The following is a 111,658-nucleotide window of genomic DNA, read 5'->3' as shown; positions in this document are numbered from 1 at the left end:
CGGGTGCCCGTGCAGCAGGCGGGGCAGGGTGCGGGCCAGCGCAGGTCCGCCAGGGCTGCTGCAAGGTCAGGAAGTGGCCGGAGGTGCAAGGGCAAGGACACGGAGGAGGGCGGCCTGGCACTGGGCAGGTAGCAGTGCAGCTGGGGGCAGCACTGAGGGCACCGCGCCTCCGTCAAGCAACCGTCTGGGCGAGTGGCTTGCACGGCCCACTCTTTTGGGGAAATCAGAGAAGGCTGTCCTTACTAATAAATAAGTCCTGAAGAAGTGCCCTTTTTACAGAAACCCCGTAACTCTTAGACCAGCAAAGACAGCAGCAGTGTCCAGGGACGCCAGGGCGAGGCAGCCTGTCCAGAACACCTACACGTTTATCTGTCTGTTCAAATATCACAGTGAACCAGGGTCTGCTAGAGGAACATGTGTGGGGGACATCACAAAATCTAATTCAATACAGGAGGAGACTTAAAGAGGAAAAAGCATGTAGTGATCTCAATTCTTTGAGAAAAGTCTCCTTGTTGCTGAGAGAGAAAGGAGCTAACAGCCCTAGCCTCCTTCCCATGCCCGCATTCACTAGGGGACCTGCAGGCTCCTGGAAGGAAACCCGGGAGCATCCTCGTAAGACACCTGGTGGGTCATAACACAGTCACGCAGGCAAGATACTTTCAAATCTGTACTTGTGTTTTCTTATTTCTCACTTCTGCCGGCACGATCCACTTTAAACTTTAAAGCTGGTTTGCAGAGGACGTCCACTGCTGGCCAAGATGTAGTAACCAGACCCAGAATTGCTTTCCTATCCATATCAACCCAAAACAGGCCAGATACATCAATCAGTGGTCTTCAAGCAGCTGGATGAAAGTTTGTTTAGATTAAGTTGTTTCCATGGAGATGTGACCCACTCAATTGTGGGTGGGACCTTTTGATTAGGTGGTTCCCATGGAGATGTGTCTCCACTCATTCAAGGCGGGGTTGCTCACTGGAGTCCTTTAAGAGGGAACCACAATGGAAAAATCTTCAGAGCTGACAGACAGAATTTGGAGATGAGGAGGAAAACACCCCTCCTCATCTGGGGAAGCTGTTTGAAACCAGAAGCCAAAGGACCAGCAGAAACCAGCTACGTGCCTTCCCCACTGGCAGAGATGTTCTGGACCATCGGCCTTTCCTGAGTTGAGGTATTTTTCTCTGGCTGCCTTAGTTGGACATTTTCACAGCCTTAGGACTGAAAACTTGCAACTTAATACATTCCCTTTTTAAAAGCTGTTCCATTTCTGGCATATTGCATTCTGGCAGTTTTAGCAAACCAAAACAGACATAAACTGTGATTTTCCTGTGAATATATGTGTGCATTTGGGGTTAAGTAAGCATTACACGTGGTTCATCTGAGCCTTTCCAATCACCATGAGTTAAAGAGCTTATCTTTCCAAAATAGCATTTAATTATAATGTTTTTTTTAACAAAATGTTCCTCTTCAGTCATTGTTACGGAAGGTAATGAGGCAGTGACTTCCTGTGGAGGCCATGAAGTTAACAGATACTCAGCTCTCCCAGCTCAGGAGTTGGAAATGGAGGGTATGTTTTGGTTGTCACAGTGACCTTGAAGACTGCTGAGTTTTCGTGGGTGGGCCAGGGGTGCTCAGCATTCTGCGGTGTCTGGGCTAGTCCCACACAACTGAGGATCACCCACTCCCGATGCCAGGAGCGCCCCTCCCCTCCCGAGAAACGCCGAGAGCTACTTGCTGTGCCAACATGTGGCTGGGACCTAGAATTGGGTTCTAATCTTAACTTTCTCTCTGCAGTTAAGGCGGGCTGTCATGAGCTGTCATAAGCACGTTCTGTATCTGTGAGGAAAGTGATCACTGTTGGATATTGGTGAAGTTAAGATGTGCTTCTCCTTGCAGAGATGTGCTGGTAAAACCTAAGGAGTGTCTAAGGACACTGGAATGAAAGGGTCACCTGAAGCTAACTACTTCACTGCACATTAGGGGTTATGTCTTTTAAGGCACACACTGTTACATTGCATTTGTGAACAGTATAGCAGTGTCTCAGTTATACCACCGATGCCAAATTAACCATTACAGTCCAGATGTTGAGAGCAGTCAGAGGTGGTATGCAGACTGACCAAAATGTTATTTAAATTTCATTTTCAGCAAACTTTGGAAATGGAAGACTTAGGGACAGTACCGAATTCCAAACTCCTGGTTCTGGCTGTTTTTCTGTGGCTCCTGCCTGAGGGCACCTCCCACCCTGAATTTTTCCACAGCTTTGTCTTCTAGAAACATTTGAAGTTGAAGTATATTATCACAAAGGCTTAGTCTGCACTACTCAGAAAGCAGTGTGCATGATAATGTCTAATCCTTTCAGTTTTTATCAAGTTTTCCTCTTAGAAATCAGATCTGGTCTCTTTTCATTATGTTCTCAAGAGTAGTTGTTAACTTAGTATTTTGATATTTACTAATAAATAGCACTGTTAGTGCTGCAAATATAGCAACCATAGGCGGGAACTAGCATTTAAAGTCATATTACTTGGGTAACTAAAATGGGTAAACAAAAGGAATAGGCTCATGCAAAATTTGGTTACTTCAAAAACCCAATACAAATATATTCAGTTGTGTAAAATTTGCTCTAAAGAGACTTCAAAGAATCAAATGTAACTAACTTCCAAGAAAAAGTTTACACAAATTGTCAAATCCAAAAGTGTTTTGTTAGTTGCAGCTACAAAGGCAGTTCTCTTCTTATAATAAATTCATGAGGCAAGAGTGACAATTGTAAAATACTTCCTGCACAACCCAAAACTTTACAGCCTAGCCAGTGTGAGTCCTGGCACTGTAAAGTATAACTCCACAGGCCGCATGGCTGGAACTGACAATGTGGGGAAATAGTTGAGAAATCAATGGTCCTTTGTTTCGTAACTCTCCTCTGCGGTTGGCTTAGTGCTACGTACTTCAATTTTTTTTCAGTACTTTTTCTACACTACACATAAGTAATGATGAAGTTATGCCATTCTGAATCTCAAGTTTGATTTGATGACTTTTTTTTTCTTCTTTTATCATTTTACATTTTTATCTTGGATTCCTCACCTCCAGATGTTTTCTTAAATTACTTTTTCTGGAAAGTTTACAGGCAATAATGAGAAAGCAAATACATCTCGTTCTTTGATCTAACACTGTAATGTCCTGACACTCTGACATTATGCAGATTTCTTAGAAATTCTCTGATGGTCTCAAAAATAACCGTTCTGATTTCTCAAGTCTAGAAGAGAAGGGGGCATCCAGAGGCATCATCAAAAGCAAAGACCAATTTCCCTTGAACTGTAGCCCCAGGCAAGCTAGTTTTCCCTTTAGGAGCCACTACTCAGCCGGGTGGAGGTGGGATACAGAGAGAACAGCTGGGATCTAGAGAGAGGTAAGTTCAAGGTTAGAGTGTTACAAAACTTCCCATCTCACCATAGAGGTTCTCTTGACCTAAGCCAATTTGATCACACAGGAATCCCAAGTTTTCCTGTTTTGTTATGTTTTGTTTTGGGTAGATCATGGTAACCACAGAGATTTTTATTTTGGGCACACATTTGTTAGCTAACAGAACCAAGACATGTAACCAGGAAGTTACGATTTAAGAAATGATTACTGAATATTATATAGATGTTTCTTTCTTATTTTCTAGTATATTAGAATATCCAGAGGGACATGGCTGAAATTGATGAAACCCTAGTTGCCTTGATCTGTGATAATGACTGTTTAACTCTAAAGCGTTTATCTTATAACTGTAAAAGCTTTGTGACTGACCCCCACTGTACCCTCTTATCCTGTTTCTCAACTTTTGTGATCACTGAAGCCAGCCCCTAATGTTTATTAAAGCAGGGCCTTGGGTCAGCCCAGAACTAACCCACCCCAAGTCCAAAGCTATCCTTGTAGGCAGAGCTGGACCTAACCAAATGGGCCCGCCTGACATGCACAGTAACTTAGACTTTCGCCTGTAAGTGGCCTTGTTATAATACTAAATATCACATCCATCATCATATGACGGCCACCATTTTCTTACATTCTGCAACTAAGCATGTAATCAATCTGCGCATGCTCGATTAAATTAAATTACATCACCTCTAACTTCGTCATCTCTATCCATTGTGCTCAATGTCCTAAAACCTGCCCATCTTTCGCTATTCTAAAACTATCAAATTACTGTAGTTTATGGAAACAGATTTTTGAGTGACAGGCCATCTGCTCTCCTGCTTCTTGCCTGGCATTAAACCCTTTCTCTTTGAAACTCCAGTGTCTCGGGAATTGTTCATTTGAGCACATTGGGCCGAGACACCCCCCCCCCCCCGGGCTTTTGATACATGTATACTCCTCTATATTCTTTATAAATCCCAACTCTAACTCCTTTCAGATGCTCTGAGCTTTGCTTTGCATGAAAGGTTAATTTGAGGCAGATGGAAGGATATATTCCAGCACCCACCAATAAATTCATTGTTAGCTAAAGAGTGTTTTTCTATCTCTGGCTATTAGATAGCCTTCTTTAAATTGAAATTTACTTTATTAATTAAGACTATCCCTTTACACATAAACATGCCTACTGAAAAGGCAGGATAAAATGCTTAATACTTTCCTTTTCTTCCCAATTTTAAAAGTAAGGAATTTGTTAAGTAGCTGTTTCAATTGTGACAAATTATTTTGGATTTTTTGTTCTGACTTTGTCTTTTCATGCATCTGATAATAGACTCATGAATTTTCATAGATTTAATGTTGATGTGCTTCAGTGAACCACAATTATTCTTTATGTCTCAAGTGTCAGAACATTGGCCACTGAGAGCCCCTTCTGAGTGTCCTTTTGATGTGATCCCATTAATCTTTGAAAGCTTCCAAGTTTTCTGGTCTAAAATGCTTCCTGGCCACTTTGTGCATGCCTGCTGCAGGCGTGGAAAAAGACATTCCCCAAGGAGTTCTGGAAAGGTATTAAAAACCAAGAGCCCACATGCTCATGCCGCTGAAAGAACCCTGCCATAGGACTCCGCGGACAGCGCTAAAGGTAATGCTTTTCAAATTATGAGTTTATATTAATGTTTCTGCTTCAATGCTAATACAGTATTTATCCTTAATTTCTTTGATTTTATAATTGAATCTCTTTTATCTTCTACTAAATATCACTATTCTAACAACACAAGCATATCCTTTTTGCTTTACCCAACAATATAAGGAAGAATTGTTTCACAATGACAATACCATTATTACTACAAAGAAACAATGGAATAACAGCACCAAGTTTTCCTTACACTTTTCTTGTCATTAGAAAACATCCCATACATATATACGTTCCACGTAATAGTTCTAAATTCCCTTGAGATGCTCTTTCACCTTGTTACATGAGCACTTATCCAATGTAGAGTTTAGATCAGTTATTTGTTGGTTTATGTCAAGGTTTTTATATTCTAGCAGCCAATTGTCCTTAAAAGGTGGTGATTTGTGCCTGGTAGTCTCTCCTTGGTAGGTGGGTTCAGCTGCAAGAGATTGGTGTGTGTGTCGCAGTGTTCTCTGAGAACCTCGGACCCTCTGAGCAACTCAATCTCCAGTTCTTCAGCCCTCCCTCATCTAGTCTGCCCAGGGATGAGTCCTGGTTAAACAAATCAATTCAGCCTTTTACTATGTGATTTCTAGTCATTTTAGAATCTACCTATTGTAAGTTTTTTTAATCTTCTGATATGAAAGTTTTAACTATCTTGTGTCCTTTTTGTTATAACTTTTCTCTTAAAAATCATATACAACCTTTCTAAACGCCATGCTGTATGTTTTTACACTAAAGTTCATATTGTATAAAATAATTCTCTCTGTTAACATTATCTTGACCTTGTACCAGATTTTACCTTTTTATTTTGAAATAATTTCAAGCTTACAGGACCATTGCAAAAGTAATGCAAATGCCATACGGAAACCCCCAACATACCCCAAACCCTCCCCACCCATACCCAGACCCACAACTTTTAATGTTTTGCTCATTTGCTGTATCATTCCATCAAGCCATCTTCTTTCTATCCGTTTATCTACTTACTAAATCTTTGGGTGTACACTGTATATACATCATGCTCCCCAAAGCTTAATACTTCATGTACATGTCCTAAGAACAAGGATAATTCACTTACATAAACACTTTAAGCACAGTTATCAAATTCAAGAGCTTTAACATTGGTATAAAACTTACAGTCTTATGTTCCGTTTTCATAGGTCCCAATAATCTTCCCTTTGGGCCTTTTCTCCTCCATTATTAGATTCAGTGCAGGATCACATATTACAGTAATTGTTATTGTCTTTAAAATCTCTCTCTCTTTTTCTATTGTGGAAACATATACAACCTGATCGTTCCCATCTCAGCTTCTCGCAAGCACACCATTTGCTTGGTTTACATCCATACAGCATGTTGTACCACCACCCATTTCCAGAACTGTCCCATCACCCCAAATAGAAACCCCACATCCATGATGCATTAACTCCCCATTCTGCCTCACCCCCACCCTGATAACCTGTACTGTACTTTCCATCTCTGATTTTGCATATTCTAGCTATTTTCATAGAAGTGGAATCATACAATATCTGTCCCTTTGTGTCTGACTTATTACACTCAAAATGATGTCTTAAGAATTCATCCATGTAGCAGCATGTATTAGAATGTCACTCCTTTTTAGGGCTGAATCATATTCCATGGTAAGTATATACCATATTTTCTTTATCCATTCTGCTGATGGACTCTGAGAGTTAGGTTCAGGTGTCACCTTAGCCAGGTGATGGTGCCCAGTTGTTTTGTTGCTGGGGGGAGGGGACTTAAATCATCAGCATGTGAAATTCATCTATGGCTGATGACATCTGTGGTTGGCTAAGGGGAGTGCCTTCCACGATGAGTGGCATTTAATTTAATTAGCTGGAGGTTTTAAAGGAGAAGTCAGAAGAGAGAGAAGCCACTCAACCCAGCTCGGCTCAGCACTCAGAGCATGGATGTTTGGAGATGCAGAGAGGAAATGCTCCAAGGAAAGCTGTTTGAAGCCAGAAGCCAGGAGAGAGGGCCGGAAGACATTGCCATGTGACAGGGGAACTCAAATGGAAGCCAACTGCCTTCTTCTGAGGAACTGTAAATTTGTAACAGATAAATCCCCTTTATAAAGGCCAATCCATTTCTGGTGTTTTGCATTCTGGCAGCTTTAGCAAACTAAAATGTGGACCATTGGGTTGCTCCCACCTTTTGGCTATTACGAATAAACACTGATGTACACATATCTGTTTGAGTCCCTGCTTTCAATTCTTTTGTATATATACCTAGAAGTTGGATTGCTGTATCATATGGTAATTCCATGTTCAACTTTTTGTGGAACTGCCAAACTGTTTTCCACAGCAACTGCACAATTTTACATTCCTACCAACAGTTTACTAAGGTTCCCATTTCTCTGCATCCTCACCAGCACTTGTTACTTTCCTTATTTTAAAAATAACAGTCCTTCTAGAAAGTGGAAGGTGTTACCTCACCGTGATTTGGATTTGCATTTCCCTAATGGCTAATGATGTTGAGCGTCTTTTCCTGTGCTTATCGGCCATTTGTGCATCTTCCTTTGGAGAAATGTCTATTCCAGTCCTTTGCCCATTTTTGTAGTGAATCCTGTAGAATCCTTACTCATTTCTTTGTGTATTTGTCCAGTATTTTCTTTGTGGTTACCATGGGGCTTAAATTTAACAGCCTAAGCCTATAGCGATCTTGTTTACTTTGATATCAATTTGGTTTCAATAGTGTACACACACCATGTTCCTGCAGCCCTGAAACACCCACCCTTGTGTAGTTCTTGTTGCAAATTGCAGATTTATCCATTATAAGTCCCAAACCATTATGCATTTGCATCTTATATCCTGTAGGAAGCAAAAAGTGGGGCTACAAACCCAAAATACCATATGTTGTGACTCCCACTGGAGATCTTTATTTTTTCCTGCAGCTTTGTTTACTGTCTAGTGTCCTTTCCTGTCAACCTGAGAAACTCCCCATAGCATTTCTTGTAGGGCCAATTTTGTGGGTACACACTCCCTCAGCCTTTGGTAGTGTTCTAGTATGTTAGCTGCCAGAATGCAATACACCAGAAATGGAATGGCTTTTAACAAGGGGAATTTAATAAGTTGCTAGTTTACAGGCCAAGAAATGTCCCAATTACAAGTCTATAGAAATGTCTGCAGTTCCTACTGAGAAAGCAGCAGAAGACTCATGCACCTGGGAATGCACAGTACAGTAAGTACCTACTTGGGCACTGCGGACCTGTTTATCGGTGCCCCAGGCTCTGCAAGCACTCGTAAAACTTTAAAATACCAGACATGCAGGTGTAGAGTGGAACCAGTCCAGTAGGGACTAGAGAGCCTGATGGTGGCAGGATAAGTTCATTCCTTACAATACAAATACCCAGGAGGCTAAATTGGGGCAGAACAGAGATTTGAAGGAAGGAAGGAGGGAAGGAGCCCTGGAGGGCAGAAGGCTCTGAGGGGACTGCATTGTGTTTCAGTTTATCTGTCTGCCACTGGCGTTCCCCCATGGGAGTTGAGCCTGGCTCGGGGTAAGGAAGCTGAGGTTCACTGACCACGTCGTGTTGAATGGAATAAGCCAGGCACAGAGGACAAAGACTGCAAAGTCACTTCTATGAAATAAGCAGAATATCCTGTTCATAAAGACAGAAGGTGGGATCCAGGTTGCCAGGACAGGTGGCGGAAGTGGTGGGGTATCCTGTTCAATTAGTGGAGTTTCTGTTTGGGCTGATGGAAGAGCTTTGGCAATGGATGGTGGGGATGAAGGCATGACTTGGTGAAGGTAATTAACGCCACTGAGCAGCACACTGGAAAAGAGATAAAAAGGGAAATTTTAGATTGTATGTTTTGTCAGAAGTACACACACAAACCCTTAGAACTAAACAACACAAAGAAGGAACCCTAATGTAAACTGTGAGCTAAAGCTAAAAGCATAGTTATAATGACATTATTTCATGAATTAGAACAAATTGCCACACTAATGCAAAATGTTAATAATAGGAAAACTGCGTGTGGGGAAGGGGTATATGGGAACCTTATACTTTCTGCATGATGTTTCTGTGAGGCTGCAACTGCCCTAATTAAACAAAAATAAAATGGAGACTGGGGCACAGAGAGGTTGAGCTGAGATCACGCGGTAAGGTGGATTCCAAATTGAACCCAACTCCTTTAGACCAGAACTCACCCACCTAGGCAATGCTGCACGTGAGTTTCCCGGAAGCCCGTGTGGGTGAATTTCTGTGATGAAATCGTCACCTAAGGCAAGTCCTGCTTAGTCTCCCGAGCTGGCCTTGGCTAAAATGTTGGTCTTCATTTACCCTAAGGATAAATGACATTCCTGATGGAGAGTGCAGGCATTTTCCCATCCCGCTGGAGTTTCCCTAACGAGAACTCAGATGAAACGGTCAGTAGGCCCTAATCCCCTATCATGTCAAGCCAGCCGTGAGGGCACAGATCCTTCTGCAGAGCCCCGGGCACAGAGACAGACGCTCCGATTATTAGTAAAGGGGAAAAACAAACAAAAACCAGCTTGGTTTGCTGTTACGGTTTTAACAACCAATGAATATGTGGGGTCTGTGATAAAATACACTTCTGCCAGTAAAATCTCTTCTGCCACTGAGATTCTGCAGGAATAGTTTTGCCTCGTTTCTCCCACGTGTAGCTGACCACAATGCGGTCACCCGGTGGGGCAGAAAAGCCCCCAGTCCATACCCTCCAGGAGCGGGTGGTGGGCCGGGACCGCGCAGACGTGTGTCCCGGCGCCCGGGGCAGCGGCTCCCAGGCTCCCCGGCACCCCATCCACGTCCTCGCCCTTCCCCAGGTTTCAGGACTTATTTGTGGCAAAACGTCGCCATCGTGTGGCTTGATATCAGAATCTCAATGCACCATGACCATGCCAGGCACTCGGTCTCCTTGGCAGGATACCCCCGTAGCTACTAACATGCGCATGAAAACCCAGGACGAAAATGCCAGATTTCTCAGCTCGAGCATCTGGGGAGGCTGAGGCAGGGGCCGGGGTGCTGGAAGGTGCTTTCCACACTAGAACTCTCATGCTTTGTCCGTAACCAATCCTACTGCCAGAGTGAGTGGCACACCCCTGATGCAAAACCCACCCCTTACCCAGCTGCCTGCCTCGGTTTCCAAATGTCTACTTGGAAAAGTAGGTGCTGAATGGAGGAGGCTCAGTCATAAAAGGCCATTAAGAATCTTTCCTAAACCATCCCCCAAGCCAGTCCCAGCCCATGTCTGCCACAGGGCATTTGCTCAGCTCTTGGGCAACTCACAGAGTAGGGGGAAGTCACTTAGTGTCTCTGGACCCTTGGTTTGTAAAATAATTCCAAAAAGCTCTTGGAATTATAGCTCTTTGCCCACAGTCATGCAAAAACAAACAAACAAACAAACACACACAAAAAAACTATTACAAAGCATCTACCATGTAGTCTGCCAGTGCCAGATTCTGAAAATCCGTGAAAAGAAAACAGAAAGGGGCTGTGGGACCTGAGTTCAAGGAGCCCATGAGGAAAGGAGGCTTATTCTTTTATACCAGGAAAATTAAACTGTTTTCAAGAGCAGTGACACTGTAACATTCACTATCAAGTAAAAATTACAAGTCCAAACCTTGATAATAGGAAACCAAATGAAAGGGTGAAGAAATTAAACTGTAGGCAGCTAAAATACTTTTACGGATTTGGGAAAGTGACTCACACGTAGAGCTGTGCAGCACTCTAAGGGAAACCGGAGGGCCCCCGCTGGCGTCTGGTAAAACAACCCATGTCCTCCTGCTGTGGAGAGTACTTATGCTCAGGTCAGAAAACCGGGGCAGTGGGGTGACCCTGGCTTTTATGATAATTGTCACAAGCCACCCCATTTAAATTAAAGCAAATATGAAATGTATGTCTGCACCTCCAACAGTTTGCCATTTAACTTTTGTTTTAATCTGCAGATTTTATTGAGATATATTCACATACCATATCTTCCATCCAAAGTGTGCAATGTCTCATTTATTGAAGAGATTATTCATCCTAGTTCAGTCAAAGTTCTCTAGAGAAACAGAACCAACAGGAGACATCTGTAAATATGAGATGTATAAAAGGTCTCACGCAACTGTGGGGAAACAAGAGTTCAAAATTCATAAGGCAGGATGTAGGCTGACATCTCTGATGAAGTGTCTCGATGAACTCTAAGGAGAGACTGGCTGGCTGAAGAAACAGTGAAAAGGCTCTCTTCTCTCTTAAAAGGCTTCAGCTGATTGAATCAAATTCAAGTGATTGGATTATCTCATTTATGGAAGGCACGCCCTTAGCTGATCATCAGCCATCGATACAATCAACTGACTGATAATTTAATGAACCAACCTTCTGGTTTATTAATAAGTCTCATGAAATATACTTCCAGGAATGGTTAGGTCAGTGCTTGCCCAACCAGACAACTGGGCACCATCATTTGGCCAAGTTGATACCTAAACCAAACCATCACAAATGGATTTGGAGGCCTTGTCAAAATCAACTGACCATAGATCTGGGGATCTATTTCTGAACTCTCAGTTCAATTCCATTGACTGGTATGTCTATCTTTGTGTCAATACCATGTTGTTTAAGCCACTATGGCTTTATAATAAGCTTTAAAGTCAGAAAGTGTAGGTCCTCCCACTTTGATCTTCCTTTTTAGGATGTATTTGGTTATTTGAGGGCCTTTCCCTCCCAAATAAATTTGGTGGCTAACTTTTCCAAGTCTGCAAAATACGTTGTTGGAATTTCGATTGGTATTTTGTTGAATCTGTAGATCATTTTGTGTAGAATTGACGTCTTTTTAAAAAATTTTTATTAATAAAACCAATCAACATATGTGCTGGTTTGAAAGGATGTATGGACCCTAGAAAAGCCATGTTTTAATCAAAATCTCATTTCGTAAAGGCAGAATAATCCCTATTCAATACTGTATGTTCAAAACTGTAATCAGATCATTTCCCTGGAGATGTGATTTAATTAAGAGTGGTTGTTAAACTGGATTGGGTGACGACATGTCTTCACCCATTTGGGTGGGTCTTAATAAGTTTCTGGAGTCCTCTAAAAGAGGAAACATTTTGGAGAATGAAAGAGATTCAGAGAGAGCAGAACGACATAGCCACGAGAAACAGAGAGCCCACAGGCCAGCGACCTTTGGAGATGAAGGAGGAAAATTCCTCCCGGGTTTCTTCATGAAACAGGAAGCCAGGAGAAGAAGCTAGCAGATGACGCCATGTTCGCCATGTGCCCTTCCAGATGGGGGAGAAACTGTGACTGTGTTCGCCATGTGCCCTTCCACTTGAGAGAGAAACCATGAACTTCATTGGCCTTCTTAAACCAAGTTATCTTTCCCTGGATGCTTTCATTGGACATTTCTATAGACTTGCTGTAATTAGGACATTTTCTCAGCCTTAGAACTGTAAACTAGCAACTTATTGAATTCCCCTTTTTAAAAGCCATTCCGTTTCTGGTATATTGCATTCTGGCAGCTAGCAAACTAAAACAACATATAATATGAACATTCTTTTTTTATCACATAGTTGTATATTCATCATCATGATCATTTCTTGGAACATTTGCATCAATTCAGAAAAATAAATAAAAAGAAAACAGAAAAAAATTCATACATACCGTATCCCTTACCCCTCCCTCCCTTTCATTGATCGCTAGCATTTCAATCTGATAAATTTATTTTAACATTTGTTGACCCTATTATTTATTTTTGATCCATATGTTTTACTCATCTGTTGATAAGATAGATAAAAGAAGCATCAGACACAAGGTTTTCACAATCACACAGTCACATTGTGAAAGCTATATCATTATACAATCATCTTCAAGAAACATGGCTACTGGAACACAGCTCTATGTTTTCAGGCTGTTTCCTCCCGCCTCTCTGTTAAGCCTTAACTAAAAAGGTGATACCTATTTAATGCGTGAGAATAACCTCCAGGATAACCTCTCAACTCTGTTTGGAATCTCTCAGACATTGACACTTTATTTTGTCTCATTTTGCTCTTCCCCCTTTTGGTCGAGAAGTTTTTCTCAATCCCTTGTTGCTGAGTCCCAGCTCATTCTCGAATTTCTGTCCCACGTTGCCAGGAAGGTCCACACCCCTGAAAGTTGTGTCCCACCTAGAGAGGGGAAGGGCAGTGAGTTTGCTTGTTGTGTTGGCTGAGAGAGAGAGGCCACATCTGAGCAATGAAAGAGGTTCTCTGGGGGTGACTCTTTGGCCTAATTTTAAGTAGGCTTAGCCTATCCTTTGTGGGGTTGAAGTTTCATATGAACAAACCCCAAGATTGAGGGCTCAGCTTTGGTTGTCCCCACTGTTTATGAAAATATCAAGAATTCTCCACTCGGGGAAGTTGAATTTTCCCCCTTTCTCACCATTCCCCCCAGGGAACTTTGCAAATAGTTTTTTATTTACTGTTCAAATCACCCTGGGATCTATCAGGGCATCCCTCTGGACAAACCTACAAAATCTCATGCCTTACTCAAGGTTCCATGCACTCATGGTGTTCAACTAAGCTGTCCACATCAGTTATAGTAAGAATTGCACTAGTCAAAATATGAATTTTGTACCAAATGCTTTAGTCTCATGCATAAATTAAACTTTTAAAATATTAATTACCATCTATTTTCAGAACCCTGCAGTATTGACATTCCTTTGTTCTTCCTCATGCAAAAACATTTTTAAATTTGTACATTTAGTCACTATCATTATATACTCTAGGCATTCCTAGATTATACCAGCTCAGTCTTTATTGTCCATCTTTCCTTCTGACTTCATTTGTGCACCCAGGCCTCCTCCCTCTATCATTCTCACATTCAGCTTCATTCAGTGTACTAACATTATTGTATTACAGTTAGGTAGTATTGTGCTATCCATTTCTGAATTTTTACAATCAGTCGCACTGCACAATCTGTATCCCTTCAGTTCCAATTACCCAATATCTACCCTATTTCTATCTCCTGATGACCTCTGTCCTTAACTGAAATTCTCCAAGTCCATTCATTAATGTTAGTTCATATCAGTGAGACCATACAGTATTTGTCCTTTTGTTTCTGGCCTATCTCACTCAGCATAATGTCCTTAAGGTCCATCCATGTTGTTACATACTTTATAACTTTATTCTCTATTACAGCTGCATAATATAGAATTGACATCTTAATGACATTTAGCCTGCCATGGAATGTTTTACCACCTATTTAGAAATCTATTTGATTTATTTTAGCAATACTTTGGAGTTTTCTGTATAAGCATGTCCTTTACATCCTTGATTAAGGATGATTCTTTTAGTTGCTATTGTGAATGGAATTTTTTTCTTAATACCTCTCAGTTAGGTCATTACTAGTATATAGAAACACTATTGTTTTTTTTGCATATTGGTCTTGTATCTTGACACTTTGCTGAATTTGTTTATTAGCTTAGGTAGCTTTGTCATGATTTCTTAGGATTTTCCAAATATAGGTTCATGTCATCTGCAAATAATGAGTTTTACTTCTCCTTTCTGATTTGGATGGCTTTTATTTCTTTTTCTTGCCTAATTGCTCTAGCTAGAACTTCTAGCATGATGTTAAATAACAGGGGTAACAGTGTGCATCCTTGTCTCATTCCCAGTCTTAGGGGGAAGGCTTTCAGTCTCTCTGTTGAGTATGATTTAAGCTGTGGGTTTTTTCATATGTGCTCTTTATCCTGTTGAGGAAGTATGCTTTGATTCCACCCTTTTGTAGTGTGTTTATCCAGAAAGGATGCTAAATTTTGTTGAATGTCTCTTCAGCGTCAGTCGAGATGGTCATGTAATCTTTCCCTTTCAATTTGTTAATGTGTTGTATAACATTAATTGATTTTCTTGAGTTGAGCCTCTCCTACATGCCTAGAATAAACTCTACTTGGTTGTGGTATATAATTCTTTTAATGAACCATTGGATTCGATTTGCGAGTATTTTTGTTGTTAATTTTTGCACTTGTATTCATTAGGGAGATCAGCCTGTAGTTTTCCTTTCTTATAGTACAAAGGTATGAGGATGATGTTGACATCATGGAATGAGTTAGGTAGTGTTCCCTTTTCTTCAATTTTTTGGAAGAGTTTAAGCAGGAATGTTGTTAATTCTTCTTAGAATGTTTGATAAAATACCCCTGTGAAGCCATCTGGCCCTGGGCTTTTCTTTGTAGGGAGGTTTATTTTTTACATGACTGATTGAATCCCTTTTCTTGTGATTGCTTTGTTGAGGTCTTCTGTTTCTTCCTGAGTCAGTGTAGCTTATTCACATGTCTCTAGGTGACTGTCAGTTTCATCTAAGCTGTCTAGTTGGTTGAGATACAGCTGTTCATAGTATGCTCTTAAGATGAACTTCCCTTTTCATTTCTGGTTTTATTTATTTGCATCTTCTCTCTTTTTTATTTAGTCAGTCTAGTTAAGTGTTTGTTAATATTGTTCATCTCCTCAAAGAACCAACATCTGGTTTTATTGATTCTCTCTATTGCTTGTTTTGTTCTCCAATTGATTTATTTATTTATTTCCACTTTAATCTTTGTTCTTTCTCTTCTTCTACTTGCCTTAGGGTCAGTTTTCTAGTTTCTTCACTTGTTCAGTTAGGCCTCACTTTTGAAAGGACAATTTTGCTAGATAAAGAATTCTTGGCTGGCAACTTTTCTCTTTCAGAACCTTAAATATATCATGCCACTGCCTTCCTGCCTCCATGGTGCCTGACAAGTTGTCAGCACTCACTCTTAGCGACTTCCCTATAGGTGGTGAATTGCTTTTCTCCTGCTGCTTTCAGGACATTTTGCTTCTCTTCAGCATTTGAAAGTCTGATTGGTATGTGTCTTGGAGTGTGTTTATTTGGATTTATTCTATCTGGAGTCTGTTGGGCTTCGTTGATTTGTGTATTTATGTCTTTTTTTAAGGTTGGCAAGTTTTCCACAATTATCTCCTCAGATAATCTTCCTAGCCCTGTACTCTTCTCTTCTTCTTCTTGAAGACCAATGATTCTTATATTTCTGAGCTCTGTTTCTTATTTCCAATTTAAAATTTTCCTTCTTTTTCACCATTTGTTTTTTACATTCAAATTCAATTGCTCTGTCCTCTAGTTGCTTATTCTTTCTTCTGCCTCTTGACATCTGCTGTTGTGTGTCTCTAGTATATTTTTAATTTGATCTGTCATACCTTTCATTTTTGTAAGATCTGCTATTTTTCTATTTATTCTTCAAAATTCTTCCTTATGTTCTTCTATTTTCTTCTTGATATCCTTTGTCTCTTTAGCCAATTCATCAAAGTTATTTAGGAGCTTTGTTTGATCATGTTTGATTAGTTGTTCCACATTCTGTGTCTCCTGTGCTGTTTTAAATTGGTCATTTGGCTTGGCCGTATCTTTTTGCTTTGACATGTGCTTTGTGATTTTTTGTTGGTTTCTTGTCATTTCATTATCTTGATAAGGCAATTTTGAAGCTTATTTCCCTTGCTTATCTAAGATTTTGTAGTTTCTTGGGTTTGCATTGAACGTCTCCTACGGCAATTGGTTTGTCAGTAATTCCCAATGAGCAAAAGGCCCGGGCCTCACCCAGGGGGTGCCGCCCTTTTCTGAAGTCTGTTGGAGGCCGGGCAGAGAAGCAGCTCGCCAGTCTGCACTTTCCCTGTCTTCCAAGCAGATGGTGGTGCTGGGTCCCCTGCTCCCCAAGCCCTGCCTCATTCTGACTCTGGCAGCCCCCAGGGGAAAATCCAGCCAAGGTCACATTTCTTTGTGTGCACTGGAAGCCACTGACTCTGGGGTAGGGGGTGGGCACTGTGCTCCTCAGCCAACACCCTCCTTATGGGCACGATGGGTCAGGGGATTTCCAGGCTCTGGCATAGAAGACGTCTTGCTGCAAGACTGAGAAGCTCAACTTCCCCAGCCCGCAGCTGGCCCAGGGGTGCTCTGCTTCTCACTGGCCAGCAAGACCCAGGCCTGCGTGTACCTGGGGGCTTGGGCATGGGGAGGGGAGAAGCCAGACACAGCAGTGTAGCTCCCTCCCTTGCCCCCTGCCTCTCTGCATTGCACACAGTGGGTGCTCCAGGCCTCCATGGTGAAAGGAGGGGCAGTGGGCTAGAGTGCCTCTCACTGGCCAGTTGTCAGATAGATCATGCTCTGCATCCTCCTCTCCTCCTGAGGGCAGGGCGCCCCTGTCTCCCCCAAAACTAGGTGCCTGCAGCAGCCTGCCTCAGGGATGGGGGACAGCGGGCACACAGCAGGGTCTCTGTCTGGAGACAGAACGAGTCAGCAGCTCCCAGGTTCAGCAGGGGAACTCCAGGCTGGGGGACCGAGAGGGCTGACCCCCCAGCTGGCTGCCGAGGGGGCGTGCCCCTCTCCTCAGCCGCCCAGGATGGTCGTGATGCAGCACACTTACCCTGACCTCCAGTTGCAGCCTCCCGACTTTTCACCCAGGTCCTCCCTATGTAATGCAGAGGACCCTCTCTGGTCACCCGGACCCGGGAGTCGCTGTCCCGGTCATTCTCGGCCTGTTCTCCAGTTGCTCCTGGGTGGAGGGGTGAGCACTGCCCGCCCTATGCTGCCACCTTCCTGGAAGTCTCCCATTTAACTTTTTAAGAACTTCTATTAACACCAGTTTTATGTAGTGTATGTGAGGCTGTATTTGTTTGTTAAGCTGCCAGAATGAAATACTAAAAATGGAACAGCATCTAAAAGAGGAATTTAATAAGGTACAAGTTTACAGTTCTAAAGCCATAAATATGTCCAAACTAAGGCATCCAGAGAAAGACACCTTGGCTCAAGGAAGGCGGATCTGGGAAGGCATGTGGCTGATGGCTGCTGGCCCCTTGCTCCTCGGCTCTGTTGCTCTCAGCCTCTGTTTCCTGTGAGGCTTCCTCACTTGGTGTCTGTGGGCCTGCACGTAGCTTCTCGGGGACAGAACTCAGGTTCTGGCTTGTTTAGCTTCTCATGGGAAGGCACAGGGCGACATCCTCTGGGCTCTCTCTGCCCAAATTGAGGCACCTACTCTCTCTGTTGGCATGCCAAGCAGCTCTGCACATCCACGTCTTTGCCACTCTGAAGCACCTGTCTCCAAGCATCTGCATCTGAGGTTTTTCCAAAATGTTCCCTCTTTTACAAGATTCCAACGAACTAATCAAGTCCTACCTGGAATGGGTGGGGTCACATCTCCATCTAACCAACAGGTCACATCCACAATTGGATGTGTCATATCACTGTGGAGATAACCTAATCAAAGGCTTCTGCCCTACAATTTTGAATCAGGATTAAAAGAAAAGGCTGCCCCCACAAGACTGGATCGGGATTAAGACATGGCTTTTCTGGGGTACATAATAGTTTCAAACTGGCACCGAAGCCATAAACCAGAGAAGCTATAAATTCCTACATAAGGTAAAACTCCTCTCCCTGTAGGTGCATCTGAAAGACACGATAGCCATCCGTACAGAACCACTCCTGCTACGTATCAGTAACTTCAAACAGACAAGTTTATGATCTTGTCAACCCCAAACTGACACTGCACATTCCTTGTTCTTCCTACATAACCCGTGTGACCCCTGGGTGGCATGGGTGCAAGATCTCATTCAATCCTTACAAGAATCTAGGATGTAGATGCTACTATTATTTTCACTTTACAGAAGAGAGAAAGGAGAAATATGCAAAGAAACTTGGACATGCGGCTACCAGGTGACGCCCATCGAAACGTAGGTCAAGAAGCATTGCTTCATGCTTCACTGCGCATTTTGCTCATGCGGAGCTCTTGAGCACTTGGCCTGAGGAGGGGCCTGGGGTCTTCAATTTCTAACAAGCTTCCAAGAGATGTTTTCACTCCTGGTTACACTGCACGGGTTTAATCTTTGAATTTCGAATATGCTGCTGCCTCTTTTTTGTTCTTTTTTTATTAAATCTTATTTCCGAAATTACTTTGCAAAATCTTCTAGGGCAGAGCAGCTTTTTCTTCTCTGAAAAGTACTGAATATACAACGAAGCCTGTTAACTCACTGATGTTTAAACATGAGATTATGTTCTTTTTAATTAGGTCATAGTTGCATTGCACTGACACAACTCCCTTCCATAGAAGGCCTTCTGTGTCCTGGCAATTGCCACAGTTACCCTGGCAACACTTTTAATTCATTTGTTTAATATCGCGGTCACGTTTCCGTCAACTAATTACAATAGCAGTATAACAAAATGGAGCTGCGGAAATAAATTATCAACACGGTAAATTTACTTTTGCCTTTAAGCAAGCCACAGCCAAAACTTACTTATGGTTGGTTCAGTAACTCAAAACATCAATCCATGAAAGGATCCTTTGTTTCCATGGACTTTGAGCAAGTGTGCACCAGGGAAGCCCTAAAATGGTCATTACCGGAGAGACTGGTGGCTGTATTTCCTGGTGAGCAGTCTCGTGCCAGTCTCTTTGGAGTCAGGATTTGGGGAAGGCGTTTTTCCTCATCATGTGCTTGGAGATGTGGAATTTCTCTCCTGGAAAAAATACAACCCTCAATAGATAAACATTTTTAAAAAGTCACCTTTGTGCCTTTCTTTGGAATAATGCACAGTGGCAAAATTTAAGAGGAGGATATTTTCTACAAGAGCAGATATGTTGGGGTAAGAGTCTTTAAACCACACACAATTAAGTGGCTTATACAGTTCAGCAAATGAGAACCAAGTGGGGTGGCGAGGCAGATGGGGCAGCATTGCCTATTTAATCCTCACACAACAAAGATGCTGGATCTTTTCTTCACTAATGGATGGATTGTCTAAGAGTACCCTATGGTAGAATAAGTGCCTGGTTTGTTTCAGCCATCTGAGTACTTGACTGTACTTGCCAGATCTCACTACCTTCAAAGAAAGAGTTGTGGAAATACAGGTGACACTGTGGGGGCTGATCTAAATCCGTGTTTCCCTCTCGCTTATTTAGACAAATGGGAGCAGCCAGCAGACGCTCAGGGCTTGCATCCCCCTGGCCGCACTCTCTCCTTTACCTTTGCTCACTACTCCTCTTCTTTGTAGAGGATTCCAGTTGCTCCCCAAGTGTGGTGGTTTGAGGTTGTGTGTGCCCCAGAAAGGCATGTTCTTAAATTTAATACATTCCTGTGGGTTTGGGCCCATTGCAAGGACCTTTTGATAAGGCTACTTCAATTAAGGTGTGGCCCACCTCGTTCAGGACGATCTTTTTTTTTTTTCACATTTTTTAATAAATTTTATTTTTATTGAGGTGAAATTCACATAATGTAAAATTCACTATGGCAAAATATACAATTCAGTGGCATTACATTCAGAATACTGCGAAACCATCACCTCTATCAAGTTTGAAAATATTCTCATCACCCAAAAAGAATACTCCACGTAACTGAAGCAATTACTCTTCATTCCTGCCTCCTCCCAGCCCCCAGGCAGCTACCAACCTGTCCCTATAGATCCATCCATTCCAGACACTTTATACAAATGGAATCATGTAATATGTGACCTGTTATGTCAGGCTTCTTTCACTCGACATTATGCTTTCTTGGTTCACCCATGTTATAGCATGCATCAGAACTTTGTTCCTTTTATAGCTAAATAATATAGAATGTTTCATCTTATGTATATACCAATCTTGCTTTTCCACTTATCTGTTAATGCACATTTGGGTTGTTTCCATTTTTTGGCTATTATGAATAATGCTGCTAAAGACATTGGTTTAAAGGTATCAGCTTGAGTTCCAGCTTTCAATTCTTTTCACTATATACCTAGGAATGGAATTGCCAAGACTTATGGCAATTTTTTTATTATTAATTTTAAAAAAATTACAGGAAAGAAACACAAACATTCTTAGTATATGCTCATTCTGTTCTACATATATAATCAGTAATTCACAATATCATCACATAGTTGCATATTCATCATCATGATCATTTCTTAGAACATTTGCATCAATTCAGAAAAAGAAATAAAAAGACAACCGAAAAACAAAATGGAAACAGAAAACAAAAAAATTTTACATACCATACCCCTTACCCCTCCCTTTTATTGATCACTGGCATTTCAAACTAAATTTATTTTAACCTTTGTTTCCCCTATTATTTATTTTTATTCCATATGTTCTACTCGTCTGCTGACAAGGTAGATAAAAGGAGCACCAGACACAAGGTTTTCACAATCACACAGTCACATTGTGAAAGCTCTGTCATTCAATCATCCTCAAGAATCATGGCTACTGCAACACAGTCAGGACGGACCTTAATCCTCTTTCTGGAGTCCTTTATAAAAGGAATGAAGAGAGAGAGAGGGAGAAAGCCACAGAAACAAGAAGCTGGAAGCAGTGGAAGTTGGAAGAGAAGGGGAGGCAGGGGGCTGGGCTGCTCAGGGCCGGGGAGGGCTGCAGGGTGGTCTCGAGAGCAGGGAGACCGGCAGTGACAGAGGCTGACAGGAAGGGCCAATTTAACTTCTTCTGGGGGTGGAGGGCACCAATACTTTATTTGAAGGAATGGGGAAATGAAGGAACTTGGCGGATGTTTTGATTCTACTTATAGAAGGGAAAAAGGTCAACCCATTGTGTACTCATGGCCTGGTCACCCACGAGGTCCCTTTGGGGCTCTGGTGACACTGGCTGAAGGCTGAGCTCGGCCAAGCCCAGAATCTGCAGATTGGTTACACGGTCACCCGACTCGTTGAGGGCTCTCAACTGCACCTTCAGGCCATACCCTCAATAGAGTCCACCCTGGGTCGTGTCCATCAGTGGCCAGTTCATGCCATTCCACTGGTGGCTGGGTCCCCCCTTTTGTCAAGGGTCAAGTACACTCTGTCGCATTCCTCCCGCTCTCTCAGGCCTTCTTCCTGGAGGAAGAGTCGGCTACCTCATGGTTTCTGCAGCTTCCTCAGTTTCTCAGCAAGACCCCTTCCTCCGGAAAGGGGAGAAGGGAATAGTTGGCAAAGTTCTTTAAAGCCATGTTGTTAAACGGTCAGACTAGTAGGAACTCAACAGGTAAAAGGGCCCGCACTCCTCCTCGCCTGCGTGTCTGTCCTGCCAGCAAGAGCAGTCCCTTCCGGGGAAGGAGCACTCAACAAAGACGGTTCATTAATTAGCACCAAGGTTTGTTTTCTCACCTGCAATTAACGCTCTTCGTGTCTAGATTCTCTCCTAGGATCTAGCTAGTCTGTTGTCCATTTACTCATTCCCAAAGCGTCTGCTGAGCGTCTGTCATTAGCCGGGCTCTGATGGGATCTGATCCTGAACAAGACAGGCTGGTGGCGGCCAACTGACCACATTAATAGAGCAACTGATGGGATCGACTCTGACAGTAAACAGAACATGGGGCAGGGTCCCTAGCCGGGACTCAAGAGGTCCAGGAAGTCTTCCCAGAAGAGGTGATGTGTAAGGCAAGACCTCGAAGTCCAGTGGGAGATGCCAAGAAAGGGGGATCAGGAGGCATTTAGGGGAAGGGAGTCAAGGTGTACTGCAGGAGCCCAATTTCCAGCCATGGTTACCCTGTGTACAAAACCTGTCAGTGGGTCCATGGACTTCACAGGCCCCGGGTAGGGCAATCTGGCTAAATACATGAGTTTCAACATGTGTGCGTGTGTACATGTGTGCGTATGTGTGCGTGTGTGCGTGTGCATACATGCACGCTCATATGCATATGTTGGGGAAAGAAAGGAAGTGGTGATACATGAGGCTGGAGAGATAAGCTAAATGCAGATTATGAGTGATTTTCTATATTACGCTAAATTTTGGGCTTTTAGCAGAGGACAATGGGGGAGCGGGGAGGGTGGTCATTAAAGGTTTTTAAAAGGTCTTTGAGCCAAGGAGTGAGATGAACAGATCTGCATTTTAAAATTCCCTCCCTAGCCAGGGTGTGGAGCATGGTTTGGGCTGGGGTGGGGGCTGCGGCAGACTGGAAGTATTAACTAGAGCTCCTATTTGCAGGTTACATGTCTTGCATCTACTGTAATTGTTAGATCATTTAATTCATTACCTGCAAGCCTGCCCTTCCTCAGGGCTGGGATTCTCTCTCAACCATCTCAGCGGCCCTACTGAACTGAATAGAGGTTGGAGGAGGTGATATCTTTAGGTTCTTCCTGGACTGCTGAAATCTCCACCCATCTGGCTTCCATGTTAACGGCTGATTTTGTTTCTCTGGCTGTTATCAACAGTAGACACATGGTAGCAGACATAACAGAAAAGAATTAAGGTATCTGGAAAAACAGTAAGTACTAAAGTATAGTGCTGTGTTTTTCTAAACGTTTGTAGTATCTCTTTTGATTTCAGTCATATATCTTCTAAGCAATTTTCCCTAATTTCTTCTTTCTAACCACACCTTAACAACAGGTGCTCATTCTCTCTCGCCGGTGTCTGCCTCTTTTCCTCCTGGTCCTTTTTAACTGTGGTGACAGACCTGGCAATTTCACAAGGCTTTCTAGGGCTTTTAGACCTTGAGGAAGAAAAGCTATTGTGTTGCTTTTCCTACCAAGATTTGCTATCTGGGGTGGACCATGGTGGCTCAGCAGGTAAGAATGCTTGCCTGCCATCCCAGAGGACCCGGGTTTGATTCCCGGTGCCTGCCCATGTAAAAAAAAAAAAAAAAAAAAAGATTTGCTATCTGCCCAGAGAACTGATGAAGACAAGCTTATTATTATTATCAGGTGTGTCCCACACTTGTGGGTTCTGCACCATTTCGAATGCATTTCTAACTGCTCAGGTTCAATCGCAAGTGTAATTTCCTACTTGTGGTCATTTGGAAGCTTTTTGACCCCAAAAGACCATGTTCTTAAAGCTCGTCCATTCCTGCAGGTATAGACCTATTGTGGGCGGGACCTTTTCATTAGGTTATTTCAGTCGAGGTGCCCCAGTGGGTCTTAGTAGTCTTTCTGGGGTCCTTTGTAAGTGATGAAATTCAGAGAAAGAGATGGAGAAAGCCCCAGAAGCAAGGGGCTAACGGCAGCGAAGAGGAAGGAAAGAGGAGGGAGAGGCCAGCAGGTTTCCACCACATGCCTGAACATGGGACAGGGGCCCAGAGAGCATCCTGGTGATGCCTTGATTTGGACATTTGGACATTTTCCCAGCCTCAGAACTGTAAGCGTGTAAGTTAATAAACTCCTGCTGGAAAAGCCAACCCAGTTCTGGTACATTGCATTTTGGCAGCCTTAGCAAACTAAAACACTATCTAAATTGTCAAGTAAGAGTGTGTGTTTGGCTCATTCAACGTTTTCCACCAAGTAGCATATGGAATCTGCTGGAATAGGAAATTTTTAACTGCTGCTGTCAAGTTTCTATATTATCTTCATTTCAAAATGCTTAAAATGCCACATAGCAGAAAGGCTCCCATATACTTTCATTATATTTGGTAAGAAGTCCCTCTCAGCTGGGGGCAAAGGGATGGCGGGTTGAGTGGGGTCCTCTAGGCAGGTTCCTGGGGTGGAAGGCAGGGAACCCACCTCAGGTCCGGGCTTCTCGAGGCTGGGCTGGACCTGGGCTTGCCTGGGAGAAGGGCCATTTTCTCTCCACTCCTAAAGCCCAGCTTGGGGCGGCCTTTCCATCCCCAGCTGGGGCCTGGGCAGCCTCTCGCACATTTGTCTCCCTGCAGGTGGCCTGGGGGACTCCAGGTGTGGAGAGCACACAATGCTGCAGCCTAGCGAAAAAGAAAGCTGTTTGGGCTTTTTACTTCTTAAGCCCTACAAACCAAGCTCAGTTTCCTGAAAAGGAAAAGGAGTGAAAACTCGACTGGGGTAGGGGAGATGCAGTTTCAAACTCCTTTGCCTCTCCCCACTTGAAACCACCTTGCATTTTGGGTCTGGTCCCTGCATGGGGGGGGCGAGGGGGTGCTTTGAGGTTGGGAAACCAGCTCCGGATTTCCATAAGACTACACAGTGGTTCCTGGGAATAGGGAGGAAAACAGGGATCCAGAGCAGAAAGGCTATGCGATGAGACAATAATGACGATTATGATCATGGAAACCAAAATTGATTCAGCACTTGCAGGTATTTCATTTCATCTCGTCCTCGTGATAACCCTTCATGGAGGGGCTTGCTGTCATCTGGATTTTCACATGAGAAAAGGCAAACAGATCAGGTTGATTTGTCCCGAATCCTGCAGCCCTCAAACAGTGAAGCCAGATTTCTAACTGGTCAGTCTGATTCTTCCTCATTATGTTATCTCCCAAAATGAACTTTGTGCAGCACTTTTCAGGAAACTGAGCTTGGTTTGTAGGGCTTAAGAAGTAAAAAGCCCAAACAGCTTTCTTAAACCTTGGATATTATTTTCTAAGTAAAGATTCTTACACCATGTAGAGGTTGAAAGATCAAATTAAACGTACAAAATTGCCCTTTTCAGTTTACAAGTGGTTGGATATGGGCAGTCTGACAATGCTCATATTTTGGGATTTCAATCCCAAATATCTTTGGAGAGCGTTTTTGCTCCATCAGCACTACAGGCATCTGTTTATTTTGCACCTTTTTCCATGTGAGAAACTAAAGTTACTATTATTCAAAAGGAAAATCTTCATTTTGAAGAAAAGAACACAAAAAAGGAAAATCTTGAAATACTTACATACTCTGTTATTAAATATAAGCATAGAGGTTTATTATTTTACAGATGTTTACCTATTTCCTAAGCTTTTTAAGCTAATGACAAAAGGCTAAGATTTCCCTCTTTAGTACCAACAGGCCATGCGTGAGTATTTTCTGCTTGAAGGATGGTGAGCTTTGGACTGCTCAATCGGAGGAAGTGTATTGCCAGCTCTTCTTGGGGCCTTCTAGTAACTGACATGTAACTGAAAAGAGGTATAATCCAATTTCAAGGCAGTAGGATGTTCTTGTGAGGTTCACCTTTTAATTGTCAAAGATTTTTAGGAAGGAATAGGTGATATAATTTTTTTTTAATTAGACATTTCCACTCCAGTGCCATCAAAACTGAAAGAGAAATCTACCACTTACTGACCTGAGAGTAGTATCTTTATGGAAAGCGCCAAGATTCCCTGTATTCCATACTGTACAGGCAGCCCCAGTTCTAACCTCCCTTTTCTTAACATGGCAGAGGACAGAGAAAGAAACGTCACTACCCATTTGCTAGCGTTCACCCCGCACTGACCAGCGAACAGTAAACCCTTGCTCAAGGGTTTGCACTCCTTATGCAAAACTGGAAAGATGGGTTGGATTAGCTATTCCAAATTCCTGGCTGGAAGGTAGTCTGAGTAAATTAATTCCTTTTTAAAAAATGTTTGTCACAAAATTTATATTTTGACTAGCGCATTTCCTAATATAACTTATGTGGACAGCTTAATTGAACACCATGGTATATGGAACCTTGCGTAGGGCATGAGATTTTTGTAGGTTTGTCCAGAGTGATGCCCGAATAAATCTCAAAGTGACTTGACCAGTGAATAACAAAGTATCTGCAAAGTCCCCTTCCGGGAATGGTGAGAAAGGGGAAAATTCAACTTCCCCAAGTGGAGAATTTCTGATATTCTCACAAGCAGTGCGGTCAACCAAAGCAATAGGCTGAGCCCCCAATCTCACTGGCCAGCACCCCCTCCAGTCTCCTTCCCGACCCCTTCCAGCAGCCCCTCCGGCCTCTTTTCGGCCTCGTCCAGCAGCCGTCCAGCAGCCCCTCCAGCCTCCTGCCAGCCCCCGTCCAGCAGCCCCTCCGGCCCCCGTCCAGCACCCACTTCCTTCCTGCCCCCGTCCAGCACCCCCTTGTCTCCTTCGCCCCACGACCAGCCCCAATGTCGGCCCCCTTCCAGCACCCCCGTCCCGAGACCGCAGCCATACTCCCCTCCCGACGCCCTCCAGCACTCAGGTCGCCAACTCCCCCAGCCCCACGTCCGGGCGCCCCAGAGAGGAGAGACCCGTGCGCACAGCCCCGCCACAGACACCGGGCTGGGCGAGGCAGGACTTCCGCTCGTCCCTCGGGGTTTCCGGTCCTGCGTTTCCGGGAGCGCGCGCGAGCTCCGCTAGGGCTTGGAGGGGAAGCAGCCGCCACCGCGGCCGGGGCAGAGGCCATGGATAACCTGCGGCGGGTCCTGAGCGGCCAGGACGACGAGGAGCGGGGCCTGACCGCGCAGGTAGTGACCCCACGTGTCCCGGCTGCAGGAGGACACCCCGGGGCGGGGTGAGGGGTGGCTTGGGCGACCGCATCAGCGTTCAGCTCAGAGGGTGCACCTCGGGGGAGCGTTTGGGGAACTTAGGATTTTACGGAGTTCGCGGTACCTCACGTGTACACGCCCCGCTCCCAGTTTGCTCCCAGTTCTGACTCTTAGGCAACCCCTTTGCTGCCTGTCGCCCCCCTCTTCAGTGACCCCTCTGCCCCACACTGCCCTCGCCGGCCTGCGCTCGGCGTCCTGGCCGGGCAGCGCATAGCTGTCCCGCCGGGTTCATCCTGCGAGCTGGGATGAGCCGCAGTCTCAGGTTTGTGGCTCCGTTTGCTCCTGAAGGTAAGTGAAGGGGTCTGCAAAAGTGTGTCCCTTGTAAGTGAGGAGATCAGAGGAAAAAACGAACATTGAGAAGTGAAATAGTAGAATGCAAAGTTGTCTTGTTAAAGCAGTGAGTAAGAGATTAAAAAAGAAAGCCTTGTCTCTGCTTTGCCCATGAAAATTGAAAAGGGTTACTTCCTGCAGTAAGAGGGTTAAAAATAGAGGAGTTGAACCGGAACTGCTTTTTTGTTAGTTGCTTGCTAACAAATTTTTGTTTGTCCCCTTTCTTTTCCCAGCTTCCTTCCTTGACATCACAGTTACTCAGTAGGTATTGTTGGCAGGGTTCTGGGCTAGGCCTGAGAGTTCAGAGTTTATAGGAGGAGTATCTGGTCTGGTCAGCATGACCACTACTTTCACAGGTCATAATAATAATTCAAAAACCCATAAATAGTAATATCAGAAATGTCAATAAAGCTGTACATGGTTTACCCAACTTATTTACCATTTATTGAACCACTGTTATGTGCCCCGCTTTATACTCTAGTTCTGTGCTGTCTAGTACAATAATTATAGCCACATGTAGTTACTTGAATTTAAGTTTGTAAAAGTAAATAAAATTTAAAATTCAGCTCCTTAGTCACACTAGCCACATTTCAGGTGTTCAGTAGCCACGTGGTTATGGCTGCTCTACTGGACAGTGCCTATCTGGGACATTTTCATTGCAGGAAATTCTGTTGGACGTGCTGCTCTAAACCTTGGGAATGTGAAAGTGATAGTCACTTCTCTTGAACCCACTGTCCAGAGGGGAGATAGCTATGTAGAGAAGTATCTAATGAAAAATTGAACTGACTGATATGAACAAGTGCTATGAGCCCAGAGGAGGTGATCATTCATTGATTCAGCATATATTTCGGTATTTTCATATGTGTAACACTATTCAAGATGCTGGTGCTATAAGAGTGACCAAAACAAAGACCTTGTTTTGGGGGAAACAGGTAAGAACAAGTAAGTATATCAGGCAGCAATAGGGGCAGTGGAGGAAGTCAGAGCAGGTTGAGGAGACTGGTTTATTATATGGGATGACCAGGGCAGGCCCCACTGTTAGGGTGATATGTGAGCATAGAGCTGAAAAACCTCAGATTATCTGGGTGAGTTATGCAGTCACGAGCCTCCTGGGCAGTGGGACCAGCAGGTATAAAGCCCTGAGAATGGAGTGTACTCAGCTCTTCAAGAACAGCAAGGAGGCCAGAGCGGCTGGAGCAGAGGGAGAGAGAGGGTTCTAGTTTGCTAGCTGCTGGAATGCAACACACCAGAGACGGATTGGCTTTTAATTAAAGGGAATTTATCTTGTTCTTCAGAGGAAAGGCAGCTTACTTTCAACTGAGGTTCTTTCTTACGTGGAAAGGCACAGGGTGCCATCTCTCCAGGCCCCTGGGTTCCAACGATGTTTCCCGGGGTGATTTCTTTGTGTATCTCCAAAGATCTGGCCTGAGCTGCGAGTGCTGAGATGAGGTATGCTGAGCTGCTTGGGCTGTGCTACGTTGCGCTCTCTCATTTAAGCACCAACCAATTAAGTCAAACATCATTCATTGCAGCAGGCACGCCTCTTAGCCGAATGCAGATAAAATGAGCAACAGATGAGGTTCACCTACCATTGGCTCATGTCCACAGCAACAGAACTAGGTGCCTTCACCTGGCCAAGTTGACAACTGAATCTGACTACCACAGAGAGAAAGGGGAAAGAATGACTTCGGCTGCTCTGCAGAGAATGGACAGTCGGAGCAAGGGTGGAAGCCCAGAGACTGGTTCGGAGACTGTTGTCATCCTAGTAAGAGGTGACTGTGGCCTGAGTCAGGGTGATGGAAGTGATTATGTATCTTTTTTTAAGTGGTCAGGTTCTATAAATTGCGTGAGCTCTTGATGGGTTGAAGGTATAAGAGCCAGAGGAAACAAGGATGCCTCCGTGACTTGAGCAGCTAGAAAGATGACCTTGCCATGAACTGAGATGGGAAGGCTGTGGCAGAACCGGGTGGGGGAAGAGAATTGTATCTGTTTTGGATAGTAAGTCTGAGATGCCAGTTGGCGTCCAAGTGAAGATGTCAAGAATCATATGATTCCACAGTTCATGGGAGGGAATGTGATGAGGTGGATAAGATCACTAAGAGATTGTTTGCAGATGGAAAAGAGATAAAGTTCAAGATTTGAATCTGGAGATTAGGAGGTTAAGCAGGAACCAACAAAGAAAGCTGAGAGGAGTGGCCAGTGTGGAAGAGGAAAACCACGAGAAAGGATGTCCTAGAAAGTAAGAGAAGAAAGCGTTTCAAGAAGTCGGGGAGGGGATGAGGGTGGCGTAATATCAAATACTATAGATAGATCTCATAAGCCAAGAACAGATGTTACAATTATATTTATCATTGGATGTTATTGGTGTTCAGTGAGGGTGAAAGTCTGAGTGAAATGGATGAGTTGAGAATTGAAGGAGAGAAAGTGGAGATGGAAAATAAAGAAGCCCCATTTGAGATGGTCTAGAAAAGGGGAAACCTGCTACAGGCAAGAGAGGGGATATGGTTGCTAGTGTGACATTCAGGAGTGACTGGGAAGTGGTGGGATCTGGAGCCCCAGTGCGGGGCTGGCCTTCGATTAGGAGTAGATGGTTAGTTCAGGCTGGCTCGTGGGAGGAAAGGCAGAGGCTGCATTCAGGACACTGACACAGATGTGTGGTTGAGGCATGTGGGAATATGATTCCTTAAATGTTCTCAGTGAAATAGGTTACTAACTGAAAGTTTGAAGGGGATGGATTTTGGAAGTTCAAGGAGATGGTGTGTAAAGAGGTGCTTTTGAAGGGTAGAAGCGGGAATGGACTGGAAAATACAGTAGAATTGTGAACAATACTAAGATCCTCAAGTTAGCACCCATGAATTTAAGGTGAAAGTCAGCATATTTTCTGCTTTTTCTCCTACCTCTTTCAGCAGCAAGAATGCAGGGTGCAGGGTAGACAGAGAGTTGGATTTAACCAGGGTTTGGATTTTATAGGATAAATTAATACATTGGAAGGCCAGAAGTTGAGAATGTACACGAGGATTTTATATAAGATGGCCATGAAACTTAAGATGGTGAGGAGAGAAGAGAGGGTATTATGGAGGGGGTCCACAGGAGTGGAGAGATAGTGAAGAGGGGATAGGATCAGTGGGTTGGGTTTGGCAAGGTAGGTGAGTGAGGATTTTGAAAGAAAGAAGTTGATGACTAGAAAGTGGGATACTTTGGATTGAGAGTATGGTGCATCTGTTGTTAAAGATTGTGGGGTTTGGTGGCTGCAGTAAGGTGGAGAATAGGATCGTTGGAGGAGAGAAGGTCAAGGCTCTGAGAGTCTAGAGTTTGGGAAGGATTGTTTGCATCCAGAGTGAAATCATCCAGAGTTATGACAGGAGTGGTGGAGAGATCACAGTGAGCCAGATGCAAAGACCTTTGAGGCATGAGAAGTGTCACACAGGAGTTGGCAAATGACTGCAGAAAGGAGTAGCAGGTGTGGGAGTGATGGCATGAGTTCGAAAGGAGGAGGTAGGAGGGATTGGAAGCAGCAGTAAAGAGAAGGAGAGCACCTACCCCGCCTTTTGACCATCAGCATAGTAGTTATGGGAGAGAGAACAGATATAACTTGAGAGGTTGCAGGGTAAAACCAAATTCCAGACAGCAAGAAGGTGAGAGGAATCATCAAAGAAGAGGTGGCTGTAGGGGATTTTGCTAATGGAAGTCTTTTGGTGTCTAGGGATGCCTGGGGCAAGGGATCATATGAAAGTCCCGCAGACCTGAACTGTGGGAGAATGTTCTGGGAGTGCTGAGCTTCGCGACAACAAGATGTAACAGGGACAAAGGACATGATTGGTTCTTGGCAGGAACGGTTTCCTAGGTAGATGGAGGAGCTGTGGAGGCAGTGAGAGTTGGGACTGGGGATGGGCGAGAGCACCCCAGGCTCTGGGCTTCTCCATCTCCTCTTGAGATGGTTTGTAAGCCAGAGGAGAGGCTTGGTAGCCAGAGTTCTGGGGCACCTCCTTAGGAGATGCATGGCCTGGAAGGAATTCCAGTAGAGAGAGGCCTGAGCCAGGCCTGAAGAAATTAGATCATGTTACCCCCTGAAAAAATCCCTGAGGGACTTTGTCTACATGATTTAGCTTCTACCCACCTTCATTTGTACCCCCTCCCCCAAGTTTACTGTGCTCCGGTAATCTTTCTCATACTCAGTCTAAGCAATTTTTTTCTGTCTGTGGGAACTTGGTGGTTGCTTCCTTTGTTTTTGGAATGCCCTCTTTTCAAGACTCGAGTCTTCATGTTCTTTATGTCTACATTGGGTTACCTGTTTATTTTCTTCTTTAGAACTAAAACCCGTTCTGTAATTACTTTTGTGTTTATTTGTTGCCTGTTTCCCCCATTTGAATATAAGCTCCAAAAGGGCTGAGATCTTGTCTGTCTTGTTTCCTACCATTTATCTAGACCCTACTAAGTACTTGGTATATAATTAGCTGTTTATAAATGCTTGTTGAACAAACTAGTGAATGACTGAGTTTGAATTTGGACAGTCACTGAGGAGAGGGGATGTGCTTGGGCCAAGATGTGTGAACATTTCACAAAGGTCTCTATTTGCAACCCTACCGATTTTATTTAACAAAATTAAGTAATCTGTCTTGAAACTACTCTTACCTGGATTGTCTTATCACTGTGACTTTAAGAGGCACAATTGATTATAATATGTCCCGAGTTAATATGGGGCTTTAAAATACCCCTGAAATTTAAAATACTCATGACAGACTAGAAGAGAAATATTTGCAACATATGTAACTGCATAGGATTAACATCCTTAATATATAAAGAACTCTTAAAAATTAACAAATTGAACACTAAAAGCGAAAAATAAGAACAAGAATAGATCATATGTTTTTAAAAATATGCAGATAGTAACTGAAAAATAATCAGTTTCACTCATGTAGTAGTCACGTTTCTCTAGAGAAACAGAACCAACAGGCGCTATCTGTAAATATGAGATTTATAAAAGTGTCTCATGCAACTGTGGGGATATAAGAGTCCAGAATCTGTAGAAAGGCCACGAGCTGGCATCTCCAGTGAAGATTCTCAATGAACTGCACAAGAGAGGCTGGCTGGCTGAAGTGGAAAAGAAATTATTCTCTCTTCCTAATTCCCCTTAAAAGCCTTCGAATGAGTAGATTAAGTGCATCTCATTGCAAGGCATTCCCCTTAGCTGACTGCAAATGTTATCAGCCATGAATGCAACCAACATGCTCATGATTTAAGTCCGTGAAATGTCCTCACAACAACAGATAGGCCAGTGCTTGCTTGGCCAGACAACTGGGCACAGTGAACGTGTCATCTTGGCCAAGATGACACATGAACCTAATCATCACAACTCATAAAGATAAAAATTAAAACAACAATGTGATTCCTCATTTTTGGCTAAGATGAAATTACTGTGGAGATGGTAAGGGACATTCCTGTTCCTGTGCTGCATAATGGTGTTGTGAATTGTATGATGTTTCTGGAAGGTATTTTGAACAAAGTTGTTAAAATTATGTGTAAAATTGCTTATCTCAGCATTATTTATTTTATCAGAATATGAAGCTGCTTAAGTGTCTAATGAGGTTGGTTAAGTCCACAGATTGTAGTTTTGGCAGAACCATACCCCGAGTATGTGTCTATTCCAGTTAGAACAAATCTTTGCCCTTTCCATGATGAAAGTGGTCCAATATAATCATGCTGTCACCAAGTACCAGGCTGTTAGCTCAGGGAATGGTACCATATTGGGAACTGAGTGTGGGTCTCTGCTACTGGCAGATTGGGCACTCAGCAATGGCTACAGCCAGATTGGCCATGGTGAGTGGAAGTCCATGTTACTGAGCCCATGCATAACTATCCCTATCACCAATACGACTTTGTTCATGAGCCCATTGTGTAATGGCAGGATTGGCCATGGAAAGTTGCCAACTGGTATCTACAGAATGGGTCAACCTATCCACTTGAGCTTTAAAATCTTCCTCTGGTGAACATTCACTTGGGACACAAATATCCTCATGGTTTTTGCTCATTCAGAAAGGGCTATCCACATACCTCATCCCCACACCTCTTTGTCGGCAGCTTTCCAATCACATTCCTTCTGTTTCCCTGACCATCCAGCCAAACCATTGGTGACAGCCCAAGGATCAGTATACAAGTGCACCTCTGGCCATTTCTCCTTCTAAGGAAAATGAACAACCAGGTGCACTGTTCAAAATTCCACCCATTGGAGGATTTCCCTTATAACTATCCTTTAGGGATATCCCAGAAAGGAGCTGTAGTGCTGCAGCTGTCCAGTTTTGGGTGGTACCTACTATCACGTAGACTCTTCTGTAAATCAGGCCCAAGTTTTCTCTTCCTCAGTAAGGAATTGGCCAAGAGGCCATAGCTGTGAGATTGGAAAGAAAAGGTAATGTTGTGGGAGAGGGGGCCATGGACATTTGGGCCACTTCCTCAGGTAACTTGTGCCTTCAGGACCTTCCTGAGCCCTGTCTCTTACATACATTCCATTTTATCATGGAGTGCTGCTGTGCTCGCCCAACGTTATGACTAGGTGGGTCAGACAACACCCAGCTCATGGTGGGTAACTAAGATCTCATGGTAACTTGGTGGCCCACGGTTAAGCTTTTGGTCTGCTGTGGCCCAGTAGCAGGCCTAAAGCTGTTTCTTAAAAGGAGAGTAATTATCTGTGGAGGATTGTAAGGCGTTGCTCCAGAACCTTAGTCTGTGCTGTTATTCTTCTATAGAGGCCTGCCAAAGGCTCCAGACAGCATCTCTGTTTGCCACTGACACTTCCAGCACAGTTGGATCTGCTGTTGCCATGATAGTGCTGATGGTTTCCTTTTGAATATAGCTCAAAGCATGCAATAGCAGTTTCCCCCCTGTACCCTGGACAACACTCTGTACAAGGATCATATCTTTGAAGTCATTCTTGTGAGAACTAATTCATATTTCTAGTGTTAATCAGCAGAACTCCTAGGTCTATACAACCTCTTTCAATATTGTTCATCTTCAATATGGTAAAATTTTTTATAGACCCACTAGAGAACCAACTTCACTTCTATTCCCTTACATTGGAGTTCAACCTCATTAGCTAATAGTTTACCCATTTCTAGCTTCTATGTATCTCTAAGTCCCCTGTATTCTATATTATAAGCCTCTGGTTGTACTTTTAGGCTGGTCATAAAAGTGGAATCATACATTATCTATCCTTTTGTGTCTGGCTAACTTCACTCAGCATTATGTCCTCAAGGCTCATCTGCTTTGTAATGTGCTTCAGAACGTCATTTTGTCTTACTGCTGCATGATATTCCATTGTGTATATATACCACATTTTGTTGATTCACTCATGTATTGACGGGAATTTGGTTTGTGTCCATCTTTTGGTGATTGTGAATAATTCTGCTATGAACATTGGTGTGCAAATGTCTGTTTGTGTCATTGCTCTCAGCGCTTCTGGGTATATATCAAGTAATGCTATTGCTGGGTCATAGACCAACTCTATATGTAGTTTCCTAAGGAACCGCTAAACAGTCTTCCGTAGTGGCTGCACCATTATGCATTCCCTCCAGCAGTACATAAGTGTCCCAGTTTCTCCACATCCTCTCCAACATTTATAGTTTCCTGTTTGTTTAATAGCAGCTATTCTTATTGGTGTGAGGTGGTATCTCATTGTAGTCTTGATCTGCATTTCCCTAATAGCCAGTGAAAACGAGCATCTCTTAATATGCTTTTGAGCCATCTGTATTTGCTCTTCAGAAAAATGCCTATTCATATCTTTAGCCCATTTTATAATTGGGTTGTTTGTTCTTGTGTTGTTGAGTTGTATGATTTCTTTGTATATACAGGAAATCAGTCCTTTGTCTGATATGTGGAACTATACATTTTTTTTTTTTTTGGAGAGTGACTTTTTTTTTTAACTATAGCTCAGATGCAGCTTCATTCAGTGTTTTAACATAATTACATTACAATTAGGTAGTATTGTGCTGTCCATTTTTGAGTTTTTGTATCTAGTCCTGTTGCACAGTCTGTATCCCTTCAGCTCCAATTACCCATTATTTTACCCTGTTTCTAACTCCTGATGGTCTCTGTTACCAATGACATATTCCAAGTTTATTCTCTAATATCAGTTCACATCAGTGGGACCATACAGTATTTGTCCTTTAGTTTTTGGCTAGTCTCACTCAGCATAATGTTCTCTAGGTCCATCCATGTTATTCCATGCTTCATAAGTTTATTCTGTCTTAAAGCTGCATAGTATTCCATCGTATGTATATACCACAGTTTGTTTAGCCACTCATCTGTTGATGGACATTTTGGCTGTTTCCATCTCTTTGCAATTGTAAATAACGCTGCTATAAACATTGGTGTGCAAATGTCCATTTGTGTCTTTGCCCTTAAGTCCTCTGAGTAGATACCTAGCAATGGTATTGCTGGGTCGTATGGCAATTCTATATTCAGTTTTTTGAGGAACCACCAAACTGCCTTCCACAGTGGTTGCACCTTTTGACATTCCCACCAACAGTGGATGAGTGTGCCTCTTTCTCCGCATCCTCTCCAGCACTTGTCATTTTTTGTTTTGTTGATAATGGCCATTCTGGTGGGTGTGAGATGATATCTCATTGTGGTTTTGATTTGCATTTCTCTAATGGCCAGGGACATTTAGCATCTCTTCATGTACCTTTTGGCCATTTGTATTTCCTCTTCTGAGAGGTGTCTGTTCAAGTCTTTTTCCCATTTTGTAATTGGGTTGGCTGTCTTTTTGTTGTTGAGTTGAACAATCTCTTTATAAATTCTGGATAGTAGACCTTTATCTGATATGTCGTTTCCAAATATTGTCTCCCATTGTGTAGGCTGTCTTTCTACTTTCTTGATGAAGTTCTTTGATGCACAAAAGTGTTTAATTTTGAGGAGCTCCCATTTATTTATTTCTTTCTTCAGTGCTCTTGCTTTAGGTTTAAGGTCCATAAAACCGCCTCCAATTGTAAGTTTCATAAGATATCTCCCTACATTTTCCTCTAACTGTTTTATGGTCTTAGACCTAATGTTTAGATCTTTGATCCATTTTGAGTTAACTTTTGTATAGGGTGTGAGATACGGGTCCTCTTTCATTCTTTTGCGTATGGATATCCAGTTCTCTAGGCACCATTTATTGAAGAGACAATCCAGTTCTGTCCCAGGTGAGTTGGCTTGACTGCCTTATCAAAGATCAAATGTCCATAGATGAGAGGGTCTATATCTGAGCACTCTATTCGATTCCATTGGTCGATATATCTATCTTTATGCCAATACCATGCTGTTTTGACCACTGTGGCTTCATAAGATGCCTTAAAGTCAGGTAGCGCGAGACCTCCAGCTTCGTTTTTTTCCTCAAGATGTTTTTAGCAATTCGGGGCACCCTGCCCTTCCAGATAAATTTGCTTATTGGTTTTTCTATTTCTGAAAAATAAGTTGTTGGGATTTTGATTGGTATTGCATTGAATCTGTAAATCAATTTAGGTAGGATTGACATCTTAACTATATTTAGTCTTCCAATCCATGAACACGGTATGCCCTTCCATCTATTTCGGTCTTCTGTGATTTCTTTTAACAGTTTTTTGTAGTTTTCTTTGTATAGGTCTTTTGTCTCTTTAGTTAAATTTATTCCTAAGTACTTTATTCTTTTAGTTGCAATTGTAAATGGAATTCGTTTCTTGATTTCCCCCTTAGCTTGTTCATTGCTAGTGTATGGAACTATACATTTTTAACTAAATAAATCATTTATTAAAAGCTGTTCTGTTCCTGGTGTATTGCATTCTGGCAACTTAAGCAAACTAAAACAGATCCCTTCATCTACATTGAACCAGGGTAGTTCTGGCTTTTGACTGCAGGCAGTGTAGTCCATGCTTTTGGTCTATGCTTCATGGGATCAAAGTATTACAGCCCTTTCTAACCCCTTGAGCTACAACATTGAATCCAGAATCTCTGCTTAGTGGGCCCATATCCACAAATTCAACCTGAAACAACTTTATGTTCCTTCTTCCATTATCTCACACTCTTAATATCCATTCCCACACATATTCCCTTGATATCTGTCTGTATAAATTGGACATCTCATGCAGTTCTTTTGGAGTATAGCATACTTCGTCATGTGTCTCACTCACTGTTTGGGGCCCGTTGGGACTCCAGTCTAGTTATAGTTGTAGAAGAAAAGGGGTAGTGGAAGAATTAGATGTGTCTTGTACGCTAACTCTGCCTGAGGGCGTTGTGTTACAGTTTCTTCAGGTGAAACGTGATTAATCTCTTCAAACAGTTACTTCAGGGAGGTGCTTGCAGGTTTATCAGCATAGCAGGTTAGTTTCTTCAGGTGGTGGTTGGGTGGCAGACTCCTCAGGGCCACCTAGATATTGGGTACCTGTTTCCTCAGGTCAGACCATGGCAGAAGGTCAGCGGAATCTCAGATATCAGTGTCCCCGTCATTTCATTATCAGTCCCCATGTCCCTAGTCCACTTTTCAGAACCCCATTCCTTTCCATCAGTGCCCTTTCACAGCAGCCACCCTGTGAGGTACAGGATTCATTTACATTGTAATGCAGCCTCTGGCTTGTGAGGCTCTGGGTCTGGTTCTCAGAAATCTCGAGTCCGTGGCTACACAAAGTAAAGATTTTCTCTCAAGGTATACGTTCGTTCGTTCAGTTGGGAATTTGAAGCCTTGAGCTCATCCCTTTCTTTTTCAACTGTATCCTGCAGGTTTAGGAACAACCAGCCAATATCATTTACTTGCTTACATTGCGATGCATTTTACCTCCACAAAACTCTTAAGGTGTCAACTCTTACCCAGAGCTTTTCCTTTTATAAGCATTTGAGCAGCCATATCCAGTGCTGATGTTTTGTGTTATCTCTGTCCCAACTCACTATGGACTCTCTGTGCTGTCTTGATTGTCAGAAATAGGGTATTAATGTTTTTTAATCTAATCAGGTTAGAGAACCAATTATACAATCCCCAGAACCAACTCAGAAATCTCATCCTTAAGATGCTGGTTCTCAAGAACTCCACTGCTAGGGTCAAAATTTGTTTTAGTTAGGATTCTCTAGGGAAACAGTATATATATAATATGTATATAAAATGTAAATGTGAGATTTTTTTAAATGAGAATTGGCTCATGCAATTTGGGCAAGTCCAAATTCTGTAGGGTAGGCCCCAAGCTTAGAGCTCTGATGAAGGTTTTCAATGAATTCCTGAGAAGCTGGCTGGCGGAAGTAGAGATGGAAATTCTCTCTTCTGACTGCTGAAATTGTAATGAATGGTTCGTACAACTCCATACAACAAATTTGAAAAACTGGTTGAAACGGGAAGTCTTTTCGGAGCAGAAGGGCGGGTAGTTAGACCTGCTGGCTCCTGAGTTAACGCTTCTCACCTCTGGGTTGTGGTAACCTGCCCATCCACCTGAGCTTCTCTGGGTCAGTTAGAGCCATCTGTCCTTGACGGTGGACCCTGTGTTGTATGGGAGATCTTCCTTTCGTGGGAGTGGTGACTGGAGGTTTACCATCACTGCATGAGTTGAGCCTTCTCTTTTTCATGACCTAAAGGAAAGGTTGGGGTGGGCTAGCCATAATCACCTCAAGGAAAGTACGTGCATGGGTTTAGTGAGAGCATCTTTACAGCATGGGCATGAGCGAGATTGTTAAGGGAGAGAGTATAGGGAAATGCTTAGGAAAAAGCATTTAACTGCCAGGTAGATGCAGATAAGACTGTAGAGGAGGCACATAGAAGGAGCAGCCAAGGTGGTAGAAGGAAAGCAAAAGAGCAGTGTCAAAGAAATGAGTTGGAGAGAGTGCTTCAAAAAGGAGGGATGGTAAAGTGTCAAGGTCTGTTGGGATGGAAGGAGACTGGAATCTTCAGTGTCCGTTGGAATTAGGGCAGGGAGGCTCCTTCAGTGTCTGCAGACTTTCAGTTAAGTGATGGGGTGAAGGTAGATTGCCTTGGGTGGGGAGGGAGGGAAAAGACTTCCCAATGCTGTGTACCAGCTCTCTGTTTTCCTTAGTGTGCCTTACCAAGAGTGGCTTTCTCTAAGCTAGCTAGGAAAAGTTTGAAAAACTCTGGTTTATGGAGTGATTTGGAGAAATGGAGGCTGGAAGAAGATTTGGTAATAACAAGTAGGAGAGAGCATTCTCCCCCTTCTTCTGTCTGCAGGAGTCAAATTGGCCTCTTTGCCAAACTTTTTCCTGTCTCAGGTCCATTAAGCTTCCAGTTTTTTCTGCCTGGAATGCTCTTTCCCTCTAATATATGTGTGGCTCACTCCCTTATTTCATTAAGGCTTCTATTCAAGTGTCACCTCCTCAGAAGGCATTTAGTAAGACTGCCCACTCTAACTAACTCTAACTTTTCTCCATCCTTGTAACCTGCAATTTTCCTTTCGCAGCATTGCCTCACCTGTTGTTTATTACATGTTCATTGGCTCATTTATAGTCACTCAATAGATATTTGTTGAATGAGTGAATGTATGAGTAAATGAATGGACAGAGGTCAGAGAGTGAAATCAAGCAAGCTTCTCTTTCCCTTTAAGATAGAAGAGACTTAAGATTTTACAGCTTAGTAGAATGGGCTCAGAGAGAAAGTGGTTTACTATTGGAGAGAGGGAGGGAGAGAGGAAGAGGAAAACACAGATAGTGTAAGTTCTCTGAGGTCAGAGGGCTCGTGATCCAAAGCAAGGCAGGACAGGTGGGCCTTAGCTAAAAGGAGAGAGGGGAAAGGAAGGGAGGATGGGCGTTCTTAGAGTTGGTTTTGAGGGGTTGGTATCAGTAAGTTTGAGGACATTCCCATTTGATAGCTTCTGTTTTCTCTGGGACATGGGAGGTGATGTCTGATTATAGTTGAAATGCCAGGGCAGGATTCAGAGATTTTAAACAGTCAGGGGAGGGCTGAGGGAGACAACCACTTGACAAACAGAAACGTTAGGTTGCCGGGCGGGTTGAGTTGGCCGTGTGTCCTGCTGTGTGATGTGGTCCAGCAGTGGCCAGTCGGTCAAGCTCAGCTCAGAAAGAGAGCAGGAGGAAGGGCCGACTCCTGGTTGGGGTTTGCCCGAAGGAGGCAGGAGAAGGATTTATGTCTGATTGAAGTGCTGTGCCATGTGGTCTCCACTGAAGAAGGGAGAAGGGCTGTGGGGGTGTGCTTGGGCCAGTAAGCTGTGAGAAGGGAAGTCGTGGTCTGAGGGTGCACCCACTGGGTGTGGCAGATGGCGTGATGTTGGGTCTCAGGGTGGGCCCTTAGGAGCGGCTCACCCAGCTGGGGTGGGAGTGGGACCCTTAGAGGAAATGGGTGCTGGGCCGCCAGGTGGTCTGCAGGGCCACTGCTAGGGCGGCCTAGAGCCATTGGTGGGTCCTAGGTGAGGGAGAAGGATGGGTGGACATGAGTGATGGGAGGGTGGGGCCTGGTATTTGGAAGAGGCACCAGGGCATTGATGACCCCCGCGTACCTCCTGACCTGAGGAGTGGAGGGTGACAGCCTGCCCGAGGGGTCTGAGGGCGCCTGTTCACTCACCTTTACCTTTCCATGTGCTATGTATGTCCTTTTGAAAGGAATTGTGCATCTACTGGAATCAGTGTGCTCATTGAAAAAATGCAGATGCCTCCTTAACTCAGTAGGTGGACTCCCAGGAAGGGGCCGAGAGGTCCCTGCAGTTGCCCACCTACTCTATGAGAATGTAGCTCTTTCCACGCTTCTGCAGCCTGGGCAGGAAAGAGCTGTGCTCTGTGAGCCCTTCCTTCATTCATTCCTAATTGTGTTGCCTCTTTGAATGCATTTTTCCTTCACTCTTCTGTTTTTTGACTTTTTTAAAATTAATTAATTAAATCTGGTTGCAGGCAGAGCTGCTTATTTATTGCAGTTAGAAGAGAGCACCAGAGAAATGGAGAAAGTCAGTGGCAATTTTAGTGTGTATCTCTTTATAAAGACTAGGTTTAAGTTTAAGAGATCAACAGAGTTGCTGCTTTTGGAGAGATTGTTTCTGATAATTGATTGAAAAGTAAATGATCATAGAAATGCTCTTGCTAAAGCAGATTTGGAGAACCACCGTTCCTTCATTCACTTTGGAAACTACAATGCCAGGTTTTCTTTCGAAGCATTGCATAATTTTCTCACCTAGGAGTTAGGACATCTGTGATTTCTTTCTGTATCTATTTGTAAGATTTGGGACAAGTCATTCATTTGTGGACATCACATTCCGTAATTCTAAATGGAAACAATGTGTCATAACATTTCATTTTAAAGGTTATCACGTGGAAGATGGTAGTAAGAGGAAAGATACTTACTCTTATACAAATAACCACGTGATGTTGCCAAGAGAGAAGAAAAGAGCTATTGAAAACCAACAGTTGAACTTAACAAACTGCTGTGATTTAAGCTTGCTTTTTCTTTTTTTGAATGCTTGTTCCTCTCTTGTGAAGTCCTTCCAGCATCATTATGTACATTCACCAACCATTTATACATCAGACCTAGGTTTTATAATGTTTCCATTCTTTATGACTGATTTCAGTTTTCTGATATCTTGCTCTGAGGTTCTTTACTATATAATGTGCAATCTTTAGGGTTTATTCTGTTCTTTGTAGTTAAAATATACTTGATTTGTATTCCTCCTGATCAGTAAGGATGACATTTAGGTAATTGTATCGTCAAGTTCATTCTTTGATTATCAACAAGTGATCTGTTTGTTTTGCTATAAACAGATGACATTGCTGGAAACAGGAATGTAAATTAAAGCAAATTTAAGAAAACATCTAATATGTTAAAAAGTGATGTGGTACATTGATACAATCTTTAGTTATTTTTATCTTCTTTTCATGCTACATAAGGATTTGCAGATTAATCATTTGAGGTAAGAAATGTAACCAAAGGTATTGTGAGCTGCTGTATGTGAATCTTTCTACTTTTACTTCATTCTTGAAAATACATTATTTTTAAGTGTATATGGTAATGTGTTCGAAATTTAAATTTTGGAATGTAAGTCCTTATTGTTTCTTTCGTGTTTCTTTAAACAGTCATTGTTGATATTTTTTCAGCCTTCCTTATTGGGTAAATATGTTTTAATAGTGTACCTAATCTAAATGTGCTTATTTAATTATTATAGTATACTGAATTATCATACTGTATAAAGTATGCCTGATAATTTCTTTTTTCTCATATAATTTTATTGTAATTTGCATGGCATATAGGAATATTATTGCTCTAGAGTAAATTGTCATTTAAAAATTTTTGTGTTAACATGATTGAGGAGGTACTAAAAGCTTTCACTGGTCTGATTTTTGCCTCCATCCCTTTTAAATAAGTGTTTTATCATGGATGTTTTCAAATATTTACTGTAGTGGGCAGTACCGATGTGCCAGCCTTTCCTGGGCAGGTATGGCACCCCTAGCTGTGCCTCCCATTGGACTCTTCTCCCGCCCTGGAGGCCAGGCAGTGGCCTCCCCGCCCCCTGTAGCCTATAACCACCCCAGGAGGGCCAGCCCCCTCGCCTCAGTCACTACTTGAATTGTGGGACAAGATAAACTCGAGTTGAAACCACTTGCTTCAGTTCCTTCCCCTTCTCAGTTCTGCTTCCTTCTGGGTTTCTCCTGAGAATAAGGAAGCATAATTCCTCAAGAAAGTGCTGGCATAAGAATGCCCTTCTCAGGCTCTGGGAACCTAACTTGATATAAACAAGTCATGGAGAGAAGCTGAGAGAATGTGTAAGGAACCCTTTGAACCCAGAACCTAACTTCAGCAGTTATCAACATTTTCCCTGCTTGATCTGTCTATCCCTTATTTTGATGTGGTGTTTTTTTTTAATCGATTATTTTAGAATATATTCCATACATTATAGCATTTCATTCCTATCAGTATGCATTTTCTGTATCTTATAAGACTTTTTAAAAAGATGCTAAAAACTCAACTAAGAAAGTTAAGAGTTATTCCTCACTACCATCTGATACTTTATATACACAATAAAACAAAATTTCCTAACATATATTCAAACTTGCCTTAATTTAACAAAAAGAAATGAGATTGGGACATGGTGATTTAAGAGCATGTTCTAACATTTCTCCCCTTCTTCCTTAAGGTCCTGGATGCCTCTTCCCTTAGTTTCAACACCAGATTGAAGTGGTTTGTCATATGCTTCGTCTGTGGCATTTTCTGTTCTCTCCTTGTAAGTTCAAACTTTATATGCTTAATAGCTTTAATTGTGTGTCAGACTAATACTCCCACTTGGCAGCAGTAAGCAATCCACTGTGTATGAATGGCTGTCCGATTATCTTTTCTTTTTTTAAATTTTTTTTATAAAAACAATGTATGAACATATATTCTTGACATACAAACATTCTATACAGGGTATACAATCAATGGCTCACAATATCATCGCATAGTTCTATATTTATCACTATGGTCAGTTTTTGAATATTTGCATCACTCCAGCCAAAGAAATAAAAAGAAAAACTCATACATACCATACCCTTCACCCCTCGCTCTCATTGACCACTAGTGTCTCCTCCCCCTTTTGGTCAAGAAGGTTTTCTTGATCTCTTGATGCCAGGTCCTGGCTTATCCCAGGCTTTCTGTCCCATGTTGCCAGGGAGATTTATGCCCCTGGGAGTCTTGTCCCACATGGGGGGAAGGCAGTGAGTTCACACGCTGAATTGGCTTGGAGAGAGAAGTCCAACTGTCTTGATGGAACATAGTCTCCTTAAATAAAGGATTGGAGAGCAGTAAAAGATACATGAATTAATATTTTAGGGGTTTTAATGAATTTTTTTTTTTTTTTGGCATGGGCAGGCTCCAGGAATTGAACCTGGAGATATTAAAGAATATTTAATTTAAATAAAGTAAAATTTACTCAGAAATAGAAAGTTTTACGATGATTTACTTATATACACCTTTATGCAGGTAGGTAGAAGAGTCACAAATAACATTGAAAATTAACTGATTTTTTTTACAACATAATCAGAAACTATATATTAGCACATTTATTTAATAATATATAATACTTATATAATTTTTACTGTAATAGCACATTTATATTTTAAGCCATTAAGATAAGATTCTTTTTAAGTAACTATGATATCTTAACTTAGGGAACTGGATTGCTGTGGCTTCCCCAAGGCATGAAACTTTTTGCAGTGTTTTATACTTTTGGAAATATTGCTGCATTAGCCAGGTATGTATGCTACGTTTGGCTTCTCAAGATACTTTATTTACTCTCACTACCAGCATTTATTTACCTTTCTAATAAGCATTGCCCTAATAGGATATATTGTGTATCTCTTATCCATATTGTGAATTCAGCCACAATATTTGGATTTATTCACTAAATATTTATGGACTCCTTCTTTGTGCCAGATACCATTCTAGGCAAAATATTAGTGATAAGAATAGCCAATATTTGGGGGCACATACTGTTTGCTAGGGACTATTGTCAGTGCTTTTATATTTATTACGACGAGTTTATGAGTAGGTGCTACTATCCACCCCATTTTATAGCGGGAAGTTATAGCCCGGGGAGGTCCAGGAACTTGCCACAGCTGTGTATCAGGTGGCTGAGGCAGGCTCCAACTGACCCTTTGCCCCTGGAGCTTTTAGCCACTGCACTCTCTCTGTTCCTGCTCTCTTGGCGCTTGCGTTTTAGTGCGGAAAGGCAGTGAAACCCCAGCTAGGAAACGGGTGCTGGTGGAGCCTCCATGCAAAGGTAGCCCAGGGTGCTGCGGTAGTGATTGCCAGGTGTGTGCTCAGGGCACCAGCTTGAGAACCTTGGAGTATCTTGGGGTGTGTTAACGGCTGTTAGAATAGTCGCCAACCCAGAGCTCTGCATAGGCCTTCGTGCCAGGTTCCAGAGATGAGCTTTTATTTCATTAGAAGTTTCAGTAGGATCCAGTGGTTTGGACAAGGGAATGTAACATGAGTCTAGACCAGCTCAGTCCGCTTTCACGGGCTCATGCCGATAACGACTAATTGGGTTTTGAAGTCAATATGACTCTTCTTCCAATTATAGAATAAAAAGAGCCTCGTTTAAGAATTTTATTAAGCTGGCAGTCATGTATGGAGGTAGTTTTTCCTTGTTCTGAAATGTAATGTGCGAAGAGATTAAGTGAATAGTACTGACTGGGTTGGTTCAAGCTGAAAAGAAACTGCCATGCCCACTTAGAATCACCCTGGCTATAAAGTTCACCAATACCTGTAAATAATGCTTTGAATAATTTGTAAAAAGGTATCATAGAAACCTAAAATAGTAACATTTCCTTTTACCATCAAGTAAAAAAAATATTTAGTGATAGTATTAAATAAATTACTATAAGGTTTCTTTTTCTTATAAGCAATTTTATTTTTACATAGCAGTTTATATTTTACATAGACAAATTGGTAGACCCCTATCTTAGTTCCTGTGTTTGTTTCAAATAGTACATGTTTTTTAATGGGACCTGTGAAACAACTGAAGAAAATGTTTGAACCAACAAGAGTGCTTGCAACAATTCTTATGCTTGTAAGTAAATAATGATAATTTAAAAACTTTTATTGAAGTATATTTTGCATTATTCTTGAGCACATAATTGCCTGCTTTTTTGTATGTTCTATTGTTATATTTCTTTTGTTGTATGTAATAATTATATCCTTAAGACTATGTGATTAAAGTGTTTGGATAATACAGTATTATCTAAAATTATTGGCTAGCTTTATGCTATATACATATAGCATTGTAGAGACACATTTAAAATAAAAAGTAGAGGTTGATGTATTTTCATTTTAGGCTCAGAAGATTGTTTCTTAATGGATGGTTTTTAGCACTTTTTGGAGGGTGGTAGTGGAGAAGAGAATTACCTTTGAGCTGAATCTTCTCAGGGAAAATGGGCATTGACTTAAATGGCCCATCATACTGCTTTTGTCCCTCTGTTTTTTTGCCTGTTTGACAAGTAATTCTTCTAACAGTCGGCTTCTGTAGCATCATTATCTTCCCTCTTTACATTATGGATGATGTACAACACTGTTCTGCTGTCACTTTTCATCTTTGAACTTAGGTGGGTGGATGAAAGTTGATGTTGGAGTTAGAAACATAGGTTTTCATCATTAGGTTTTGGGGTTCTTAGCTGATAATTGCTTTGTGTGTTACAGCCAAGGCAACCCAAGTTCCTCCTCTCCGATGTGTTTCTGGTTCTTGACTTGATTGCAGATAGATTTCTTTGGCTTAAAGTATTTTGCTGAACTTAAATATCAGAATTAGCTCGTTTTTAATTTTAACTATTGACTTCCAAAGACAAGTCATTATGTAAATTTATAAATCAGGAAATGTTTTTCAACCATAATATGTCTAACAAGGTTTTTCCTATCTTCTTAACAGAGAACAAACTTTATTTTTATGTCTTTATTCAATGTGATCATATTTTATTACCATTTTTCTAACTTTTCCAGTTGTTTTGAATTTCCTATATTGGCACGTATAACAATATTTAAATTAACACTTAACTTTAGGTTTCTGAGAAATATAATAAAACTAGGTTATCTTTACACTATTTAGATGACTAGATGTTAATATTCCATTAAGATTTTACTTAAATTGTTATATTTAAGATATCCTTGTATCTATCACTCAACTCATTTTTTTTTATTAGAGAAGTTCTGGGTTTACACAGAAGTTGTGGGTTTACAATGTGCATAAAATACAAGATTCCCCTGTATCACCCCACCACCAATACCTTGCATTGGTGTGGGACACTTGTTACAATTGATGATAGTGCATTTTTATAATTGTAGTATTAATTGAAGTACATTGTTTAGCTTAGGATTCATTAAATAGTCTAGTTCCATGGATTTAAAAAAATTTTTATTGTTACTATATATACAGTCAACATGTAATTCCTTTTAATCTTAATCAGGTATATATTTCAGTGCTGATAATTGTGTTCACAATGTTGTGCTACCATCATTACCATCCATTACCAAAACATTTCCAACATTCCAAATAGGAAGCCTGTACATTTTAAGCCTTAAACCTTCCATTCCCTATCTCTACCCTGTCCCCTGGTAACCTGTATTCAAGATTCTGACTCTGTGAGCTTATTCTTATTGTTTCAACTCATACAGTAGTCGTCCTTTGTGTCTGGCATATTTCATTCAACACAATGTCTTAAAGTTTCATCCATGTTGTCACATGTATCAGGACTACATTACTTCTTACAGTTAAATAATCCATCACATATATGTATCACATTTTGTTTATCCATTCATTGGTTGGTGGGCATTTGGTTTGCTTCCATGTTTTGACAATTGTAAATAATGCCACTCTGAACATCAGTGTGCAAATATTGGTTTGAGAAATGCTTTCTATTGGGTATATAACTAGTGGTGGGATTGCTAGGTCATATGGCATATTTACTTAGCTTCTGAGGAACTTCCAAACTGTCTTCCACGTTTAACACCATTTTACACTGCCACTAGCAATGAATGAGTGTTCATATTTCCCCACATCCTCTCCAGTACTTAATATTTTCAATTTTTTTGATAGCAACCATTCTAGTGGGTGTGAGGTGGTAACTCATTGTGGTTTTGATTTGCATTTCCTTGATGTCTAATGATGCTGAGCTTTTTTTTCATGTGATTTCTGGCCATTTCTGTATTTACTTTGGAGAGGTGTCTGTTCATGTCTTTTGCCCATTTTTTAAATTGGGTTGTCTTTTTTATTATTATTATTCCTTTTTAAGGCTGAAGAATATTCCATTGTGCAATATACCACATTTGATTTACTCATTTATCAGTCGATAGACATTTAGGTTGTTTCCATTTTATTGGCTATGATGAATAATGCTATCATACTTATTTGTGTACAAGTTTTATGTGGAAAATTTCACACGAAATACATACTTAGGAGTGGAATTGCTATGTTGTAGGGTAATTTTATGTTTAATTTTTTGAGGACCCACCAAAGTGTTTTCCTTAGCAACTGTCATATTTTACATTCCCACTAGCATTGAATGAGAATTTCAATTTCTCCATATCCTGTAATTATTTTCCTTTTTTATTTGCTTAATAGCCATCTTAGTATGAAGTGGTATGTCATGGTTTTGAGTTGCATTTCCCTAATGACTAATAACGTTGAGCATCTTTTGATGTTCTTCTTGGCCATTTGTGTACCTTCTTTGGAGAAATGTCTTTTCAAGTTCTTTGCTCATTTTTAAATTGGGTTGTTTGATTTTTGTTATTAACTTGTAAGAGTCCTTTTATATTCTGGATACTGGACCCTTATCAGATATATGATTTGCCCCTTTTGATTGGAAGCTGTGAGAGAGAGAGAGCCATGTCTTCCTGGCCACACTCACCTAGAGTAGAGCTGAGCTGGTGGAGAAGGGAAGGAGTTGGTCGTGGTTTAAATGCCATAGATTATTGATGTTTTTACCAAGTTTTTGTAGATTTTCTTGAGTAAATGCTTATTCTTTTGTTGTATATGCCCTTAGGACAATTTCCAGAAACTTTGAATGCTTTTTTTTTTCTTTTTGCATGGGCAGGCACCAGGGGTCTCCGGCATCGCAGGCAAGAATTCTGCCTGCTGAGCCATGTGGCCCACCTGTGAATGCTTTTTTAAATTTTATATTTTTAATACTTTTCCAGATTTCCTTATTTCACTGGGGATTGGGTCTGTGAAACTCCACATGCTTTCCGCCTGGCAGAACAACTCCCGAGTTTGGTCTTTGGAGCTCTTTTCCATGTACAGTTGCTTCCTTGTCTCATCTAGTGTCTTGCCTTTAAGTATGGTAATGACTCTCATTTACTTCTTAGGGTTGTTTGTCTTTTTGCTGTTAAATTGAAGAATTTCTTTATATATACTGGATATTAATCCTTTATCAGATATGTGTTTTCCAAGTATTTTCTCCAGTTGTGTAGGTTGTCTTTTTTTACTTTCATAACAAAGTCCTTTGAAGAATGAAAGTTTTTTATTTTCATGAGGTCCCATTTCTCTATTTTTGTTGTTGTTGTTGCTTGCATTTTGGGTGTAAATTCTAAGAAGCCATTGCCTAACACAAGGTCCTGAAGATGTTTCCCTGTGTTTTCTTCTAGGAGTTTCATAGTTCTAACTCTTATATTAAAGTCTTTGGTCTCTTTTGAGTTGTTTTTTTATATGGTGTAAGGTAGGTAGGTGTTCTAGTTTGCTAGCTGCCAGAATGCAATATACTAGAAACAGAATGGTTTTTCAAAAGGGAAATTTAATAAGTTGCTAGTTTATAGTTCTAAGGCTGAGAAAATGTCCCAGTTAAAACAAGTCTATAGAAATGTCCAATCAAAGGCATCCAGGGAAAGATACCTTATTTACAAAAGGCGATGAAGTTCAGGGTTTCTCTCTTGGCTGGAAGGGCACATGGCGAATACAAGGTCATCTGTTAGCTCTCTCTCCTGGCTTCCTGTTTCATGAAGCTCCCCGGGAGGCGTTTTCCTTCTTCATCTCCAAAGCGCTGGCTGGTGGACTCTTTGCTACATGGTGCTGCAGCATTCTCTGCTCTCTCTGAATCTCCAAAATGTTTTCTCTTGTCATTCTCTTTTATAGAATTCTAGTAAACTAATCTTAACCTATCCGAATGGGTGGAGACATGTCTCCATATAATCCAGTTTAACAACCACTCTTGATTGAGTCATATCTCCAGGGAGATGATCTAATTACAGTTTCAAACGTACGGTACTGAATAGGGATTAGAAGAAATGGATGCCTTTACAAAATGAGATTAGGATTAAAATATGGCTTTTCTAGGGTACATACATCATTTCAAATTGGCACATTAGGGGTCTGCCTTCTTTTTGTTTTTTGCAAATGGAGATCCAGTTTTCCCAGTACCATTTGTAGAAGAGACTATTCTTTCCCAATTGAGTGTCTTGGCTGCCATGACAAAAATCTTGGTACCTGGTGCCAGTGATCACTAGATAGTCAAGTAACCTAGGACAGAACTTCTTTTGCATCATGGTTCCAATGCATCAGTTCATCTCAGAGAAACTTCATCAGAGAAGCTTGCATCAAAAAGCAAGGAGTCAATGGTCCCAAAAGGAATTCTGGTAATATCTGAAAAATTCCAGTTTAAAAGAAAAGAAGTACTGATAAGATCCACTGCTGTACCTAAGAGACTCAACCTCTCAATTTTACATAGGTCATAAGGTCTTCCATTTTAGTACTAATGATGGGAGAACATGACACTTTCCTGGCCTGGAGCCTCGTGAGGCTTAGGAGCTCATGGAGTCAGATGTCATGAAGTAGGATAGCTAATGGCCCATTTCCCCATCCCTACAGTCTAGTTTATTTTTAGCCTAGCCCTTGGGGGGTTGTTTGTGAAAAACAGACCCAGGCAATCTAATCTGGATTCAGATAAAAAAAAAAATTTAACTCACTTTTGGGACTGCTCTAGGGTGGATCAGGATCAAACCAGATTCTCTAATGAGCACTAACCCACACTCCTAGGTCTAAAAGGAAACCTAATTATTCTCTGTTCCAACATTCTGCGTTCAGCTTGATATGAAACTGCCATAAAGACTGCATATTGCACTCAGTAGCACTCAGACAACAGCAGCATCTGGCTGTTCTACTGCATATAATCTTGAATGAAGAATGTCTGTGTTCAGTTGGCTCGTCTTAAGTCACTTTTCTCCCGCCTTCAAGAAAGAGAGGACACAGTGGCTATGGCAACTAGCTCTGCCCTTGGTGCTGAATCATAGTCTTTTTCCTCTATTCTACTTTCAGGATCAGAATCAGTAATATAATACATACAGATGAGGTCTTGTCCCTATTATATCTTACAGAGATTAGAAATTAGATGCAGGAATACCAGGATTTCTGCAGGAGGAGATGTGCTTAGAGGATTTTAGGACTATGGTCCTAAAATTAGGTAAAGCTTACATGGTCTTAATTATAATTTTTTCTCTGTTGGGTTTCCATATACTTCTCTAAATAAAATGTTTTGCACCACTAACAACAACAACAACAACAAAAATCAGTTGTCCATAAATGTGAGGGCTGATTTCTGAGCTCTCAATTCTTTTCCACTGGTCTGTATGTCTGTCCTTGTGCCAGTGCCATGCTGCTTTGATTACTGTGGCTTTGTAATACTTTTTTGTTTACAAAAGGTAGGTTTTGTTAATTTAGCCACAATCAGTTGACTGACTCAGTGTGCCTCAAGACCACAAAGAAACTATTTCTTCTTCACTCCATAATGAGTCCTAGGGCTGGGACCCAGATATCTGCAAGTGCTGCTTGGGGCCCATTCCCAGGTCTACAGGTTTCTCATTGAGGGCAGTCTATGACTGCATGAGATTAGCCAGGTAGGTCACCATCAGCACGCCACTGATGTTACTGTCGAGCATCGTCTCAAGGTCATCAGGAGCTGTTTTGGGTACTTGGTTAACCAGAGTCATCAAGCAGCAGCCCATGGTATTATCAGCTGACACCTTTGCAGACAGGGCATCCCTGCATATTGCAGCCCTGTGCTCAGGGCATCCTGGATGCGAGCTGAGGCTCCTCCTACTTGCTGTAAGTCACTTGAGAATCCGGTAACCTGGTTGGGGCTGAAACAGGTCTTCATGGTCAGGTCAACTTCAGTGCGTTCGGTGTCATAATATGCGTATCTCAGTGTCAGAGGTGTGACCATCACCCCCATGGTCCTCCCAGGAACACCCGTTAGTGTGCTGACATAGGCCTTGATTCTCACCGGCCGTGCTGGAGGCTTGTATCCACAGCGAGGTGAATGGGATTGGCGGCCTCCTGGCTGCAGTACTCTTAAATCAGCACAGAGTGCTCTGTGATGGCATAGCCTGTAGTGTACTAGCCCAGGATGAGCTCATTTGGAGAAACTTTCTTGTGCAATTCATACATATACTTAGCAAATTCCATGTAAATAACCACCTCATCTTCAGACTCATTGTATGGCACTGAAAAGCAATTGGTGACTTCCACTGAGTGTTTGTCTACAGTTCCCAGCAGGGTCCCAGTAATGGGCTATGCCTTCATTGTGTCACTTGTAGCTGTCCTCTATGGAGGCCAAAATGACCGAGTGCAGCCTGACCACGCAGCCACCAGGGAAAGGACCAGGCAGTGGGGGTGCGTTGGGGCCGGATTCTGCCCCCCTGGCTGTGTTTGTGGTCGTAGCTGCTGCCCCTGCTGCTGGGTTGAATGATAAGTCCAGACCGGGGCTGGAGCTGGAGCCCAGGCTGGGGCTGGGAATGGAGCTGGGGTAGTAGCCTGTGCTGGAGCTGGATTGGCAGGAGAACTCGCTTGCACAGTACAGCCATGTGATCATCTTGTTGAGAGGAGTGAGGAGAGGACCTGTAATACATTTGTAAGATTGGGAATTGTGAGGCCTCCAACTTCATTCTCTTTTTCAAGTTGGCGTTAGCTATTTGGGGCCTTTTACCCATCCATATGAATTTTTTTTTGTTCAATTATACAGATTTAATAGTTGGTCAATTTTCTCCTACAAAGCAAAGAAATGAGGTATGGTGCTACAGTCCCACACATGGATAAGAACTGAAACAATAATCAGTTTTGTTAAGTGATAACTTTTAAAGGGGTATCTATGAACAAAAATATTTATATGAATATCACAGTAGAATAAAAGAACTCCTGCAAATCAATAAAATAAAAAGATCCAACAAGCAAAGGGTACAAACCAGGCAGTATTCACAGAAGTACAAATGCAGTGAACACACGAAAAGAGGCATGTTTACTGAATCGTCTTTCTCGCTGCTCTCCCACCCTTGATGGAACGTAAGTTCCATGAGCTCAGAGACCACAACTTTCTAATCCACTGCTGTATCCCCAGTGCCAGGATTAGCACATGGCACACAGTTGACGCTCATTAAATTTGCTGAGTGAACAAACAAATAAATAAACCTCACTAAAAACTGAAGAAAGCAAACTGAGTGAGGATACTACTTTTTAATTTATGAGGCTGGCAAAACTAAAAAGATTAATAGCATCGAACAGGAGGGAGAGAGGGAAGAGCTGGTACTCTTATGAACCGCTTTTGGAAGTAGAACTTCGCACATCGTTGTGGAAGAGAATTTAACAATACCCTAAGAATTATGCTCCTCAGAAACTAGCCTATCAGAAAAATGCAGGTTCGTAATGATATATGTACCAGAATATTCACTGAAACAGCATTTATGAGAGCAACAAAAAAAGGGGGGCGGGGAATGTCCAGCAAGAAGGATATTATGAAACCCTTTAAAATAATCCGATAGATCTGTGTGTGTTAATGTTTAGTGATGTAGAAAGATGTCTATTATATTTATGTGAAAAACAAGCTTTAGAATAACATATATAGTGACATCCCATTTTCTAATTTAAATAACTCTGTTTCCATATTTGTTCTACCAAATATTCATTTGCTCAACTCAGGAAAAAAAGGCTGGAAGGATATATTCATAACTGTTTAATAGTTCTTATTTTTAGGGACTGTTTTTTTTTTTTAGGGAGGGGAGAGCCATTTTTCTTTATTATAAGCATGCATACGTTGAAAATTTTACGTAATAGAATGTAATTTAAATGAAAAAACCCACAAGCTCTCTAAGTTTGTAATTTAAATTAAATCCATTTATATTATTTAAATCATAGCCAGATAAATCTTCATGATTAACCTAGAAGATTTAATTTAATCAATATAAATATGGTTTTCTTGGTACAGTAATATAACTTGAAAATAATTTTCTAAGCTTATAATAAGGCATTACTTTGAGAATTTTCACATACCTGGCTTTTACAGTTCTGCGAAGAAGGTTGTTGGAATTTTTATTGGGATTGCACTGAATCTATGCATTGCTTTTGGTACTATTGGCATCTTGATGATATTTAGTCTCCCAATCCATGAATGTAGTATCATTCTATTTATTCAGGTCTTTCATTTCTTTTAGCAGTATTTTGTAGTTTTTTTGTATACATTGTTCATATCCTTGGTTAGATTTATTCCTAGGTATTGATTTTTTAGTTGCTGTCATGAATGGAACTTTTTTCTTGAATTCTTTTTCTTGTATATTGTTTGTGTACAGAAACATTATGGAATTTTAGGTGTTGATCTTGTATCTAATTACTTTGCCGAATTCATCTATTAGTTCTAGGAGCTTTGTTGTGGAATTTTCAGAATTTTCTATATGTATAGGATCATATTAAGTGCAAATAAGGGAAGTTTTACTTCTTCCTTTCGAATTCAGAGGCTTCTCATTTATTTTTTTGCCTAATTTCTTTGGCAGGAACTTCAGTATATTGTTGAACAATAGTGGTGACATTAGGCATCCTTGTTGTGTTCCTTCAGTCTTTCACTATTAAGTAGGATATTAGTTGTGAGGTAGTCATATATGCCCTTTATCATGTCCAGGACATTTCTTTCTATTCCTAGTGTTCTGAGTGTTTTTATCAAGAAAGGATGCTGTATTCTGCGAAATGCCTTTTCTGCATCGATTTGAGATGTTCATGGGTTTTTTTTTTTCATTCTGTTAATGTGCTGTGTTTATTAATTGATTTTCTTATGTCGAACCAGCCTTGCATAGCAGAGATAGATCCCACTTGATCAGGGTGTTTGTTTTAATATGCTATTGGATTTGGTTTGCTAGTGTTTTGTTCAGGATTTCTGTATCTACATTCTTAAGAGATACTGGTCTGCAGTTTTATATTCCTGTGGTATCTTTTTCTGGCTTTGGTATCAGGGTGATGCTGGCTTCATAGAATGAGTTAGGAGTGATCCCTCTTACTCAGTTTTTGGGAAAAGTTTGTGCAGAATGAGAGGTAATACTTCTTGGAATCTTGGGTTGACTTGTCCTATGAAGCCATTTGGTCTTGAGTTTTCTTTGTTGGAAGGTGATTACTGATTGTTTTGTTTGTAAAGCTGCCAGAATGCAATATATCAGAAATGGAATGGCTTTTAAAAAGGGAATTAATATTAAGTTGCAAGTTTCAGTTCTAAGGCCATAAAAATGTCCAAGGCACCAACAAGAGGTTACCTTCGCTCAAGAAAAGCTAATGCTGTCTGGAAACCTCACTGTCAGCTGAGAAGGCACCTGGCTGGAGTCTGCTGGGGTCTTTGGCTTCTGGATACCTCTGTCAAGTGGGAGGCCACATAGCAATGTATGCTAGCTTTCTCTCCCAGGTTCTTCAATAGCACTTCCCCGGGGGCATTTTCCTTCCACATCTCCAAAGGTCAAGGCTGTGTGGACTCTGTCAGTTCTACTGGTTCTTAGCTTTTTCCAAAATGGTTCCCTCTTAAAGGGCTCCAGTAGGGAACCCCCACCTTGAATGGGTGGAGACTCATCTCCATGGAAACCATCTAATCAAAAGTTACCACCCACAATTGGGTGGGTCACATCTCTTTGTAAACAATCAAAAAGATCTCACCCAGCAATACTGAATGAGGATTAAAGGACATGGTTTTTGGGGGTGCATGATAGCTTCACACAGGTACACTAGTTCAGTCTCTTTACTAGTAATTGACTTGTTGAGACCTTCTATTTCTACTTGAATCAGTGTAGGTAGTCTGTTTCTAAGAATTTGTCCATTTCTTCTAGGTTATCTGATTTATTGACATACAGTTGTTCATAGTATTCGCTTATAGTCCTTCTTATTTCATCAAGGTTAGTAGTAGCAATGTCCCCTTTTTTCCTTTCTGATTTTCATTATTTGTAGCCTCTCTTTTTTTCTTTGTCAGTCTAGCTAAATGTTCGTCAATTCTGTTGATCTTTTCAAAGAACCAGCTTTTGGTTTTGTTGATTCTGTTTTTTTGTTGGTTTTTTCCTTCTATTTTACTTGTCTCCTCTCTAATCTTTATTTCCTGCCTTCTTGCTTTGGGTTTAGTTCACACTTCCCTGTCTGGTTCTAGTTTTGAGGTTAGGTCTCTGATTTGAAATATTTTCCTCTTTTTTAATGTAAGCATTTAGAACTATAAATTTCCCTCAGCAATGCCTTTGCTGCCTTCCATAACTTTTGGTATGTTGTGTTTTATTTTCATTTGCTTCAAGATAGATATTTCAGGGCAGGCCATGGTGGCTCAGTGGCAGAGTTCTCACCCGCCATGGCGGAGACCCGGGTTCGATTCCTGGTGGCTGCCCATACAAAAAAAAAAGATAGATATTTCATAATTTCTGATTTCCTCTTTAACCCATTGGTTGTTTAAGAGTATGTTGTTAATTTCTACATATTTGTGACTTTTCCCTTTCTCCCTTTGTTACTGATTTCTAACTTTATTCTGTTAAGATCGGAGAATATTCATCATATGATTTCAGTATTTTTAAATCAATGAGACAGGTTTTGTGACCCAACATAGGCTCTATCATAAAGAATGATCCATGTGCACTCAAGAAGAACATATGTCCTTTTTTCACTGGGTGCAGTGTTCTGTAAATGTCTGGTAGGTCTAGTTGGTTTAGTATATCATTCAAGTTCTATACTTCCTTATTCATCTTCTGACTAGATACTCTATCCATTATTGAAAGTGGTGTGTTAAAATTTCCTATTACTGTAGAACCGTCAATCTCTTCCTTCAAATCTGTCAGTATTTGCTTTACATATTTAAGGCATCTGCTGTTAGATGCATATGTATTTATAACTGTTACATCTTCTGTTGAATTGTCCCCTTTATCAGTATGTAATGACCATTTTTGTCCCTTGTAACCATTTTTTTTCTTAAAATCTGTTTTATCTGATGCTAGTATAGTGATCCCAGTTCTTTTTTGGTTACTATTTGCATGGTATATATTTTTCCGATCCTTTCACCATCAGCCTACTCATATCTTTGACTTTAAGGTAAGTCTCTTGCAGACAGCATATAGTTGGGTTACGGCCTCTTAATACGTTCTGCCAATCTCTGTCTTTTGATTGGAGAGTTTAATCCATTAACATTTAAAGTCACTACTGATAATACAAGTCTTTCTTCTGCCATTTTGCTATTTAGCCTTTGTGAAAGCCTACTTTTTAAAAAAAAAGTTTTATTAATTTAAAAATTTTTTTAAAAAATGACAAGAAAGAAACACAACATTCTTAACATATGATCATTCCGTTCTACATATATAATCAGTAATTAACAATATCATCACATAGTTGCATATTCATCACCATGATCATTTCTTAGAACATTTGCATCAATTCAGAAAAAGAAAGAAAAAGAAAACAGATAAAAAATTCATACATATCATACCCCTTACCCCTCCCTTTCATTGATCACTAGCATTTCAAACTAAGTTTATTTTAACATATGTTCCCCCTATTATTTATTTTATTCCATATGTTTTACTTGTCTGTTGATAAGGTAGATAAAAGCATCAGAAACAAGGTTTTCACAATCACACAGTCACATTGTGAAAGTTATATCATTATACAATCATCATCAATAAACATGGAAACCCTACTTTTTATTTGCTTTCTTGTGTTGTACCATATTGAGTGCCTTCTCATTTCTACCTGGATATATTTTTCATCTGGTTTTCTTGTAGTTACCATAGGGTTAAAATTTAACATCCTAATTATAGAATAGTTATACTTGGTTTGATACCAACTAAACTTCAGTAGCATGTACATATACTTTTCCTATACCCCTCTGCCCCTTACCCCTTTTTTTGTACTTGTTACCACTTACATCTTTGTACTTTGTATGTCCAAAAACCTAGATTTATTATTTTATTCTTATTATTTGTATTTTATTTATTATTTTTATGCATTTGCATTTTAGCACCTGTAAGAAGTAAGAAGTAGAGTTACATACCAATGATACAATACAATACTACTAGTGTTTATAAATTACCCAACGTTTACTTTTATTACAGGTCTTTATGACTTTATGCTGCTTTGAATCACTGTAGCATCCTTTCATTTCTATTATTTGACTTTTTTAGTAACTTACTCTACTTTGTACAAATAAGTATAAAATCAAGAGAATGTTAGTTCTCTCAAACTAATATTTGAAAATGCAGACTATTTCCTTAAAGGTGCCATCAGTTATATGATTTGACTTTGGTGGTGACTTGAGTCGTAACATTTCTAATTTAGTGCTTTGCTTGCTCTGACTTGTTGCTGACGTAAGATTATGCCTAACAAGGATGGTAGACCTCCGAAAGTCCCTCAGATATATTAGGGCCATATTCTAATTTTTTCATTACAAGTCGGTAGCAGTTGTGCTCGTTTTAAAGTGAAGAAAGCTGAGGTCTAGACGCATTAAATAACATAACTAGGGATACGCAGATAATAGGCCTCTGTGCTGGAATTTGGATGCAGGTCTGTCTAGTTCTGAACTGCCTGCTGATCCCAACACTTTAAACTACCCCTCAGTTTTATTCTAGCGCCTACCCTGGGCAACGGAGATGAAGGGGTGATCAGCTTTCACAGGGTGTGAACGATGATGTCATTTTTCTGTATGAAAAATTACTACTGTGGATTCACTATGTAAAACCTAAGTAAAATAGAAGTTACTGTGTAGTAGCAATTGTGCAAATTATTACTGTGCAGGTCGTATTTTGTTAGTAAACAAGCGTAACATTTAAAAAAATAGTTTATCACTCTAAAGCATCCTTCATATATTCTTTTTGTTGACTTAATCAGCAGATTATTTATTAGTTGCTTCCAATTTACCAAGAAATATTGCCGTCATAGACTTTGAAACAATATTCATGGAAATATTAGTAAACTAGAGTCAACTCTCTCATTAATTTTATGTAGTAAAGTTAATCTGTGCAAATGAACTCAGCATAGTGTGTGTTTTTGTTAGACTTTTGAAAGGATTTCTAATTTTTATATAAAAATGTATATAAAAATTATATAAAATTCAGATTTATAATTCATATATTCTTTTCTTCCATGTAGTTGTGTTTTGTATTTACCTTGTGTGCTGTTTTTTGGGTAAGTTCTGTCAACCACATTGGCTTTCAATTTTCAACTAAGTGTGTGCCCTTTAAGTAGGCATATCTATCTCTTTGGGGTAAAGGATCATTACACTATCATCTAAATGTAGCTCAAATACTGGTTTCTTAAAATCCTCCAAAGATTAGGTGTCTCCAAAATGTGATATTGAAACATCCAGTTAGTGGCTAGACTTGTGATAAATTCTACTGTTTAAAATCTAACCAGAGTCAAGTTAATAAGCATATACACACATGCACATACATAGTTATGTTTTTGGGTAGGTCGACTGCTCTAACAGCTTCACTAAGACACAAGAGGCCCTCGCTTAGAATTGTGCTCTGCTTGTGATTATGCTGTAATTCTGAGGGCAAGGAAGCCGCAGCTGCTCAGGCAAGTGCATTAGCTGGTATCAAGGTGTTAAAACTGTCAATCCAGAAATAACAAACTGAGGTGCAAAGGAGCAAAAGCATTTATTTGTTGTCTTAGAGCTGCAGCTTGGGGAGCTCAGATTCTGGGAGCAACCTAAATTGAATCTTAATTGGGGCTAGCAGGCAAGGGCTTTTAAAAGGAAAAAAAGGAGAAGATGGTTATGGCAGGGGTCTTAGAGATAGGTTTCAAGGTTGTTTTGTTTTGCTTTGTTTTTTTCCACAAAGGGAATGGTTATGTCAGCTGCTTAGGTTTTGCTCCTAACAGCCAGTACTGGGGTTTGGGGGCATGGTATAAGGGCCTCTGTATGCCCAGCTCTCTGACTCCATTTTAAGTCTCTTGGCCTAAGTTACCACCTTTTTCTTTCACAAAAATAATCAAGAGAAAGGGCCAGAAAACAAAACAAATTAACAAAAAAGACAACTTCACTAGCCTTTAAAGATTACATCATTACAGTTTACTTTTTCATGCTCCTCTTTCATTTTATTTATTTCTTATACTCTATGTACTTCCCAAAAGACTCTGAGACAGTTCTTGAACTATCAAGAAAACTATACTGCTTAAAGAAGAAAGGGTAGTAGATAATATATTGTAGAAATATCTCCAGAATATATTCTGATTTTAATTTGATGATGTAAGGACTAAGCATTAGTTATAAGAAAATTCACTTACACCCAATTTCCTAATTATAATGTAAAAAGAGTATTCTTAAAGAATGTTTACACATCCCCATGAAGCTCTGACTTCTGATTTTGGAATGGTCAGACAGCCTGTTTATTTATTAGAAGGAGAGTTTATGTAAATGTAAAAATAAAAATAAAGATACACAAGGAGTTTTCTAAATATATCATTTCAAACAACCATGGAAACGATTTATTTTATATTATTCCAAAAGACCATAATAAAATATGATTTTCCTTCAAAAAATAAAAAATAAGAAGCAGGTAGGAATGAGTAAAATATGTAATTCTACGTGGGATAGAGATATAACTAAGTGGGACTTCAAGTCTTGATTCTAGAAAAGTTAACATTGACTTCCAAGACCTAACTTAAAGAGTTTTAATATTTCCAGCCTGTGCACAATTACTTCAGTAAATATTTATCAGTATTTAAATTAATAAAACCAGAGAATTTTAGAAAGTACATGTACTTCATGGATAATTAATTTTTAGATAACTGAATCTTAAACTTTTTTTCCCCCTAACCCCCCACCCCCCGTTCCATTTATTCACTTAGAATAGAAACTTGGGGGAAATTAAATTTTAGATTAAATGAGAATTCTTTGGAAATCCATGTATTTTCCAGTCTTTTTATTGAAGCTCTCACAAATATGTAGCAACACATCAGTGAATCAGTCATTCAGTTTCTGTTTATCGTCCATCAGTCCATCCAGCTATCCAGCATCATCAGTTTAGTAAATAACAAACTTGGTTTCATTTTCAATTTAAAGTCTGATTGAAATCTGAGACAGTGTTTAGAAACTTGACTGTTCATTTAAAGAATGACAGATAAGCTAAGAGATCAAGTTTTAAACGATTGTTTTCACTGTGAAACTCTGAGGGAGTTATTATTTCTTCAGTAAGATTCAGTTAACATCTCAAAGGATATTAAACTATACCAGGCATAAGAATGTGCCCTGAAATTTTAACTGAGGCTTATGTTTTAGTTTCCTAGGCTGCTCAAGCAAATACTGTGCAATGGGTGGGTTTGAACAACGTGAATTTATTAGCTCATGGTTTTAAAGCTAGGAAAAGTCCACATGGTATTAAAATTTAATAAGGAAAATAAATGGAGCTGTCATCTACATTTTTTGAAGGGGAAAACTTGAATTTGATTATGAAGAATATCTTTTTTTAAATTCTGAACTCACGATTCCTCTGTTTTGTTGTTAGTGGCACAAGAAGGGATTGGCCTTATTATTCTGCATATTGCAGTTCTTGTCCATGACCTGGTAAGTCTTGAAGTCTTTTCTTTTACGAGTTAGAAAGTTACCATGCCCTAGCATGCGGTCAGCCGTACCAGGCTCAGGACAGCAGTGGCATTGCATCTGATGGTGGGCAGTGCAGGCCTGGAGCCAGGCCCCCTAGCAGGAGGTCCCAAAGTGGTGGGCTGCCTTGTGGCTCCCTGTAGAGGGAGCCTGGAGTGGCGGGCTGTAAGCACCCAGGACAGGGTTCAGGAGTAGATGGGAGGCGAGGAAGTAAGGATACTAGGTGTAAAGTGCCCTTTGTGGAAAGAAGAGAGCGGGGAGATGGTCTTAGGTGGGGGCGGATAGGCTTCAAGGCTATTTCTGATTACAGTGTAGGAATTCAGTGTCTAAAAGAAAGTCCTGTGGTGCTGTCCTTGCATATGCTTTCATGGTACATATTCCATGATGATGCACTCAGTTCTCCAGTAGGTGAAAGACAAGTGGTAGGAAATATGATCCATTTGAGTCCATATCACAGGGTGAACTCAGGGGAGTGCCCACTTGTCCTGCATTTTTCACTTGACTGCTGAGGAATTCTACTCGGTCATTGGAATCACCACAATCACGTACTTGCTTCTGCTCTGGTAGCCTTCCCCTCTACCTGTAGTTTCCTTTCCCTCTTTTCCAAATGTGCACATCATCCCCATTCTTCCTGATCAGACTCCCCTCTTTCAAGAAGCCTGCTTTGTATCTCATCTGCAGCCAGTCCCGCTGCATGGAGGGCTCAGTGAGTGTGCGTCGGCCTGAATGGAATATGCCATTTCAGCCTTTTTGCCTGCTTCCACTAGTCACTGTTTCTCCTTTTCCTTTAGAGCTGTACTGTCTCTTCCTTCCAGTAGTCAGTAAACCCCTTCCTGGTTTTAGCTGTTTTAAATCTTTCCTATATGGTGTTATCTGATCTGGTATCTTCTTTGGGCCCTTCCACTGACAGATGTAATATCAGTGAATGTTATATGTAGGTTCTGCATACTAAAGATTAACCATATGATGCTACTTTACTCTTTTTCATCGAAGTGAGAAGCAATTTAACTTGAGTCTCTTGGTTATTTTTCTAATATTTTGCCTCCTAATGCATAATCTTCAGTTAATAATTGATTTATGTGAATGCAATTTATTCTCGTTACTTTACAGTTTCTCTTTTAAAAATAGCTTAAATGAATATCCTTTTTAATATAACAAACTCAGACTTTAGCATACATTAGAATCACCTGGAGAGTTTTTTTTAAAAAAATGCAGATCCCTTGTTAAAATACAGCGTTTCTGATTCAGACGGTCTCGGGTGGACCTGATAATCTGCATTTCTAACAAGTTCCCATGTAGCTTGCCGTTGCTACTGCTCTGGGGCCCCATTTTGAGAACCATGGTATAATATTACGCTGTTTTCTTTATTGTGGGGTCAGACTGTAGTCATTCGGCATGAAGAAAAATACTGCTTAGATTGTTTCAATATACTTGAATTTTTTTCTTGCAGGTATAGTTTATCATACATTCCATATGCAAGGTGAGCTTGTTTGAATTTCATTTTGTTGTTTGTTCCTTTAATTATTTTTGCACACATACTCAAATTCTAATAATTTTTAAGGGGTCTAGCTTTTTAAAATAACTTTGCCTTTCTTACCAAAAGAAAATAAAATGAGATAATAGAAGTTTGCCATAAGCTGTATTTAAATGTAAACATTTTGAACTCATTTAACTGAGAAGTTGTGGATTACTCCCTGGTTTACCATCAGAATATTTGCATTAGAATGATTTTGGCAAGATATCCTTGTTCCTTCTATAACTGAAAATACTGGGAAAATAGGATGCAGAAATTCTACTTGAAAATTAAAAGAGGAAGTTAGTGGGAGAATGAGGTCTGGTATATGTTTTTGTTCTTTGCTAGCAGAAACATTTTTATTCTGTATATTAAAGAGATAGCCATTTCCATATATATTTATTTTTCCCCCCGGAGAAGTATACTAGTTTTGTTGTGAAGGAAAAAACAAAACTAAGTGCAATCTTCTCTCTTTTTTTTTTTTTTTTAACATGGGCAGGCACCGGGAATTGAACCCGGGTCCTCTGGCATGGCAGGCAAGCATTCTTGCCTGCTGAGCCACCGTGACCTGCCCACTAAGTGCGATCTTAAATCTGACATTCAGAAAAATATTCTGGGGAAGCATGGCTTTGCTTTGTTATGAAATTTTAAAACAGCATTGTACATTTAAAAACAAACAGTAGATTTTAAATTACCTAATGTGAACAATGAAGGAAATTGATATGATACAAATTCTATTTTTATTCCATTTTGAATGGATGATTCTTTTTTTTTTATATTCCAAACACTTTTTAGAAGTAAACGTAATATTTCAGAAATGTGACATTCCTGAAAACATGGGTGTAAGTCAAGTGTGAAAGTTAATGATAGATTTGTACATTATAAGGAGCTGTCTGTTCCTAGAAAGTTAAAAACCATTTCCAAAACCCCCTATTACAGCCCCCGATTTAGATGGGGCTTAGATTTTCAGCATTTCATACATATTTTATCAGTGTGGTCTATTTCTTTCATAATTGAACGCCAGCAGTTAGCTTAAGCCCGGTGATGCCCAGCTGAGGTGAAAGGTTCTTGACTTTCCCAAGCGTCTTGATGTCCATCTTTGTTGTCAGTACAATTCATCTGTGAGACACATTACACTAGAATCAGCAATTTTTTCTATTTCTTTTTATGAAATGATAGCAACAAAATGCAAAAAAGTGATTTTCCAATAATTTTTGAAACAGAAAAGCCCTTTCTTCAAACAATATTATACCCAGAAGCTAAGTATGTAACCCTGAATACAACAATAAAAGGAAAACTATTCTGTCCTTGATTCTTTCACACAGTAAGCACTCCCCACCCCATACACACTCAGCTGAACTCAGTTGAGCACGCCACAAAAAAAACACTGCTGTATGAAAAGATATCAGGAAAAAAAAAGATGTCAGAGGGCCCAAAATTAAACTGTGTTTATAGCACCAGTATCACACATTAGCTAGAAATGTTCATCAAGGTTCATAAGATGTCAATTGCGTGAAAGTTTACTTTTTTTTTTATTAATTAAAAAAATAGAAATTAACACAACATTTAGAAATCATTCCATTCTATATATGTGGATGATTCTTTTTGATACAAAACTTATAAGGAGAAGAAAACTGGGTCAGCATCAGGTGTGGTGTGTCTCAGGAGCACTCCAGGACACTTGACTCTGTGAGGCCGAGTCTCTGCAGCCTCTGAGGACCTGACTGCCTCCAAGCGTCAGCCTAAGATTTCTTGACATTTTCAACAGTGATGGAAGATCACTTAGAAGTGATGTCTCTTTCTTAAAATTAGAGACTCTGCAGAGATGGCCAGGCTTCTGGAAAGTGACCAAGCTCTTCCCCCAAATATCACGATCCTACACTTGGAGGCAACATATAGATAGGATTTGCTCACAAGTCTCAGATCAGTTGGTATTTCTAACAGTGTTGATAAAAAATAATTTAAAATGAATAGAAGTATTTAAAAATAGTTCAAACAAACCATTTTGGAAGAGAAATGTAATAGTAAATGAGGTTTATCACATTAACTTTTTTGGCATTCTTAGGATTCAAATATAAGCATTTTGCTTTAGCAGTCTGTTCATTAGTTATTAATTAGTTCTTTTTGTTACTTTTTCCTATATTTAAATTTGTTCCTTCTAATTAAAGTCAACTATGTGCTGTTAAAGATTTCCTAAAACAAATACCATTTCAAAAATTAACACAGTACTTCCAAGTCTCAGTGCTTGATTTCAAGCGATATTCAACAAAATTTTACTCAAAAAATGTTTGAGATAGCCCACAGAGTTTATTGTTTAAGAAAAAAATATTATAGTATATTTGCTCTTGCCAATTTTCTGCAAATTTGCTTCTAAGGAAGATTATTTTATTCTTCTTTTTCCCTCCTTCTTTCACCAGGGATGCTGTAATTAAATGCTGTTCTTCTCTCCTAAGCTGAAAATCAGAAACTTTTGGAAAAGAACAGTTGAAAGTTGCTGTTCTGTTTTTGGTGAAGTATGGTTTTCCTGATAAAAGAATCACTCCAAAAACAAATGCTGTGACAGTTTAAGACCATTTTGTATGCTGGTAAAAAAAGAGTATGTTTAATTAAACTGTTAAATGCTTGTAAATTTAAGTTCATTATATGTCATTAATATGCTCTTCCAAAGACCAGGAGGTTTTAATCATTACCAATTGTAAATTATCTGTATTAATCTTTTAAAACAGCTTTTGAGGTATGAATATTTAAGCATAAATCTGTGCTGCAAGATATATTCAGCCTTTTTGGCTCTTTTTAAAACATCCTTTTTTTCTTTTTTACTTTAAATGTGACAGCTCTTACTTTAAGCTAAAAATTGCTTATTATGTGTAATAAAAAATAATATATAAATCTTTACCATTTTGAAATAAACCCACACTTGGAAAACTAACATCTTCTGGATCAATTTATGTTTTAAGTGGGTGGTGCATTAATTCAGTTCAATAAAATTCATTGAATTCTAGTGCAGTCTCTAGAAAAATGGCTGAGACCCAGCACTGTCCTTCATAGTTCTAAAGAATGCAAATTTGTAAAAGCACACGCTTAAACGCTTTTAGGACAGTGTAAGGGTGTGCCAGCCATTCAGGGCGCAGTTCCGAGAACAGAACACACAGCAGGAAGTCCAGTAGAAGAATGTAATGTAGGAGACGAGGAACAAAAGTTAGGAAGACTGACAAGCCAAATGCGGTGGGTGAGGCTCCCTAGGCCTGGGGGGATGAGGGGAGAAGGTGGTGCTGGCCAGGCAAGAGCCTGGGTGCCAGGTAGGAGCTGGGCCTGCTGAGGGCATCCAGCTCAGTGGGGGCAAGGTGGAAAGAGAGTGCAGCCATACCTATGTGTCCTTCCAGGCTCCTCGCCAGAGCCCCACTAGCCAGTGGAGCCCCAGAACCATGGTTTCCTACGCAAAGGGGGTGGGGGTGACCCTAAGAGCAAATAGGCCTGTGGCAGCAGCAAACGGTAGGGCAGAAGAGAAGAGACTTGGGGTCCATAAAGATTGCACTAGCGGGTGCTGGTGGCCTGGTGAGCAGACTGGGGAGGGCGGCGGCCAGGGCTGGGGAGCCTCAGTGGTTTGGGGGGTAGGTGATGCTGATGCACAGAAACGGGGACGAATGGAGGGCACTGAAGCTGGAGAGGTGGGCCAGGCTCAGTTTATAAACGGTCATAGAAGTCTGAGAAGGGCTGATCCATGCCCTCTCCCACTTACCCAGGAAAAGGCGGCTTCCGGTCAGGGCACGTGCACCTGCTGCGTCTTGGTGGTGGGTGGAAATGGCCTTGCCCACAGGGTGTCACCCTGGGGGTGGGAGTGCCAGGCGGTGGTGGGAGGGCAGGGAAGGGGTGTACCAGCAGCTGGGGCCGAGGCTATAGGCCGGGGCAGCTGCAGGTGAGGAGGAGGGAAGTTGTGGAGGGAGACGCAGGCTGTGGGCCGCATGGCCCCCCAGGGGCTCCCGAGGGGAGGGCCCCAAAACACAACTGAGGAGTTTGGGTTTTACCCCACAGCAGGGCGCCTGGGCACAGCGATCCTAACTGTAGACAGGTAATGGATGACATAGTAGTAACGAAAAGAGAAGACCTGATTTCTCAGAAAGAAGGTGAAAGGAGTAGGCACCCCTCAGGGGCCTCGCTCTTCCGTGTAAACCTCTCAGTCTTGTCAAGTTCAGGTTGATTTGTCCTCATTTTACACGCAAGGAAGCCGAAGCTTAGAAACACTGAGCCTCTTGCTTAGGTCACAGAGTCAGAATCTGAGTATAGTTGGTCTGGCCCCAAAGCGTGGGCTCTTTCTGGTCCCAAAGCCTGGGCTCTTTCTGTTAAGCTGTGCCACCTCATTTGAGCCATTTTCTTCTGCTTTCGTATTTGTCGGCACGCCACAGAATCATGCCGGGAGGGGAGCAGTTACTGTGTACCTGCCGAGAAAATGTCTACTCCGTTTCATTTTTTTCCAGATAGACTTGTGGTTTTTTTATTGAAGCGATATTAGCTGCTTACCTTTGTCCTGCATTGGCTGTGGAGTAAGGCGCCATGTAGGAGTCAGTATGAGAGAAGCAAGTGGTGGGCAGATGGGAAAAAACATAATCACTGGGACCCTTCCTCCCTAAGAAAAGAACTGGGAGCTATCCGGGTGGGCTGGAAGCCTGTCGGTGTAGGAGGGAAGGCACAGGGGTGAAGAGGTCTGCAAAAGCCCCTGAGCAAACCTCCCTTGGGGCGTGGCCTGTTTTAGTGGAAAGTCGCACAGTCTCTTGTTTGCCAACTGAGAGATCTCCAGGTGAGACTTATTTCCTGCAGAGTTCTTCAGAACGAAGGGGACTCCTTGGGAGAGGCCCCAGGAGTGGATGTGAATTCGCTTCTGAGCCTGGGGCATCTACATCCTTAGCACAGGGCTGGTCACGGTGGCTCAGTGGCAGAGCTCTCACCTGCCATGCCGGAGGCCCAGGTTCAATTCCTGTAGCCTGCTCATGCCAAAAAAAATTTAAATCCTTAGTGCAATAAACTGCAATCTGTCCTTGACCTCCTTTCCTTCTGCCTTAGCATGTCTCCTGGCGAGCGGCACACAGAGATCAGGCTTGTATTTCCACCTGCTGGGGACCATGCGCACGTCCACTGCTTCCCAGCAGTGTCCGGCGGCCCCACCTGAGACCATGTGACACAAGAGACCAAGAAGGCTCCTTGAAAAGAATTTAGGCCGAGGGGTCACACCTGGGGTCCAGGGATAGGCCTTAGGGGTTTCGTGACCTGCCTCCCCCGTGCGCTGGAGGCGGAAGTTAGTGTGTCTATGTGTTTTGTGGAGCTCATTGCTTTTGCCAGCTCCTCAAAGAGATCCCCCAAATATTCCCAACCACTGACGTCCATCTCCGTGGTGGGAGGCCAGAGGTGGGCTCACGGGAAGGAGCACCCAGGTTGCGCTCGGCACCAGTGCTCAGGCACCACTGGGACTGGGGAGCGGTTGGGTGGCGGTTGGGGTGCAGGCCTGCTCCACCAGGCCAGCGGTGGCCACCACCCCTTGGAGCCTCGATTTCCTTATCTCGAGAAAAAGTTTTAATATGAGGCTGCACTAGTGCCCACTTGATAGGATTAGTGGGAGGGACAGATGAGCAAGCGGGTCCTGGCATGGGGTTCTCAGAAATCCAGGCTCTTTAAAGCCTCTGGGAATCAACTGCGGGGCGGGTGGGGGGGGCTGCAGATTAAATATTGAAAATGCTGCTTTTACATGCAGCTTTGCGAGACTTGGAACACGAGCCACAAGCATGAGAGGGAGACGCCACTCCTGCTCCTCTTCAGCAGAAGCATGTCCAACCCCCAGGGCCTGCAGGTACCAGGTTAGCAGCACAGGCAGGTGGGCCCAGCCGCATCTTGGCAGGTACCAGCAAGAAATGGACTGCCATCTTCATTAGTGCTTGAGGGCTCAGATGACAGTGGCAATAACAAAGCTTCGTGGCAGAGTCTCAGATCCTGGAAGCACCAGGACTGAGCTGGAGAAAGCAAGGAGGAGAAAAATTGTGGGTCCTACATATAATAGGGACCTCAAATAACTGACGGGGCCCCAGGTTTCCAAATAGCTGGCGTGGAGGGAGGGTGAGGAGGTTGGGGGAAGGTGTCTTGGGGAGGGACCAGAGTACCAGCACCAGAGGGTGGGGGCAAAGTAAAAAAGACTTATGTTTGCAAACTTCTTTACTCTTATCCCCAGAGATAGAGAACAGAGACTTCCCTCTATGACTCTTATTTCTCCCTCTATTATTCTGTTTTTAATAATAAACTACCTCCTGAAGATTAAACTAGCCATGAGAATGTTTACTATGTCATTTAAAATTATGCTGTGTTTACAGAGTTCACTTTATAGCTATTGTTACATTTTCAATGGCTAGATTTAACATACTAAAAAACATACAGAGGTTAAGTACTATCTTTTGCTTTCAAGTGAATTATGTAAGGAATAGCTAGTTGCTTTGGTTGGGGAGGGGATGGTGGAGAGGGAGCGGTGAGGGAGCCATTTAGAATACCAGACTGTTGTTGAAAAGTATGTGATGTTTGTATTTAATTTACAAAGGAATGCACTGAAATGACAAGAGAATGGCACAGTCCACATGAAATAATACTGGGAAGAAGTTAATTTGACCCTGCGGCTCCAGGGACAACTGGGTCTTGTCTATTTTGGGAACATTGTCATTACCACATCTTTGGACACGTCTGGGCCATTGGGCAGTATGTTACAACTTTTGCCACCTAGCTATATGTCTCAGGTTAGTGTCCTGTAAGCATCCATTGGGCCACTGTTTCTTAGTAAATGTTCATTAGCCTGCAAACTCCATCAACATTAGAAGAAGACTTAGAGTTGCTGCTTTACCTTCTGTGCTGGTTTGAAATGATTTCTGTACCCTAGAAAAGCCATGTTTTTAATCCTAATCAATCTTGTGGGAGCAACAGTTTCTTCTAACCCCTATTCAACACTATAGGCTGGAAACTTGATCAGGTTATCTCCATGGAGATGTGAGTCAATCAATTGTGGGTACTAAACTTGATTAGATGGAGATGTATCTCCAGTCATTCTACGCGGGTCTTGATTACTTTACCGGAATCCTTTAAAAGAGGAAGCAATTTGGAGAAAGCTTCAGAACGACGGGAGAACAACAGGGCAGAGTCACAACGAAGCAGAGAGCCCACGCTGCCAGAGACCTTTGGAGATGAAGAAGGAAAACACCTCTTGGGGAGCTTCATGAAACAAGAAGCCTGGAGCAAAAGCTGGCAGACTTCGTCATGTTCACCATGTGCCTTCCCAGTTGAGAGAGAAACCCTGACTGACCTTCTGGAAACAAGGTATCTTTTCCTGGATGACTTAGTTTGGACATTTCTATAGCCTTGCTTTAATTTGAACATTTTCATAGTCCTAAAACTGTATGCTAGCTACTTATTAAATTCCCCTTTTTAAAAGCCATTCTGTTTCTGGTAAGTTGCATTCCAGCAGCTAGCAAACTAGAATGGAGGAACACTGTGAGGACATCAGCTGTCTCCAGCACATCTTAAAGCACTTAGCTGTAAAAGAAAAATATACACTATAAACAGAAAGCATTATCTTTTTTTTTTGGTGCATGGTCCAGGAATCGAAACCCAGGTCTTTCCCCCATAGAAGGCGAGCATTCTACCACTGAACCACCTGTGCACCCAAAAAGTAGTATCATTTTTGATAGTAGACCTTGTGATTCTATTTTCTGTGATCTCATGTTTTTACTTACTTTACTTTTTTTCCAGACTATTATAAGAAAGAATTTAATTGTACATTTTTCTTTCAAAGTAGAGAATGTGTTTAATAGCTAAGATTATGGCTAGCCACATGTGATTTTACAGTTCCCTGTGAACCATGCCAGACAATGTAGCAGTTCTCAAAGTGTAGTCCAGAGACCCCTGGGAGCCCTGGAGACCCTTTCAGGGGCTCTGACAGGTCAGAACCACTTTCATAATAATAAGACATTGTTTTCCCTCTGCATGCTCGTTCTATCCTGGATGCAAAATGGACTGCTACTGAGGCTTCATAACACACGATCCTGCCACAGATCGAAGGGCGGAGTGGGATGTGAGAACCCAGCAGCTTCTCTTAAGCCAACCACTGTTCTCACTATTTTTTTTATAAAATACTATTTTTCATTTAAAATGTAGCCAAATGGGTTTATTGTTAACATGTGATGGGTCTATTGTTATTTTGAAATTTATTGACAAATAGCAGTCTAAATTTCTAAGAAGGTTAAACATTAATACATGGAATCCACAAAAAGAATCTTTTGTAGGTCTTGAGTAACTTTTAATTTAAAAAAGAATGCATTGCAATGTTTTTCCTTTTTGAAGTTCTTCTGAATGTGGATTTGTATATTCTATAGTCTTAGTAAAAATGAATGAGAGAAGTTAATATTTTTAAATAATGGCTAATTGCCAGGTATTCTGAGGCAATTACAGACTCTCACTCCATTCAGTGCTAACTCCATGGCATGACAGATTGGACGACAAATGTGTTTATTGTTGGGGCATACACTTGTTTTGGATAATATGTGTTTGGGTAATAAATCAAATACTTGATTCAGGCAATTAAGCGTTTTCTGATCCATGACTCTGCAGAGCAGGATAATTATACTACAGCCTTGATAATTTTCAGTTCAAGCAATTAAAACCTCTGATACAGTTTTGTTGATTGAGATTTTTTTGTGCACATTTATTCCTGTAGGGAATGTTTTATTAAAGGGTTGTTGTAATGAAGATTTTATTCATACACTCTGTCTGACAGAGCCGTAGCAGGAAAAAAGTCACCATTAATTCCCAAATGGTAGACAATTACTGTGTTAATTGCTTATTTGGAACTTGAAAAGCAAATTTAATTTGAAAATAAAACAACATTGAAGTAAAAAATATGGATAGTTCTAAACATATATATTTGCTTTTGCTTATTTGACTTTTCAAATCACCCAGTATATTTTAGATAGTGAACTTCGTAGCCTCAAGATGGAATGTTACTGCATATTTTAGAGATCAACTAATCTTGTGAACCTGAAACTATGCTTCTGAAACTGAGAGGCTGAGGACAGTAATTTAGTATTCAAGTGTTCTTCCAGGCATGTCGTATATAAAATCCCATGAAATTTATAAATTGCATTTGTCTGTGTATTTTTTGGCTCTGCTCACCTTGCAGTCTCATCTCCTGCAGTTGGATCTGCCTGTGTCCTATGTGACTCCTTCCTGGAGTGTCACTGACTGCATGAGCCAGTCGCCCGCAGCCCGGGCAGATCCCCTTCTCCCCACATCCCCCTCCAGGCCCGTGCGGGTCTTTCCAACTTCTCACCTGCAGGGGCCGGAGGTTTCAAGTAGAGGAGGTGGCGAGACAGGGACATGGAAGGCTGAGTTTGAAGACGATCCCCTCATGGATCACTCGTCCGCTCTCCAGGAGCAGCGACCACCGTGAGTGTGGGAAATCCACGTGAGGTGTGGGAAATCCCCGTGGGAAATCCGCATGAGGTGTGGGAAATCCCCATGGGAAATCCGCATGAGGTGTGGGAAATCCCCGTGGGAAATCTGCGTGAGGTGTGGGAAATCCCCGTGGGAAATCCGCGCAAGGTGTGGGAAATCCGCGTGAGGTGTGGGAAATCCGCGTGGGAAATCCACGTGAGGTGTGGGAAATCCATGTGAGGTGTAGGAAATCTGCGTGAGGTGTGGGAAATCCCCGTGGGAAATCCGCGTGAGGTGTGGGAAATCCACGTGAGGTGTGGGAAATCCACGTGAGGTGTGGGAAATCCGCGTGGGAAATCCGCGTGAGGTGTGGGAAACCCGCGTGAGTGTGGGAAATCCGCGTGACGCCCTCACGAGCAGGGCCCGGAGGGAAGAGGAGCTGCCTGCCGGAGGGAAGAGGAGCTGCCTGCCAGAGGGCAGCGGGCTCGCCGCTTGTACGGCTTTACCTCTCAAAGGTCCTTACCGCCCCCCAAGCCTCCAAGCTTCTGGGCTGGAACAGACGTCCTGGGGGACTTGGAGAATCCCACTTATTTCTAGTCAGACATGTGATAACGCAGTCATGTCTTAAATGCCCGGTCTTTGTCAGTGTTTGTGTCACCTAGCCCAGTCGCCCTAACCGCCAGATGACTTTCCCCTTCTCTTCGGTGTGACGGTTAAGACTTGGGCTCCGCTTCCACGTCACAGCTGTGTGATGTGGGGGCTCCTAAACCCTGGGAGCCCGGGTCCTCGTAGAAGCACGTGGCAGCCGAGGGTGGGAGAGTGCCCCAGGCATGCGGCAGCCCAATCAACGTAAATCAGCTACTGTCATTCTGAGCCTGTTTTTTCCAACACCCATATCCCTCAACCCCAAAACCATCATGAGAAAGGCCACGGGAAAGACAGAATCCCACGAGCCCACGAGAGAAGGAAAAGCATCGTGGCCCAGGATCGCTGACACCTTTCCGGCTTCTGAAATGCGGGCCTGTCTCACATCAGCTCGGGGCTGAGCTTTCTGTTCTCTGTAGCCTGCAACCTCCTGCCAACATGGAACCGGTCTCGGACACCTTCCCAGCCTGGTCCTTCCCTACTGCCCCCTGCTCTCCTCTGTCAGTGTTTGCTTCAGCTCAGCCGGCCATCATTCTCTTAGCACAACACTTTCAACCACACCGTTTCCACACCCACCTAGAAATTGTTAGACCTGGAATAAAATCCATCTGTGCATTCAGTGTCCGCTGCAGAGAGTTTAGGACCCCCGTGGGGTCCTGGCTGGGAGGTGCAGGGAGGCCAGAGTGTTCTGTGGGGGGCTTGATGGCTGGGAGATTGTTTGGAAGATGTAGTTGTGTATTTTATTATTAAGATGTGTATTTTATTAGGATGTTTATCTACATAGGGTGCGTTTAGAAGTGCAATGAGATTTATGGGGCCTAAAAACCTACACCCCCCTCCTCCGCCCAGCTCGGAGAGATGTTTTCCAGCCATCTGTCGGGTTTTCTTCTTGCTGGGAGCCCAGGGCCAGCAGGCACCTCAACGGCCATCCCTGGGAAAGGGAAGGGGAGATTCTCAGGTCACTTGTAGCCTCGCACAGGGAGGGGAGCAGGCCTGGGTGGTGCGAAACTGTCCCTATAGGCACGGCCAGTCACAGGGGCCATCTCAGCTCTCCCACATTTGACTGGATGTGCTTTCAGGTTTTAGCTGGTTCGGTTCTCAGGTTAGCCCAGAAAGGCATACTCTATGGAAAGATGGCTTTGGAGACCTAAACAGCGGACTATCTTGAGGAAATACAGCGTCTCCTCCTTCGCAACTTTCACTCCTTGATGCACTGCTTTGTAACTATAGCATCATTTATTCAACAGACAATATTCGAGACGTGCTCTCCTGTACCTGCAGCCAGATTGTAAATTGGCAGTGGTGATTTGTCTCGTTCATTTTGAATCACTGCTATGGCAGGAGCTGCACCCGTTTTCTCACATTCACTCACTAGCAGGGCTTATTGCCTAATAGCACCCATAGCTTCATTAGGTGCTATGAGACCGAAATCCAAGTACTTTGCTCACATAATCACTATCAGAACTTAATGTCTGATACTACCTATACGGTCATCATATAACTGAAACCAAGATATTTTGCCTATTCACATAAATTAGGATTTTAATTTTAAAATGATTGCCTTTTGGGAGTTGCATTATTCTACCACAGAAAAGTAATGCCAAAATTAGTCCCTGAAATGTTTTTCCTGACCTCTAAATTGCAGCCAGTTTTCTCCTAGAATCCCGGAACGTGATGCAAGCGGAGCCAGATTTTTGCTCTCCTTCCCACCGTCTCAAAGGCGCTGCGAGGTTATGCAGGATTTTCTCTCACACTGCAAGCACCGAGCCTGTTACTTAGGAACAGACCCCGATTCTTCTTGGGCGCCTTTCCCAGCCTCTAGATGATTACAATTCGCGTCCGGAGACGGGTCAGCCCGCCGGAGAAGCCTTTGGAGACCTCCCCCTGAAGGCCCTCCCTCCGGACGGGTCCCGGGCCCCTGGCGCTGGGTGCGGAGCCCCAGGCCAGCGCCCCTCCTCCCGGCCGCCCGGCCCAGCCCCGCCTCTTGGGACTCCAGCGCGCGCGGGGCGAGCCTGGCTCGCGGGCGCCCCAGCTTGAATCCGCAGGGGCAGCGCCCCTGGACCAGGGAGACCTGTGCTTCCAGCTCCTGGTGCGGGGGCGCCGGGGAATGAGGAGGCGCTGAGCTCGCCGCGGCCGGACGCAGGTGGGTGCGGAGGGTGGGATGGAGGGAGGGAGGAGCCGCGGCCGGCGGGGCGCAACAGGAGACGCGCGCGCGGGGACAGGGGCGCCCCACGCGGGCGCTAAGGCAACCCTTCTCCCTTCCAGAGGCCCGGACCCGGCGGACCCGGCGGACCCGGCGGACCCGGCGCACCCGCCGCACCATGCCCTTCCCGCCCATCCCGCCGCCGCCGCAGCAGCAGCAGGCCCAGGGCGGGTCCTCCCCGGCCCCGGGCGCGCGCCAGGTACCCGCGAGGCTCGGCGCCCCGAGGAGGGCGGCGGCGCCCGTGTGCGCCCCGCGGGGTTCCTCGCCCCCGTCGGCTGCGGGCGAGAAGAAGAAGAGGCCCCCGGAGCAACCCGAGGCGCCGCTCTCCAGCTCGTGGCCCTCGGCCTCCGAGAAGAGGCAGGTGGCTCGGAGGCCCGCGGGCGCTCTGGCCTCCAGGTCCCCGGGGCCCGGCCCCCTGCGCCCGCCGCTCCCGGCCACGTGCGCGCCCGCAGGGCTGGGCCGCTCCCGCGACGGCCTGACGCCCGGGGCCTCGGTGGGGGCGGGGGCCGGGGACGCGGTGCGCTTCTCCCTGAGCCTGACTCCCGAGGCCGTGCTGGTGATCCAGCGGCGCCACCTGGAGAAGCAGCTGCTGGCGCGGCCCCGCCGGCCCTGCGCGCCGCCCGCCGCCGACCCCAAGCGTCCCTTCGCGGCGGGTCCCCGGGCCAAGGCCCCCGACCCCTCGGCCGCGAGCCTGGGCCGCCGCGCCCCGCCGCCCTCGCCCCTGCCCGGCGGCCTGCAGTCCCCCGGCGGTGGCGCCCGCGGCGGGGACCTCCGGGCCTTGCTGAAGATCTCGCTGCTCAACGAGCGCCACAAGTACGACGACGTGGAGTACGAGGACGAGGCGGCGGGCGTGGACGAGGGCCTGGTGCGCAAGTGCACCGAGTGGCTGCGCGGCGTGGAGACGGCGGCCGCCCCGCGCGACAGCGCCGAGCGGCCGGAGGTGCTGCCCCACCTGGGCCCCCTGTGAGCCCACCCACCGCGCCGGCACCCATCTCTCCTCGCCACCTTCTGCCTGTCTAGCTGCAGAAGCCTGCCCCGGGCACCCTTCTGGCCTCCCCCGAGCGCGCCCTGGTGACTCTGGCTGCAGCAGTGATGCTGCCTCCCAGCGCTCCCTCATCAGGCTGTGCTCACACCTGGGGGAGGCGTGGGGCGGCCATCGGCAAACCTGCAGCTGCGCCCACCTCCCCCGAGGCAGGAATTCTATGGGTCCCCAGCGCCCGGTTGGGAGGGGGACGGAGGGATGGGAGTCGGCTGCTGAACTTGAACCTGGTGCTGCAATCTTTGTTTTTCCTTCATAAGCCAGAAAACGGTGGTGGTATCGGAAGCCTTGGAAAGTCGAGTTAATGTAATCGCTAACTCCGAAATGGAAGGGTTACCCTCGCCAGGAGCTAGTGGATTCCGGTAGCTGGACACCAGTGGGAGGTGCTCGGGCCTGACTTTGCCCCGGCGGGGAGCACTCCTGGAGCACCGCGCCAAGGCGGAGCTGTCGCCTGCCTTTATTGGAAGCGCTTGCGGAAGGTCTCTGTGCTGCAGAGAGAAAGGACAGCCAAGTGGTGAGGGGGTCAGTGTAGAAAGCTGCGGGCCAGAGGAAAAGCCAAAAATTCCGGGCAAATGTCTTTGAGGGAGGAGGTGGGGGAGCCCGAGGGCGAGGGGCCGGTGGTTTCGTCTTTGTTTTTAAAATTGTGATCACTGTGTGAAAAGCTGCTGACTCGGTGGCCTTGTGCAGGTATATGTGGTGATAAGCAGGAACATTTCTATCTGTTATTTGAATAACTAACCGAACGCCTCTGCCCTCTCCTTCCTAAGTCTAGGCGGATTAACAGGTATGGGAGAGTATTTAACTGGAAGGCTGAGATGCAAATAGAATGTGGTCAGATAAGACTTGATAATAGAAGAGGGATTTTTACCTCAATTTTTGACTTACTTTGAAATCTGATAACCTGCTTAATGTTCTTCTTGTTAGACTTTAATGTGTCGAGTCTTAATTACATTTTAAATCGAAGCCTTACGTTTCAAAAAGCCAGTGTAAATGTTCCTTGTGGCGGGCTTGGCTCTCACCTCTGTGCTTGAAGGGCTCGGCGCCAACCCAGCCATGAACCTCTGGGCACCCACAGAATCCCAAACCCTAAAGCTTCTTCTCTCTCCTGACCCCTCCTTGAATGCGGAGCAACAGATGTTTTTCTTTCTATCTAAAATGAACAGACATATTAGTTAACACGAGAGAGGCATGATTAGCAGTGCTTGAAACTGAGACATATGTCTCCCCAAATGCTGTGGCACCTTCCTGCCCCTCAGATGAAATCTGTAGGATTCCGTCCCTGCAGAGAAGGAGCTGTTCCAGGGACGAGGCAGCAGGCTGGGGGAGTGAGTTAATGAGAGAAGGGACAGCAGCCGGGCACAAGCCAGCTTCCGATGTGGTGGTCTCATTGTGTCCTCCAAGCAAATTCCAGGGGTGATCCGGGTATGGAATCTTTAGGAAGTTGTAGATCTGTCCGGGTGTCTGCCCAGGCTGATGACAAAAATGGCAACATTTGTAAAAAGTGCCCTGGTCGCATCCCGAAGGAGTGGCCTTTATGAAGCCTCTTGGTTTTCACCCGTTTCCTCTTTCCTGTTCTCGTGCTGCACGGGTGCTTCCTTGTCGCTGTATCTGTCCCCCTGTGCCTGACTCTTTCTTTGTCTGGTCTCGCTTTGCTCCCTCTCCCTCTAGACCCCCGTCCCCAGCTCTCTTTCTACCCTGGCCACAATTCAGGAGTAAAGCACGTTTTCCCCAGTAGGCGTTAAGGAAATAGAGCCCCGTGTGCCTTGTTCTTTCACTTCACAGGCAGGTAGGTGTGTGGGACATTTGTGTTGCCCTCGTGAATGATTCTTGACAAAACCAGAAAAGTTCCTCGTGTGACACATGGTAACTACTCGTGACAGTTGCTGACCTTTGGAGAAAACCTTGTGAATCTCTGTGATGCCATTTCTTAATGTTTAAATAAAAGAGAAATTCAGTGACTTGTGTTTCTTCTTGACAGTATTGAAAACTGGCTAGGAAGAGAGCTCTGAAATTCTTAGGAGAAGGTCTCTCGGTCTGTTGTGCGGTTCAGCTTGACTCTGGGATTTCCAGGGGTTGGTAAAAGTCTGCTGGTTGCAATCACTAACGAGCATTCTTCAGGATTTTAGGAAACCTACTGATGATCAGACAGTGTCATAATAAGGCTGCCAGGCAATGATATTTAACCTTTTCTGGAATCACAGGTCCCTATGAGGGCTTTATTCCAAATATATTCTTAAAATATGGACCACATAACAACAAAACTTTGCATGTGATCTGCATATGTTTAGAAAGCTGATGGACTCCAGATGAAAAACTCTTCCTGTGTAGACTCATTAAGACATTTTTCTTTTGCTGCAAGTAATTTCAGACCAGTAGGTATTAATAATGAGGAGTAAAAGGGTCGGTTTGAATATGCTGAGACTAGTAATCCAGTAGATTACTAAAAACGGGAGGTAATTATTTAGTAAATGTGGTATATCATTTTCAAATCCGTAGACCCATGGAGAAGAAAAAAATAAAAAGGTGTCCTTGAAAGTAAGAAATTTGGGAACCATGCCCTCTGTCTCTCTTAAGTGATGATATTATTGTCCAAAATTCAGCCTTCTATGCAATACTCAAAATAACCGATGTCACTATGTAAATTGAAGTGCACCCAAAATCCCAACAATTGGGCTTGTATGACTTAATCTCATATATTGAGGGACTCCTCCAGCATTTAGCAGAGGTTTTTATGTTACTGTACTGTGTTTCTGGGGTAAAAAAAAATAGATGCAAAAAAGAACATTTAGATTTGTGGTTTCCCTGGATGTCACACAGTGGTACACTTGGGCTCATGGTGTGTAATCTGTGGAATCTGGTGGTATTAAACTCACTCTGAAATTGCAATTTTGCACTTTCGCCTTTTTAATGTGGTCATTTCTGCCAAGTGTGGTATATGGGCCGAAGCAAGGAGCAGTCCATGTATGACACGCACTGGACCACGTGTACATTGGCATTGGTCACTGCAGCTTAGCAGGGCTGGGCCAGCGCTGCTCTCGCCAGACGCGGGAGGTGGGGCCTCCGCCCGCCTGTGGACTGAGCCCGCTGCAGTGGAGCCCGGTGGGGGAGGGGAGCAGCACCCACGTGGTGGCACCTTGGTGGCCAGAGTCCCAGCACTGGCCTTCTGTTCATGTGTCCCCCTAAACCTCTGTGTCTTCTTCCTCTTTGGTGTAATGGGGGAATCACATGCAGAAGACGGTCGTCGGATGACAGCCAGGTAACGTGTAGCATTTAGACCAATGTCCTGTGTGCCTGGAGCTCAAGGGAAACATTTATTTTCTAAAAAAGGTCTTGCTTTAATCAAAGAGTTGTTATTCTCTGGTGCTCCATGGAGAACAGTCGAAACCCTCTGGCTGCAGGATTCTGAGGTTTTTCTCTTTAACCATTTCCTTCACCCTGTTGGGAGCGAGGCTTTTATTTCCCTAAGGTGTTTAATGCCCGTTGTGTTTTGCTTCCTTAGCTCACGCTTAGTTTTTAGGTTCTGAACACAAAATTTAGCTCTGAGCTTCTTGGCAGCGAAGGCAAAGTTAGAAATAATGAGTTATATGACTTCAATATCTAATAATAAGATATTATTATTAGAAGAGAAAATTTTGTGCTTGGAGAAAATTATTTTGCATTGCAAAAATTATTTTGTCATGCAATAGAATGGACAGTTTCCTGAAGATGCAGAAAAGTTCTTCATGTGCCTATGAATTCTTGATGAATGTAGTGATATGACAGTAAGTACACCCTTTCCCATGCCCCCGCAGGTTGAGGTGTGTCACGTGGAAATCTGCTGAAATGGGTACAGCATCTTTAGGAAGTTCTAAATGTGCTCAAATATTCATCAAGGACTGGCCCTAAACACACACACACACACACACACACACACACACACACACACACACACACACAATTTGCTGTGTCAGCAAATCTCAAACTTTTGTGTTTCAAGACTCCTTTATACTAAGAAATTGAAGCTAAAAAGCTATTGTTTATTATATTGTGGTGACCAACATATACTGTATTAGAAATAAAACTAAGATCCTAAAAGGGTCTTGGGGGCCCCCAAAGGTCTTTGGGCCCCGCCTTCTTTGGGCCCCACCCATGGCTTCTGCAATGGTCCGTCGTCTCCTGATGCCTGACACGCGGGGATGGATGACATCAGCAATGAGAAAGGAATTATCTAAACACACACAAGTCAGACCCAAAGCCTAGAGTTTCTAGTTCCGTAGACCTGAAGGGGGCCCGGGAGGGATGGCTGTGCAGCCAGGTTTGGGAAGCACCGCTATGAGCAAAGAACCAGGTGACAGGGCTCAAAATGTTTAAGGTAAATATGATCAATTTTGTCCTTCTGTGGTGAAAACCCCAAATGCTATTCTGTCATCTTCAGGATATCTTTCTAGATGATTATACCCCTTTCCCAGCCAAGTGTTATTTCTGACATGGAGGGTAATAACGGAAGTTATTATACATCAGCCTTTGCCAACTGACTTGGCATGGCCATGGGAACGCATTGCAGATTGTAACACTGGGCATCTCAGCTCTGGGGGACCCCCACCTGTTGCAAAGTTCCCTCACTCGTGGACCAGCCTTCTAGGTCTTTTCTAGTCTTTCTTTTTAATCATGATTATGATTGCCTCCCAGGTCTATGTTTGCGTGACATTCATATTCTATCTATCCTATTGTTTTTGGCTTGTTAAAGCTGACCGAGTGCAATATGCCAGAAAGGGACTGGCTTTTACAGGGGGGATTTTATTAGCTTGCCATTTACAGTTCTAAGGCCGTGAAAATGTCCAACTCCAGGTATCAACAGGATGCACCTGGACTCTGAAAGAGCCAGGCTGCCGGCATCGGGACCCTCTGTCGCCTGGGAGGGCACGTGGCCGGCCCCTGCTGGTCCTCTCCAGGGTTTCGTTGCTTTCAGGTTCTGGCTGCTCCATCTCTCAGCTTCTCTGGGGGCCTCACGAGATTTCATCTCTTTGCTTCTGGATGTTTTTATCCTCTTAACAAGGGCTCCAGTAAGAGGATCGAGACCCACCTTGAATGGGCTGGGCCACATCTCAATTGAAACAGCCTAACCACCAGGTCCCATCCACAGCAGGTCTGCACCCACAGGAATGGATTAAAAGAACATGGTCTTTTCTGGGGTACATAACAGCTTCCAGTCACTACCCCATCATATTATCCAAGCGGCAGGGGCTGACGCTGGGACCACAGGTTCCGGGGCCCAAGTATTAAAAAACCAGCCCCAGACAGTGTACAGAATTCACTACCTTCTAATTCTGTGAACAAATGCTAACAAATACCTATGAAATATTTTACTTTAAGCAGGACAGTATCCCAGTAGGCCCAGAACAGTTCCTTAATTCATTCAGCAAATGCTTACCCAATTTCTACTGGGTGAGGGGTACCTGAAATGCAAAACTAACGAAACACCATTTAGATGGGTTGACCCGGTAAAAGGTGTATCACAGGATATGGCCTGCTGAGAGCCATGATTTTTGTTTGAGTTGTTCTCTCTGACAGCAATTGGTCTATGATTTCAGATGCTTTTTAAGACCACATGATACCACTCAGGAGTGCACACACACACAACTTTGGGAAACTTAAGAAAAGGAAAGGAGTTTCTATTGACTTTGAAAAAAATTAGTTTCACCTTTTCACTTTTATGTATAAGGGCATGGAGGTGAAGAGATTCAATCAACAAGAAAGTGTACGCAGGTCTAAGGTTTAAAAGATTCTGCGCCCTTCTCCTCTGTTTGCCTTTTGTGTTTGTGACGCAGTGTTAGTGTTTGTTCTGGAACAGCTGTCAGCCACGGAAGGTGGTGTGCAGGAGGGAAGGTCTCCCTCTGCCCCTGACCCTGCAACTTGTTTTCCCCAGTCTGCCAGGCTTTGTCAGCTCGCCTTTGTATGTGGCGTGGTAAGAGGGCAGGTCTAAGTGTTCTTTCATGTTTTCTCGTTTCTCAACATCTTTGCTTATTTCTCTTCTTTCTCTCAACTTCTCTCCTTTTTCTTCTGCCACTTCTTGGCTGCTTGCTTTTTCCTGAAAGTCTCCTTTTGCTGCTGCTCCTTGCTTTTTGGTTAAAACCAGATTACCACTTGCTGTGTCTAGTTTACTCAGCGGTTTTTCCTTTCCCCATCTCTGCGGAGGCCACCAATTAAGAAAAGTGGAGAGAGCCCTCTGAAGCCCTTTCTTGTGTCTAGGTTTGCATTTTTACCAACTTGTGCACACACACAGACACACGTGATCACACACAACACCCGTGCTGACTTCTACAGCCGGATGGTAAAGTAGTGGAAAAGTCAAGGAAGTGGGGGGGCCTCTGCCAGCTGGCCGCACCATGGCAGGAAGGGGGGATTGGCAGCTGGGGTCTGGTGCCAGCAGCGCTTTGGTTTGGCCCCGAGATTCTCACTTAGTAGGCTGGTGTCTTAGCCACTCTGATTCCTAGTTTCCTCATGAATAACACAAGGACAAAGCCAGACCTACCTCATGGGACTGCCTTGAGGCTTAAATGAAACCATATATGTAAATTCTTTGTACCAGCAAGCACAGACAGGCTGGGGAAAGCTGCAACTTCCCCCTGACCGTCCACCCACTGAGGGAGCAGAGCCTCGAGGGGCAGGGAAGCAGCCAGCCTCACGGCAGGCACAGAGGCTAAAAGGGGACCCTCCCACGACAGGGTCGCATGCTGGGTCCAAGCAGACCCCGCCGGGTCACAGAGGTTGGCTGTTCTGCGGGTGATGGCCCGGGCGTGTGCTGAAGCGGCTGGGACAGATGAGATGAGGATAAAGGAGTCGTGTGAGAGCCGGGGGTAGAAAAGCCCACACTTCCTGAAAACGTTAGAGACCTGTGGGCCCCATGGATGTGGAAGTCACAGCATGCGTTTAACGCCACAGTCGTTATTTTGCATTAAATTTGCGCATGCGGTTGGGCATTTTGAAGCATGGAAATCCAGCTCTGCTTTCCTGTAGTACACCTCTTTAGCTGTATCTTCAGAAGTTATCTGTCGGAGGTCAGGAGGGATTTTCCCTGATAACTGTTAGAGTCAAAAGCTCGCTGAGATTCAGCACATCTTGTAGAATGCCACTCCACTCCCATGACATGGACAAAATGGCGTGATTCGTCTCATTTTTAGAAAAGGAGACAATTTTTTTCATTAAATCTTTTTTACTGCGGTAACGTATAGAAAATAACGTTTCCATTTTTAACCACCTTTAAGCATAAAATTCGGTGGCATTAATTACATTCACAATGTTTTCGTACCATCCGCATCATCCATCAACAAAACCTTCCATTGCAACACACAGAAATTCTGCACCCATTAAGCATTGACACCTCCCCCAATTCCCCACCTCCCCCACCCCTGGTAACCTGTATTCTTTTTATCTCTATGAATTTGCATATTCTAGTTATTTCATACCAGTGGAATCACGCTATCTCTGTCCCTTTGCATCTGACTTATTTCACGCAACATGATGTCTTCAAGGCTCTCCCATGTAGTGGCATGTATCAGAGCTTCATTCCTTTTTTTACGGCCAAATAGTATCCCATTGCATGGATAAACCACATTCTGTTTAGCCATTTATCTACTGATGGGCAGTACATCTACATGATTTGCATGTGGATGTTTAGTTTTCCCAGCAGGATTTCTTGAAGAGACTATTCTTTCCTCACTGAGAGGCCTTAGCACCGTTGTCACAAATCAGTAGGGTGGAGAGTCATGGGCTCATTTTTGAACGGATGACACTTAATTTGAAGATACATTTTAGATCACACCCAGTGGAGTCTATAAAAATTCTGAACACTTAGTCACTGTCTTAGTTTGCCAGGACCACTATAACAAATACCTCTGATTGGCCAGCTCAAACAGGAAATTATTGTCTCACGATATTAGAGGCTAGAAGTAGAAAATCAAGGTGTTGGCAGGTGGTGCTTTCTCCAAAGTCCGTAGCATTCTGTTGACGGCTTTCCAGCAATCCACAGCCTAACCTCTGCCTCTGCTCAGGGCGCCTGTCTCCACCCACCTCCTGGCCCCTCCTCACTCCTGCAGCTGTGTCAAAGCTCCCTCTGCCTGCAGGACTCCCGTCACACAGGTCCAGGCCCGTCTGATTCCGTTTGGCCCCATCTTCACAGGATCTTCAAAGAGTCTGTTTACAAATGAGCTCACACCCTCAGGACCGAGGTTAGAAACTGAACATGTCTTTGTGGAAGACATGATTCACTCTGTAACACTTACCTTGAGGAATTTTGCATTTTCCCCCCATGATAGTATCCAATGTTGTTTCCTCGACCTCTCCTTCCGTTCTTGTAGTCAAAACAGTATATTTAATATGATTGTCCAGAGGACAGTTTTTAGTGTTTGTTATCATTAGGCGGCAAGTTTTCAAGAGTGGAAAGACTCAAACCATAACAAAATTGTGATGCACATGTGTGATTATTGATAGGGTAAGCATTTATGGAATGAATGAATGAATGAAGAGCTGATAATAATATTATTAATTTATTTGTTTAAGATTTATGGAATTTAAGAAGGCTCTCATTGAATCTATAAACAATAGTACATTGGACGTGATGGCACATTTACAATTGAACTCTGCATATAAATATATAGCTAAATATTTGGTTCTGTTCCTTCCAGGGTGTGCCATTTCTTTGTCTGTTGGCTCTCACTCTCCTCCCTTCCTTGCATCCTTCCATTCCTCTGAGGGCAACAAGCATGCATGTTTACATTTTCCAGACTCTGCTACCAGCTGGCTTTGAGTTAGTGTCTGTCTATGGGTGTTATCTCAGGATGACTGTTTCCCTCTTGTGCTGGTTTGGAGCTGTCATGTACCCCAGAAAAGCCACCCTCCTTTAATCCATTCTTGTGGGTGCAGACCCATTGTGGGTGGCACCTTTTGCTTAGGTTATTTCCATGGAGATGTGACCCAGCCCACTCAAGGTGGTCTTAATTCCCTACCTGGAGTCCTTTATGAGAGGACCAAAGATAGATGAAACTGAGAGAGCTGAAAGAAGCTAAGAGATGAAATCTGGAGAAAACACCTAGGAGAAGCAAGGAGGACCCACGGTCGCTGAGAGAGCAATTGAAACCAACCCAGGAGAAGGACCAGCAGACATCGCCATGTGCCTTCCCATGTGGCAAAAGAGCCCCGAATGCCATAGGCCTTTCCTCACAGAAAGGATCCTCTTGTTGATGCCTTAATTTGGACATTCTCATGGCCTTAGAACTGTAAATGTATAACCTAATAAACCCTCATTGAAAAAGCCAACCCATTTCTTGTATATTGCATTCTGGCAGCTTTAGCAAACCGAATTACCTCTTGTTCCTTCATCCCAACAGGATGACTCTCTGCTGTTCTCCTTCTTTTCCTCCAGGCTTTCCAACACTTCTGAAAGCCATATGCTATATTAAATTCCCTGTGCTTGTCACACCTAAAGGAACATCTATTTTATCACAGGGCATTGACTACCTGGTGCCTGTCTGTCCAGACTTTCATGCATAAAGTCCTAGAATTAGCTTCTCCTGCATGTCCTACTTTCTTGATCGTGCCCAGCATGTAGGGGTGTTAAGGTGCTGTGCTGGCTGTGTTCTGGGAACCACCGTGAGCTGTGACCAGCTTCAGGGGCATGTTAGGAAAACCTAACATAGCAGAAGACACCAGGACCCAGCCCCGTGCTTAACTCGGCGTGTCTGTATTGTCAGGAATTTGAAGAGTCTCTTTTTACCTTTTGTGCTGGTTTGAAAGGAAGTATGCCCCCTAAGAAAAGTCATGTTTTAATATAAATCCCATTTCTTAAAGGTAGAATAGTCTCTATTCAATGCTGTGTATTTGGGACTGTGATGGGATCATCTCCCTGGTTGATGAGATTTAGTTAAGAACGGTTGTTAAACTGGATTAGGGGATGATATGTCTCCACCCATCTGAGTGGGTCTTGATTAGTTTCTGAAGTCCTATAAAAGAGGAAACATTTTGGAGAATGAGAGATTCGGAGAGAGCAGAGAATGCTGCAGTACCACGAAGCAGAGAGTCCACCAGCCAGCGACCTTTGGAGATGAAGAAGGGAAATGCCTCCCGAGGAGCTTCATGAAACCAGAAGCCAGGAGAGTAAGCTAGCAGATGATGTCGTGTCTGCCATGTGCCCTTCCAGCTGAGAGAGAAGCCCTGACTGCGTTCGCCATGTGCCTTTCCAGATGAGAGAGAAACCCTGAACTTCATCGGCCTTCTTGAACCAAGGTATCTTTCCCCAGATGCCTTTGATTGGACATCTCTATAGACTTGTTTTAATTGGGACATTTTCTCGGCCTTAGAACTGTAAACTTGCAACTTATTAAATTCCCCTTGTTAAAAGCCATTCCATTTCTGGTATATTGCATTCCGGCAGCTAGCAAACTAGAACACCTTTGAACACAGATAAGTATTTCCAAGGGTATGTGCTGCAAGGAGCTGGAGGCAGCTCATTGGCTCCAAGTTATAACAGTTTTATTCAAGGGGGAAGGGAGACATGAAACACTGGAGAAGGTGACCCTGGCCCTGGAGGGAGGGGAGCAAGACAGGAAGAGGGAATCCAGTGCCGAAGGCCCCCTGCCCACCACTTGCCCCCCCAGGCCTCTCGTTCCTGGGCTTTCAGGATAGAGTCATGGCCAGGGTGCTCAGGCTCTCTCCCTCATCCTCCAGGCTCAACCAAATCCCGAGGCTTAAAACTCAAATCAGTGGCATCTCTTCATTGCCAAAACTTGTATTTTAAAAAAGCATTTGCAAAGTCCCCTGGGGGGAATGGTGAGAAAGGGGGAAAATTCAACTTTCCCAAGTGGTGAGTTCTTGATATTCTCACAAGCAGTGGGGACAACCGAAGCAATAGGCTGAGCCCCCAATCTTGGGGTTTGTTCCTATGAAACTTAATCCCACAAAGGATAGGTCAAGTCTACTTAAAATTAGGCCTAAGAGTCACCCCCAAGAGAACCTCTTTTGTTGCTCAGATGTGGCCTCTCTCTCCAGCCAACACAACAAGCAAACTTACCACTCTCCCCCTGTCTACGTGGGACATGACTCCCAGGGGTGTGGACCTTCCTAGCAATGTGGGACAGAAATCCTAGAATGAGCTGAGACTCAGCATCAAGGGATTGAGAAAACTTTCTCGACCAAAAGGGGGAAGAGTGAAATGAGACAAAATAAAGTGTCAATGGCTGAGAGATTCTAAACAGAGTTGAGAGGTTATCCTGGAGGTTAGTCTTACACATTAAATAGGTATCACCTTTTTAGTTAAGGTCTAATGGAGAGGCTGGAGATAACTGCCTGAAAATGTAGAGCTGTGTTCCAGTAGCCATGTTTCTTGAAAATGATTATATAATGATATAGCTTTTGCAATATGACTCTGTGATTGTGAAAACCTTGTGTCTGATGCTCCTTTTATCTACCTTATCTACTGACGAGTAAAACATATGGATTAAAAATAAATAAACAATAGGGGGAACAAATATTAAAATAAATTTAGTAGATTGAAATGCTAGTGATCAATGAAAGTGAGGGGTAAAGGGTATGGTATGTATGAATTTTTTTTTTTTAACATGGGCAAGCACCGGGAATCGAACCCAGGTCCTAGGGCTTGGCAGGCAAGCATTCTTACCTGCTGAGCCACCGTGGCCTGACCGTGTATGAATTTTTTATCTGTTTTCTTTTTATTTCTTTTTCTGAATTGATTCAAAGGTTCTAATGATGATGATCATGATGATGAATACGTAACTATGTGATATATTGTGAATTACTGATTATATATGTAAAATGGAATGATCATATGGTAAGAAAGTTTGTGTTTGTATGTTGGTATGTTTAATATATAAAATAATTTTTTAAAAAAAACTTGTATTTTACCTCAAAAAGTTAAACATAGACTTACTATATGACCCAGCAATTCCACTTCAATGTGTATTCCCAAAAGAACTGAAAGCAGGGACTCAAACGGATACCTGCACACCGATGTTCACAGTGGCATTATTCACAGTTGCCAAAAGATGGAAGCAACCCCAGTGTCCATTAACGATGAACGGATAAACGAAACGTGGTCTATACATACGATGGAGTATTATTCAGCCATGCAAAGGAATGACGTTCTTATGCACGAGACAGCACGGATGAACCTGAAGGCATCATGCTGAGTGAAGTAAGCCAGACATCAAAGGCAAACATTGTATGACCACACAGATATGAAATAATTAGAATAAGCAATTTTCTAGAGTTAGAGACTAGGTTAGAGATCCCCAGAGTTGGGGGTGAGGGGGAGGTTTGCTTAATGAGCACTGAGTTTCTGCTTGGGGTGATGAAGAAGCCATGGTAATAGAGGATGGTGGTGGTGGTGACACAACATTGAAAAAGTAGTTGGTGACGTGGAATTGCACACTTAAAAACTGTTAAAATGGTAAATTTTATATTATATAGATGTTAGTGCCATAAAATTGAAAGCAAACAAACAAAACGCCTGCATCTGAATATAGAAAATATCTTTGGCCCACACTGGTGGGAGATGTGGGGCAGAAGCACCGTGTCTGACTGGCTGGGGAGGTACCAGGCTCCCTGGTAAGGGGCCTGGGGATGCTGATTGCTTCCTGCTCCTCGGGCTTGCTGAGGCAGACGCGGGTCCTTCTCTCCCTCCACCCCAGCACAGCTGAGGCTGACCGGTTTCAAGCCCACAGCTGTTCTGAGATGCACTAATTTCTTTAACTTTAATAGAACCATTAACAGCCCCACGTGAGCTTGCAGACAATGAAAGGTTTGTTCCTTCACCCAGAGCTGCAGAGCCTGCTATTGTTTTCAGAGCATTACTAACGGACTCTGGTACAGCATGTTGATATTCTCTATTGTTCAGAAAATCAAAAGATAAAAAATTCCAAGTGCTTAATAGCATGGACCAGTTAAATACAGCCCCCCCAGCCCCCCAGAATAGTGTGGCAGAGAGGGTGTTTTCAGGAGATCTACTGATATGCTGACGTTCAGGAGACTGGCTCCTTGATGTCATTAAACATGAACTATAGATGTACAACAGGTTGCAATGAAATGGAACGCATTTGTTTATCAGTGGTGCCGTAAGGACTCAGAAACTCTCCCATTTTTTCAGTATCTTGAACAAACCTATCCTTCCATCCCCCACCCCCACCCACACTCACACATAATTTCTCCAATCCCAGATACCTTATAAATGGGAAGAGAAAATTCCAACCGAAATTCAGGCAGCAAGGATTAGAGCATGTTTCATTTAAATTTTTCTTTACTTGATTTTTTAAAAAGTATCCAAACCACCCATGCTCCTTGTGACCAGGTAAAGGATCCCAGATATACAGAGAAAACATTGATACCGGACATATAAAGAAAAAATTGAGTCCTCATTTTCCCATCCCCAAATTTCCTCCTCACTAAAGGTCGCCAAAGTCAATGTGGAATGTATTTGTGCAACAAGATTTGTTATCATATTTTGCTTGTTTTAATTCTATACCATGCATTTCTCAATTTAAAAACAGAAGCGAGGGGTAGTTCAGTGGTAGAATTCCCACCTACCATGCAGAAGACCCGGGTTCAATTCCAAGTCGATGTACTTCGCCCCGCAAAAAAACAAACCAGTCAAACAAAAATTCAACAAATGGCGCTGCAATAACGGGATACTCACATGGAAAAATAATGAAATGTGACTCAAAACAAAACAGAAGCCTAATGAAATTATGCTTTTAAAAGATTTTTTTTTAAAAAAATTCAAATGGTATAGTAGAAGAGTGACTTGTCTATTTAGTCACCAAAACCAAAACAAAACAAAACAGTTTGCAGTTATTGATGGGCATCAAAGAGGACCCCAGGGTCCCTCTCCTCCTGCTCCAGCAGTTATCTGGGCAAACACTCGTTGTTGGTTTGTTGCCAATCCCTTGGAACTGGTAGGAACTGTCGGTTGTTCTTCTGAGAACAAACTGCCAGGCAACAGGCCGTCCAAGCAACTGCTGTGGAATTTTCAGGGTTTCCTATGGAATGCCTGTGGTCAGAAGGCTATGTTCATGTGACTTTTTCTGTGGCACTCTTCTCTCCCTCCACTGACAGCAGAAGGAGACCCTGCTCTCCATGCCCTACCTGACCAGGAGAGGAAATCACTCATCCTCTGCACAACTAGAAGGCACATGCAGACCACTGAATGACCATCAGAGAAGTCACTTGCAGTGCCTGGAGAATCATCTCATTTCTGGATGGAGGGGAAAATGCAAAACTACAGTGTCATGAGAACACAATTTCCAGATTTTCCAGGGACATTCTGGTTTACTACAATTCTTCCCCATGCCAGTTTTAATTTCAAAGTAGAAAAAATAATATTCATTGTGCATGTTAAGTAGTGGGTAGCAGAGGTGGGCATTTTGTTTGTTTGTTTGTTTGATTTCACTTTTCTTCCTCTTCTCTTTGCCTCTGCCAGTTGTAAGAATTTCAAAGGGCCCTTTACTTCTGCAGTGGCCTCTTTCATTTCACTTCAGAATAAATAAGGGAGAGTATATGGGAGTGCTGTAGTTTTACATGACTTTTCTCTAAACTACAAACTCTCTAATTAAAAAATAATAATAATAATTTAAAAAACATTTTGGCAACCCAGGGGTCAGTACAGGAAAAAAAAAGAAGCTTTATGCATGTAGCAGCCTACATAATCAGATTGCAGACATTAAAGGTCAACAGCACCCCCCACCAAGGGAGAAAGAAGATATTGTCAAAAGCATTAAGATCCCTGTGGTAGTTAGATTTAGTTGTCAGCTTGGCCAGGTGAAGGCACCTAGTTCTATTGCTGTGGACATGAGCCAGTGGCATGCGAACCTCATCTGTTGCTCATTACATCTGCAGTTGACTAGGAAGCATGCCTGCTGCAATGAATGAAGTTTGATTTAATTGGCTGGCGCTTAAATGAGAGAGCTTAATGTAGCACAGCCAAAGCAGCTCAGCATACCTCATCTCAGTACTTGCAGTTCAGCCCAGGCCTTTGGAGATGCAGAAAGGAATCATCCTGGGGAAAGTTGTTGGAACCCAGAGACCTGGAGAGAAGGCTAGCAGAGATCACCCTCTGCCTTCTCACATAAGAAAGAACCTCAGTTGAAAGTTAGCTGCCTTTCTTCTGAAAAACTATACGTTAACTAATAAATCCCCTTTTATTGAAAGCCAATCCGCCTCTGGTGTGTTGCATTCTGGCAGTTAGCAAATCAGAACACTCTCCTTCCCCAATCACTGTTGGTAACCAAATCTCATAAGACTCTGATAAACTTTATAAGCCACTCTCATCCTCTTGTTTGCATGGGTCACTAACTTCCATTTCCTGACCAGCCTCCCATTGGGAAGAATCTTCTGTTCATAAGGCCCTAATTAAAACTCATGGGCAACTCTCTGCCTAGCATGTTCATTGGCCTTGGGCTGTGCTGGGTTGGGAACTTTGGCGAGCCAGCCAGGAGACCGAAGAGCTGCCAGCCATAAAAGGTATGAGTATTGGGAAGAAAGACTCTGTGGGGGAAATCCCAAATGGCCTCTGTCATCCATGTAGAGAAGTGTGGCAGCATTCCTAGACAAATTGCCCACTGGTAATATGGGGATGCCCAGAACTCACCAGTTGGACTATTAGCACTTCTGCAGCAGGGCACAGGACAGTTACAATTGCATAAGAAAAAGGAAAACCATCAGACCACCATGCCCATAGTATGGCCCCTGTTAGGGGCTGTAAGTTCAGCCATGGAAAAGACTCTGGATGCTAAAGCTGCAGTTTACTGCCTAGAATAAGAACTTCAGTTAGAAAGGGACTTGTGTACCATCCAAACAGATTTGAAGGATGCATTGACTGAGAGGCTATGCCATGTAGATGAGAGTTTAGAAATATTAACATGCTGGTATGCCAGAGTAAGAGAGTGTAAATTGCCCAAGGTACAAGTATCCTGACTTTCCCTGACTGGGACCCTGTTGATTTCTCTTCAGATAATGATGATCCCAACCCTGACAGGAATACTGGAAATGAGGAAAGGAAGCTTGTTTTATCTCTGGCCCAAGAAAAAGTTAAGTCAGAACATATCAGCACCCTCATCTACAGGGAGGGGATTGATGCTGTGGGTGCTGCTGCTACTGCAACTGCCCCATACCCCCCAACCAAAGAGCTCGGTTACCATGCAAGACTATATTGCCACTGAATTATGAGAAATTAGGAATCAATAAAGACAAAAGTCTAAAGAAGTCCTGCCAAATGGGCTACTATGTTTTGGGACACTGCTGCACAGGGAGTGTTACTTTCAGGAAAAGATATAAGCAAATTAGCCTCAATTACTACATACCCCTCACTCCATCAACACACACACACACTTTGGCTGCCAGGTCAGAATCCAATTTGTTGCTAAACTGGCTTATAACTGAATGTAGAAAAACTTGACCCAACATGGGAGACATACCACATGCTACTCCCCACTGGAATGTGCTAGAAGAATTGCAAGATGTACTGAGAGACTAGAAATGAAGCATGCCATTTGTAGTGTTAATTTTGCTGGACCAGATAATGAAGACTTCACAACAGGCATAAAGGATGCCACCCTGCATAGAGCCCTCAATCTGTGGCATGGAATTCTTGTACCCATTCCTAGCCCAATAGTAGGGCAACCCATTTCAAGGGCCTCCAAATTGCGGCCAGTTTAGGAGAATCAGAATGCCAAAGGGGCAGAGAGGCCAAAGTAAGAGCTACAGTTTGTGCCCCAAGGGGCATGGTAGTCCAATCCCTGTTCCATGCAAACAGAAGTGGGCCATTGTGTTGCTTTTTTAGTCTTTCCATAGCACCGTCCAGCCAACCTGCATTTGCCCTCATGTGGGAAAAACAACAGTGGACATTTACCATAAGACTGCAAGAATGCCCTCATGGTCCACTATCTGCCATGGTTTGGTAGCCCAAGATTAAAGCTATGGAAACCTCTGACAGAGGTCACTCCTTTTCATTATATTGGTGATAGGTTAACCAGCAACTCTCTTACAGAACTGGAAACTGCTGCTAAACTGTAGTGGCCCACCTCAGGAGCCAAAGATGGGCAGTAAGTTGGGACAAATTACAAGGGTCTGTATGCTCTGTCAAAATCTTGGATGTTGTTTAGTTGGGTAAGAATAAGACTATTCTTGCTGCTATTGTTGATAAAGTGCAAAATTACCACACTCCACATACCCCTGAAAAACTCATGGTTTTCCTTGGTTTGTTAGATTGTCAGAGACCATTTATACCCCCATTTAGCAAAGATTCTAAAACCTTTGTATGCCTTGGTTAGAAAAGGAAAAACATGGGAATGGATGTTTCACAGCAACCTGCTTTTGGAAAAGCAAAATGGGCTATCTCACAGGCTCAGGCTTTATGGGGGGTGGACCCAGATATGCTATACGAATTATATATGGCCAGTACCAATACTGGCTTTGGGTGGGGCTTGTGGCAAAGGCAACAGGCAAAGCAAGGTCCCATTAGCTTTGTGTTTCAGTTCTGGAAAGGAGCTGATCTACAGTACAGTTCCTTAGAAAAACAACTGTGTGCTCCTAATAATGCCTTACTGCAAGTTGAAGGACTAGCTCAGAAATACTATGTGAAATTAAGAACAGCCAACCACATACAGGGGTGGATATGTGACACTGCCACTAAGCCTCACTTCGGCAGAGCACAATTGAGCACATTAATGAAATGAAAAGCTTATCTACTGCAGTGCTGCATTTTCAACAACAGCCTCTTAACTGATATCCTGAGACCAGGTTCCTATGTGGAAGGACAATCTTTGCCCCTTCCTGCTGATCCTCCCAAGGTGGCTTTCTCTGAGCCCACCACTGATGGGTTTGGCAGTATACCTGAGTCCTCCTGATATAGTCATGAATCAGCACACAGGCAGCCTGCAACCTAGATGGCAGTAGCCATGCAATTTAGTAGGGAAAGTAAAGAAAAGAGCTACAATATATAGCTTAGAAAATCTGAATGAATTCTTCAGGATCCCCACACATGTTGACAGTGATAGGGAAGTTCCTTTTCTGGACAACTAACCCAAGCCTGATCATAAGAACATGATGTCTTATGAACATTTCGTTTACCTTGCAACCCCACAGCAGCAGGGTTGACTGAAAGAATGAATAGGCTTCTAAAGGAGCAGTTAAAAGATAACAAGCAATCTTTGGAGCAGTGAACCTGGTGTTTCTATCCAGCCTACAATTCACTGCCCCGACCAGCTGCTCCGGCTCCTGCTTCTGCTTCTATTGAACTAGTAATGGCGGGGCCATGCAGGTGCTGCAAATCCAGGTAAAAGGACCAGCAATGCTACAACCACAAGGAGGTAATGAAAATAACTTGGTCTTGTCTATGCCGCAAACCTTAGAAGTTGAGGAAAATAAGGTTAATTGTCTGTGGTCTGGCCAATGCAGCCAGGCTGGTTGGTAATCTTAAGTCCATGGGGAATCAGGGTCACCCAAAATTTAAGTATTAAACCAAAGTTTATAAACAAAATGCCAAAAGTTGTATGTGTAACCAACTGGACACGCACCCACCATACCTCAAGGCACAGTATGTATGACTCTGTGGACACTTATTTAGCCCAGGCTAATTGTGGATTTGACTCCAGAAGACTCCCTGCAATTGAAGGGGGGAAAGGTGTGATATCTAAACCCCCCTCATAGCGCCCGTTCTCCAGGAACACTTCATCTACTAATAGAAATTTAGCTTGTATTCTATTAGATCCACAAGATTTGCCTCTTATAGTTCCCCATAAATGTCTTTCTTTTTGCTCTTAGCACCATGACAAATACCTTTCTACAACAGGCTTCATCAGTAATCTTCATGCACAAAAAATCTCAATGCTGGTGAGAACTGCCACTGTTGAATGCCACCAGCGTGTCCTGACTCTGAGCACTGCAAATTACACTGTGTGGAATGCCTGCAGGCCTGGCAGAATTCAGCACATCACAATATCCAGGAAAGAATCTTTTCATTTAGGATTGAAGTCACAGGTTTTATCAATTGTCAGCAGGATGGTTTGATTCTCTTTCTTGGCCATGGTGGCCTCACTTTGTTGGGTGTTGTCTCTGTGAAGGACTCCTAGTGCCCTACTGTCTCATATACTGCTGTTGTGGAATATGGATACAATGTCTGACCTATGGTCAATGTGGACTGCTGCCTGGGGTGGACTATAGGGGCCCAGGGGTTGGGACCCTTCCCTTAGGGAAGAAAATGAAGTCTTAAGCACATAGCAACCTGTGTGACCAGAGCAGATGTTGAATGTCAATGGACCCCTACCTCCCAAGGGGGAAAGAATGTATCCTCAAAGTATTACACTCCTCTCCCTTAATCAGTGTTGGTAACTGTTCTAGTTTGCTAGCTGCTGGAATGCAATATACCAGAAAATTCGAAATGGTTTTTAAAAGGGGGAATTTAATGAATTGCTAGTTTGCAGTTCGAAGGCCAAGAAAATGTCCCAATTAAAACAAGTCTATAGAAATGTCCAATCTAAGGCATCCAGGAAAAGATACCTTGGTTCAAGAAGGCCAATAAAGTTCATGGTTTCTCTTTCAAGTGGAAGGGCACATGGCGAACACAGTCAGAGTTTCTCTCTCGGCTGGAAAGGCACATGGTGAGCAGTCAGGGTTCCTCTCTCATCTGGAAGGGCACATGGCAAACACGGCATCATCTGCTAGCTTCTTCTCCCGGCTTTGAGTTTCATGAAGCTCCCTGGGAGGCATTTTCCTTCTTCATCTCCAAAGCTTGCTGGCTGGTGGACTCTGCTTCTCGTGGCTATGTCATTCTGCTCTGCTCTCTCTGAATCACTTTCATTCTCCAAAATGTTCTCTCTTCTATAGATTCCAGAAACTTATCAAGACCCACCCGAATGGGTAGAAACATGTCATCACCTAATCCAGTTTAACAACCACTCTTAACTAAATCACATCATCCAGGGAGATGATCTGATTACAGTTTCAAACATACAGTATTGAATAGGGATTATTCTGCCCTTATGAAATGGGATTTTGATTAAAACATGGCTTTTCTAGGGGACATACCTCCTTTCAAACCAGTACAGTAACCAATTCTTGTGAGACTCTGCTGAACTTTATAAGCCACCCCCTTCCTCTTGTTTGTGTGAATCACTGACTTCCATTTTCAACTGGCTGCCATTGGAAGAATCTTCTCCTGTTAGTAAGTCCCTAATTAAAACTCATGGGTAACTCTGCATGGCATGTTCTTTGGTCTCGGGGCTGTGCTGGGTTGGAGCACATTATGCTAGTGAAATAAACCATTCACAAAATACTGCATATTGTATGATTACATTAATAAAAAATATAATTATAGAGACAGAATTAGATTAGTAGTTGTATAGGGCTGGGGAAGGATAGAGGAATTGAGAGGTGACTCTTAAGGGGTGGGAGTTTTTCTTTTTGGAGTGATGAAGATACTCTAAAGCTGATTGTGGTGAGGAATGCATAACTCTATTATTATATTAAAAGCCACTGATTAAACACATTGGATGGATTGTATAGTATGTGAATATCTCAATAAAAGTGCTTTAAAAAGGAATAAACAAGGATTCACCAGTGCATAATAAATCCAAAGTAAGTGACCTTATTATTTCAGAATTCCTTATGTTTCTTGGTCAAATAATAAAAATAAGATAAAATGAGCTTTGGACAAGTTACAATCCTGTTTCTTAGGCTTAAAACCACCATAAAACATGCACAAGAGAAAATAATTTTTTAAAGGTATTTCAAAAGCTCCTTTGGAATTTTCACAAAGCCCATTTTATTTGTACATCAATTAATTTGTTCGCAAAACATTACTCATTTGTTCTTTCCATTTTCAAAAAAAATTAATATCTTGTAAAAGCTTACAATCAAACACACATCTTATTTTATAATTTGCAGTAAGCAGAAATACAATATCCCTAATGACATAAAAATTGAAGGCTTTATATCAGTACAATTTTTAAAAAGTGAAAGATGGTGTTCTAGTTTGCTATCTGCCAGAATGCAATATACCAGAAACAGACTGGCTTCTAAAAAGGGGAATTTAATAAGCTGCAAGTTTACAGTTCTAAGACTGAGAAAATTTCCCAATTAAAGCAAGTCTATAAAAATGTCCAAATTAAGGCACTGTATTAGTTAGGGTTCTATAGAGAAACAGAATCAACAGGAAATATTCGTAAATATAAAACTTATAAAAGTGTCTCAAGTAACTGTGGAAACGTAGAGTCCAAAAATTGTAGGGAAGGCTATGAAGCTGATGATACTGATGGAGGGTCTGGAGGAACTCCACAGGAGAGGCTCAACAGCCAAAGCAGGAAGAGAACCTGTCTCTTTTGAATCCTTCTTAAAAGGCTTCCAGTGATTAGATTAAGCATCACTCATTAGAGAAGACACTCCCCTTGGCTGATTCCAAATGGAATCAGCTGTGGATGTAGTTGATGTGATCATGATTTAATTCTATGAAATATCCTCATAGCAAAAGACAGGGAGCACTTGCCCAACCAGACAAACAGGTATCTGGCCAAGTTGACACATGAACCTGACCATGACAGTTAACCCCTTGTCAACTTGGCAGCTATACTCCTCACCTTAGACCATGCTTAATTTCGAAATAGAAAACAATAAAAGACACATTTTTTCCCCTCACCTAACAATACTCAACTGTCCTGCATATAACTGGAAACACATTAAATCTCTCCAGAATAGGGTGCAAGTCCTTGGATAACATTCATTCTTAAACTTGGTATCTTGCAACTTAAATAGTATAACATGAACAAAATGGCATTACGGTCCTAGTTTCTGTAACTGATCACATGGCTGTAGTTCATATTTATCACTACCTTCTTCCACTACCCATTCCATGTTCCCTTTACCCTCAGCAAGCACTTCAGCTGGCCGTGGTTCTTTGCCTGGTGGGGTGACCCAAAACTTTATTCCTGAAATTTCAGACCCATTGGCAGCCCTGCCTGGATTGGGTTGATTCAGTTTTCCATTGATTTTAATCACAAGGCATGGTAGTACTAAAAGATGCCCCAGGGGATCTCCTATATTCCAGGAAAACTCTTCCTTACCTCCATTGTGTAGTTGCAGTCCTATTTCCCCCTGATAGGGTAAATCACCCCAGCCAGTAATGTAATCCCCTTCTTGGCTTGTTGATCCAAGGGCAAGAGTAGTCCAAAGTGACAAGGTGGCAGTCTTGGATTCCAGTTCAATGGAATCATTGTTGTTTCTCTTGGAGGAAGCACTCCCTCTTTTGGAACTAAAACCTGTGGGCCAGAATTGCTCAGGGTCGCAGAGATGGGAAGAAAACATTTTCCTAGCGAATCACTAGGGGTAACAGTGACTGGTGGCACTCCCATTTCCACCCCTTGGTTCCTGGACCCATGGATCCTGGCTATGGGAGAAACAGCACCATACAGCGGATGCTGATTCAGCACATACACAGCTTCTTGGAGAACATTACCCCAGCCCTTCAAGGTATTACCACCTGGTTGGCACCATAATTGAGTTTTCAAAGGTCATTCCACCGTTCTATCAATCCAGCTGCTTCTGGATGATGGGGAACATGGTAAGACCAGAGAATTCCATGAGCATGTGCCCATTCCCACACTTCATTTGCTGTGAAGTGTCTTCCCTGATCACAGGCAATGCTGTGTGGAATACCATGACGATGTATAAGGCATTCTGTAAGCCCACAGATGGTAGTTTTGGCAGAAGCATTGCATGCAGGGAAAACAAATCCATATCCAGAATATGTGTCTATTTCAGTTAGAACAAATCGCTGCCCCTTCCATGAAGGGAGTGGTCCAATGTAATAAACCTGCCACCATGTAGCTGGCCGGTTACCCCAGGGAATGGTGCCATAGCAGGGGCTGAGTGTGAATCTTTGCTGCTGGCAGACTGGGCACTCAGCAGTGGCTGTAGGCAGGTCAGCTTTGTTGTGTGGGGTCCATATTGCTGAACCCACGCATAATCTCCATCCCTACCACCATGGCCACTTTGTTCATGAGCCCATTGGGCAATGACAGAAGTTGCTGGGGAAAGAGGCTGACTGGTATCCACAGAATGGATCACCTCATTCACTTGATTATTAAAACCTTCCTCTGCTGAAGTCACCCTCTGGTGTGCATTTGCATGAGACACAAATATCTTCATGCTTTTAGCCCACTCAGAAAGGTCTATCCACATACCTCTTCTCCAGACCTCTTTGTCACCGATCTTCTAATTATGGTCTTTCCAAGTCCCTGACCATTCAGCCAAACCATTACCAATTTCCCATAAGACAGTATATAAATGCACCTCTGGTCAGTTCTCCTTCCAAGCAAAACGGATGACCAGGTACACTGCTCGAAGTTCTGCCCACTGGGAGGATTTCCCCTCACCACTGTCCTTGAAGGACACCCCAGAAAGGGGTTGTAATGCCACAGCTGTCCACTTTCAGGTGGTACCTGCATATCGTGCTGAACCATCTGTAAACCAGGCCTGAGTTTTCTCTTTCTCAGTCAATTCAGTCTAAGGAACTCCCCAAGAAGCCATAGCTCTGATCTGGGAAAAAGAAGGTAACATGGCAAGAGTGGAGACCATGGGCATTTGGGCCACTTCCTCATGTAACTTACTTGTGCTTACAGGCCCTGCTCTGGCCCTATCTCATATATACCATTTCCATTTTATGATGGAGTGCTGCTGCGCACACCCAACTTTATAGATTGGTGGATCAGACAACACCCAGCTCATGATAGGCAACCTAGGTCTCATGGTAACTTGGTGGCCCAAGGTTAAGTGTTCGGTCTCTACTAAGGCCCAGTAGCAGGACAACAGCTGTTTCTCACAAGGATAGTAGTTAGCTGCAGCAGATTGTAAGGCTTTGCTCCAAAATTCTAAGGGTCTGCATTGTGATTCTCCTATAGTGGCCTGCCAAGGGCTCCAAACAGCATCTCTCTTTGCCACTGACATTTCCAGCACCATTGGATCTGCTGGATCATACGGCCCAAGTGGTAGAGCAACTTGCACAGGAGCCTGGACCTGTCGCAGAGCCTCCTGTTGTTCAGGTCCCCACTCAAAATAAGCAGCTTTTCTGGTCACTAAATAAATGGGCTGGAGTAGCACACCCAAATGAGGAATATGTTGCTGCCAAAATCCAAAGAGACCAACTAGGCATTGTGCCTCTTTTTTGGTTGTAGGAGGCGCCAGATGCAGCAACTTATCCTTCAACTTAGAAGGAATATCTTGACATGCTCCACACCACTAGAACCCTAGAAATTTCACTGAGGTGGAAGGCCCCTGTATTTTTGTTGGATTTGTCTCCCATCCTCTGACACACAAATGCCTTATCAGTAAGTCTAGAGTAGTTGCTACTTCTTGCTCACTAGGTCCAATCAACATGATGTCATCAATATAATGGACCAGTGTGAGGTCTTGTGGGAGGGAGTAATGATCAAGGTCCCTGCAGACAAGATTATGACATAGGGCTGGAGAGTTGATATACCCTTGAAGTAGGACAGTGAAAGCATATTGCTGATCTTGCCAGCTGAAAGCACACTGTTTCTGATGGTCTTTACTAACAGCTATTGTGATAAAAGCATTTGACAGATCAATAGCTGCATACCAGGTACCAGGGGATGTATTGATTTGCTCAAGCAATGATACCACATCTGGAACGGCAGCTGCAATTGGAGTTACCACCTGGTTGAACTTACGATAATCCACTGTCATCCTCCAAGACCCATCTGTTTTCTGCACAGGCCAAATAGGAGAGTTGAATGGGGATGTAGTGGGAATCACCACCCTTGCATTCTTCAAGTCCTTAAGAGTGGCAGTAATCTCTGCAATTCCTCCAGGAATCCAGCATTGCTTCTGATTTACTATTTTGCTAGGTAGGGACAGTTCTAGTGGCTTCCACTTGGCTTTTCCCACCATAATAGCCCTTACTGCAAGAGTTACAGAGCCAATGTGCGGATTCTGCCAGTTGCTCAGTATGTCTATTCCAATTATGCATTCTGGAACTGGGGAAATAACTACAGAATGGGTCCGGGGGCCTACTGGACCCACTGTGAGACGGACCTGAGCTAAAACTACATCAATCACCTGACCTCCATAAGCCCCCACTCTCACTGGTGGACCAGAGTGATGTTTTGGGTCCCCTGGATTTAATGTCACTTTTGAACCAAGTGTCTAATAATCCCTGAAATATCTGATCATTTCTTTTTCCCCAGTGCACAGTTTCCCTGGTAAAAAGCCATCGGTCTCCTTGGGGGAAGGCTTGGAGGAAGATTAACAGTACAGATTTGTGGCAGTGTAACAGGGTTCTCCCCCAAAGGGACCTGGTCTCCCCTTCATTCAAGGGGCTCTGGTCTGTAAACTGTCTCAAGTTTGGAAATTGATTAAGGGGCTGTGACTTTGGGTTTTTGTAATTCAAGTTAGACTTCTGTTCACTTGTCCTAGAACTCTTTTGTTTATACAGCTCAAACAAGAATTTAGTAGACTGCCCATCTATTGTACTTCTAGGTACCCCATGATTTATTGCCAATGCAATAAATCTCTGTGAGTCTGATTATTTTGAGTCCTGCTTTGAGTTTGCTGTCTACTGTAATAGCCACGTCCACCCTGTCTTTGGTGATTAACTGCTGCCACCTGGCTTCTGCCAACCTGGGATCCGGACATTCCCATTGTGTTTAGGATTCTAGCTCAGTGACAGAAGTTCCCACAGTAATATCTGACCTACAGAGAAGTGTAACTACAGAGCTCTTCAGGGATAGTGAGACTAGTCTCACAAATTTATTTCTCACTGTTCTGGTAAAAGGTGCATCCTCCGGACATTCTTGGGGTGTAAGAGCAAGTTTTGAATGACAAATCCACTCTAACATTCCAATCTCTCTAAGCATCTGGATCCCTGAACTTCATCAGCCTTCCTGAACCAAGGTATCTTTCCTTGGTTTGAAAGGTTGATGCCTTTGATTAGACACTTCTATAGACTTGTTGTAACTGGGACATTTTCTCAGCCTTAGAACTGTAAACTAGCAACATATTACATTCCCCTTTTTTAAAGTCATTCTGTTTCTGGTATATTGCAATCCAGCAGTTAGCAAACTAGAATACTCTCATCTACATTATACCAGGGCAGTTCTGGCATTTCAGCCTCAGGTAATGTTGGCCACCTTTTGATCTATGTTTCAGCCAACCATCCAAACAAACTGTTAATGCCTTTTCTAACCCCTCGAGCTATAACATTAAATGCAGAATCTCTGCTTAGTGGGCCCATATCAATAAATTCAGCCTGATCCCACCATTATCCCACACTCTTAAAATCCATTGCCACACATATTCCCTTGATTTCTGTCTATATGAATTGGAAAACTCACACAGTTCTTTTGGAGTACAACATACCTCCTCATGTGTGATACTTTGTATCTCACCTTTAGGAGCCTGTTGGGACTTTAGTACAGTTATAGGTCTGGAAGAAATGAGGGGTTGTGGGGGTGCGTCATAAAAGGATTTAGAAGTATCTTCCAAGTCATTTGCTTCAAGGCCTTCATTTGCAATTTCATCTGGTGAAATAGGATTAATCACTCTACAGCTAATTCCTTCAGGTGGAGGTTGGGTGGCCAACTCCTTAAGGCAGACCAGAGGTGGGGTAGCTATGTCCTCAGGGAAGACTAATATAGGGTTATCTAGAGAAGACTCAGCATGACCTAGGTTTTCAACCCCTCCACCGACATCTTTATCAATCCATATGTCACCATCCCATTTTTCAGGGTCTCTCTCCTCTCCAATCAATGCCCTCACTTTAACAGCAGAACCATGTAAGATTGAGATTTCAGTTTACATTGTAAAGTTGCTACTCTAACAATAAGATTCTGAGTCTGATTTTTCAGAGATCTCAAGTCCACAGCTAAAGGAAATAAGATTTTTCTTCAGGACACTCACAGAAACATCTTCATCTCTCAGATGGTGCTTAAGCTTCTCATTTGAAGCCTTAAGCCCATCCCTTTCACTCCTTAATGTAGACAGTGTCTCTAACAACAACCAACCAACATCTCTATACTTACTATTTCCACAAACTCCATAAAGGTGTAAAAACATTATTCCCCATAGCCTGGTTTTGTACAAGCAAAGCATTAGAAGAATCAAATGGTGATATTTTGACTATCTCTTTTGCCAACTCACTCCACGGAATGGCAATGTCATTCTGATTATGGGAATCAGAGTCCTTAGCACCTTTGAGTCTAGTCAGTTTAGAAAACCATTCATAAAAACCCATTTTTAAGATTCTGTTTCTTAAGAACCACTCCTGGTACCAAGTTGTATTAGTTAGGGTTCTTTAGAGAAACAGAATCAACAGGAAATATTCGTAAATATAAAATTTATAAAAGTGTCTCACACATAACCATGGGAACATAGAGTCCAAAATCCGCATGGCAGGCCTTGAAGCTGATGGTTCCGATGGAGGGTCTGAACAAACTCCACAGGAGAGGCTCACCAGCTGTTCTAGTTTGCTAGCTGCCAGAATGCAATATACTAGAAATAGAATGGCTTTAAAAAGGGGAATTTAATGAGTTGCTAGTTTACAGTTCTAAGGCCAAGAAAATGTCCCAATTAAAACAAGTCTATAGAAATGTCCAATCTAAGGTATTCAGGGAAAGATACCTTGGTTCAAGAAGGCTGATAAAGTTCAGGTTTTCTCTCTCAAGTGAGAAGGCACATGGCAAACACAGTCAGGGTTCCTCTCTCATCTGGAAGGGCACATGGTGAACACAGCATCATCTGCTAGCTTCTTCTTCTGGCTTCCTGTTGCATGAAGCGCTCCGGGGGGCATTTTCCTTCTTCATCTCCAAAGGTCACTCACTGGCTATTGGACTTCTGCTTCTCATGGCTGGGTCATTCTGCTCTGCTCTCTCTGAATCTCCCAGTCTCCAAAATGTTCCCTCTTTTATAGGGCTCCAGTAAGCCAATCAAGACCCACCCAAATGGGTAGAGACATGTCGTCACCTAATCCAGCTTAACAACCATTCTTGACTAAATCACATCATCCTTGGAGATGATCTGATTATGGTTTCAAACATACAGTATTGAATAGGGATTATTCTACCTTTATGAAATGGGATTTTGATTAAAACATGGCTTTTCTAGGGTCCATACATCCTTTCAAACCAGCACACTGGCCAAAGCAGGAAGAGAACCTGTCTCTTCTGAATCCTCCTTAAAAGGCTTCCAGTGATTAGATTAAGCATCACTCATTAGAGAAGACTTTCCCCTTAGCTGATTACAAATGGAATCAGCTGTGGATCTAGTTGATGTGATCATGATTTAATTCTATGAAATGTCCTTACAGCAAAAGGCAGGGAGCACTTGCCCAACCAGACAAACAGGTACCACCACCTGGCCAAGTTGACACATGAACCTGACCATGACAGGCACCCACAAGAGGTTACCTTCACTCATTAAAGGCCAATTATGTTCAGGGTTTCTCTCTGAACTGGAAAGGCACATGGCGAACATGGCAGCATCTACTAGCTTTCTTTCCTGGCTTCTTGTTTCATGAAGGTACCCCGGGGGCAGCTTTCCTTCTTTATCTCCAAAGTTCTTTGGCTGCACAGGCTCTTGTGGTCCTTGTGGCTCTCATCATTCTCAAGCTTTCTACAAAATGCTTCCTCTTTTAAAGGATTCCAGTAAACTAATCAAGACCCACCTGGAAAAAGTGAAGTCACATCTTCCTCTAACGAAAGGTTAATACCCACAATAGAGTGAAGTCACATCTCTGTGGAAGTAACCTAATCAAGTTTCCAACCTACATTGTTGAATAGGGATTAAAAGAAAAGGCTGCCTCTACAAATGGATCAAGACTAAAACATGGCTTTTCTAGGGTACACGATCTTTTTAAACCAGCACAGATGGATTAGGAAAAAAGGAAAAAGGAAGACTACCAGTGGCCCTTGTAATATTGGTAGTAAAGATTACTTTTGTATTGTCGTCCCTTGTCTGTTTTTTTTTTTTCAAGACCAAAGAAATAAGATTTAAATAGAAGTACTTCACACATTACATGCTTGGATTTAAATATCAATTCAGAGATGAACTCTGTGATAGTGAAGTTCATGTGTCAACTTGGCCAGGTTGTGGTGACTGACTGGTGGGTCAAGGGTGAATGGCCCAATTGTTGCTGTGAGGATAATTCGTGGCTTTAAATCATCAGTAAGTTGATTGCATCTATGGCTGATTGCATCTATGGATGATTGCATCTACAATTAATTGAGGAGTTTGCTTTCAACAATGAGAGACATCTCATCCAATCAGTTGAAGGGCTTAAAAGGAGAAATGATGACTTCAGATCAGGTGGGAGAATTTCCATCTCTGCTTCAGCCAGCCAGCCTCTCCAGGGAATACTGCATGGAAAACTTTCATTAGAGTTCCAGCTTGCGACCTGCCCTAGGGAGTTTGGACTTGCCCATCCCCACAGTCACATGAGTTAATTCCTATTAAAAAATCTTATAATATTCACATAATATGCATGAGTATATATACAATACATATATACCAACATTGATGTGGTTCAAATTAAAATTGGTATTTACTTATGAATAGGAAATAGTTCGAATTAACTCTTGTTGCTTTGGAAAAGTGTAAGAGTTGATTCATGACTCTTTTTTGTTCCCTCAATTAAGATTTTTTTTTTTCTGCACAGGTGGGGACCGGGAATCGAACCCGAATCTCCAGGAGGACTGTCAAGAATCCTGCCACTGAGCCAGCAGCACACGGCCCTCCCCAATTAAGATTTGAAGTCTGATCTTTTGTGTTCACGTGATAGCTCTGGATGTTGATAGTCCCTTGAGGTGTTGAAGAAAAGGTGATAAGCGGGGAGTGTGCGATGGGCGCCTGCCCTACACAGGGGCCTGTCTACACACCCGCAAGGGCGTCCGCGCCCTGAGACCCCACACCGCGGCCCCGCCCCTGCCTCTCCAGCTAGGGAGGTCCCTGTGTGTGCTTCCACTAACATCGCGCACCTCCTGGCCGCAGCACACGCTGGTTGTTTCTGCCTGCTCAAATCCTCATTTGTTAGAGCCAAATGTCCCCTCCTCCTTGGAGCCGCTCTCCTGCCCCCCCCCCTTCCCCGCGCTCCCCGGTTGTGTCCGTCTCGCCTCTGACCCGCTTTGCTTCCGCATCCCCTGACACTGATCACGCTCAGCAGTTGTGCTGTAGCTATTTTTACACTTGTTTTTTTCTCTCTTGCTCTAGGGCAAGCGCTGAGGAATTGTAAGTTATCTTTTATGGGTCGTGGGACACTTCCTTGCCCATTGTAAATGCATAAACCACTTCTTTTTTTTTTTTTTCAAAGAGTTTATTATTATTACATGTGTGGCAGGAGAGCAGACAGCCTAGAGGTCCAAAATCGGTCTCTCAGAACAAAAGGGGATTCGAGGTTTTTAAGCATTCCGGCAAGGGGAGATGAGGTCATTTCAGATGGTGAATTCAAGGTGGAAGTTCAAAACAGAAAACACCGTTAAACATCGTTAACATAAACTGAAAGGAAAGGAGGCAAAGCTATGGACCTTTCAAAGGCAGCGCTTAGCAGATGATTTACGAAGGTAAGGAGCAGGGTGCACGGGTAGTTCTGTGGTTAGAATGTCCGCCTTTGTGCAGGAGACCTGGGTTCGCTTCCCGGACCATGCACTCAAAAAAACACAAAAAAACAAAGGTAAGGGGCTGAGGCTAGTTAACGGCGGCTCTCCTCACCATGGGGACCTACTAAGAACATGACCAGACAAAGGGCATCATGGCTTTCACAGCCACTCAAGCACCGGAAAAAAGATAAGACCTTTTATAATTCTTCCAGATGTTTAAAGAGCTTAATTACAGTCCTGGCCTTCCAGGAACTCTTCCTTGTTCATTCCAAAATCCCAAAAAGCAAAAGGAGCATTTATATAATGATGTGTAATTAAAATCATTCCTTACATTCTAATTTCTCAGTTACAACTCCCCTGTAATTTGCTCATCCCCAATCTTGAGGGATATCTGGGTGCTGACCGCTCTGGCTATTTCCTGCTGACAAAGGGGTGTCGATTGCTAAGGGTTTGGGGAGTGAAACTTCTTACATTGTAGTTGGATGTGCTCTTTAGCTTCAGTTTTCTTCTGAAGTGTTAAAGCTTCTCCTGTATTTCATTCAGGGCCGGGCCAGACAGATGTCTTGATCTGGAACTGGAAATGGTTTCTGTCTTTGAAGCTTTCATAAGATGCCAAAAGTGGCTGGAGTGCTGCTCTGCTGGGGCTCCGGAGATTCGGGCATTCATCCTGGCAGAGTCGCCAAATTATTGCCAGACCAAGGTCGTGGGTTCTTCCGCCCGACGCACTCAATAACCAATTCCTGGCACGAGGACGGCTACCCTGGGCTCGGCCTTGGAGATGGGAAGAGCTGGAGCCGAAGAGCCCGGGCCCGGTCAGTCTTCCATCGCTGGGCCGAGGAAGTCTGAGACTTCGGATCCTGAGGAGTGGCCGCTTGCCAAGGATGCCCACCTATTCCCGGGGTAAGAGGCCCAAGGACAGTCAGCTTTCCAGTGTCCTGTCTTATGCAGCAGATGACTGGTGTTGGGCAAAAGGAGCAGTGAAGTGAAGAAAAGGGTGCCCAAGCCACAGTGGAAAGAGGAAGGACTTCACTGGTTTTGGCACCGGATGTTAGATAAAACAATATTCAACTGTTTGGTCTGACACTCATAACCACGCAGCAAGCTGAGGTTGGAAAGGGTTTATTATAAAGGAGGGAGGGGGACGAGGAAGGGGGGAGGGGTAGAGGGGGGAGAAGCACTTTCTTCAAGAGCCTGAAGAAAATGTCCTCCTTCTTGAGTGAAAGAATGAATGGACGGAGGGACAAATGAATGCTTTTTAAAATGAAAGGAACAATGCATCTCATTTAATTCTTTAATCCAAAAGGATAACTCAGGCTCACATAATAGGGTCACCGTAGTCCCCTTTCTTGGCATACGGGGAACTATATGGATAGGCAGGATGACAAGGCGAAGTCATCATCAGGATAGAAGAGGTTTTCCAGGCATCCCCTGGCTTTTCTACACACTTGTTCAAACTGCCCCTTTCCTCTATTAGAGTTTTGTTTGTTTGTTTCGTTTTGTTTTGTTTTTAGTTCAGGAACTGAACCCAGGTCTCTGATATGGCAGGCAAAACGCTGTCACAGAGCCACTGCACGGTCCTTGAGTTTTTAATGGACTGGGTTTCCCTATCACCATTAGACTCCTGCATTTCGGTTCATACTAGACAAGTTTAACTTGTTTACTCTTCTATTATCTCTTATATTCATCTTTGCCTAAAGCATGAAATTGCCAAATAGGATCATGACCAGATGATTTTTCAACTTAGCAGCAAAAAAACTGGTAGCTCAAGATTCACTTCATTAGGAGCTGCAGTACATCCAGATACAGGCCAACTGGTTGACTTTATGCTCACAGAATCTCAGTGTAAGGGAGGGAACACGGGTGCTGAGAAGGAGGAGGGCATTTAAGAACACAAACATCAACTCCTGTTGGTAATTAGCACTGGAATTCCTATTCCATGGCTTCTGCTGCGGTTACTCTGCAGCTTGTCGTGTCTGGGCAGCTGGTGCTGTCTGCTGAGTGGTGGTGCAGAGTCCCTCGGGACCTGCAAGGAGAGGACTCAGGGCTGAGTCCAGCTACTAATGAAAGACAAGTCATGTCCACCCTTGGTGTCCACCATCCGTGATAGCACTGAAATAGAGAAGTAGGGGACAAAACTTACTTTTAGGTTTCTTTGGCTTCTAGTGATAGATGCTAACACTGCTTTAATTTGAGCAAAAAAGTAAAGTTATGAGAAGGCCATAGGGATGGAAAAAGAGTGGAAGGCAAAACCAAAGAACCACATTTGAAAAGGTCGGAACCAGAGTCTGCTCAGGGATCCAGGAGCAGATGGGAGCATTTTCAGGGCAGTGGATGGCTCTGTCGCCAAGTTTCTCCCTTCAGGATGTGGAGTTTTGGGAGAACGGCTATAGTTTGATAGTCCTATGAAGACCTTATTTGATAGGCAGCTGGGTGAGTGCTGCCAAGGACCACAGCTGCAGTGGACATGGAGAGAGCGCCAGCTATGTGCTGGGTGCTGCACAAGAATTTTACCATGTCACAGCCATTGTCCTCCGCTTACCAAAGGCCTTCTGTGTGGCAGACAGTGTTGTCAGGGCCCTGGGGCATCCTGGATCCCTGTGTCCTCCTGGAGTTAATATTCTAGTGGTGTGTGCAGGTGTGAAGCTGTCGTGAACCCCAGAAGCCATGTTCTTTTAATCCAGTCTGTGTGTGTAGACCTATTGTGGATGGGACCTTTTTGATTAGGTTGTTTCCATGGAGATGGGGTCCAGCTCATTCAAAGTGGGTCTAAATCCTTTACTGGAGTCCCTTGTGAGAGGACACAGAGAACTCGGAGCTCAGAGATATTTGGAGGCAGAGAAGGAAAATGCCCTGGGAGTAGCTAAAAGGGAAAGAAATGCCCAGAGATATTTTGGAGACAGCCATTGAAACCAGAAGCTGGGAGAGAAGGGCCTGCAGACATCGCCGTGTGCCTTCCCATGTGACAGAGGTGTCCCAGGTCCCGGCAGCCTGTCTTCAGAGAAGATATCTTTCTCTTGATGCCTTAATTTGAACATTTCCGTGGCCTTAAAACTGTAGATTTGTAAACTAATAAATTCCTATCGTAAAAGCCAACCCATTTCTGGTACGTTGCATTTCAGCAGCTTTAGCAAACCAAAACATGTGCTTTATCCAAAAGTTTTGGGGATTGTGACCCAGCTCTCAGCCCCAACTTACTGCACCAAGGTGGGGGATCATCCCTTATCCCTTCAAAGCTCCTCAAGTAAAGGACAAAATGTAACCAACCGGGGTGGGCCGCGGTGGCTCAGCGGGCAAAGTGCTTGCCTGCTATGCCGGAGGACCTCGGTTCGATTCCCGGCCCCAGCCCATGTAACAAAAACGGAGAAACAGAATACAATAAAAAAAACAAGACAATGTTTAAAGATGTTTCCCTTTCTTCCTTCCTTCCTTCCTTCTATCCTTCCTTCCTTCTCTCTGTCTTTCCTTTAAAAAAAAAAAAAAAAAAATGTAACCAACCTAACTGCTTGTTTATTAGCTAAGTGGAATTCATTTTGAGTAGTAGCTTAAGGAAATTTGAGATAATTTTTAAAGTGTAATTAAATCTAAAAAAAGTAGAAAAATAAGGTCCATTTTTCTATGGAAAAAGAGAAATTTTATAGTTTTATCTAATCCTGCTCATCCCTTTGTTTTATCATCTTTATGGAGAGAAATAATTAAGAAACTTGAATGTGCTGGTGAGCACGTACCTGGGACAGCGATCCCTTCATAAACACAGCATCAATTTTCTGAACAGAATGAGGATTACTCTTTGTGCTTTGTTTTGTCCCAGAAGGTCCACGACCTAATCCCTGGGACCTGGGAACCTGCTCCCTTACGTGGTAGAAGGGACTTCGCAGCCATGATCCTGGAAAGGACTCTGAAATGGGGACATGATTCCTGGGTGGTGCGGACAGGTCCTCGCTTGTCAGTTGGGTCCTTAAAGTTAGAGACCCTTTCCCAGCTGCAGTCGGAGAGAGAGCTGCCCGGTGGGTGTGGGATCAGAGGGAGGCCATGGGCGGCAAGACGCAGAGGCCAGGATTATGTTTATCATTCACAGCAACACCTACATTTGTTCATTTTCAGATGCTTCATCTCTTTTGACTCTATGAATGAAAATACAAGATTGAGGGGAAAATGCTGATTCCTTAGGAAACTGAGGCATTTGGCATAATGGTTGAGCAAATACAAAAGGAAACAGGAAGAAAAAGTAAGGAGCAGAAATGGGGGGGTAGATGATTCTGGGAAATTTTCCATGATACTTGGTACTAATAAAGGAATTATATGACAGGCTGCTGCTCTTTTTAATAACTCGGTTTTTTCCTGCTTGGAAAAGATAGAGAGGAAAAATTAGAAGATAAATGTCATTCACGATTCCACTATTGGATGTCACCTCTTCTATCATCTTTGTATAGTGCTCTTTTA

At 42.9% G+C, this 111,658-nt stretch overlaps 2 protein-coding genes, 1 long non-coding RNA gene and 1 pseudogene across 4 annotated transcripts; 2 read left to right on the top strand and 2 right to left on the bottom strand.

The window, feature by feature from the left end:
* Nucleotides 1-8,649: 8,649 nt before the first annotated feature.
* On the bottom strand, nt 8,650-19,045 carry LOC143649568 (uncharacterized). 2 transcript variants are annotated; one of them, XR_013159113.1, is made up of 3 exons: nt 18,946-19,045; nt 10,999-11,071; nt 8,650-8,838 (listed from the first exon to the last, which is right to left on the bottom strand). It is a non-coding gene; the product is annotated as an uncharacterized LOC143649568 (long non-coding RNA). The 2 variants fall into 2 exon arrangements; XR_013159112.1 differs by lacking the exon at nt 8,650-8,838 and adding an exon at nt 9,245-9,349 and having other exon boundaries at nt 18,706-19,034.
* A 7,879-nt stretch (nt 19,046-26,924) lies between these two features.
* Nucleotides 26,925-66,184, top strand: SFT2D1 (SFT2 domain containing 1). Its single transcript, XM_077120822.1, has 8 exons — nt 26,925-27,065; nt 43,547-43,633; nt 44,556-44,638; nt 45,877-45,958; nt 59,276-59,311; nt 61,633-61,691; nt 63,178-63,207; nt 65,658-66,184. Exons 1-8 carry the CDS (start codon nt 27,003-27,005, stop codon nt 65,695-65,697), a joined length of 480 nt encoding a protein of 159 aa, XP_076976937.1. The 5' UTR covers nt 26,925-27,002; the 3' UTR covers nt 65,698-66,184.
* LOC143650963 (eukaryotic translation initiation factor 3 subunit F pseudogene) lies at nt 51,661-53,484 on the bottom strand (annotated as a pseudogene).
* A 9,475-nt stretch (nt 66,185-75,659) lies between the features above and the next one.
* PRR18 (proline rich 18) lies at nt 75,660-76,508 on the top strand. The gene has a single exon (XM_077119518.1). It carries the CDS (start codon nt 75,660-75,662, stop codon nt 76,506-76,508), a length of 849 nt encoding a protein of 282 aa, XP_076975633.1.
* Nucleotides 76,509-111,658: the final 35,150 nt, after the last annotated feature.

This window comes from Tamandua tetradactyla, chromosome 11 (genome assembly GCF_023851605.1).
Source record: "Tamandua tetradactyla isolate mTamTet1 chromosome 11, mTamTet1.pri, whole genome shotgun sequence".
NCBI classification, from domain to species: Eukaryota; Metazoa; Chordata; class Mammalia; order Pilosa; family Myrmecophagidae; genus Tamandua; species Tamandua tetradactyla.
The sequence above is the reverse complement of the archived record's forward strand: the minus strand, read 5'-3'. Positions and strand labels throughout refer to the sequence as shown.

Bases quoted from the DNA above. Each gene is read 5' to 3' on its own strand.
- PRR18 (XM_077119518.1), top strand. From the start codon at position 75,660: ATGCCCTTCCCGCCCATCCCGCCGCCGCCGCAGCAGCAGCAGGCCCAG.
- SFT2D1 (XM_077120822.1), top strand. From the start codon at position 27,003: ATGGATAACCTGCGGCGGGTCCTGAGCGGCCAGGACGACGAGGAGCGG. The intron at 27,066-43,546 runs GTAGTGACCCCA...TTCTTCCTTAAG, and splicing joins AGCGGGGCCTGACCGCGCAG to GTCCTGGATGCCTCTTCCCT. The intron at 61,692-63,177 runs GTAAGTCTTGAA...TTTTTCTTGCAG, and splicing joins CAGTTCTTGTCCATGACCTG to GTATAGTTTATCATACATTC.